Here is a 144,179-nt window from a genome sequence, read left to right as displayed (position 1 = left end):
AATGCACCCTGGTGCCCTGATTATCACAAGTTCCTATGTTTTTTACATAACTCTGTCATCCTCAGTATCAGTTTTAACCTGGCACTGACCTTTATTAAGGCCAGATGAAGGTCAAAACAGTTGTAAATTGATACCCAAATAAGATAGCATCCCAAGGAAAAGAACAGGACCTCTCCACTTACCTTTTTTCTCCAATCAAGGAGGAAATGTTTCATTAACCAATTAAGCAGGAGCTTTCTCACACCTCATTGGTCTGAGCTGGGTCCCATAACTGCCTAACCTAACTGACAAGATGAATGGAATGACCACGAATAGATTAGAGTGATCTAGTGTAGAAGAGTCAACCACAAATGTCTAGTAAAATTCTTTACTGTGCTTTGCTGAGTTAAGAGCTAAGAAGTTAAGAAGCTAAGAAGTACCGACTGAGACATCTTTTTCATGGAACAGGCATTGTAGTCACAGTGACATTGTATCTACTTAAAGAAGTGAGTCAATAATAATTGTCCCAAACCAACAAAAACCCCAAAAGGTCAGGCCAAGTGGGTTCAGTGGTAGAGCTACAATATCAGTTAAAAAATCATATATGTGTGTGTGTGTGTGTGTGTGTGTGTGTGTGTGTGTGTGTGGTACATTTACACAGTGAAGTACTACACAGCAGGAAAAAATAACAACATCTTGAACTTTGCAGGAAAATGGATGGAGCTAGAAAACATTATTTTGAGTGAGGTAACCCAGACACAAAAAGACAGTTAGCACATGTACTCACTCATAAGTGGTTTTTAAACATAAAGCAAAGAAAACTAGTCCACAAATCACAATCTCAGAGAACTTAGACAACAATGAGGACCCTAAGAGAGACTTACATAGATCTAATCTACATAGAAAGTAGAAAAAGACAAGATCTCCTGAGTAAATTGGGAGCATGGGGACCTTGGGAGAGGATTGAAGGGGAGGGGAGAGGCAGGGTGAGGATCAGAGGAAAATGTAGAGCTAATAAAAATCAATAAAATTTTAAAAAATCACATATTTTCTACAAACTTTTCCAGAAGATTGGAACAGATAGATACAGTCTACCTCATCTTATGAGGTTAGTATTACCCTCATGCCAACACCAAATGAAAATATTACAGGAAAAGAAAACTATGTAACAATATGCCTCAATGACATACAAATAAAAATCTTCTGAAAATAAAAAAAACTAAATCCAGCAATATGTAAAAGGAATTACATACAACAGTCAACTATGTCTGACTGGCCTATTATTTAAAAATCATTTAAATTAATCTATCACATACAAAGCTAAGAGTGAGGAAATCATATGAGTGCCTCAATGTACAAAATTAAAGCATTTGACAAAATTTGACGTTCACAGTGATGTTTAAAATCATAGAAAACAAAAACAACCTCAGTAAAGAACAGCATACATCCTCAGTTTGATAAAGAACTACAAAAGTATTCATAATTAACATTGTAAATTTTATGACTATTAAAACTTTCCCACTAACATCAAGAAGAAGGTAAAGATATTCTCTCTTAGCCAGTCTTCTTAGCACACACAAGGGGCTGCGGCTTCTGCAACAAGACAAGGGAATTAAAAGTGTATTAGCTGCCAAGAAGAAACAAAAGTGCCTGCTCACAAATGACGCAGGAATCCTGGCAGAAAACTCAGACAACAACTCTTTTGGAGCAAAAATGGAAGTGACTTGCCAATTACAGTAAGGTTGTAGGATACAAGTTAATTTAAAAAGCAAACCAGTCATTCTTTGAAATACTAGCAATGAATAACTAGAATCTGAAAGTAAAGGTGCGTTACCATTTATATTAGCCCCCTCCAGAATATAATGAGTCCAGATCTAAGGAAATGACAAAGCTCCAATGAAAGCTCTAAAAGCAGAATTACACACCTATACTCCCAGCACTTAGAAGGCTGAGGGCAGGACTAATTAAACTAACACAATGGTGTAAAATTTAAAACTACAGAATGCTTAGATGATCAAAATCGAGAAAAATCTAGATGGCATGGGTATGTAATGACCTTTCGGATACAACTAGAGTACCATAGATAAGCAAATGATGAGCTAAATTCCATTTAAAATCAAAAACACATGTTCTGATAAAGATAATAAGAACACAGCCACAGACTGAAGAAACAATTCAAAGCACATATGGCAAATGACTATTATCAATAATATACAAATATTCAAAATCCGTCTTTTGGCGATATGGTTCATTGCGAAACCCTGGCTGACCTAGAACTTGCTATGTAGACCAGGTTATCCTTGAACTCACAGAAATCCTTCTGCCCCTGATCCCTAGGGCAGGGATTAAAGAAGTGTGCCACCACACCTAGTAGAAACCTCTATAAACCTCAAAGAACTCAGCTGTAAGACAATGAACAACCCGACAGAAAACTGAACAACAGTCTGAACAAAAATCTAACTAAAAAGGACACAAGGACATCAAACACATGTGATAAAAAAGTCTTTCAACACCACAGGCCATTAGGGAGTTTCAGAAAAAAATAATGCATTCTGGGGCTGGGGGTGACTCAGTGGTGAAACATTTGCCTGGCATAAGCAAGGCCTTCAGTTCCCAGCACCATCAAACAATAGCCACGCGATGTCAACTACATGTCTACCAAGATTACCAAAGTCCCAAGCACTCGCAGCTTCAAATAGCTGCAGAGCTTCAAAGCAAGAGAAATTCTTGTTCATTGTTGATAGCAATGTAATATTTTTTAGCTACCCTGGAAGAAACTGAATCCAGCATAGTCATAGAAAGCCAAACATGCTTACAGACACTCCAATAACTGCACATCTCTGTGGTTACTCAAATCCATTGAACAATAAAACATGTTAAAAAATGTGTATGCAGATACTTGTAGATTTTTTTTTTACAATTGCCCTAGACTTGGAAACAAGCAATGTATCTTTTAATAAACTATGAATCAGCCAAACAATAAAATGTTACTCAAGACTGAAAGAGATGAGCAACTGAATCACAAAAACCATGTGTGTGTGGGGGGGGGGGTTAAAACATGCCTTCTGAAATAAAATAAGTCAATCTAAACATGTTACATACTGCATGATTCTAACTCCATTACATTCTGAAAATGCAAGAAGAAAAGACCAGGGTATCTGGAAGTTAAACAGGAGGGAGGTAAGAAATGATGGACAGATAAATTGCAGGACCCACAAGATTCTTCCATATGAGATCAAAGGGGCAAACGCACGCCTCACGCATTTGTCAAAACTGAATGAACACATAAAGACTGAATCCCAACATGAACTATGGGCTTTGATAATAAATAAAGATGTGTCAGTGTAAGTCCATCAAATATATGAAATGTCCTACCCCAGTGAGGATGACTCTTAGCCAGGGAGAACCCCCAGGCACGCAATAGAGAAACTCTGAGTGAAGTGGATTTTATCTCCTGCCCCATTTGCTGGGAACCTAACGTTGCTCTAAAACAGCTTCATATTTTTTTAATAAAAAAAAATCACATTGAATGTGCAGCATACAACTTATATACAAAGTTTACACACAGAGTATTTAACCACTGTCTATACATGGCTCATATGAATATTGTCCTTTATATTCTTCAACACCCGTCTTCTTCCATGAAAGCCCCTCCAGGCTTTCACTCAGGATCTTCACTATTTGAAGTCTGACCCCTGTAACCCAGGGAAAGGAAATGTGTCTTCAAAAGCTTCTCATTATCAGATTGTTACATAGAATGTTTTAATTCCATGTGAAGTTAAAGACTGCAAGCTTGTGCCAGGGATGTGGCTCAGCCGCTAAGCGTGCTCACTGGTGCTGAAGAGGACCCGAGTTTGTGTCCTAGCATCCATGTTGGGACGTTCACAACCACCTGCAACTCCAATTCCATGGAATCTGACTCTCTCTTCTGGCCTCTGTGGGCGCTCACTGTAAGGTACATATACACAGAGATACATGTATATGAAAATAAGAATATATCTCTTTAAAAAAAACATAAGCTGTTCTATGAGGGAGGACGCTACATTTTTTCCAGTGTTCGTTGTCATTTTTTAAACAGTTTAGTGTGTACACAGGAAGTGAAGAACCATAACCATCATTGCATTGGTTTAAGACAGTATATGGAAACCATTCTAAGTCATGTATGAAAAGAAACTTCACCTTGGAAGAAATACTGTGAAAAATAAAAATTCAGTTTTCACCATAAAAAGTGTGAATAAGACCACATCCCTGTACTTGACCACAGTACTTCATGTCTACATAAATATTTATGTATGTAATTTAAACCTTAGAGCTCCAGCCCATGCATCCACCCCCATACACACCTTATCTTCTGTGACTCGTATCTCTATGGGGGACTAAATTCTCTAGGAGTGGCACACAGCTGTTAGGTGCCACAGATATATTAAACCACAAAGGTCTATTTGAAGACAACATTTCTGAAAAAGGCTCACCACCTCATCTGTGATAAGTCTCGGAGCCTTTCACTCATTATAATTAGGCTCCACGGCCAAATAAAACGCCCCAAGAGTTAAGCCTGACAACTGAAGGTCATGTTCAAAATGGGAGGGCGGGCAGAGGAAAGCTGTGAGCGGAAGTGTCTATAAAAACCTCCCGAGCTCTTTAGCTTCTCCACACACAGTGCATGCTCAGTGCCATTGCATTCCTACAGAGGCCCAAGGAAATCAGCTCCAGGCTGACACAGTCTCAGACTAGGAAGAAAAATCACAGCCAGTGGGGTTTTGTAAATACCAACAAAGTAGTAGTTTTAAAACATTTGTAGGTAATTCACAAGCATCCTTCTGGGGGCCTACATTTTCAATAAATCAAAGATGTAATGTGCACAGCTGTCAATGAACCCAAACTGTGAATCCTGGGAGGAATTTTTAAAATTCAATTAGTTTTTTTATCTTGACATACAAAAACAATAAGCCTTATCCTGATAATCCATAAATATTTACCAGGGTACTTTGCTGTATTTCCCCACAACCCTCCCTTGTTTGACCCCTCCCATTAGTTCTCTTCCTCCCCTTAAGTAATCACCCTTTCATAGAGAGAAGGGAAGGAGGGATAAAGAGAGGGAAGGATGGGGGGAGAGAGAGAGAACATGCAACAGTAGTGAATAATATTTATCTATCTACTGACTAATTCTGTTTAATGCTCTGATCTCCACTTCTTACAGTTATACACACACATGCGTACACATACACACGCCCACACACAAACAAAAAAACAAAATAAATAGCAAACTGTGTCCGCTCTCTTTCTTTCAGGCTTGGGTAGAGAGAAACATCTTATTGGTCTCTAAAGAAAGACTTTGTTTGACTACAGAAGGGCAGGAGAGAAAGACAGATGGATTGCTTTCAAGAGCAAATATTTCTCAAGCAGCTGATGAAATCTTTATTGAAAGAGATGATGTTTCTAAAAGTCTATAACATAGTAACAAAGACAGTCTATTTTTTCTTTAAATCTTTTCACATAAATGTACACTTAAAGTAAAATTGTAAGAGTTGTGGATACAAAGATTTCCATGTATCTTCTACACAGATTAATGAAATGTTAGCATTTTGTTATATTTGCTTTTGTGTATTGTCTCAATATGTGTATGTATCAATGTATATGTCCATAAATTGATGCATTTTATCCCGCGTGGTTTGAAATGATACATGATGCCTCTGAATAGATTACCTTGGATTCCCTAAGATACCTGCACTGTTTGAGATAGTCACAAATACATATCATACCAGGAATTTAATATTGAAGCAATACCATTATCTAAGCTATAAACTTCATCCTGTACCTTCTAACTGTCCAATTAAGTCCTTTAAGTAAATAAAGGTCCCAGGCCATGAGCTATATCTAGTTAAATTTCTTTTAATCTGGAATGGTTCCTTAGTCATTGTTGTGTTTCATGACATTGGTATTTTAAAAGGGCACAGGCCAGACAATTTGGTCCTGTCTTGTCTGATGTTTCTTCAGGATTGGGATCAGGTTTCTACTTCTGGCAGGAATCAAGATGCTGTTAGTCTCAGTCCGTCGTATTAGGAAACCTCTGATGTTTAGTTTCATTAATGATAAGACTTTGACCATGTGGTAAAGCAAAAGATCACAATGTTTCTCTACTGTAGAAGTGACCATTTTCTCTCTGTAATAAACACAGATCTTCTGGGAAGGTACAGTGCCATTTTAAAATGCTAATTTTAAATGCAAGGTATTATAAAGCAAATGCTTTGCCCACTTTTGTTCTCATAAATATTGTACAAGCTAGCCAAACCCTGATTCTTTTCAAGACTAAAAATACCCATTGTATTTGGTAAGCTTGTATGTTTAAAATAATATTCAATTACTATATATCTCTTCTATCTAAAAAAAACAAATATTGTGTCATGGTTATAGGTTAATAGCTGCCTGATGAAAGATAAGACAATTTCTACTTTTAAAATCATCCTAATCGTTTTTGAAACTAAATCCCTACTTATCAGAACAATTCAGATGGCAACAGATTATAATTCAATGTAAGGCAATGCCTGTTTTTGTTCTCCAAGAAATGTTTATTTTGACAAAATGCCTACTGGCATACCTTATCCTACAGAAAGAAAAACACCTAATCTAATTAACTACAGAAAAAAATCAAGCTTGGTCGTTATCCAGAATGATTCTAATCTTTGGTCAGGCGAAGTAGAAAAGCATTTGTGTATTGGCGTGGCTACAGATGGACTTCTCAGAAATCTTGCTACCTAAAGGAGAAGTCTATGAGTTTGGCAGTGATTGCTCTGACGGCTCCATTGAGGACGGGTTAAAGAGGGAGAAGAAACCAGAATGACAGCAGAAGAGAAAACTGCAGCACTCCAGCAAATACACTATGGTTACACCGATTTGAGATCCATGTGGGAGGATGAGCCAACAGGAACCGGTGATAATGTGGGCACGAGGCACACAGACAGACATTGGTTAGCCCCTTGGGTTACCCAGGGCTAATGGTACGAATGAGCTGCCAAGCGGGGAAGACTGGGAACCTGTGTCCGTTTTATATACACTGCTTTTGAGATGTCCTTGAGGCATCCTCAGAGATCCACCCAATGAGTGCTTCGATGCACTTGCGTGGAGCGCAGAAGGGAGGTTGGGGGGCAGGCACAACTAAGCACGTGCTGTCTCAGGCTTACATCAATCGGGTACTGTTTTTTTTTTTATTTAACCATCAATACTCAAAACCACCAGGTACAACAGATGAGGTAGGACATCAAACAGTGTTTCAGAAAGGTCATACTCTGGGGCCAAGGGAGGCAGGGCATGCTCAGGCGGCTCTGAAGGTATCCTGAGTACATTTTCCCACTTAATATAATGTTTTAATGATTAATACCCGAGTCTTACACTCAACATTTTCAAACATCACCTGACTGATTTCTGTCATGGAAAGCTAACGCTCTGTCTGCGCTAGCCTCTCCTATAGATGATGAGCGCTTCTACCCGTCACATTCTCTCTGTTTCTTCAGTAGCTGCCTATCCCCGCTCTCCCTGTCTTGGTAAATGGGACCTGCTTTTCTGTTGAGGTTTGATTGATCAAAGTGAGGATGTGTAGCAGGTAAGCCAAAATTTAACCAAAGTTGCACCGTGAAGTCAGGTGTGGTGGTGGCCCAAGTCTTTAATCCCAGGACTCTGGAGGCAGAGGCAAGTGGATCCCTGTGAGTTCAAAGTCAGCCTGGTCTACATAGTAAGTTCCAGGAAAGCTAGAACTATACAGTGAGACCTTGTCTTGAAAATACTCCCCCCACCCCAAAATGCATCTTGGTACAAGATTTCTGCGGAAGAGAGGAGGAATCCCCAGGAAAGAATTGTGTTCATATTCCACACTGTGGGCCGAAACATCAAAAAGATGACAATGAAGAGGAGAGGCCAGATGGGGCTGTACATGGGGAGAAGTGGGTACTAAGGATGAGAATACTGAGGTCTGTCTCCTGAGTAGATTCACATTCTCATTTTCTGGGTTCATGCTGTCCTGGGCACACATCAGTCACTTGGTTTGAGCTGAGTCTCAGTTACGTACACTCACCGGAGCTAATATACTAACCGTAAGTCTCACTGGTCAGACTGTCAGCAGTGAAACCTCACATAGCCTTCAATGTGGCGCTCTCTCCTGGGTTGACAGGACAGCGAACCAATGACCAAGTGGTGATATGAGAGCCATTGCTATTGTAGGAGGTTCAGTGCTTTGATTTTCTTGAACACATGCCCCAGTTTGTATTTGCTGCCTCTACATACTGTGTTCCTTCTGAATAAAGAATCTATGACCTGAAAGGATACCTTTCCACCATCATAGCACTGTGCACAGACCTCTTTACAAGAAAGTGTTCTTTCTGAGCAAATGACACACATCTTGCCAATATGTGGCCACTCTTACAGAATTCATTGCTGTGACCAGACCACCATTATTCAAAGCTAATTAGTTTGTCATATCAGTGAAGTAGCTTTAAAGTGTGTGCAGATGCACACACACACACACACACACACACACACACACACCCTTGCCCCAGCATGCCTATAGAGGTCAGAAGATAATTCCGTGTTGTCTGTTCTCTCCTTCCACCTTTATGTAAAAGCCAGTGAATGGACTCAGCTCATCAGACTGGTGTGATCAGGCAGCAGAGGTCTTCCCCCACTGAACCATCTCACAGGCCTTGGAGTAGAAGATTTCCTTTGAAGATTTCCTTGCAATGTCAGTTAGATGGGAATTTCCAGGGCTGAGGCAAAGATCATCAGAAGGCTTTACACAATTTGAATTGACATCCAATATATAAAGATATAAGGACCAGTCGATAACAAGGGCACCCCTTTCTATGATCCTCAGTGTCAAGTTCTTTTTCTTCCTGCCCTTGCAATCCTATTCTCTGATGGTCGAGAGTTCTTAATTCCAAATTGTGCAATGTTGTCCTTTGGAAACAGCAGTCGTACTGAAATTAAGTTGAGACTTTGGGCCCAGTGTGATAGTATACACTAACAGTATAAGTATTCCAGAGGCTGGTGCAGAAGAATTATGAGATTGAGTGCAACCTCAATACATAGGCAGTTTTGGGCCAGCCTAGGTAGAATAATAAGACAAGACAGAGAGGTTGGTTGGGGTGGGATAGAAGAAGGAAAGGGCGGGGAGAAAGAGGAGGAGGGGGAAGATAGTCCTTTCATTGCAACTAGCCACTGTGCTTCTAGATCAATAGAAACAGGAAGAAGCTATGGTGCTGACTGCGGTACTTCCTAATTACCAAGGGGCAATTAGACTGCCACTAGACACTATAGGCAGGGAAGAGTCGATGAGGAATATAAAAGAGGCTACAGAGTGTCTCTTCCTTGTAGTGGATCCCTTGACTAAAATCAATAGGAACGAGGCACAGCTCGGGCCCTCAGTAAGTAAAGTATGCTTCTGTTTGGATTGGAATCCCAATAAACAGAAACGCAAGCTATAAGCAAGTGGAATATGGAATGTATAATAAGAAAATGTAGCTACTATGTAGGCAACAGCTACAACCATGGGACCAATTGCAGGGATAAGGATTGTTGGTGTCACACATAGCTCACCTTTATTGTATTATGACTATGTTTGTGGGTGCACATATGTAATGCCTATGATACTTTTGTGTTCTATCCTTATTATCTCTTATTATGTAATATGGGACATACTGATAGCTGAACATTGCTTTGCTTAAATTACAGAATCTCCTGAGAAGTGGATGATCCACAACTAAAGATTAACCAAGCAATACTGAATGATAGTTAACATGTAGACCAAAGAGAATGCATATGTACAATGGTGACGGAATGGAAAATGGTCCTTAAAAAAGAGCTTTGCAATTTCATACACTTACCAGATGATCCAGTGGTTCTACCTCTTAGATATTTATCTTATAGAAATAAGAAGGTACACTAACAAAAACATGTGAGTGTTTATGGTGTGGTAATATCCTAACCAGCCAGGCCTGGAACAACTCAAAGATTCATCAGTAGGCCAATGGAGAGAGATATAAAGTGGACTATTACTCAAGTAATAAAAAGGAATGGGCCATACGGACTGACTCACCAACAGGAATGAATCTCCTGTGTTATTATTATTGAAAGATATATGAGGAAAAATACCACTACTGCCTTACCTTACTCCATTTATAGACTTCGGCATAAAAGTAAAACTCCCCAAGTGAGGCTCAGCTAAGTAGTAGCCCAGAATCAGGGCTGGCAAAGTGGCGGTGTGAGGGAAGACCAGAAGATGAGATTAATTGTTCTCTATCGTGTCCATGGAGATGGTTCTGCAGGTTTGTCAAAAAATATTTCAATGTATACAGACTTCTAGAGTATTCATTAAAAGGCTATCAATTCAAGTTTGTTTTAGAAACCTCTGCTATAAAGAATGGATGGGCTTCATCAGACTGCGGAGATTTGACACCATGGAGGACCCTTCCGCTCCTCCACTAAGATCTTAATGGGGGCCATTCCAGTGAGGATGGAGAGAAGTAGATGGTTTTAAGAAGCATGATATTATAAAATTCCTTGAAAATGAGAAAAAGATACAATGCTCACATCTTGAGTGTGTATTGTTGTTCACTTGGGGATCATTCCTATGGCGAAAACTGGATGCAAGAAGATCTTAGGGGGCCTCAGCTCACGGTACGGTTTGCAGTGTGTCTATGTGTGGGCAGACAGTTATACGGCAGAACGGCCAAACTGCAGTGCTGTGTTCTGCCCAAGTCCTTGTGCTGAAGCGACAGCGCACACAATCATTTTATGACTGGCATTTCCAGGAATCCAAAGTGGGTCATTAAAAATGCAAAGTCTGTCTTCTCCATTCAAACTATTCCTCCTGGAGACGTTTCCAGTTTGGGACCTGGAGCCTTTGTACATTAATTTGTTGTTTGTACAAAGGTGCAAAACCGAAGACTAGAGTCAGAATAGCAAGGGTAATTACTTCGCTCCCCAGGGCGGCTCGGATCTCTCTTTAGCCTGTGTCAGTTAGCAAATCCACTGAGAGCGGCCTCCTCAGTTTAGGGAAAATTAAAAAGCCGAACAGGACAGATGCTCTCCGAAGTCCTTGAAAGCCTTTCTTTAATGACAGGGCTATGGTACTCTTGATTCTACAGCTCGAGGGCTAAGAGGAAGAAAAACCTGCCTCTTGTCATGTAATATTTCTCAATAGGCTTAATTATATTTACAGTCGTTAACACTTACGATGAGTGGTTGGAAGGTTGGTCTTATTAGTGCAGGGAGAGGGGGTACCAGGCACATCCTGCGGAGCTAGATTATTTCTTTCTCATTTCTCACAGCAAGATAGACACAAGTTAGGAAAGGCCTCAGATAATACTTTTTCTGGGGGGTGCTTGGGGTTCCTCTGATCACTTTGTATGTACAGATCTGGTTTTCAAACCCCCATATTTTTAAAGAAGCATATGACTGCTATTTCTGTTTTCTGCCCTGTCCTGGACACAATACTGGCTTTATATTCAAAATTCAAAAGGTCCCCATTGACTGCACCTCAGTGAATTTGAAAAGGTTTCCCACCTATCCACAACCTGAGTAAATATTTAAGCATCTGTTTTCTCTGCGCCATCTGCTTCTATCATACTGTGCCTCTCACCCCAGGCCACACACATCAGCCATTTCCTCTATTTTGAGCCTCTTTACTTTCAATCCAGTTATGGAAGGATAGGGGCTCCTGTCAGAAAGGTTAGGAGGTTAGAGACAGGTAGATCTCTGAGTTCCATGCCAGCCGAAACTACCTAGACAGATCCTGGCTCTAAAAACCAAATGAAGGAATAAAGAAATGAATGTTAGAAGTGTATTAAATTTCTATGGTAAGTGTTTCCAAATGTCTCTGAGAACCACTAGATCCTGAGACTCTGAGAAGGCCTGATTGTAAGGAATTGCTGGTTTTCTTGATCCCATCCCTTTGGATGGTCTGTTCCTTGTGAGGGACTAGGAGAAGGGCATGGAGCCTCCAGGGATCAATATCACATGCATATAGGTTTATGGGAAGGAAGAAGAGGTGCACTACAAAGACTGGGGTGATACCTGTTCCCTAGCCAGGCCCTGGTTGATTCCTAGAAGGATGGACAGTTACACTAGCTGCTTAGTAAGTTCATCACCAAGCAAATTCTTGAATAACTTAATGATTCATCCAACATGAACAGAGAAATTCTGTGGTCAAAATAAATAAACATATATCTTTCTTCACTGTCTAAATAACTAATGCTCCATAGACACCAGCAAGGGGCTTGCCAATATATGCTTCTAGGGGTTCCAGTGTGTGTGTGTGTGTGTGTGTGTGTGTGTGTGTGTGTGTGTGTATGTGTGTGTTTCTCTGTGTGTGTGTGTGTGTTTCTGTGTGTGAGTGAGAGAGAGAGAAGGGGGGAGAGAGAGAGAGAGAGAATATATGTCTGAATATAAAGTATGGAGAAGGCATGCGAGGCAACTAGGACTAGGCAATGAGTAGTAGGAGATTCAAGTAGTTCATGGTTTTTGCAGGTTGATGTTGAAAGGAAGAGCCATGAGTAGGGAATGAAAGATAAGCCGGTCTTGCTTCCTATGTCCAAAAACTGGGGTTCTACCCTGAAAGACATATATGGTGACATCAGCCCAGGGACTGTGGTTGCTGGAGGTCTGAGTGCGTAAGAAGGGTGGTACATGCTATCATCGCATATCAATACAATTCAGCCTAGTTTCCTGGATCTTGAAACTGTATGTCATGCTTGCAGCATGAACTGTGTCTCCTGCTTCTGTCCATGGCATCCAGCAGGGCTGAGACATGCCAATTCAGCCAACAACGTTGTTCTCACCAGTTGCTTGCCAATGATAGGTAAAAGGTTTAGCTGGCCCAGCATCTAAATCTTCCCAACTCAGTGCGACTCACAACCTAAATTGTCTTTCAAAGGAAGCTTTGAAGTCCATCTCCCAATAAACAAATCACATTATCACCTTAGTCTAGACACAACCTCAGTGCATTCACACAGGTTCTGCTCCTTGTTTCTTTTTTTCTCCCCCTATGGTTTCCTTTGGGTCCTCCTGAGATAGAAAGTCAAGGAAAGATTTCCTCTCAGATATACTGAACAACGCTAAGTTTGAAAAGAGAAACATCCCTCATTAGCATTTCTCTTTCCTTCCCCACTTCCAGATATCCTCCTTTTCTTCCCAAATCCTTCCCCTTCTACTTCAAGGTCATTTTTCCCCTTGAGGATACAACAGATTTTATCAGAGTTGCTTACAGGAGCATGGGCGACTTACCAATTAAAATACCTCTCCCTCAATCCAGAAACCATTCATGAGAGTCGCTGCTCCCTCCGTGATAGGGTATTGATGGGCACAATATTATGGACATCTTGAAAAAAAATGACAATTTTTGTGAGCACGAGAATACAATGTTCATGTCATCCCTGGAAAAGAGCATTCCACAGAACTCCACCCCACCACCTTCTGGCTCTTATATCCTTTCTGTCCACTTTCCACAAGGATTTATGAGTTTTGAAGGGGTTGGCGCAGATGTCTCACTTGTGACTGGGGATTAAACAGTAGCTCATCCTTAGCACTTTCATGAGTTACGAGTCTCTGGAGTTGCTGCTACCCACAGCAGAAAGGAGTTCCCCTGACCACAGCTGGCAATAGCTGATCTATTCAGATAAATGCAGTTGTTTGGAGGTAATATGGTAGAACATCACAGTTCTCTGGACATTTTTCTCTCTTATCTGGACGCTCTTGTCCTACCAGCAGCCTTCTGGAGTTCTCGATCCAGTCATTGCCTCCACTTCACATCCTGAGATTAGTCCTCAGCAGCACCATATTGACTTTCATCACAAGGCTCTTTTCCCCCACAGCAGTATGCCAGCTACCACACTCCAGGCTTCAGTTTCTCACATGATTGAGAAGAAGAAAAGGGAACAAGGGCAGTGTTTGCTTCCAACATCATCAGAGAAGAATCCCTCCACCCACCTGAGAGCCCACAAAATGACTGCATTACTTTTCATGTATCAAGAGGGGATCAAATGATCATTTAACAGTATAGAAAATGGGCAAGCTAGTCTCTAATAAAAATAAATAGTATTGACAATATTTAAATAATCAGTCTACAGTCCTTCTCCAGATGGACACATAGATGGTCCAAATAAAATTTAACCACTCTCATTGAGAAAAAAAGTCAGGAATTGCTTTGGGGTAAGTCATAAATAGTCTCTAACACATTTAAAATCTGGGATAGTATTGGTAGATTTTCTTTATTTGAAATTGATAAATAGAGATACTGGAAGATGAATACATTTGTATAAGGTATTGGGATGGCCTTCATTTTATTTTGAGAGAGACTCGAGGGCCACTAGGAAAACTGAGGGCACCTGAGTGGGCTTAGTGGTGAAAATTCAGGGAATGCGAATCAGAGAGAACGAAGAGGAACAAGTGTGAAATCACAGAAGTGTGAACACAAGAAAAATTCAGATCATGGATGGTGGCATAGAGGGTAAGAGAGAAATAAGAGCAAAACATGTAAGATTAACATGATAAACTCTAGAAAGGCTTAATAGCAGGACTGGCAAACACTATAGAAAAATGAAACGATATTGATGTAGCAAAGTAATAAAAATACAACATAGACAGCAGGATATTAATTTTTGGTCAAAATATAGTAGGTTGATAAGGGAACGAGAGACAAAGAAAAAGAGAAAAATTAGAAAAATTAGAAACACACCACACACATATACAGACAGGAAGGGGAAAGAGAGACAGAGTTAGGGACGGAGATGGAGATCGCTGGAGATGGATATATATACATATACATATATTATATATATATATATATATAGAGAGAGAGAGAGAGAGAATATCTTCATCATTATGATTTGAAACATCTTCAAAAGGATGAAGGTAACAGACATTTAAGTCTTTGTGGCTATTTTGTCTTTTGTTTTTTGCCTTTATTTCATTGTGATATTTAATCCATCTATGAGTAAACATGTGCATATTTAATATTAATTTTAAACTTCATAACTTATAACTTAACCTGATATCTAATCCTTTCTAACTTTGTGATCAGTTTCACAATACAGTATGTAAAGAAGCTGAACTCTACTCTCAGATATGACCCCAAAGCCCACATTCTACACAAATGCAACATCTAATGAGCCCTGTGAAGAATGCAAACTGCTCCCTTCTTTTACCAAGTGTGGCTTTAATTGTTCCACACCTGCATTCCTGCGGGCTATGAATGAAGATATTAAATAGAGTTGGTTTGATCAAGAATCCTGTCAAGGGGTAGAAGGATGGGAATAATCCCTGCCAACACTCTTAAGACTGACTCCATCCTTTTCTCTTGGCCAAAATCTTCTTCCCTGGGGATCTCCAGGCCGTTGGACTTAAGACATTACTTAGCAGCTTGGGGTTCTTTGAATATAATTTTCCCCCAAAGGCTTGGGTATCTGAATATCTGATCCCAAATTAGTGGCACTGTTGGGGGAGGTTATGGGAGGTGCAGCGCATCACTGGGGGTTGACTGCAGAGCTTACCCCACCCCACTCAATTTCCTGTCTGTTTCTTGCTTACAGTGTAACATGTGATCTCTCAGCTTCTGGCTCTGAATACTTATTGTCATATGTCCCCTACCATAATGGACTCTCCCTCTTACACTCAGCCAAAATAGACTCTTTCTCCTTTAAGTTGCTTTGGATGTGGTGTTTTTGTCACAACCACAGAAAAGTAACTAATAAATGATATTAAACAGAGAACCTGTCAATTAAAAGGCTTAGTGAAAAAAAGTGGGACGGATGCAATAAATCAATCATATGCAAACTTTGTGGGTCCTGCTATGTTCATTGTTGAGAGTGTCAGAATAGTGGCATCATCTGTGGCAATAGGCAGGATGCTAATTCTGCCAGCAGAAGAAATATGCAACAAAAAGCATGCTTGAAGTAGTTCTTGAGTTAAATTACTCATCTTTCAAGTATCCTACAAGTGCAATGTGGGAAATTTTCTCATCGAAAAAGAACAAATAATTTATTACATTTTTTAAAAGAAAATGATAGTTATCTGAATGTAATTCAGCAGATCTATATGTATATATACATATACGTATACATACATACATATATTTATATATATATATGCGCCTTGGAAAGTACACACACACACATACATCTTTGTATTTTACTTTCTCTCTTCTCCTAGAGAAGAAACAAATACCGACAGCAACTAATGCCAGGTCCTTGGAGCTAGTGTGAGGCAGACAAGTTTTATGAGGAAGCTGCTCATGTTTTCCTCTGATACAACTTTTCCACTCAGATGTTTTATGACAACTGCAGTCTCTGTGGACCAACAAACACTGTACAAAGACTGATTTTTAAAATAGGACTGCCTTAGCACAAAATCAGGGCAACCCGATAATAAAACCATTTGCATGTAAAGAGCCAGCTATGAAAGCTGCTTGTGGCTGGAGCACAGAACATCCTGGAATGCCAGATTTTACTTTTAGAGAGAAACTCTGAGACCATGTGTGTGTGTGTCTGTGTGTGTGTGTGTGTGTGTGTGGCTGTGTGTCTGTGTGTGTGTGTGTGTGTGTGTGTTTCTGTGTGTGTCTGTGGATTGAGACAAGGTCTCCCTGTATAGGCCAAGATAACCTTTAAATCACTTTGTAGCTTACCCTGGGCCTTGAACTCATGATTTTCCAACTTCAGCCTTTCAAGTAAGGGGACTTAAAAGATGTGTCAGCTCACCTAACAAGTCATTTTGCTATTTTTCTCTACTATCAACACCCCCCCAATTTAAAATTTTATATAGTAACTAAATGATAAAATAATCATAATCAAAAGCTTTTAATAAGTTTTTACTTATTAAGTGGTCACCTGTTGTTCTGACCTTCATGGGTAATATGTTATGCATATGAACACATACAGTCAAAACACTCATGTACATAAAATAAAATAGCCCAAAAAAGATTTAACCAAACACTAAATAAATTGTCAAAGAAAAGAACAGAAAATAAGCATATTTACTAACAGCAAACTTCTAATGATGACAACTAATTCTTGATCTGATGCTTTATTACCAAGCTACATGTATCATGGGTCCTGGAAAGCCTATGTTCAAGTCTTACAGGAAAGTAGCAAGGAAGGAGCTGAACAAGGAGAGTACCAGCAGTGATATTTGGATATTTAAAAAAAACATGGTATTTTATGGATATTTTGCCTGCATGTATATCTGTGTTCCATAAAAGGCCAGAAAAGGGTGTTTCATTGCCTGAGTCTGGAGCTATGGAAGGCTACGAGCTGCCATATGGATGCTGAGAATCGACCTGGGTCCTCTAAAGCAGTAGCCAATGCTCTTATCTGCTAAGCCATCTCTCCAGTCCCTGAAGATGGTTTTGAAAAAGATTTCATACATGAGAAACAGAGAATACACATAAAGATCATGCTACAGAATAGTATATATACACTCCATGTTGTGACTTCACAAATCTGTGATGTAATTCTCTTCTAATGTTGTATTTCTGATGAGGAGGACTCCTTGAGTTTAGGCCAAGAACACAAAATGTACAAATAATGAACCATTTGTACCATTCGTGCTAGCCTGACTGGACATCCTTCACTCTCTTACATAGCCATATGGGTGCTTATGTAGTAAATTCAGGAAATAATGAGAGGCCATGCTCTAGGAACTGAGCAAAGGGCCTACTTACTCTCTAAGAAAAGCCATAACCTACTGGTTTTGCCCCAGAAACAAAGATCGTGATTTGAAGGATACAGGCATGTGAGGAGATAGAGTTATTACCATTTGGGGGCTCCCAGCTTTCACTCCCTCTCCTCTGGTCTCAAAGGGGAACAGGAGCAGTGGGATAGATCCCACAGGGCACAGGCTCAGAGAAATGTCCTCTGTATCGGACTTGAATGGCACACAGAAAATGTAATGTGGGAACTGTGAGGCTCGTAAAAGTAGAACATTTAGATTTGCAATTGACATTGGGGAAAATCCTGGGATCAAGAAAGAAAAATTAAACTAGATGACCACAGGATTTATAGTCCAGACGTAGGCATCTTTGAGTGGGAAGAGACAATGGATGACTAGGATGAGGGAATGGGTACAAGCGTTTGCCATGTGATAAGGAGCCCTTCTGCTTCTGGTTTTGCTCTAGTGATAGCACTGCCTGTTGAGATTAGGTGAGATCTGTCCCGGGGGCTCGGACTTATTATGGAATTCAAGCGGGTGGGGGTCTGATAAGAGTGGATGTGTGCAAAATGTCTGAGTCCTACTTTCAAGAGATAAGATTGCAATGGCCTGTGTAACTTTAAATGTAGAATGACTCCAGAGCGAGGTCACGGTTGCTGAGTTTTACTGGATTTCGTACATAAAAGAGCCAACACAATACATGTGGATGTAATCAGAAAGAAGCTGGTAGAGACGGAGAGGATGAAATCCATGTGAAACAGGCTTGGGAAAACACGAGCTCCTGGGAAGACCCAAACACAGAGAGCAGGCCAGCAGCTAAAGCTGCAAGACGCTTAGGTTGCCGCTGCAGCCAGTGTTCTGGGAGAACGAGTGCCCAAATACAAATGGTGAGTCTGATCATCAGGGACCTGTGTTTATGCAAACTTATAAACAGCCACGCAGTTTGGCTGTTACACAGGAGGGAAACATCATTTAGAGAATGAAAGTTTGTTTAGAATGAAGAATAACTCTGTACTCTAGGTTGTCCCCTTCCTCCCCTCACCCTGAGCAGACAGGACTTAGGGGTGCTTTTTCCTCTCTCCTCTGCCTGGGGGAGCGGGTATCTCTGGCATCTGCTCTCCTTCCTGAGGACTCTCTTCTTCTGCAGATCTAGTCTCCAACATCTCTGCAGCAGAAAGTCCAGTTTGTTCCTTCACCCTCCATCCGCTAGAGAGCTTGCGCTGGGAAGAATATTTGGGTCAGCAAACCTCATGTGCTTCTCATTAGCCTGTGTAACAGCTGTACTTAGATCAAATGCCAGTTCTTGACCAGTAGCTGTGATCAGGGTTATGGGGTCAAAGCAAGCAGGGTGTGGCTATCCATGGAACCACATGGGATACTACAGTTTCCCCATATCCTAACGCCTCTGTGGCTGCTCACTCTGATCTTTTCAAGATCATGTCCCTCTGACCAGGCATTAAATCCGGAGTTTTCTTGAGGCTGAGGGCCATACCTTGTGCTTTTCCCCAAATTTTCTTTTTCCTTATAATCTCTACCGTGTCCACTGTCGCAGTTCCTGGGTGTGGTTTTTGGAGGCATGGACCAATGGTATTCAAACATGACTGATCTGAACAGAACTCCCCTTTGAATTCCGGGTCAGATTCTCATTATCAACCTGACATGTCCACATGTATGTTTCAGATGCAGACATTATGCTGTTAACATTTCGTTCTACCACACACAGACCTGATTTCTACAACATGCTTTCCTGGGGAATGACATTTCATGTCTATTCAGTTGCAAAAGCTGTAAACTTATAAAGCCATCACGGCCATATCCTTCCATTCCTGTCTCATTTTCAAACTACGTTCTTTCTGCGTCAATCTCACTTTCTCAACATATCTTAAAGCAAATTTTTTTACTCTTACAGCTACAACCCTATTTCACACTACAGGTATTAGCCTTCTGGTTTGCTGCAACAGTCCACACACTACGCCTTGTTTAAATTGTCTTCTTTCCAATCCATTCCCAACAATACAGAAACAGTGAGGTTTACAAAAGTCTGCTCTTCCGATGCCTTTCCCTTAAAAATGATCCAGATTCTCTAATCCTCCTAGAATGCAGGAAGCACCTTCATGTGGCCCCGTGTGCTTCGCCAGCACTGTCCACCTCATTTTGCATAATGCTCCTTTGTTTTAGCTACACTGACCTCCTTTCAAAGCCCTGAGTGTGCAAGATCCTTCTTGCTACAATTCTTTTCAGCGAGCCCATCCCTGGCATGAAAAACTCTCCACCATTTCTGCTTCCTAAGAGTTTCTAGCCAATGGGTAGGATTTAGCTTGTCTTAATTTCTGTCTCTATCAGGATATTTTGCTATACATTTCCATAAGCTCACAGTAGTGTCTTTTGAAAGACTACATGAAATATACAATTATTATGGGCTTATATTTGCATATATTTCCTCCTCAGACTTGAATATTTATTTATATTGGCTGGGGTCATGTCTATCAATTTATTATTGTATCTCCAATGCCTGGAGTCTGCAAAGTATTGAAGAAAATGTTTTGAATTGAGGGATAAATAGAGGGATGGATGAGTGGATGATCAAATGTTTAAGAAATCACCACTGGCCACATACTTAGACATAGGACTGAAGAAATGATACATTTTCCCACTGAGGAATGTCATGGTCCATTTGGGCTATTAGAACAGAATATAGATTAAGTAGTTCCTAAGCATCCAGTTCTTCAGGTTCTAGAGACTGGGCAGTATAAGACACAGTGCACATGCAAGCAAAATAGTAAGAAGCAATCAACAGTTAACAACAAAATTGTTTTGTAACACAAAAGACTCAAAGGATTAAAGTCTTGAACACAACAGGACTTCTATCACAAACAAGAGGTTAACAGGTCACTCAAACATATGACTCAGAAATAGAGAACAAGAAAAGGAATGAGTAACCTCATTAATAATTATAAATACAAAAACACTGCAAAATAAAACAACGCAATATCAATTTTTCATTTCTCACACTAAAACACACTCAAATGAACAAGAACATTCAATGTCGGTTTAAGTGTTAGGGAAACTGGCCACTTGCACAATCTATGCAATGACAGAAAAAAGTAGCTCAATACTTAGCAAGCCAATCTAGAAGTGAAAGTGTTCACATTTCAAATACTTGTACGTTTGAATTTTAAAAAATTAAATAAATAATTGAAAAAGTACAAAAAGTATTGATATTGATTATGATAATTTCAATAATATTTGTAACAGCAAAATTCAAAGACAAACTAAAGTTGCAATAATAAACTAGTTAATTTACTAGGTAAATCTATTTTGTGTAAAACTGTACATTTAGTAACATAAAAGTATGCATGATTTGTTAGATAAAATATATATTTTGCTGCTTTTTGGCATTTACAAGACTCTGTATCTGCCTAACAGTAAATGTTGATGAGCATGCACTAATGGGTCTCAAGAAAATCTATCCCAAATCGAGTGATTTCCACCTCTGCTCTTTCCTACACTATCTTTTTACAAGCAAAACTGCTCTTATGATAGAATTGGCAATGGTTATAAAATGAATGTAGTGGTGTTTAAATCACAACAGTGAGTTATTCTTTTTTTTTTTTCTTTTAGTAATTTTATTAAATTATAAAAAGTTGCCATTTACGCCCCTCCTCCCAACGCCCTCCCACTCCCCCCCTCCCTCTCCTCCTCCCTCTTTGTCCCCAAGGGAAGTCAGGGTCTCCTGCCCTGTGGGAAGTCCAAGTTCCTCCCCCCTCACTCCAGGTCCAGGAAGGTGAGCATCCAAACAGACTGGATCCCAAAAATCCAGTATATGCAGAGGAAACCAGTCCCAGTGTCATTGTCAATGGCTTCTCGGAAAGACTGCAGGCCAGCCACATTCAGAAAATCCAACCACATTCAGAGAATCTGGTTGGATCACATGCTCGTTCAGTCACGGTCCATCTGGCCTTGGTAAACTCTCATTAGATCCGACCCCTTGTATCAGTGGGTGATAGTATCCCTCGCAGTCCTTCGTCATTTTCTTCCTCCTTTTGCTCCTCGTTTGGAACTTGGGGGGCTCAGTTCGGTGCTCCAACGCGGGCCTCCATCTGTATCGTCATCCAACGCCAGGTGAGGGATCTATGGTGATAAGCAAAATATTCATCAGTATGGTCACGGGCCAAGGCTGGTTCAGGCAACCCTCCTCTGTCCAGAGAACAATCTGGGGATCTCTCCTTGGACCTGGGATCCCATATATAATCAAGTTTCCTGTAAACTCTAATATGACTCCCTTAGTTGAAATATATTCTTCCCTGATCCCACATTCATCCTTCCTCCCTTTCCCCCATCCCGGTCAACCGAGCTTTCTCCATTCCTCCCCTACTCCCTTCTCTCTAACCCTCTCCCCTTCCAACAACCCTCCCACCACCCCCCCCCCCATGCACCCAAGGTTACCTGGGACTCTTGACTATTTCCTACCTCCTGGCGGATAGGTAAATAATCTTCATCAGGTTCGTCTTCTTATTTAGCTTCTCTAGGATCACGAATAATAGGCTCAAAGACCTTTAATTATGGTTAGAATCCACTTATGAGTGAATACATACCGTGTTCCTCTTTTTGGGTCTGGCTTACCTCACTCAGTAAAGCGTTTTCTATGTCCATCCATTTGCATGCAAAATTCAAGATGTCATTATTTTTTACCGCTGAGTAAAACTCTAATGTGTATATGTTCCACACCTTTTTTAACCATTCTTCTATTGAGGGGCACCTAGGCTGTTTCCAGGTTCTGGCTATTACAAATAGTGCTGCTATGAACATAGTTGAACAAACGCTTTTGTAGTATGTTTGGGCATCTCTAGGGTATATTCCCAAGAGAGGAATTGCTGGGTCCTGAGGGAGGTTGACTCCCAGTTTCCTGAGAAACCGCCACACTGATTTCCAAAGTGGCTGCACAAGTTTGCATTCCCACCAACAATGGATGAGTGTTCCCCTCATTCCACATCCCCTCCAGCATAGGCTATCATTGGTGTTTTTAACTTTAGCTATTCTGACAGGTGTAAGATGGTATCTCAAAGTGGTTTTGATTTGCATTTCCCTGATCGCTAAGGAGGTTGAGCATGACCTTAAGTGTCTTCTGGCCATTCGAAGTTCATCTGTTGTGAATTCTCTGTTCAGATCAGTACCCCATTTTTTAATTGGGTTAATTAGAGTTTTAGTGCCTAGTTTCTTGAGTTCTTTGTATATTCTGGAGATCAGACCTTTGTCTGATGAGGGGTTGGTGAAGATCTTCTCCCAGTCAGAAGGCAGCCTTTTTGTCTTACTGACAGTGTCCTTTGCTTTACAGAAGCTTCTCAGTTTCAGTAGATCCCATTTATTCATTGTTTCTCTTATTGTCTGTGCTGCTGGGGTCCTACTTAGGAAGAGGACTCCTGTGCCTATATCTTGTAGACTACTTCCCACTTTCTCTTCTATCAGGTTCAGAGTGGACGGATTAATGTTGATGTCTTTAATCCATTTGGACTTGATTTTTGTGCATGGTGATAGATATGGATCTACTTTCATTTTTTTACAGGTTGACATCCAGTTATGCCAGCACCATTTGTTAAAGATGCTTTCCTTCTTCCATTGTATACCTTTAGCTCCCTTGTCAAAAATTAGGTGCTCATAGGTTTGTGGGTTAATATCCGGGTCTTCTATTCGATTCCAAAGGTCGATTTCTCTGTTCTTATGCCAATACCAAGCTGTTTTCAATACTGTAGCTCTATAATAGAGTTTGAAGTCAGGGATGGTAATGCCTCCTGAAGTTCCTTTATTGTATAAGATTGTTTTGGCTATCCTGGGTTTTTTGTTTTGCCATATAAACTTGATTATTGTTCTCTCAAGGTCTGTGAAGAAGTTTGATGGGATTTTGATGGGGATTGCATTGAATCTATAGATTGCTTTTGGTAGAATTGCCATTTTTACTATGTTGATTCTCCCAATCCAAGAGCAGGGGAGGTCTTTCCATTTTCTGGTATCCTCCTCAATTTCTTTCTTCAAAGACTTAAAGTTTTTGTCAAATAGGTCTTTCACTTCCTTGGTTAGAGTAACCCCAAGATATTTTATGCTATTTGTGGCTATCATGAAAGGTGATGTTTCTCTGATTTCCCTCTCTGCTTCTTTATCCTTTGTGTATAGGAAGGCCACTGATTTTTTGGAGTTGATCTTGTATCCTGCCACGTTACTAAAGGTGTTTATCAGCTGTAGGAGTTCTTTGATAGAGTTTTTGGGGTCACTTATGTAAACTATCATATCGTCAGCAAATAACGAAAGTTTGACTTCATCCTTTCCAATTTGAATCCCCTTGATCTCCTTATGTTGTCTTATTGCTATTGCTAGAACTTCAAGCACTATATTGAAGAGGTATGGAGAGAGTGGACAGCCTTGTCGCGTTCCTGATTTTAGTGGAAAGGCTTTGAGTTTCTCTCCATTCAGTTTGATGTTAGCTGTCGGCTTACTGTATATTGCTTTTATTATATTTAGGAATGATCCTTGTATCCCCAGTCTCTCCAACACCTTTATCATAAATGGGTGTTGAATTTTGTCAAATGCTTTTTCAGCATCTAGTGAGATGATCATATGGTTTTTTTCTTTCAGTTTATTTATATGATGGATTACATTGATAGATTTGCGAATGTTGAACCAGCCCTGCATCTCTGGAATGAAGCCGACTTGATCATAATGGATAATTTTTCTAATGTGCTCTTGGATACGGTTTGCCAGTATTTTATTGAGAATTTTCGCGTCAATGTTCATGAGTGAGATTGGCCTGTAATTCTCTTTCTTGGTTGTGTCTTTGTGTGGTTTTGGTATTAGAGTAACTGTAGCTTCATAAAAGGAGTTAGGCAATGACTCTTCTGTTTCTATATTGTGGAATACGTCAAGGAGTATAGGTATTAGCTCTTCCTGGAAGTTCTGGTAGAATTCTGCATTGAAACCATCTGGTCCTGGGCTTTTTTTGGTAGGGAGATTTTTGATAACAGCTTCTAATTCTTCGCGACTAACAGGTCTATTTAGATTGTTCACCTGTTCTTGGTTCAACTTTGGTATATGGTACTTATCTAAAAAAATGTCCATTTCTTTTACATTTTCCAACTTTGTGGCATATAAACTTTCGTAGTAAGATCTAATGATTCTCTGAATTTCCTCTGTGTCTGTGGTTATGTCCCCCTTTTCATTTCTGATCCTATTAATTTGCACGTTCTCTCTCTGCCGTTTGATTAGTTTGGATAGGGGTTTGTCAATCTTGTTGATTTTCTCCAAGAACCAGCTTTTTGATTCATTGATTCTTTGGATTGTTTTCTCTGTTTCTATTTTGTTGATTTCAGCCCTCAGTTTGATTATTTCCAGTCTTCTACTCCTCCTGGGTGAATCAGCTTCTTTTTTTTCTAGAGCTTCCAAGTGTGCTGTTAGGTCTCCAATGTGTGCTTTCTCCGTTTTCTTTATTTGGGCACCTATTGCTATGAACTTTCCTCTTAGCACTGCTTTCATAGTGTCCCATAGGTTTGAGTATGTTGTGTCTTTGTTTTCATTAAATTCAAGGAAGTCTTTAATTTCTTTCTTAATTTCGTCCTTGACCCAGGGGTGATTTAGTAGTTGACTGTTCAACTTCCATGAGTTTGTTGACTTCCTGGGGTTAGCATTGTTGTTGAATTCTAATTTTAATCCATGGTGATCTGACAAGACACATGTGGTTACTAATATTTTTTTGTATCTGTGGAAGTTTGCTTTGTTACCGAGTATGTGGTCAATCTTCGAGAAGGTTCCATGAACTGCAGAGAAGAAGGTATATTCTTTCCTATTTGGGTGGAGTGTTCTATAGATGTCTGTTAAGTCCATTTGATTCAATACCTCCAATAAATCTCTTAATTCTCTGTTTGGTTTCTGTGTGATTGACCTGTCCATTGGTGAGAGAGGAGTGTTGAAGTCTCCTACTATTAGTGTGTGTGGTTTGATGACTGCCTTGAGTTCTAGAAGAGTTTGTTTTATAAAAGTGGGTGCCTTTATATTAGGGGCATAGATATTCAGGATTGAGACTTCTTCCTGATGAGTTGTTCCTGTTATGAGTATGAAATGTCCATCTCCATCTCTTCTGATTGATTTTAGTTTGAAGTCGATTTTGTTAGATATTAGAATGGCCACACCCGCTTGTTTCTTAGGTCCATTTGCTTGGAAAACCTTTTCCCAACCCTTTACTCTGAGTAGGTGTCTGTCTTTGTGGTTGAGGTGTGTTTCTTGTAAACAGCAGAATGTTGGATCCTGTTTTCATATCCAATCTCTAAGTCTGTGCCTCTTTATAGGTGAATTGAGTCCATTGATATTAAGAGATATTAATGACCAGTGGTTGTTGACTCGAGTCTTTTTTTTTTTTTTTTAGGTAGTAGAGTGTATGTGTTTTCCTTCTTTGGGTTGTGCTAGTGAAGGGTCGCTAGATGACTGAGTTATTGTAGTCAGTGTTGGCAATGTTGGATTCCTTGGGATGTAATTTTCCTTCTAATATTCTCTGTAAGGCTGGATTAGTAGTTACGTATTGTTTAAATTTGTTTTTATCCTGGAATATTTTGTTTTCTCCGTTGATAGTGAATGAAAGCTTGGCTGGGTATATTAATCTGGGCTTGCATCCATGGTCCCTTAGTTTCTGCAGTACCTCTATCCAGGACCTTCTGGCTTTCATGGTTTCTATAGAGAAGTCTGGTGTAAGTCTGATAGGTTTACCTTTATAGGTTACTTGACCTTTTTCCTTTGCAGCTCTTAATATCCTTTCTTTAATCTGAATGCTTTGTGTTTTGATTATTATATGGCGAGGGGATGTTTTTTTCTGATCCAGTCTATTCGGTGTTCTGTATGCTTCTTGCACCTTCATAGGAATATCACTCTTTAGGATGGGAAAGTTTTCTTCTATAATTTTGTTGAATATATTTTCTGGACCTTTGGACTGCAATTCTTCTCCTTCTTCTACTCCTATTATTCTTAGATTTGGTTTTTTTATTATGTCCCATATTTCCTGAATGTTTTGTGATGTGAATTTGTTGGATTTGCTGTTTTCTTTGGTCAGGGCATTTATTTTCTCTATGGTGTCTTCATAATCTGAGATTCGTTCTTCTATCTCTTGTATTCTATTGGTTATGCTTGTTCCTGAAGTCTCTGTTTGTTTACCTAGATTTTCCATATCCAGCCGGTCCTCGGTTTGTGTTTTCTTCACTGCCTCCATTTCAGTTTTCAATTCTTGAACTGATTCCATTACCTGTTTGATTATTTTTTCTTGGTTTCCCAGGGTATCATTTACGAATTTACTTATTTCTTCAAACTTTTTGTTATATTTGTCTTCCATTTCTTTACTCATTTCTTCCATCTTTTTGTTATATTTCTCTTCTATTTCTTTAAGTGAGTTATTCATACCGTTTAAGAGACTCTATTGCTTTTATAATGACACTGTTTTCCACTTCTTCCGGTATAGGGTGTTCAAGTCCTTTTGTCATAAGATCGCTGGGATCTGGTGTTTTCGTGTTGTTTTTCAGATTGTTGGAGGAATTCTTGCCTTGGCGCCTGCCCATCTCTTCCTTCAGATGCTCTCCAATGGCTCTTCCCTCCGCTGGGTCTTTTGCTACTGGATTAATGCCCCTTGCTATCCAGGAATCACTTTGCCTGCAGCCTTAGGTTGCTGCAGGCAGGCTTTAGAACAAAGGGATTTCCGTCCCTTTGCACTCACCGCCTGTACGTCCCGCGGTGCCCACCCTGGCTGAGATGGAGGAATTTAAGCCCCGAAAAAAGGAGAGGGGAGGGTATGGGTTCCAGGCAGAAAGCTGGGATGGCGTTGCCGGAGAGAGGGATTAGCTGGGGAAGCTGCCCCTTTGGAGTAGTCAGGGAGATAAGGGTGGCGGGAGTATTGTGTGTTCCCTAACCGGCCTTGTGTGGCGGTCAGGAACAATACACTTACCCCTCCACAGGAACAGAGCCCCTCGCTGGTCAGAGGTGCCCCTGCCTGCAGTCTTGGCTTGCTGCAGGCCGGCTTTTGGAACAAAGGGACTCCAGCCCCTTTGCACTCACCGCCTAACCTGGCCCGCGGGTCAACAGTGAGTTATTCTTGCTCTGCTTCAAGATCTTCGGTTAATAGGATGACTCCTACATGCCATCTAGTGGTAAGAATGCGCAATGTCTTTAAGAAGATTCTCAAGTATTCCGATTTACAATTCTACAGGCAATTTGAACATAACAAATACTTCTTTTAAAAGAGACCAAGAATTCTTGGGAAAATCTGGGTCAAAGGTCAAGTTACAAATGCTAACAGAGCTTACAGCTCAATCTACTTTCAGTTTAGTAATAGGAAGTTGAAATAATCGTGGAAATGTATCCAAGAGTACTGTGGTTAAATATATAAACAGGTAGGGAAAGGCTGTAACTCTCTACTTACATCCTTGCCACATAGCACACATGCACACCTCTATCTTTCTTTCTTTGCCACTATCTTATACACATGTCAAGAATCAACAAATTTCTCCCAAGTGTTATAGAAACAAAGGGTCTATCAGAAGATCCGCCCAAAGCCTTCGAAAGGCAAAAACAGTAAGAGGCAGACTTCCTCATATTTGTATCACCCACACAAATATTATTCATGAAAACTCGATGCTCAGTCTATAGTTTAGCTCCATGATCAATTGGAAAGAGTTTAGCCAGGGTAACTAAAGAAAAACCAAACATCAACCAAGCAAATATACATATTCTATGATCAGTACTTTCAAATTTCTCTACCCTGTGACTAAATTTTTGATTTCTAGAAGTTTATCCTGAAGAAATATTAAAATATTATCACATTCTCATTCATATATATATATATATATATATATATATATATATATATATATATGTGAGACAAATCAGAAACCACCTAAATGACCAAACATCAAAGTAGGTTAAGAAATAAAAAAAAGTCCATGCAATAGAACACTGTGTACTTCTAAAATATGATTTGTCAGAGTCTTTTAAATAGGTTTTTGCAAAGAGCTATAATCTCAAGAAAGGATAAGAAATTATTGGACTAGGTTTTTTTCTGTCTATGATCATATGAAAATGTAGAAACTCTTCTACAATTAAAGCAATCACAAGGCTTTCAACCTGTCCTCTCAGTGATTACTGAAGAGCAGGAATGGGTCAGAAGGGCACTATCCATGGTTCAGAGAATTCCTGAAATCAAGTCCCTAACATGATAGCACACCCATAGAAAGCCAGGCTCTCTCCTAGTCTCTAGAATTGAAACTGGTAGACACTGAGCACAATTGTATGAAATCAAACCTGTGTTACTCCGAATGAGGCAGAGCTAGGCAAGTTTGCAGAATATGACAATGGCCCATCTGTCATCTAACTAAATCTCCAGGTGGTACGGCTTGCTCAAACCCTCAGCTTCAAATTTTTAAGCATTTTAATGCACTGACTGGCCAAGTAGGTCTTGTTTCCTCTTTCATAAAGGGGAGCAGTTTGCCAATCTTATAATGACTCTTTTCAGTCTTAACCATCTTGCATTGGCCCTTCTTTGCCTGTATTGATTAGAGTTATACATGTCCTTGCCAAAGAACTAAGGAATGGTCCCATTTGTGGTGGAAACTGGCTCTCCAGACCCCCAACTGGCAGCCAGCCAGGAAGCAGGACTAAGTGGAAAGCATTAAAGTTTGTCTTCCCAGCAGAAAATCTTTTGATCTCTTCTTACAGTCCCCTTACCCATAAACCACAGCTTCACCTGACCCAGCTTAATGAAGATACCATATCCATCTGCAGCAACCACATTCATTTACCGATACGGACTGGATATGATCTGTGTAGGAGCTATGCAGGGGTGGAGCAGAGAAGAAATATTACTTGGAGGTGAAGCACTTCGTGGGCTGACAGAACACTAAGAAGAAAGGGATAGATATTAATAGGCGAACAAAACAGCAGCATCAAAAGAGTAAATGGTATGAGAGCTGGGGATGGGAGGACTTGCTGGGGGAAGCGCTATTTCATTAGTAAATATACAAGATGGGGTAATTGTGCAGCCAAAGGCCAGTATGATTTTAGAAAGAAAAGAGACAATTCATCCCAGTTAGAAAAGCTCAGAAAGAACACTGAGAAGAGGCCTCTGTTAATAGAACTCAGGGCTGGGAGTGGGAATGCTGGGCACATGGGACCAGATTGTGATAGTATTCTTTGTCCAAACATCAGAGATTCACTCCTGAAGCATGATTAATAAAAACTCAGGGTCAGAAATTGGGGATCAACCTGAAGATCCGTAAAGTAAAACAACCAACCACTGGCTCCTACCTCGACTTCAGTCTGAAATGGCGATCCTGTCTCCAGGAATCTCAGAAGGAGACAGCGTGTGAGAGCTGTCTTTCTCCATTTTAAAGTCCTTTCTAGGGCTGGAATTAAAGGTGTGCACCACCGTCATTAAAAGCATACACTGCCTAGTTTCTAGGGCAACTAGTGTGGCTCCAGGAATTAAAAATGTGCGTCATTGTGCCTACTGGGATTAAAGGTGCGATACCATAATCTGGTCTGTAAGGCTGACCAGTGGAACTGTTTTACTCTCAGATCTTCAGGCAGTCTTTATGTATTAAAACACATTTGAACTACACACTGTGAAATCTCTGCCTCTATCATCTCCCTCCCTTATGGAAGAGCAGGAGGATAGGGAAGGCCGTTGCCAAGCCCCTTCTGGGCATGCTATGGCCATATTCCTCATTGCAGCTGAGGAGTCACACAGACTTGAATGAGATTGAGGCTACCAGCATTTTGTCCTGAGAGAGGAAAGGGCTTATGACAGCCTGTTGACAGTTAACGAAGGCCAGGGTAGAGGGTGTCCCTTTCTTCAGTGGGACAGCCACTGATAAGTTGTTGCCCACGTCCATACAAATAACCTTCCAGCCATGTTCATGCAAGCAACCCAAATTAAACTCAGGGGATCACACAAGAAAAAGACATGGAATCAGGGGGAAGACGTCTTAGAAAGAAAACGTGTTCCCATGGGAGAAGGCTAGAAGGGGGTAGAAGAAAGTAAACATGAGAAAAATGCATTATGCACATTTATGAAACTGTCAAAGAGTAGAACTTTTTTGGGCTAAAGAAAAGGAAGCATTTTAAAGAAAGCACTACATTTTGTGTTGTCTTTAAAATTTAGTTAAATGAACACTAAGGTTTACTCAAACCGTGACCTTGTACATTATACATGGTCCACTGTTTACTTATGCTTTAGTCAGTAGATTTTTAGGCAGAATGTCAAGAATCTAATGTGATCAACAAGCCACTGGTCCTCACAAAAGGTTGAGTTTGCACAGTGGTGTGCGTCTTCGTCAGAAGCTAACAAAGTGAGCCAGTCAACAACGGGATGGGTTTATGACTGCAACCGCTTCTGGCTGTTTCCTCAGCTTAGAATTCTGTGTAGTCAGGTGTAAGCGGAGGGTCAGCCATAAAACCAACAGCCTAATGCTTCATGCACCAAGACGGATTTGGCATGATGCTGACATCGGTCAAGCATTTCCAGTTCCTTTCTTTGGATACAGCATTTTCTTTTAGCAAAATAGGTTCTAATAACAAAGAACAAAATCTCTAGCATCTTATGCCATTCAGTAAAATGTGCTGCGCAGCTTGTGTGATTAATCTTTTCATTTTAATTCCAGCTAAGTCCTTTTGTATGTTTTTTTTAAAGAGCTCCATGCTTCTCTTTCTGTTTATTTCTACCTTATTTTCTAATATTTCACTTTGCTTGGGAATATCAAAAGTAAGATAGCAGAAAGTGTTCAGCTCAGAAGAAAATAATTAACTTGGCTACAGAAGTCACCCTAAGAGAAATAATCACCACCTGTCTATTTTTCAAGATGTTCGTGCCACCAGACTCAATAGAATTCTTTCAGAACATGAAATGTATTCTAAGCAGACAACACATTGAGTTTGGAAAAATAACATTTCATTTCTTCCTGTAGAGCAAGCTCATTATGTATCTCCAACAAGAACTCTGGATTTGAGACTTGAATGGAAGGCAAAACAATTTTCTTCGATTTTCAATTTTGCCTTAGTGGTTGGTTCCTTTCTTATTGCTTTTGCTTGGCAAGAGAGAAAGATGATTTTCTCTCTGCTAAAGAATCTGAAAGTTAAAGTTCAGGAAGCAGTGACTTTTCCAGATGTAATGAAAAATGGAGGAATATATTGCATGGAATAAAAATGTCACTTCTCTTTAGAAGATGGGTGATATTTCAAAATGCGTGAAGGACTTAGACATGAAGAGGGCTCGACAGAGCAAGCTGGCTACTGATCTCCAAACTTTCATCATTCTTTCCATGTGGTGGTTGGGTTTTTACATTTTCTTTGTTTGCTTGCTTAGGGTGTGCGTGTGTATGTGTGTGTGTGTGTGTGTGTGCACTCACGAGTGTGTGGATGGTAATTTTAAAGTTAGGTTCTTATGGAAGGAATAGCAACAGAAAACGCCATTGAAGGTGGTGAAAACCAGCTCCCTGTGATGGGCCCTGATGGGTGTTATGAATAGCATCCATTCTCAAGTTGCCCAGCCAGCCCCACCATCCTCCTGAGTAAGTTACTTAGGCTATGGTACCCTTAGATAGGTCTCTGTGCTTCAGACTCCTTGGGAAATATGTCTAATGACCACCTATCTTACAGGATTGTTGAGAAGGGCGAAAAGAGAAGCATACAGACTGCTAAATGAGTATTCACAGAGTATATAATTAATATTTATATATTATATATAATTATATATACTATATATAATTATAATTTATAATTATAATTAATGTCATATATGTCTAAGACAATACCTACTACCATAAATGAAGCTTTAGTGGAGTGGGTAATACCAAATGGGATGTAGAACTTAATACAGCATTCTTTAAACACTTGAAATCCAGTGCTTTGGGGAAGAAGATGTATAATTATGATGATGCAATTAAAAATTCAATATTTCAAGGCGAATTTTTTTCTACCATCAAAATTGCATGGTTCTTCTATACATTAGCATACAACCTACTGAGATATTAAATCTGCAAACACTTTTATTTTACTTCCATGCCTTAAATATATTTGAGTTTGACATAGTCTATGCAGCTGGCCTTCTCTCTGTTATACCATTAAAACATAGCATTTCAGTAATATAAACATTCTTTTATTAGAAAAGTAATCAGATTTATAATGGTCTCTTACCTATGCCGAAGAAAAACAAATTTCTTATTTTAGACGTGGGTAACTGATGGGCGTTGAAGAGTCTGTAATACATAATTTAATAATAATGACATCTATACACAGGAAATCATGTACATCTATATACAGGAAAATAATCTGAGTTTGGAAACTATAAGTATCCAACTCAAATCTGCTAGAGTAGCATGTTGGGGGTGGGGTGTGTTATTGGTTCTTTAAGACCAAGAGAGCTCCTTGAGCATTTAACACCAGGTGAAAAGAGAATATAAATTAAAATATAAGGTGAAAAAATGCAAGAATGTGATATCATTGCTATTTTATTTAAAAGCTTTATTTAAAAGTGGGTTATGGGTTAAGCAAGTTTTCATAGCTTTGAAAATTTATAATAAAAACTTTTTAAATTCCTTCTAATATTAGTTTTATAACCATAACAATCTAGGATTAAGGATTAAATGTTAACTCTTGTTCAACTGCCCAATAGAGAAGCATTTTAAATCTCCATGTGAAGCCAAACTAAACTAAAGTGTATTTTACTAGTTAGTGCATAATGATCTCTTCAAGAAATAAATCCCATTTAGGTGAGTTAATCACAGAGCTTGTCATACTTGGTAAATCAGAGGTAAACTGTGAAAGTTGCAGAGGTAAAAATGAGGACTAAACTCTCATTACTGTAGAGTTTCTGGGGGGGATTATTATCATGGTGGGGAGGGAGCACAGCAGCATGCAGGCAGACATAGTGCTGTCTACACCATGACTAGAAGGCAATAGGAAGTGAACTGTGTCACTAAGGGAATCTTGAGCATAAAAGAGCTCAAAGCTCACTCCCACAGTGAAACACTTCCTCCAACAAGACTATACTACTTCGTAAGGCCACACTTCCTAATAGTGCCACTCCCTTTTGGGACTATTTTCTTTCAAACCACTACAACATTCCAGAAAATAAAGGTAACATGCAAAGGCCTGACCCCAGGAAAACTGCATGGTATTCTGGAATAGGAACGGGGTTCTTTATGACAGCTAGGATCAAGATTGTAAAGTGAGAGAGAAATCAAATTAATGTGAAAATCAATACAAAGTTGCTAACACAATGCCTCACATAAAGTAATTTACAACTAACATTGATTGTTTCTGTTTTATTCTCTGTATCACTAATAGTTGAACTTTTCCTATAAAAGAATGAATAAAAAGTTCAGATTTTCTAGGCTGATATAATATAGTGATTCATGAGATAAAACCAGTCACAAGTGAAATATAAATGAATAGAGTTGTTGGGTTCGAATAAATTATTATTAAAATTGTGTAAGGTCTCTATTTGGCTATGTAATTCTATTATCAATTCTAGCAGTGGTTCTCAACTGGGTCACGACCCCTTTAGAGGTCTAACAATCCTTTCACAGGGGTCATCTAAGATCATCGGAAAACACATATATTTTTACATTACAATTCACAACAGCACCAAAATTACAGTTATGAAGTATCAATGAAAATAATTCTATGGTTGAGAGTCACCACAACATGAGGAACTATGTTAAAGGATTACAACATTAGGAAGGTTAAGAACCACTGAATTACGAGTTCTAAGATTGATGGAGGAGGGTCGTCTGTCTATTGTTACTTTCATTGGTTAATAAAGAGACTGCCTTGGCCTTTTTGATTGGCCAGCCCTTAGGTGGGTGGAGTAGACAGAACAGAATGCTGGGAGGAAGAAGGCAGTGAAGCAGGCGCCATGACTCTCCTCTCCGAGATGGATGCCAGTTAGAATCCTCCTGGTAGGTGCTACACAGATTATTAGAAATGGGTTAGGTCAATATGTAAGAGTTAGCCAATAAGAGGTTACAGATAATGGGCCAGGCAGTGTTTAAATGAACAGAGTTTCCGTGTAATTATTTCGGGGTAAGCTAGCTGGGATCCAGGTGGGAACGCAGCCTGCTGCTCCTTTTACATAAGATTTCTGTCCAAAAAGCTTTAATAAATGGTATCTTTATGAAAAAAAACTGCCAGTGCTCTACCTCTGGATTCCAATGCATCACATACTCAGCCTCGTGAGAATGGCTGGAGTGTGAGGCCAAGGGCATTTGCAATGGCATGGATCTCACCATGGCTGTGTTGTGTTCACACAGAGGGTACAGCCCAGTGAATCTGTGTGTTTAAAAGGATGACATGACAGCAATAGAAGGTAAAAACCAGCGTTCGCTTTCATTGCATTTCCTGGTAGCATAAACATAAACATGGCAGACAAGAAAGAAAACTAGAACCACCCTAATCCTCACAGTTAGAGGCTCACATAAAGCTACATAGTCTCCTAGCTGGGACATGGAAACAAATTAAGTGTTCTTCAGCTGATGAATGGATAACGAAAATGTGTGCATACACACAACTGAATTATCTTCATCCATAAAGGAAAAGAAATCACACAATTTTCAGGTAATGAACAGAAGAACTAGAAAATATTGCATCAAGTGTGGTGACCTAGAACCAGAAAGACAAACATCACACATCTCTCTTAGTTGGGAATCCTCGCTCTTGTTCTTTAGATGTAAATATATAAACTGGAATAGCCACAGAAACCAGCAGAGTAAAAAGGGGACCATGTGGGCAGAGGGGAGAAAAACTCTAGAGAGGGGACTGGCAGGACACAGGTGCTTTGAAGGGAGGATTGGGAAAATTAGGAGGGGCTATAATTGAGGAGGAGAGAAGGAAGACAATACAGAAGGAGAGGGAGAGGATGGATCAGTGCCACTAAGGATGTCCGAAAAAGCCATAGGAAATATTCTTTTAAGAGTATCAAATTTACATGTAAAATTTAAGTATATTCATGTATATATATTATATATATGTATGTATCTCTCTGTGCATATACACATTTATATTACATATATACTTATGTCCACAATAAATACATATCTAGTTTAAGTGAACTTTGAATAATGCTCCCTCAAGTAGCCATAGACTATCTCACAAAAAAAACAAGTACTAGGCATGAGAATTCAAGTTTTTGATCATGAGAGTCCAAGAGATGTCCTTAAACAATATAGGCTATTGCTCTTGCCCTTGGTTGCCTACCAGAATTTAAAGGTAAGACCATATTACTAAACACACCACACATTTAAGACACAGGACTTGGAGGAATTGAACTGGAACTGGCCTAGAAGCCTTCCTCCTGAGAATTAGTTCTTATAGTACCAGAAGATGCTGTGCAAGTTGCCAAAGTAGAGAAGCAATAAATAGTCCTGCTGGGCTGTAAAGTCTGTGAACCACAGCAAAGGCCAGCATGGCAATGTAGCCACAAAGGAGCAATAGTGACATATCTTTGGAATAGCCAAAAATTCTCTAAATGGACATAAGACCCACTCAATAGGAGGGATCTCATGGCTGATACTATTAACTTAGCCAACTACCCATGGCTGGTGAGACTGAAACCTAAATCAGAACCTACTAACGCCACTTTCCTACATCAGTTTAATTCTCAAATGTATTGTTAATACTTAGCCTATCTCTGAAGTCTCATTATCAAAGAAGCTTCTTTGTTTGCAGCAGACGGATGCTATTACAAAAAGCCACAACTGGCCCAAATGTGGAGAATGACTGACTATGGAATGATCAGCTCCAGCTATGACACAGACCCTACACCCAAAGCTCAGAGAGCATCCTGGCTGAAGAGACAGAAAGATCAGAAAGACACAGATCCAAGATATCGGCTGTGAGATGGTTTCTTCTATACAGGGCAAAGAAGTTACATCATGAAATCTAATTAATCTGGAAGCCTAAACTAGACATGAAGTTAACTTGGACAATACCAGTCAACATGAGAACTCATAATATGGGTGACGAGATGAGGAGCTGCAGGCAAGTAAGGAGCCCTGAGAGAGGGAGCTCAATCTTCTCCAGGAGAATCCACTAATGGGCAGATTCAGCTAGTGTATGAAAACATACACAAATGAGCAACATGTAATGGGCTCAGCAGGTTGTATTTATGCATATATATGTATATATGCACATGTAACAATAATAGTTAAATAAAAAGAAAAGAAAACAAATGTATTATCCAGGCTGTAAGTATGCACATGGTTGCTTTTTTTTAAATTTAGTGTTCTCTGGGTCTAGTAAAAAGGCTAAGAGTAAAAGGACAAACGGCCTTAAGACCTTAGAATGGGTAATGTATTCTGTGGAGATCACAGACAGGGCCATTAGTCTCATCTTTCACCTTCAGAATAATAGAGATGAGTCTGTGCAATGGTGGCGAGAGAGGTGATAACCACTCAACACCCGAGACTGACAATAACTTTGTTGGTTTGAGATGGTGAACTTGAGAAGTGAGGAATTACTGACCACAGCTTAGAGCAGTCCTTTCAAGGAAAGCCAAGTATGAGGGAAATGGAGGCAAAACCAAGTAGGCCTGAATTTAAATCTGCCATCTCTTTCCTAGGGCGGAAGCATCTGGGCACTGTGGCAGACAGCAGTACAATCATATCACCTTTGAGGCTAAGGCAGAAGAAATGCAGGTTCAATACCAGCTTGGGTTACATAGTCAAACCTTTTCTCAAGGATTAAAGGAAGCAGGGGAGACTATTGTCCTGTTTAGTGGACACTTTATCTGTTACGGTAGAGGTGGCATAATAATAATGGGGAAATGACCTCCTAGAAGATACAGTTTGTTGTCTACATATTCCTAACAAAATATCTACATCAAACCAGACAAGACTTCAAGAACCAAAATAAAGTATCTATTTTCACTCAGTTCTGATCTTTCTAGGTACCAGTTCCTTTGAACCTGAATCCGTACTTCAGAAATCGACATTGCGTACAATAGTGCAGAATTTAGGACGACCAGATTTTGCAATACCCAAACGAAGGCAATTCCAGACACCTGGAAGGGTTGCTCACATTAACTGTTCACTGCTCACTGAGGGAAAAGCAAATAGTAGCCTTGCAGCAGATAAAGCTGTGTTTGCCTGACAGCCGGATTCTTTTGTTTGATTCTATAAAACAGGGGCAAATCTTGAAAGAAGGGAAGGGGGAAAACGTACCTGGGTTCCTGAGAGCTGTCTGAGTCTGGAGACTCCCAAGAACCAAACACAATTTTATCCTGTCAGTTATATAAAACACTGCTGTGTTGGGTGAGCTGCTGGTATAGCTCAGAAGTAGATCACACGATCAGCATACATGAGAGCCTGGGTCCCAGCCCTAGCATGGTCAAACGTGACTACATGAGTGAGTAAGCAATGCAATACAAGTGCTGCTTGTGTATCAACTCGGGTATGTGCTTCTGCATGTTCGTTTCTAATATTCAAAATTAAAATAACTATGATCAGCATTGTATATCAATACACAGTCTGAAGTAATTTTTAAAAATTGAATAACATGCCCTACTCGTGGTGGGTCACTAGTATTGTATTGGGCACCAAGGGGAGGATTATTAATAGTTTCTGGAGCAGTGGCAAGGTCTATTAATGCTGCAGAAAGCAGTACACTGAAGGAAAGGGCCGCCTCGTTTCCCATTTTCTTGGTTAATGAGCACACTTCACTCTCAGGCCAACAATTCTCAGGCTCAGATTCCCTGATGCTGGAAAAGCTCTCATCTAAGTGCTATCTTGGTCTGTTTCGAAGTCACAGCACAGATAGAGGCTTATATTTCCAGGCCTTAAAATGAATTTGGAAATAAAATTCCTCGGAGGGCAAATTTAAAAATTGTTCTTTCCAAAGCCTAGGTCAAGGAGATGGCAATTAGCAGCCTGCTGCAGGCTAATAAGAAAGGCAATGAGGAAAAGCATCAGGGACCATGTGAATTTTGAATGGTATTATACAACAGGGTTTTTCTGCCTAGGACTGGTTGTTAGGCATCCATCTCCATCTTCCTCACTGGGTTTGAAGATAGACAAGCCTATGTCATAAAGACAGAGAAGACCTAGCCTGGTTAAGAGAACTGTTCCCTTCCTAAAAATGTCAGGAAAGCAATGCCATTGGGAAGTAACAACCAATCTTGAATCTCACCACTACCCTGAATGTTACAAGCCTCACCCATGAGAGTTATTTCTCATGCTTAGAGCTATTGCCTCTTAACCACTCTCCATTTTTCCTCTCATAGTTCCCTATGCCATCGCCAATACAAACAGTCAGTGCTGTTTTATTTTTTACTATAAAGGAGATTGTGTCACCAATTTCCCATCATACTGGAAACAAAGTCCTGACTCCTTCTAGTGTATCCCATAAAACCCTGGGTAATTTTGTTATCGCTGTTGTCATTATCTGTCTCCCTTGCTAATGAACGGTTCATCGGTCTAAAATTTTCTCTTCTCATACATTGCTGTGATCCCTGGCTCCTACGACATGGTAAGTCTAAGGAGGAATAAGGGAATCAATGAACGGGTGAAGGAAGCAAGACACAAAGCACACCTGGGTTCAAATGACTGCTCTTCCGCTACTAAGATACATTATTTTCAGTAAGTTATTTAATTCCCCGAGGCCCAAACTATCCTCATCTCTAAACTAACCATCACTGTTCCTTCCCTCAAAAGTCTCGTGAGGAACAGTAAGATTCGTTTGTGAAGTTCCTCTACGAAAATTGCCTGCACAGTGCGTTGTGGCATGATTAACAAAAGCCGAGAGACAGATATTGGGGTTCAACCTGAAGATCAGAAAAGCAAAGCAGTCAGCCACTAGAGAGTTCTTACCTCTAAGAAATCCTCAGAGTGAAGGAGAACGAGTTTCTGTCTCATCCCAGCTTATACTCTCTCTAGGGCTGGGATTAAAGGTGTGCACCACTACTGCCTGGCTTCTATGGCGAACTAGTGTGGCTACTGGGATTAAAGGTGTGTCTCACCATTGCCTGGTCTGTACGGCTGACCCATGAGGCTGATTTACTCTCTGATCCCCAGGCAAGCTTTATTTATTAAAATACAAATGTCATATCACTACAGTGGGTATTCAACATGCTTTTATTCCCCTCCCCAGTCAGTTCTTCTCCACCCAGGAAAGCCAAAACCAGGTACCCACAGAGCCTCAGAAGTCATCTGATAGCTGCTGTGACATGCGTGTTTACATTCCTCCAAGTGACGTCACCCCTTCAACAAGTTTCCTACGCCTGTGTGTGTCTATAAAACGCAAACATTCCAGGAAGAAAACATTCATCTTTATTTGAGTAAACTCGTGTTTCAAATAGTTTTTCTGTCACGAGAGAGGCCGGAGAGGGCCCAGGAAGCAGGAAGCAAGGTGTCCACAAGCAGTGTCGCAGGTAAGTGAAGAGTTTCTGTACTTTAAACTAACATTCTGAAGTAGAAGTCAAGGCTCGGTCATCAGAGATGAAAGGCCTGACTTGTAAGATACATCTAAAAGCTGGCATACCTCCAGGACAGCCTTGTTGCTACCTAATCAGTGGATACACATGCTGGGAAACTTAACGAAAAACAATCTGGGAATCATTTAATCAGATCCATGAATAAGTATATTAAGATGAAGCAGCCCAAGCCTCTGATGTGTAGCAGGCTGACTTGTAGGCCACCAACCAGCTCCCAAATCATGACGCAGAGAATAAATATTAGTTATGAATGCTTAGTCTTATCTTACGCTTGTCTCACTAGCTCTTGTAACTTAAGTATCTGTTTCTCTTCATCTACATTTTGCCTCGGGGCTTTTTACCTTTCTTTCTGTATGTCCTACTCTGTATCTGGCTGGCTGGCGGTTGGCTGGCGCTGCCTGGCCACCCTAGGCCTCTCCCTCTCTTTTTTCCACATGCTTTGCTCTGTTGGGGGAGGCTGCTTGTTCGTTCCTGGCTGCCCAGAACCGAAATAATCACACAGAAACTATATTATTTGCAGTACTGTTTGGCCAATAGCTTAAGCATATTTCTACCTTATATCCTAAATTAACCCATCTTGATTAATCTGTGTATCGCCATGTGGCTGTGGCTTACCGGGGAAAGTTCTGTCCGGTGTTGGTGTCTGTCTCCAGCTGGGCTACATAGCTTCTCCCTGACTCTGCCTTCTCTCTCTCTCTCTCTCTCTCTCTCTCTCTCTCTCTCTCTCTCTCTCTCTCTTTCTCTCTGCAAGTCAGTAACACACACAGTCATCCTTCTTCTGTCTACCCAGTAGTCATTCAGCTTTTCATTAGACCAATCAGGTACCTTAGGTAGGTAAAGCAACACACCTTTACATCATTAAACAAACGCAGCATAAACAAATGTAACACGCCTTTTCATGGTGAAAGTGATAGTCTACAGCATAAACAAATAAAACACATCTTTACATTGTTAATTTTCATCAACACTGATGCTGGCACCTTTCATCTCTCATCTCTTTGTCACCATGAAAACTTTCCAATTTTATGCCCTTGCTGTCACCACAGAGTCTATAACCGCAAAAATGCCAGGGTTCTATGATGGAGAGAGAAAACAAACAAACAAAAAAAAACAGCAGGGGAAATGTCCCAGAAGCCTAAAAGTTTGTGCTTCTATAATAGTGGGGATTTCCAAATACCATCTTGCTACATATTTAATCTTCCTTCATGGTAGGCTTCCTTCCTCTACACCTCCATCCACCACCTGCAGCCTAGAGAGGCTTTTGAAGTTGCAAGTCCTTGTGGAAATAAATTAACCTCTGTCACTTTATAAGGCATATTCTTTTTTGGATGCCAAAGCATATTTTAATAGCACATCACATCCAAGTGTGTGCCTCCACACAGAAGGTTGTCAGTTTTCAGCTTGGTTTGGCTAATGTCTTCCACCTTCTGTTTCTTCCTGTTATTTTGAATACCCATTCCTGAAAGGACCGGCACCCAGCAAACCTGTACGAGTCACCTTTGGATAGACTAATCTGTATCTTTTTCAAGAGACAGAATTCATTTTTCACACACTGATGCCTGAACTCCATTCAAAACTGTCTTCTTACAGAAGATCTGGGCTGCTGATATTTCTTGGAGAAAATTTTCTAAATCGGGGAAGGAGGGAGCACTGACCTGGAATCTAAAGTGTCCTAAATTCTGTACTAGTAATTTTAGAATCATAATTTTAGAACATGTAATTGCACTGTGCAGCTAATAATACTACTAAAACTTGTTGCTATCTGTTCTCAGCCTAGATTAAAGGTTTTATAAGAAGAGAACATAGCAGCTTTTTGAAAAATTACCCTTTACTGTGCCACACCCAGGACAGTTTGAACTAATCCTTTCTTGAGGACCACTTTGCCTTCTCTCCACAGTAAAGGTAGCGGAAATACAAATCACACTCAAGCCCTTTTGTACTTATTTAATGGTTAGGAAAGGTCTGTTTACGTGGACAGTCCTTGGCCTGGAGTTTACATTGTATGAAGGTTGTCCTTGCTGTTCAAGCTCCATATATGAGGAAGAGGAACAGACATGTTTGGTGATTTGAGTGAGAAAGGCTTCACATAGGCTCATGTATTTGAGTGCTTGATCAGTTAGTGGAACTGTTTGGGCAGAATTACAAGGTGTGGCTGTGCTGGAGGAGAACTATCACTAGGAGTGGGCTTCCAGGCCGATGTAGCTGACTCTCAGCCTCCTGCCTGTGCAACAGGATATAAACTCTCAGCGACTGGCCCCAATGCTGTGTCTGGCAGCTGCCATTCTTCCCACCACGGTGATCAGAGACTCGCCATCGGAAACTGTGAGCAAGCCCCCAAAGAAATTCTTTCTTTCAAAAGTGGCCTCAGTCATGGTGTTTCCTCACTGCAATAGAAGAGTGACAGAAAGCACAAGACAGCTTCTGGGTCTTTGAAAACTTCTTGTGATGGACCAATGGCCAGGAGGCCATATTCATTATTTTCTCAATTTTCAATTGATTATTTGAAAATCATTGAGTGATTGCTGGAGGCAAATCACCGTGTTAGGCTCTTTGACTCTACTCCTGCTTTCGAGACAACTGTTCATACTTTCAGTTCTGTTTTGCCAAGAATGATGACATCATCATCATTGACTTTTGGAATCATCAACCTGATTTCCCCTTTCTGTACTTTATTTCCCCCCAAAGTCTTTTTTGTTCTGTAACGTAGCTTAAAAATAAGCAACATCTAGGGATGGAGAGATGGCTCAGTGATTAAGAGCACTGAATACTCTTGCAGAGGACATAAGTTTTGTTCTCGGTGCCCACGTGGAAGCTAACAACCATCTATAGCTTCAGTTATAAGAAATTTAGTGCCTCTTCTAACCTTTGACACATGATTGGTAGACAAGACATACATGCATGCAAAACACCTGTTCACATAAAACAAAACTAAATACATCTTTTTAAAAAAAGAAGTAACATCTATGTGAATGAAGACAGAGCTAACTTCCCCATCCCTTCTATTTTCCTGCACCTGTAGTTCACCTATCTCGATAGACTGAGAATCTACTCTTGCAGAATACATATATGAAGTCAGGACTGGAGTTTTTCAACAAACGTTACTCTCAAGAGAACCCTGGGAAAAGATATAATTTAGTACAGGACAGATAGTCTACAACACTAAACTTCAAGTGATCAGGCATCTAGCCCCCTAGTGAACTGTGTCTCTTATGGTTTCAAGGAACAGGAACAATTTAACATGACTAAAAACTAGGATTAATGACAGAAATATAAGTATTTCCTGAGCCAGTGACAGAAAAAGAATAAATGAGTGCCAGTGGCAGGTGTGTATGTGTGTGGTGTGTGTGCTTGTGTGGCTACAGATGTGTTGTTATACAGGCTTGTGTGCATGTGGAGGCCAGAGGCCAGCATCAGATATTTTCTCTATTTATTTTTCACCTTAGATTTTAAGGCAATGTTAATGGAGGTCAGCAGTTTGTCATGGCTGGCTGGTAAGTTCCAGGGATCCTCCTGTGTCTGTCTCCCCAGTCCTGGGATTATAGGTGCACATGTTGCACATCCAGGCTTTATGTGGACTTTGGAAATCCAAAGTTACAAAGCAATCATTTTACCTATTAAACCACGTTCCCAGCCTGTATCACTGGTGTCTGTATTGGAAATAAAGTTAATCAAAAGCAATTATTCATTTCTCCCATTCTTTCCCCCAGGTTTCCAATGTCTTCTTCTGAGTTTAGTTGATCTTCCTTTCTCCCCCAGTGGTGTTTCTAGATTACCTCACACATGCTGTAGACATCATCTAAGTTTGGTATCATTAAATGTTAACCTCTAGCCCATCACCAACTGGTGCCAACTTGGTTCCTCAGTCTAACTATGAACAAGGAAGGAAATGGGGAGGGTTGTAAATCAGAATTAGGTTGACTTAGCTAATCTCCTTAAGACAAGCCATAATTTTTCTGGCTGATCAATTCACAGGTGTATTACAGTCAAGGCCTTTTTCCTGGTTCAATTATCAGAGCCCAAAGAACACTAAGACACCCAAGTGTACAGGAATATCTACATGGTTCTGAAAATAAGAGTAACTTTCAAATTTTTGTGCATAAGAAAAAGGAAATAAAATATCTTTTCTTGTAACATAGTTAAACATATACAGAGAGAGACAGTGGTGGACAAAAATCATATCATAATGTGTAAGAGATCCATCACTTCATATTTTACCATTTCTTAATAAAGAAAGCCTCAAGCTATTTTGAATATTATTAACCACAGTTACCCAAAATTGACTTCTCTAAGATAACTATACTTTGTACTCCTTAACCAGCCTCTTTGGGTACCCCTCCCCAGCCCGCCCTGGGAGCTACTCATCTACTTCCCACAACTATGAGGCCAGCTTCTCTAAATCCCATGTGTGAATGAAACATCTTTAGCCAACCCAGCCTCTGTGTCCATACCATAAAATATCCGAACATCTTTATAAAGCACAACAGGCTTTTCCTCTCCTTTCCCCTTCAATTATTAAGTTTTCTCAATTCAAATCCGTTTTTGTCACTCACTCGCTTGCCTCCCATGTGTCTGTTATTCACCTTCCATTTAGAACCTCAGCTATCGGAACTGAAACACAATGAAATTCGCACGGATCTGCTCGAACCACAGCTGCCCACTTAGATAGCAATCATAAGAGGTGCTCATGAGCACCCCATCTGCCTTGTACTTTGTGGCTGGAACACTGAGTATCATAGAGATAAGTAGGCAGAGAGAATGAGTACCTACAATTGCTCTTCACAGTGCATCCAGGGAGGAGCCAAGGGCTCTAGAGTGTCCCCTATTCAACTGGCAAAAATTGGACCACAATCATCTCTTTCTCTATGGTTTCATTGTCTCTTTAAAACTCTTTCTCTGTGTCTTTCTGTCTCTGTCTGTCTGTCTGTCTCTCTCTCTTTCTCTCTCTCTCTCTCTCTCTCTCTCTCTCTCACACACACACACACACACACACACACACACACAAAGAATATTATATAGACTCTAGGCTAGAGACTTGATGTGTGTATGTGCTGTGTGAATGTATGTGTGTCGTGTTATATGTGTATGTATGTTCTATGTGTTATGCATATGCCTGTGTATGTTCAAGTATGCATGCATGAAGGCCAGAGGTTGAACTTGGGTATCTTCCTATCTTATTCTTCCCCTTGTTTTTGAGACGGTTTCTCCCTCTAGCTCACCAATTTGGTTGGACTGGTAGGCTAGCAGTCACTCAGGATCCTCCAGTATCTACCCACACAGCACTAGGAGTACGGGCACGGCAGCTGACATTTTGTTTGAGTGTTAGGAATCTGAACTCAAGGTCCTCATGATTGCAAAGCAAATACTTCACCAACTAATCCATTCCAGAGACCTGACATTTGTGACTACTACATTGCAATCCCAGAAGTCATTTTATAAAACTGTATTGATTGTGGGATTACATTATTTGTAGGAAAAAGTGTTTGTCCTTATTGAACAAGCCCCACTACCTAATAAGACTTGTCAACTTTAGAAAAAAACCATCAGAGCTAGTCTTTCAAGATAAAACTTTTTAGACTCACAGAAAGGAGATTGTATAAATGGAACCTCAAGAAGTCAGTCTTTAAAATAGAACAGAGAGAGGCTGCTACAGTATGGCAAGGAAGGCATGGGGAGAAACAGTAAGCATCTCTTGCCTTTACACCTCAGCTAAAAGTTATACCTGCAATGCATATACGTGACTGTGGTCTGCCATTTGAACACCTCCTGACACACACACACTTTTTTAAAAATATGCCTCACTTTTTTCCCATCCTGAGAAATCAAAGTAAAAGAAGGGACTAATAGCTGGATGGTGCGGGAGAAGTCTGTATTCTTTCAATCATGTTTTAAATATACACTGATTGGCCAGGCAGGAGGTGTGGGCGGGAAAGCCAGACAGGAAGTGGAAATGATGCAAGGAGAGCAGGAGAATTTTGGGGAGGAGGAAGTTGATTCCTCCCTCTCCTGCCCAGATCACCGAAGCAGCAGGATGTGATCTGCCCCACTGAAAAAGGTACTGAGCCACATGGCTAAAATAGATCAGAAAAATGGGTTAATCAAGATGTGAGAGTTAGCTAATAAGTAGCCTGACATAATGGGTCAATCAGCTTTATAACTTACAGAGATATTTGAGTGATTTTCTTTGGGGCCTGCCAGCTGTGGGGTATTGGGTGGGACAAAAACCCCAACAAGCAGGCCCCCTCATGTTACAGCTGGGTAAGAGATAGCTCATATACAGACCTTTGGATTCCAGTGTTGAGAAAGAATGTCCGAAAGTTACTGGCGGAAAAGCTGCTATAGCAGTTCTGGGTTATTCCCACAGCAGACCATCTCTGCTGTGGAAATCCAGACAAGAATCCCTCAACGCCTCACCTCCCTAGTCCTCCTTGTGTTTAGAGCATACTTTTCCAACTTTCCAATACTTTTGGGGGACTATCTCCAAGATATTGCAAATGATTTTTCTTCTAGTTTTGATTCATTGGAGTCTATTATCACATCCAAGAAACCAGACTTCTATAGACTCAAAATACTGATTCTGAACAAATGTGTCAAGAATTCAGATGTCACACAGGTCTGTGAAAATGAATTTGAATGATGGATAGTGTTCACAAAGAATATGTAAACATTTCCAATACTCCTGGTACCACTCAAGGAAGAAGATCTGTCTTTGGAGGTGCTGGCGGAACTAACTCCAACCTCCATGGAACAGGATCAAGTATCTTGGCCACCCATCTTATGAATATAGACCCCTAGAGACTTTAGAACAAGCTGCCATTCATGACTTTAGAAAGTGCTCTTGGAAACAAGAAATGCTAGAAGTTTGAAAAAAACCAGTCTGCCTCCATCATAGTCTTAAAAGCCACCTGTTTATGGTTAAATTTCTGTTTCTCAAGCACTGGGCTATGCCCTACTGGTAATCTTAACTACAAATGGTTCTGAACAGTCTGTTCCAGGAATGTCAATCATGTCTTTGTTTCAAAAGTTCTTTATCTTGCAACGCTACCTGTGTTGTGAAAGGGTTGTTATGACTATCTTATTACGACTACCTGTTGTTATACCCACCTTGTAACCATGTCTTTGTTTCAGGAGATCATTAGGATTAACTTGTTATGATATTCTGCTGCTGTAGTCCCACCTACTTTGTCTTCCAAATCCCGCATTTGGAAACCACCTACCTCTGAGCTACAAATGCCTTGTCTTCCTCATATCCAACGCTGACCTCTCAAACCCTGCCTTCGGATGTGGCAGCCTTGAACACAAATATAGAAGCTTGCTTTAATTAATTTGGCCATGATGATTTGGACTGGTGGTCTTTCTCCTCCCATCTTTGAGATTAACAGTAACAGAGCTAGGATGTGTCAAAATTCGAATAAATTTTGTGGATTGATTAATTCTTCATCAAACTGTCATTTAATTATGTTATTTCACCTTCAAAACTTATGTTAAAACATTAATATCATTACTAAAATGAAAATGTATTGCCCTGCTTGAGTAAATCATTGAGAGAGAATGAACGAGGCAGCCTGCTACTCAGAGGGACTTGAAGGAATTAGAGCTATAGTCTGAGTCCACAGATATACTGACCCAAACATCTCTTTAAAAATTTTCAATCTAAGGAGACTTTCTTTCATTTATTCTATTGTCTCTGCATATGTGCTTCCGTGAAATAACTACCAAAGATTGAGACTCATGAAAATGTGTTTATTCCGTGAAGCGAAGAATAACCAAGTTGGCAGACAGGTCCACATAGGTACTAAAAGGAAAAGCTTAAACCTACAGCAAACCAACTATCTACTCCTGCTTCTGACCAAACACTTGGAAGGCCTAGAAAGAAAGGGGAACATTTTAACTTGCAGTTCCAGAGGGTTCATAATAGTGGGGAAACATGGTGGCAGACACCTGAAACAGGAAGGTGAGAGATCGTACATACATATATATAAGCAGAGAACCCAAACTGGAAGTGGTTAGGCTATGAACTCTCAAAGCCCACCCCAGTGACTTACTTCCTCCCGGCAGGCCACACATTCTCGGAGGTCCATGGCCTCCCTAAACAGTGCCACCAAGTGGAGACCAACTATTTAGACACCAGAGCTGATGAGGGTCATTTCTCACTCAAACCATCACACTTGCTAAGGAACATGTGACCCCCAAATCAGGAGAGCCCCTAAACATACTCTAAGCACCTGTTGATTCCATGTAGTATGTGATGTGAGAGCCTAATGTGATGGATGGTCAGAGCTTTGCCCACAAGATGGTAAGGATGCTTACTGCATCCTCTCCACAGGAATTGTATGAGCTTTAAGTGAACAGTGAGGCAGATATGGGAGGACATGGGACCCAGATCTCAGAGAGTAAGAGAACAATCACATAATCTGAGCCGAAAGTACTTGGTGGCTGACATGCTCCAACCACACGAACCACAGTGCCAGGCACCCTTTATCTCCAGATTCCACAACTCCACAACTTCGCATTAGATAGTGGCCCACTTCCTCCTAAGAACTTCCAAATGCTATGCACCCTTCGAAAACTTAACTCAAGGTCTTTGGTTTTTTTGGCCCAGTTCTAGCTGTGGGAAAACCCAGTTGCTTTGTGTAGGCACTAAGATGAGGAAGATCAGCCCTAGCAACGATTCGTGGGCTCTGTAATACAGTTCAGCGTTACTATCTGCAGCACAGCTAGGATCAATGTCTACGCGCTTAAAACACTTTGGACTGAAAGCTACGCAAGTCCTCATCCGCTGGAGTGATGATTGGATACTTTCTGCGGAGAGAGAGGGAAAAGGAAACACACCCTCCCTGTCCCTCTGTCCCCTTTCCTTATACTGTCATGATGTGCTGGCTGCCTCCCAGGCTACCTGATTTAATCAGGATCTAAATTTGCCACTGACCTCATTTTCCAACCCCGGGGCAGTCAGCTACTGTAAATCTACTGCTCCGTGAGGCATGGGGGTGGGGGGGAGGAACGACAGGTTAGCCTATTCTGTTACCATGTCCACACTTTGTGAATGGTGGCCTATTCTTATGATTACTTTCGGAGATGGTAATAGCCAATAATGTAAACACGAAGGAAGACTCTGGGAGAGTCGAGCTAAGAAAACAAGATCCTCTTCTATGAATGTCTTCAGAAGCATGCCACGCCAGATTCTTGCCAAGGAAACAATAGGCTGAGAACAACTGGAAGATATTGAATGGACCTAATCCCATTCAACACTTTTTCTACCTGGAGCAATGGTTCACACTACCCACGCTGTCATCCCAGAGAGGCCGCAATCTCCGGTGACGAGCACACTCTCCGGTTAGCATTTGCGAAGCGCAGACACTGTCAGGGCTCCTCAGGGCTCCTCTGCTCCACGGTGCCCCAGAGCCTCGAAGAAAGAATTTCCTCGGCATTTGGACCTGCATCTGTGTTATGCAACAGCCTTCTTCAAAAGACACCTCCATCTTCTTTGTTTTGGCTGATGTCGCTACATTTTAACGTTTTATTTAATGTTATAAATTCACACGGTAAATATTTAAGCAGTATAAAATGTACCTCCACCCTCCAAGAAAAGGACTACCAGCTCCAGAGAGATTTATTGTGTCTATTCAAAATAAACAGTTACATAGGTTATAGCTTTCTGCGCCTTAACCTTTGTCTGCTAACATACCACAGGCACACATCAATGGACATTGCTTGTCATTCATAGCAGCTTTATAATATTCCATTGTACAATAACTCCACCAGCATTTTATTAATAAAGTTTAGTTAGTCCAGTCTTTGCTTCCCAACTGGTTCCTGTTTTAGCACCATTCAGGAAAGAAAAAAGTTCTACATGGATGCTAATAGTTCACTTTTGCCATGGGAAAGGTACTGTAAAATTGTAGATGCTTCGAGATCCATAAAACTTTGATCAACATCTGGATGCAGTATAAATTTTGTATGGCAGCAGCAGCAAAGTTGTGTGTATTTTATATTTTGATAAAATTACTGAGTCCAAAATCAGATCCATAATCCCGACTGCTGAAAAGCCCATTTCCTGAGAATTTCCTGGCCTCTGACTCCAATTCACTCTCAAGCAGGTTGTATAATTGCGTGGCTTGCATGAATTATTTGGGTACCTGTCTTATGCATCTGCACAGCACTGTAAGCACCCTAAAGATGGCACCCAGATGTTCCATCTTTATGTTCTATCTGGTGCCTGAAAAGGAACCTTTTCTATAATGGACATCAAGTATGTATTGAACCTGCTTGATTTGCTTTTATATGATGGATAATCAGCTAATAAAATACTTACTGTGTGAATAAACCAGCCACGTCAGCATCCTCTTAAATATGACCTGAATTTGGAATCTGTCCATGAGATACAATTTCTGACAGCTTCGCAAGTTTAATGGCTATTCTTCTGTCATTAAAATCAGTAAAAAATAGTATATAACAGTGGCCTACGGCTAAAACCCTAATTTATTCTCTTCCTGTCTTTACCAGGTAATATTAACACATTGATGTTACAGTTCAAACACACCTTGCAAAGAAACGGAGTCCACAAAGATGAAATGTAAACTCTTACTGAATCCTAAACACATGCTGATTCTACTGTCTCTTTAACTGTATGTGTATTTGTTTGTGAGTCTTTGTGTGTATTTGTATACGTGGTGTATGGGTGTGTGTCTGTGTGTGTGATGTGTGTGTATGTATGTGTGGTGTGTATGTATGTGTGGTATGTGTGTGTATGTGTGGTGTGTATATATATGTGTATTTGTGTGTGTGGTATATATGCTTGTGGGGGGGCATGGTCTATGTGTGTGTGTGTGTGTGTGTGTGTGTGTGTTTGTGTGTGTATGTAACATGAATAATAAAAACCCAGAGACAGATATTGGGGTTCAAGCTGAAGATCAGAAAAGCAAAGCAGCTAGCCACTAGAGAGCTCTTACCTCTACAAAATCTTCAGACTAAAAAGAGAGCAAGTTCCTGTCTCATCCCACCTTATATTCCTCTCTAGTGCTGACATTAAAGCCATGCACCACTACCACCCAGCCTCTATGACTAAGTAGTGTGGCTGCTGGGATTAAAGTTGTGTGCCACCACTGCCTGGCCTGTGTGGTTGACTAGTGTGCCTAGCTTTGCACTCTAATCTTCAGGCAAGCTTTATTTATCAAAACACAAATAATAGATCACTATATGCATATGTGTGTGGTGTATGTGTATGTGGTGTATGTGTGTATATGTGTGTTTGTGTGTATGTGTGCGTGTGTGTACCTATAATGAAGGGTCTGTTACTTTATCACAGATGCATATTTTACTTGACAAGCATATTTGGTTCTTTACAAAAAGCAGCACCTAATGCTAGAAAACTCTTCTGTCCATGTGTATTGCTTGCCAAAAAATCCTGAAACCCTCAGAGAGTGCCAGGGCATCTAGGTTTGAAGTTGAATGGGATACATAACTTCTCATTTGAATGCAAAGTCCAATATTGGAATCAATGCCGAAGGTGTCATTTTATTCTTGGTCTAAAAATAAATCCCTAACATTTTCCCTGGAGAAGCCCAGCAGAGCAAGTCAGCATTGCTGTGCATTAATCTTGGTCTCTTTGGTTCTCCATTGGTAGTCACTGGATTCCAGTTCTTCCAGGCCCTTTGGGTTTCTGACTTCTCTAGTGTATTCTCAGCAGTTCTTTGACTGTGGTGTGTGTCCTAGTCACCAAGGAAGCTTGCTCCAACAGATACTTTTGTCTTATTCTTATCGTGGTGATCAGCACTTTCTCTCACACAGCCTTGACATCACCCGGGATCTTGTTAGGAAAGTGCAAACTCAGTCCGGCCCCACTGAATCTGCACAGCCAGCAGCCTCCCTAGGGGACTCACGTGGCTTTCAGGCTGGAGCCACACTGAGACCTGCCCCCTTCTTTCTGTCTAAGTGCTGTCTCTTTGACTCTCTCCATTCTTCTGTTCAAGTATACTGTCGCCCACTCCTCTGGCGCTGCCTCTCCTTCTCCACCTCCCCCAGGGACTTCCCAGTGTTCCTCTTCCTTTACCACGCCTGAAATGTGTGAGAAGAATGAGTCAAACAAAACTAACACTATCAAATTTATGTCGCTGTCAGTAAAACAGACACACACACACACACACACACACACACACACACACACACACAAACCCACAGGAAAGGAAAAAAACCCAGCAACTGGGGGGGGGTGGTGGTTTGAAAGCAAACAATCTCCATTGGCTCCTATGTTTGAATACTTGTCCGGCAGTTGAAGCTGTTTGGGAAGGATTAGGAGGTCTGGCCTTCTTGAAGGAGGTATGCTGTTACTGGTTGCACGCTTTGATATTTCAAAAGCTTAGGCCATTCCCCCTTAGTTCCCTCTGTGTCTTCCTTGTGGATCAAGATGTGAGCCAGCCCTCGGCTACTGCTCCAGTGACCTGCCTGCTGCCATGCTTGCTGTCATAGGCACTGACACTAAACCTTTGGATCCACGTGCCCTGGATTAAATTCTTTCCTGTTTCTAAGTTGCCTTGGTCATGGTGGTTTATTTTTCACAGCAATTGAAAAGTAACTGACACTTTGAGGTAAGTTATTAAAGAAATAAAGAGAAGAGTAAGGAAGTGGATGCTATTTGGATTGTTATTATTCCTGAGCATTTCTGGTAGAGTGATTCATCTACAACAGTCACTCATCAAAGTAGGCTCCTCAAGGCCATTGGCTAGGAAGAGAGATGAGATCTCTAATGCCAAGTTTCCTTCAAGATGCCACCATTAGGGCATGAAGGAAAACAACATGGGGGGAGGGCATAAAGCCTGTGCTTATCACAGCAGCGAGCCACTGCAGAGTGTGTGCCCCAAGTTATCCTCACAGTACCCCGAATGGAGATAAGAAGCCCCCCCCCAATTTAACAAATGAGAGAGTGAAGTCTTAGAAATTGTAAGACTCATCTTGCCAGAACTTAGACATAGGCTAGAAACTTTCCAATTTTTCTGCTTTCTTTGCATTACCTAAAATTATTTCTTATTTTGTCTGATATCAGGTGTAGCTTTAAGTGAGATAAGATAATTCAGAAGTCCATCCCTAGCCACAGATACATAAGAATGTTTCAAATTCAAAAATGGGGGAAATTGCAATCTAATTCCTCATTAAACATTTTTTTTCTTAAAAGGAAAAAAAAACTGTGCTATAAAGTCCTTAGTCAGATATTTGAACTCAGAGGAACTGCACAAAGTAGATCTTGTTGAACTGTGTGTGTCTTTTCTTGATTGATTTTTATTGAGTCTACATTTTTCTCTGCTCCTCTCCCCACCTCTCCCCTCCCTTTCAACCCTCTCCAAGGTCCCCATGCATGTGTGTCTTTAATCCATGCTTTACTGGACTGCTGGACTGTCCCCTTGCAGTGAACCAATCCATAGTAACTGCCATTAAGGCAGAGCTAATTTTCCAAGCTGCTGAGCACCACTGGGCTAGGCTATGAAGTCAGCTGGCTTCAGCTGCCCATGTTGCTGTACGATGTGGAGTTAATGGATCAGGAGTAATCTCTACAGCCAGGCCATAAGATTTTCAGTAGCAAAACCCCAGAAGTGTTAAAGCTGGCCAAGTCCAACACACTCTGGGAAACATTTCCAATCTTAAGCTGCCTTCCTCTCCAACGGTCTCACCTCAGGATTAGGAAGACTAGTGTTACCTTTCATGCTAAGCACACTTTCACTTGTGTGGTTGGCCACAACCTACATGCGACATGTGAGTCCTCGTGTCTCTGGTATCATCTGTTAAATAACAGGATAAAGTGATTTTTCCCTTCCCTCCTGTTTTAGTTGCGATTTTTATTGTTGCAATCAAACACCATGACCACAAAGCAAGCTGAGGAGGAAAGGGTTTATTTGGCTTCTTACCCTTCCATATCAATGTTCATCATTGAAGGAAGCCAGGATAGGAACTCAAACAGGGCAGCATCCTGAAGACAGGAGCCGATGCAGAGGCCATGGAGGATGCTGCTCACTGTCTTGCTCCCCGTGACTTGCTCAGTCTGCTTTCTTATAGAACTCAGAACTACCAATCCAGGGATAGCAGCGCCCACAGTGGCCTGGGCCCTCATGCATCAAATGCTAATTAAGAAAATATCTTACAGTGGATCTTATGGAGGCATGTTTTAATTGGGGTTCCCTTCTTTCAGTGACCCCAGCTTGTGTCAAGTTGACATCAAGCTATCCAGAACACCTCCTTACTGATATTTTTTTTCCTGGAAACTGAAACAATATCATCGTTAGTCATGATTTTTTTTCAATATTCTAGCTAACGTCCACAGTACACTTATATGCCAGACAATAGGTTATTTGCTTTTTATGATTCTATTAATTAATCCTGAAATACTCTATTTTAGAACAATAGACATTATACATTAAAACTTTGAAAATTTGAATAGTGTATAGCTCAGTGGTAGGGAACTTACCAGGCATGTACCAGGCCCTGGGTTTATTCCTTGGCACTGCAAAAACAAAACAAAACAAAACTTTGTGTGTGTGTTTGTGTGTGTGTGTAAAATCTGAATACTTTCATTAAGATTTCACCAGGAAGTAAAAGAGGTAGAATTTAAATAATCAAGAAATCAAGCCTGAGAGACCAAATGCTCAGCCACTGTACCCCACCCTCCTCCTCAGGATCTTACCATTGCTACTGCCCACAGCATCCAACTGTGATCGCAAAGTGAGTACAAGACCTAAGATTCCCATGCCAAGTTTTAAGGTTGCTGATTCGTATTTTTCGTGCCCTTCACCAAACTGAACCTTCCGTTAGTTCTGATTATTTAGCTTCTTTCTATGACCCAATTTCCCCAAACTGATGATGTTCCCAAACTTCTTTTCTCTTCCTGTAGACTGTAGCTCCTGTTTTGATGATCCACACAAAAGCACCCTTTGAGCTTCCCACTTGCCCAGAACTTTAACTCTATCCAGTGTGCGAGCCTCCTAGATGCTTGTACTACAAAGAACTGGTGGAATCTTGGGTCTTAGAAAGGAAGAGCCACAGGCTTTCACTGCTGGGAGGGAAGTTAATGATTGATGGATGTTTTGGTCCAGGTGATAACAGACAATGAGAAAACAGAGACCAACTGTTCCTGATGCCATTTTCTCCTAAAGCCGGACAGCACTTAGCTCTACATTCTTCTATTGAAAAGTTATTATCTTTAAATTATTTGTTAAGATAATATATAAAACAATATAAACAAAATAAGAACAATAAATAGAAATTGTTTTATATACATAATTATATATATGTATGTTTATGTTTGTTTTTATATACACAGAGACACACATACATGTACACACACACAGGTTTCCATAGTATCAGGACTATCACTTCCCCCTCTCCTACCCTTCATACCTTGTCCCATAAGAAGGCTGCCAGGGGTGCTGTAGTTTATATCTGAAAATATCCAAAGGCCTATGATGCTGAAAGCTTGGTCCCCAGCCTATGGGAGTATTGGTATATTATGTGAAAGAGGAGAAGAGATAATGTGGATTTTATTAGTGAGACTCCTCAAGAGGAAGTTACATCACTTGGGTGTACCCTCAGAGTGGATGCGGGGCCTTAATTTCTTCCTCTCTCTCGGCTTCAGTTGTGCCCTCTGCCATGCGCTGCCAATGGGATATATTGAACTATCCTGAGACCCAAGTGACAGGGACACATGGCTATGAACTGAATCTCCTAAAACCACGAGCCAAAATAAGCCCTTTTCTTGACAAAGTTGTTGACGTGGGGGTGTCTGGTCACAGTGACGGAAGGCTGACTACCATGCCAGGAGCTGTCATCTCCTCCAGAAAACCTCCAGGAGGGCCTGCCAGAGGCTGCCATCCAAGTGACTTCTGTTTAACAAGTCGGAGATAACACTCACTAAAACAATGGCAAAGAGACATCTAGGAAATCGTCCTGCTGTTGTTATAACCAAGTGTTATGTGTGGTATAGAACCATGGTGCTCTACTTGAATGACTGCTGTGTCCAGCTCATTTGTACCAGTGGCTCTTCAAGTTCACAAAGCATCAATACCAAACACAATATCACAATGGCTAAGAAGTCATTTGCCAATGGGAATTTTGATAGCTCTCTTTTAATCTTCCAGGCCCACGATTGGACACTTAGCATACGACTGTGCTTTGACATGGCTTTTCCCCACTGTTCCCTACCATTTCGAAACAGTGCATCTCTTTTTGCCAAATTCACTAAAAATTATTCAAAGAAAGAGATAACAGCACGGGTCAGAGGAACACTATGTGAGAACTTCTTCTTGAGAAGGTCCCTGAAATCCCAGAAGGCTTCCCTATGGACTTCATTTACAGTAAAGGAAACAGGCAATGATTCATATGTATGAAAACATCGTAACGCAACCCAGTATTTGGGAATACTAAAAATATCAGCTGCGAACATCTCAGTGAGAGGCGGGGGAAGGGAATCACGGAGAGTAGAGCATACATTAAAGGGCCAGGGATCTATATTTTCAAACAGTACTAGAAGAAGAGAACAGATTGGTTAACTAGATTTTTTTTTCTAAAATTGTTCGCATTACAAAAATCTGTATCTATTTTTAAGTTTATTGAGTTCTTAAAGTGCCACAATTTAAAAAAAAAAAAGAGTAGCTCATCAGGTAAAAGTGTTTTCTCAGCAAGCCAGAGTGCCAGAGCCCACATGGATGGAGAGAAACCACTCCCAAAACCTGCTCACTGACCTCCACATATGCTATTGTACACACACACACACACACACAGAGAGAGTAAATAATAAAAAATAATCTTTTTAACTCTAAAGATTGCCTAAAGGCAATAAATATTCTTTAACATGAGTGACATTAAAACCTCTCAATTTGAGAGCAGTCATTAGCCAGAGGAGTGCGTGACTATTAGGAGGAACAATGTTTGACAGGAATAAGATTTTCAGCTCGGGTATAAAAGAAAGGGTCCTCAGAGTTCCCATTTGTTGCTGTGGTCTCTACATGTAGTCTAGACTCCCTATAAATTCTCGTTTACTCCTCAGTTGTGTGACAATCAAATGTTATCCCAATGTTCTGGGCAAAGCCGGTGCAACTGGAGGTGCGTGTGGAGAGGGGAGTAAGTGTGCTTTTAGTCAACTGAACACTAGATGGCTGCAGCTACAAAACCAATGCTTCTTCAAGATTCTAAACTCCTGCTCCAAACTGCTCCGAAAACAGATGGAGTCTAACCCGCTCCACCAAACTGGAATCTTTCAAAGCTTTGCAGACATTAAGAAAAGCATGGAGACTTTTCATCTGGAACGCTATGTTTCCAATGAGCAAATATCAATCTTCAGAGTCTTAGGTGTCACACTGACCAATCCTGGCCGAGGTCACACATAGCCTGCTTTGGCCTTATTCTACTTTCTACTACACAGTATTGTGCTCTTGTCGCGCCCCTGGCACACATTCCAGTTGATTTGATAAGTTGTTGTCAATGATCTGTGAGGAAGATGGATTTTTCTCATTAAAGCCAAGGCACTGAGACTTCAAGAAGGGGCAGAAACATTGTACGACCTTAAGTGACATGGCTTGTACTGGAATCCTGAGACCTCACTCTGTGATCTGTGTCCTTTCTATGTAATAAGCAGGGACATGAACTAATTTCTTTTCCCACATAGTGTTACCTGACACAGCACTACCATTTAGAAGGCTCACTTCCAGTTAATTATCTACCTGCACCCACCACACAGAAACTCCTAGAAACCTGAAATCAATAAAGGAAGATTTATCCTTTTTTTAGATGGGAGAGGGAGAAATGGGATGTTGGAGGGGAAGGAAATTTCTTATTTTAATAGTTGTTCATCTTTGAGTTTTAGAGTATAATTTAGATTTTCCAAAGCTTTATGTTTTATTTTTGCCAGGAGGAAAAAAAATCAATAATTTTAAGTCTAAATGTAATGAAATAGTGAGGGCAGAATTTAAAAAAAAAAAAAAAGCAAAAAACCATGAGCCAAATAATTACCGCATGAGTGACTGGGAACATCCACTACTCCATACGGAAGTTGTTCGATTCAGTCCACCTCTGTGAGACCTTCCCTCTTCAAATACCACCTCAGCACACAGCATCACCACCCAGCAATTTGGGAGTTCTTCTCAAGGGTCCCAAGGATCCCTCCCTGGGTGCCCATCCCCTTCCTATGCCTTAACACCTCCGCATTTGGCCGAACCTCGTGTATCTCCAATGCCAACACTCTCGCCTCAGCTCTTACCACCTCTCACCCCCTCTCTGCATGGTCTTGGCCGTTTTTGTCTCTGAAATCCACAATGTGAAGTATCCAGATAAATGAGAGAATAGAACAATTCTAAGACCGCTGAAAGGGAGTTGTCCAAGTTTGATTCCAGTTGCTGTAATAATCCACCTGGCAAGAAGCAGCTCAGGAGAGGGGAGAAGGGGTTTCTCTAGCTCACAAATTCAGGATCACAGGATCACAGCAGGGCAGTCAAGACAACAGGTAGGATAGACAGCCGGGCACCTCACATCCACTACCAAGAGCAGAGAGAAATGAATGCATGTGTACTCACGCTAACTTTCTCTGCATATACACAGTCCACAGCTTCAGGCCAGGGAATGTTGCCACCTGCTATCAGGGTGGGTCTTACCCATCAATTAAAACCATAAAAACAATAACACAGAGGCATGACTGTGGGCCAGCCTGATCTAGACAATCCCTCAGACTATAGGTTGTGCCAAGTTGACTAAAATTTAAACAATGGGGTGGCAATGTTCCACATATTAAATTCTACCATAATTTTTTTCTTTACTTTGTACTCACAATATGAACCATATAGATGGCTAGCCTCCCTTCAATCCTTCGGGAACATCCGTTATAACGGAGTAACATGGAAAATTGTTTACACTGTCACATGTCCTCTCTAATGAGCTGACTTTGGCTCTGGCACCAACTCCTTTCTTTCTCTGACCCCTTTCCCCTTTGCTGCTCACAATTGGCTCCACTTGTCACTTGAAGGCGCTCACCTAACTCCAGCTCAGACTTCACCTGTGCTGTTTCTGCCAACTAGAAAGTTCCCTCACACTTTCAGACCTTGGATGCTGGCGTTTTCCTGAGCTACCTAATGTAGTCTGGTGTTTCTCTCCCACCCCACCCACCAGTGCCCAAATAACCACTCCGAGGCATGATACTATTTATATATGCTCAACGAGTAAATAACTCAGGCTTCTTACTAGCTAACTCTTACATTTAAATTAACCCAAATTTCTGTTTATGCTTTGCTACATGGCTCATATCTTGCTATCCCATTTGCTCCACCTTCTCTTATGTGGTGACTAGCTGGCATCTCCCCTCTGACTCTGCCCTTCTTTCTCCCAGCATTCTTAGCTTGGTTGTCCTGCTTAGACTTCCTGCCTGGCTTTTGGTCAACTACCTCTTTATTAACCGAAGAGAATAATATATATTCACAGTGTACAGGAGGATTATTCCCTACCTTGCATTTATTTCTTACATTTTATGTTCTGTTTAGCATACTGTGGTTCTCCTTCAGAGCATTAATTATAGATGTAATGAGTTTACTATTGAAGTACTCCTTTATGTATGCAACCTTCAATCTGGTTAGTCTGCTAACCATGAAATCCAGTACAATAGCTTGCAAAGTAAAAAAAAAAAAAAAAAAAAAAAAAAAAAAAAACGGTTAATGAAAAAAAAATAAATCATGATCCACACACATATCCTTGCAGGACAGGCACATTCCTGTCTGAACAAGTCTCCCTAGCCCATCATTTCTCATTTTAAATAACTATCACCCACTTACAGTGAAAGAGAGTTCTCATAGGCACTACCTACCCTCCCTATTTGTTAGAATGTTTGGTGCAATATTAGTTCCATGATCTACTAATAGACTCCCCTCTCTCTGTATCTCTGACTCTGTGTCTCTATCTGTGATTGACTAGAGTAGTTGGCCAGTGAACTCGGGGACTCAACCTATCTCCTCTTCCCAAGTACTAGAGTTAGAGACATGTGCCCAGTTTTCTACAAAGGTCCTGGGGATCCAAACTCAGGTCAAGGTTGTCATGATTGCACAACACGTACCTCACTGTTGGAGCCATCTCCTCAGACCATCATCTCTGACATAAAACAGTTACTGTATCATGAAGGCTCCTAAGGAAAAACAGATCTCCCATAGTTTGTAGGATAAACTAGTGGGAAATCAGTATTTTTCCAGGCACTATTTAAATTGGGGCTGTTTTGTGAAATAAAGGCAAGTGTTGCCTTTGTGTGGACAGTGGACTTCCATTGCTAGGCTGACAGAATCAAGGTCTTGAGTTGATCTCGTTCCGATCTGGTGGACTCTTTGTCCCGTAACTACTGATGCTTCTTTGGTGAGGAGCCCTCGCCAAGGTCTGCGTGGATGTTTGTCACTCTACTTCAGGTTAATAAATTCCAACTGTTTCAATAAAATGGCTTGGAAAAGAAAAAATCCTAGTCTGATGGTGCTGTCAAACTTATTATTGGCCCAGCCCTCGTGAGTAGCACGTGAATTATAGTTTGGCAGGAGCATATCCTGCCCTGTGAAATGTCAGGACCTATCAAAGAAGACGCTGAAATTTTTTGATGTGAAACCTTTATAAGCTGAATGGTTGCCTTCTCCTTAAAATTCATGCTAAAACCCTAACCATGATGACATTTGAAAATTTGAAATTCTTTTGAAAATAACTAGACTAGAATAGGTCATGGGCGCAGGGCTTTGGATAGTATAAATGCCCTTATTAGAAAATATCTCCAGTCAACAAAACAGTCAGTTGGCAAAGGCACCTGCCAACGTCGCCGATTACTTATGTTTGATCACGATGACTCACATGGCAAGAAGTGAGAATCAGCTTCTTCTGAACTCCACAACTCACACCATTTCATGCCACGCACGTGGTCCCCACACACGCATAAATGAACAAAAAATATGTAAATACTTTTTAAAATCTCTTCATCAACCAGGCACGGTGGCACACACCTTTAATTCCAGTACTGAAGAGAAAGAAGCAGGTGGATCCCTGTGAGTTTGAGGCCAGCCTAGTCTACAAAACAATTTCCAGAAACCCTGTCTTGAAAAACCAAACCAAACCAAAACAAACAAACAAAACTTTCTCTCTCTATGGTCACATAAAGTCGTGCAAGACCCTGCTGGCACCTGATTTTGGAATTCCAGCCTCTAAACCCTGAGAAAGCCAGAATTGTTGAAGCCACCCACTGTGTTGTATTCCGTTATAGCAACCTGGACTGGGATGTTAGTTCAAACCTGTTCTCCTTTACTCGCACTGACTCCACTTGGATACATCTAACCCTGCTCCTGTAAAAGTGACATGCCTTCCCTCAGAAATCATACTTGGAATTTCAAACTTGGATCTTTTCCTAGTGCTGTGTCGTAGGGTACTCTCCAGAGACTCTGGGCAGTGGTAGCAGGTCACAGCTTCCAGTCAGTGGACAGTCAGGCAGGAAACCGACTCTCTGCACTGTTCAGCTTTGACATCCCATGAGTTAGCCATAATAGGAAGTGCATTTTTAACTCAGGAAACTTTCAACTAAGAAAGGGTTTGTTAAGAAATAATCCCAGGTCTGTCTGTCTCTATTTCTTTCTCTCTCCTGTTTCTTCTTCTTATGTTTTTGCTATCTCCCCCAACTATCTAAGGGGCCCTGCTTTCCTTTTTCAAAGTTTTGAATCCCCACTTAGCACTGCCCTGGCATCTACCACACAATCAGAAACCCCCTGCTGCCAGGACCTTCAGTCTCAGGATATCAACACTTCCTTATGGGAGCAGACTCAAAGTGAGAATTCCTCCCTCATTGGGAAGCCGGCCCAGCCCAGGTGGAGCTTCTCCTGGGCAAACGAGAAGGTTCTGGGCCAGCAGAAGAAATAAGTAGAGACATCTAGCTGTGAATGTCTGTATGTGAGAAGCAGTGCGCGCTACAATTTCAGGACAAATCAATAGTCTCTGAGGCGCTTTAGCTAGGACTAAAGACATACAAGGCAATCAAGGCTTCACGGTAGGATAAGTAACGCTGCAGGCAGAATGAACACTGCGTAGATCCTCAGGTCCCTCTCCTCTCTAAGCACAAGCAAGATTCAGTGCTGTCATCCCTTGATTGTTCTGCGGTTTCCGACAGGTAAAAAATGTCCTAAGCTGGTTCCCAGGAAGCCGGACTTTTCTTACTTGACCCAAAGCCAAGGGAAAGTACCCTTTAATTTAATTTTACAAGTCTTAGACAAAAATTCACTCAAAAGTAGGGAGGTTTGGTTGTTTTTATCTTATAAATAGATTGTTTAAAAAATCCTTTGGGATTTCTTATATAGATTGGTGCTCATGCTGGATAAATTAACGATAGAGCTTACATTTTTTTAAAAAAAAATACCAATTCTCTGTCCTTTAAGAAAAATGGTTTGCTGACATTTCCAGCAGTGGACAGCAGCCCTGGCTCTTCCTTGAGAGCTGCAATGTGAAATGTTTTTCCAAACCTGATTTGGCCTACATTCAGCTACTTGTTTATATAAACGCTTTGTGTATTTTGTGTTTGCAAGCCAGCATTTATCTGCATACTTGACCTAAAACTCTACACTCTATTCCATGTAAAGCTGTAATAGGAAAAGTGCGGCACAATGGAGCTGTCTCCTAAATTACCTTGCCTGCTATGTCACTTTGACACAGCAAATAAATAAGGTGACCACATAAAGAACTTCTTAGTTTCCTAAAATGGAATGAATACCACATTTAAATTTATTTCTAAAAGCTAGCTTCAAAAGAGAATTGACCCCAATGACTGTAATGCCAAACACATTTTCATTTTGTAAACAAGAGGGGAAGCGTTTAGCAGCTTCTGTTTAGGCCATAGTGACCCACTTACCTGGTCAAAGGGCTGCATGGATGCAAGAGACAGGGCGGGTTAAAGTTTAACTTCCAGGAATTGTAAACCAAACCTAAAGCCACTGAACCTTTGGAGTTTGATACGGTGATTAGAATATAACCAAAGTGACATGCTGAATTCGCCATAATCAAGGAACCTCTTTCCGGGTGGGGAACCTCAGGAATTACTCAGGTATGGCCCATGCTTTTTGTATTTTCTCTTTCAATTCTGTGCTGTGGTATCTATGAGAATGCATGAAAGCAGCTTTACTACCCCTGAGTCTTAGACGGAGAAGTGTCGTTTGCTTTTCTACTAATGAAACCAACTGAAAAACAAAACAAAGTCTTGAAATGATCATACCGTCTCAAGCTGAGATGAATGCCATGTTTTACTCCTTGATTTAGTCCATTTTCAAAGCTTGTGGAAAGTGGGGGTGATCATCGTGTGTTCACAAGTGCAGCTCATGTGCTGTAACCCCTACTTCCAGCCAAGTATCAGGGAGAGCTGTGCTTCACCGTCCGTCCTTGTACCGAGGACCTCGGAGCAGACATGCAATTAACAAAAGACATAGTCAAACACCTCTAGAAGATTTTGTAGCTCTGTGTATCAGTTCTCATTCCTATCGTACTTTAGACCCTACCTATTCAATTTTAATTTCTACATGCTACCACCCTAAGAAAAGAATTGGGGTGAATTCTTGCTATTTTTTCTGCCATTAACCTGCTAAGAAAATAATGCCCTAAGTCATTTGCTTTTAATTCTAGCAAGAAAAGAAAGCAAGGGCCACTATTGAAAACTGACTGTTTCTGACTGTGTTAGAGCTCAACCTCAAGGTGACTATTAGATCGCTTTCACAGACTGAGCAAACACAGCACAGTGCACATATTTTTACATTCCTATTTCTCTCACCCCTGAAAGAGAGCTAAACACCCAAACATGATGGTTTTAAGGAGGGAAGTAGATCAGGGCATTGTCTGTTCTATCAGAAATCTCAACTCTGTGACTGACTGAAGCTCTGTTGCTTCCCCGTGATCAGAGTAGGTGCCACAGAGAGGCCCCAGTAAATACGTGTCTGTCCTAGTGACAGGTACACATGTGACTCTCCTAGGAGATAAAAAATGAGAAATCATTTATGCCTCCCAAGAGGTTAATGTTTTATAAACCAAATATCGGTAAATTTTCAATATAAGGAGCCTAGCCTGAAACACTAACATGTTAGCAGCATACAGTAAGAGAGTGAATCTGGAATAAAAGGGAAATCGTTTACTTGTTCAAGCAATTAGCAATCCCCCTGCCAATACATAGAAGGAGATAATTCTTGTTTATTTTTCAGGCAATTTCTAGAATAATATTGGTACTTTTCAACTTAAAAAAATTGTATATATTTTGCTGTTCCAATTTACTGTGTTAAGTATAGGGGAAAAAGAAAATACCGTTGACAAGAAATAAAATGTTTCAAGTGACATTCATAGATTGACATAATTGATACAAAATTGTGAGTAACCATTTTAAACTAGGCTAATGCTAATGACAAATTAATCTATGATGGGTTCTTTGGGTTCTTTTTTTGGGGGGGGGGTTTCAAGACAGGGTTTCACTGTAGTTATCGAGACTCGAGACTGTCCTGGAACTAGCTCTTGTAGACCAGGCTGGCCTTGAACACACAGAGATCCACCTGCCTCTACCTCCCAAGTGCTAGGATGAACGGTGTGTGCCACCACCGCCCAGCTAATCTGTGATGTTTTAAGTATCGGCATTCCCTGCACTGCACTTAAGGAATAGAAGGGACCATGAACATGTGTTTCCATAGTCAATCACATATGCCGAATAAGTCATGTTAAACCATTGAAAGCAGCTCTTCTTACCATTTGGGTGCTCTTCAACATCACAAGATTTGCTAAGTATTAGATTATCAAGTGTATCCTAAGCACTCTCTATAAATTTAATCTCATGTTTTTTCTGAGAACACCCCACTATTACTATATGATTACCATGTATCATTTTATCATACTGTTATTAGATTGAGGTGCAGATAAATTACTTAACAGGCTTAATGTTAAAAAGCAAGCGGCACAGCCAGGTGACCCAGTCAGGCAGTCTCATTCCAGAGCACATGTGCACACTGTACTCAGTCATCAGGATTTACGACACGCACATGGGTGCTTAGCATTGCAATTAGTAAAAGGAACAGGTCATACAGTTTCCTAACCTTACTGTTTAGGAGAACTTCTTCTTCCAAGACACTTTTCTATCAACATCGCTCCAAAATTATACCCCTTAGGCCACAGGCTAAGGACAGATCACTCTTATAACCCATGTCTAGTGTTTGAGATGACCAGTATCAAGTATAATCCCTGAGTTTTGACTGATCTAAGTCAGAACTTCCAAGAACTCGTATGCTTTCACGGTTCTCCATGAAGCAAAGCTATGCCCCCACGCTAGAGTCTTTAAAACTAATCACAGCAAGAATGCCAGGCTCTCCTACAGACATGACCAGGCTGACGTCCTCACTCCAAACCTCCCTGGCTTATGAAGCTGGGGACGTTATTTGACTTCCCAAGAGCTCAGATTCTTTAGTCGTCAAGCGGGTATGTGATCTACCCATAGCACTTTGCGAAGATTGGTAAGCAGAGAGCTGGTGTTTATGAACGAGTGGACCCCCATCTCCTATTTTCCCATGTTTTTTTCCAGAAGCACTTAAACTGTCCAAACATACCACCCACCAGCTTTCTCCAAACAATCCCATTCAAGTAGAAAATTAGATAAAAAAACCCCACTAATTACCAAAGCCACTGCACTTCTTCAGAACTTACAAACACACACACACATACACACACACACACACACACACACACACACACACACACACACTACAAACAGGATAACTTTTAGTTTAGAACTACTACGAAAAACTCAACATGTCTTTACGGACACCCCGAGTTTCAGGTTATGATGCTGTGTATGTTAACTTGACAGCAAATCTAAAACCTGTTCCAGTAACTCTCTGAAAACGCCGGCATCCCTTAGGACGCCGGGTAATACTTTGGGTACTATTGCTCAATGGCTTTCATTACCACATGCATCTCTCCATGACTCAGTGAGCTCAAACAAGACTGTATTGATCGACAGAAGATAAGCTTCATTTTATCTTGTTCCTAGACACAGTAACCAGGCTTCTCTCAAGTGCAGGTCTAACAATCCAAACTCCCCCAGGAAAGGCCCTTGGGCAGGACGCCTCCCCCCTGCAGTGACAGTCCACACACCCCTAAATCCCATCTGCTCTTGAGCTTAAAACGGCAAACTTAGTCAGTAGCAAATATTTACCGCCAAATGGATCAGGATACATGATTTATCATTTTAAGCCGCCAATCCTACTCCAACGAGGCTATAAAGATTTTAGCACTATTTAGAATTTTTAAAATTGCATCATTTCCCCCTTTTATTTACTCCTTCCAATTCTTCCAAAATAGCTCTCATGGCTCTCTCTCTCTCAAATTCATGGCCTATAATTATTTCATTGTTAACATATATGTATGCATGTATGCTTATATATATGTATAAAGAAAGAAAGGAGATAGACGATAGACAGATAGATAGATATTCCTAAATATATAAATACAATGTACTCAGACAGACCATATAATGTTACTTATATAAATTCAGGAATGGCCATTTGAAGCTAATACACCAAAGTTTGGTGTTGAATATTTTTGGTAGATTCCAATAAAAGGCTGAAATACAGTCAGACAATTACCTTGGTAACTGGTTCCAAGGGATGGACTCAGGACCTCTGTGATACCCGAATCCTCATGTATTCTAGTTCCCTACGTAAACTCGAGTAGTATATGTTTGCATATAACTCATGCACATCCTTTCACATACTCTAAGCTGTACTTCCTGTCACTTGCGCACTGTAAACACTATTATAGAGTTCAATGCTGCATGTTCAGATACTACTCAAGATAAATATATGTTTATGTTCAATTCACATGCATTTCTTGCAAATGTTTTTAATCTGTAGTTAACTGAATCTATGGATAGGGCACCCACAAATTCAGAGGTCCAGGTATGTTTCCTTTTGTAAAAATGATGGTCTTCACTAATCTATGTTGACATCCTCTGTTCTCTAATTTGACAATTTGAAAAACATCTAAACTAAACTTCTTCTCTGTGGATTTATAGAGGAAACTTTATGTGCATCAGTATTAACAGTGTGAGCATGTTCCAGGCTTGCTTCTTCCGGTGGGGATTGTTTTCTAGCGATATTGAAAGGAGAGAGTCATAAAAGATATGAAAACTCCCTGTACTTGCAGGGTGTTCTGCACCAGTAAATAATATTGTCTATAGAGAATTAGCACATGACAATTTAACCAGATTAAACGTCTAAATAAAAAAATTGATTATAATTCTATAAAATCCCACTTCCAATTAGGTAGTAATGACTTTGCTTCCTCCAACAATTAGGAACTAATTACTGGTTAGGCCGCTCAACTGATTTAAAGAATACTAGGTCTGAGTATGGGAGTTACACACTCTAGTACCTTATTACCACAATATATTCTAGTTTATAAATGAATTTAAGGGCCAGTAAGATGGCTCAGCAGGTAAAAGCATTCACTATATAAGCCTGAACCCCAAGTTCAATTCCCAGAACCATAGAAAGCAAGAACTAAGTTCCACAATTTCTCCTCTAGAATATACACATCCATACTCACATCCATACACTACACACATGTATACACACATAATATATATTATGGTTGCTTTTATCCTACCATTTTTTAAAAAGTTGTTAATTCTTTGAAATTTTTATGCACTGTATTTTTATCATATTCACCCCCAACTCCTCCAAGACCCACTCCCACTTTCCTATGACCCCACCTTCATGTCCTTTTCTTTAGCTTAGTAACTTAGAACCCATCAAATCCATTGGTTCATACACTTCTGGGTACAAGGCTATCCATGGGAGCATAGCTGACCTATCAGAAGCCACACTCCTTTTTACAATTTTACTTATGTATTTATTCATATATTTTTGAGAGTTTCATGAGCGCTATATTTCCATCATTTCCCTCCTCACCCTCTCTTCAACTCCTCCCCATTTACCCCAACTTCATCTCAAAGTCATGACACCCTATTCTTTAATCATTAATTAATCACACACACACACACACACACACACACACACACATTTGTAAATAGAACCTGCTGAACCCCTTTAGTGTTACTCATGTGTGTATGTGTTAGGGTTGACCATTTTGGGTTGGATGATTTATCAGGGCATTAATCCTTGGAAAAGACTGCTTCTACTTCTCTCATTAGCCATTAATTGGCTATAGCTCTTCATCTAGGGATGGGACCTTGTGAGATTATATACATATTTGTATATGTGAAGCTTATAAAATAAGTTCCTATGTGGCCTTTCAAACCTCTCGAGTGTTATCTATCCTTCCTCCAAATGCCTCCTCGTTCTTTTCTTGTCCCTTCCACCCTTATCTTTTTGTAACATTCAAGTCATTTCATTTTGTTTGTGACCCCCGAGTTTCACCTGGGCTGTTTCTATGACTGGGAGCTTGGAGATAACCACTGGAGCCTAGTGGGCTCAGCAACGGGCACACACAATGGCTCCCACGCTCCCAGAATCTATCAGTTCGTTCTATCAGTTCAGGCCCCATGAGCCTCTTCCCCATCTATTACTGGTTATGGACAGGGCTTGTCTTATGAAGGCCAAGGGCAAGTAGCTGTAGCTGCTGTGAGTTCCTGATGAAAATTGCCAAGTCATGTCTAGAGAGTGGTATTTTGCCCTTTTCTCCCGATCTTCTGGCTCCTACATTCAGCTGATACCCTCTTCTCCCAGATCCCAGAGCCCTAGCTGGAGTAAGACAAATGGATTGCTTAGAGATGAATCGCCTTCAAACATGGCTTCTTCTCAGAATCTTGGGCAGTTCTGAGTCTCTTCATTCACTGTTATTCATGGAAAAGACAGGCTTCTCTCATTAGGACAGTAGCTCTCAAACTTCCTAATGCTGCGATCGTAAAACCATTTTTGTGACTACTTCTTAACTGTAATTCTGCTCCTTATTTAAATTGTAATGCAAACATCTAATATTAACATTATATCATATCAGGCTAGCTGATATGCAACCCCTGTGAACAGGTCATTCAACCCCAAAGGAGTCGCAACCCACAGGTTAAGAACTACTGCATTAGGACCAAGTATAGCATTTATCTATGTGTATAAACAAACACATATGTATAGAAGGCAGTTTGACACTGTGTCTATTTAGTTAAAGATTACTAGTGTGTTGACCCCTAGGGTTTATAACCTCTCTAGACATGATAGTGGTTTTTCGTTTGTTTAATTTTTGTTTTTATTTTAACCAAGTTTACAGTACCAAGCATTGTGGAGCAGGCCTCACATTACGACCTGGAATGCTTGGTTACCCCCAGAAAAGTCATGTTACTACTGCATATGTAAGCACACTTTTTTGATAGGGTAGTATCTAACTAGACAGTAGAGTAAGACCATTGATCCATTTTCTCCTCTAGTAATCTAAGTAGCACTTCCTGGCACCTTCAAGCTATCTAACAGAGTGGAAGCATCTAGTTCAGTTCCAGCTTGACTTTTTCCTGTATCTTACAACCAAAGTGTATGGTGTCCTCAGCACAGAGTCTTATCATTTAGTTCTGTTGGGCAACCAAGTTGAAAGAAAAGAACCTGTGCTCTTTGTGCAGACTTCTGGGGGCTTCCTAAACAACACTTTCTCAAAAAGTATCACATTCCGGGTGGTGGCGGCACACGCCTTTAATCCCAGCACTCGTAAGACTGAGGCAGGCAGATCTCTGTGAGTTCAAGTCTAGGACAGACACCAAAGCAACAGAGAAACCCTGTCTCGAAAACAACAGCAAAGTATCAGACCCAGGGTAGCACTGTTGTTTAGCGTCCGACTCCTTCTGCAAGCAGCAGTAACAAAGAAACATTTTGAAAATATTTCCCACCTAAGAATATAAAGGAGATTGATGTAAAATTTCTTCATGCTCACTTTATTGAGATAGTTAAAGAAAATTTCACTTGTGTGTGCAGAATGGTACTGATCCCTAGGTGTTCTGCTGCTCTTGTAGACATTAACTGACGTATCAACCGACTAAGAGGCTAAATGACACAATAAAGTCAGGACACATCAGTGTGGATGAAAAGGCAGCTCCAAAGAGGTCCCAGAAGGAAGCAGCCCTAAAACAAGCAGACCGTTCTGATACTTAAGTTACAGTTAAGAATAACGCAGCAGCAGCAGCAGGAGAAACGCAGGAGCAGACTAGACAATCGTAAAGTCTCCTAGCAGACGGCTGGGAGACTGCAGAGCATTGCAGACAGATGTAATTGTTTTCTGTTTCTAGCAGTGTTAGTAATCATCCCGTTAGCTGTTTTATTGGGCTTCTGCATAGCACTTATCTACTCAGCTGGGGCCGTTAGCATGAAGCAAACAGGCTTATTAGATGCACTCAAACCCTATTGCTTCTGATTATTTGTTCTGGAAGTCAGAAATCTAAATCCAATACCACTGGGAATGAACTGTGTTGGCAGAAGAATCTCCTAATCCTCTTTTCTGAAGCTGCCCCACCCACACATGCACACTCCCGGTAGGATGCAAACATTTACTCCTAACCAATTAGAACTGGCAAGTTGTAATTATGAGAATAGTGGTATTTACTAGATCTTAACTTTAACATTGTCCTGTGACTCTTCCCGCATGCTAAGCATTTTGGTGAATCAGTTTAAACCGTCTGCAAAATAGATATTATTACCATATCATTTTTCTAGTAAAAAAAAACTAAGGCTTAGGAACATGGAGAAATATGAAGAAGGCACGCCACATGCATCAGCTTGCAAACCAAGGGCAGGTGGGTGATTCTGGAAAGTAGTGAAGCTTGGAATTGGAAGAAAACTGAGAGCTTTTGACAGAGAAAAACTAAAAGAATGTCTCAAGAATAGAAAATGTATATTTTAAAACAGTAAGGATCAAAGTACAAATTTCCAACCTTCAATTGAGCCGTTGCTTTGTGTACTATCCACTGTACACATTTCCAGTTCCACCTGATTCTCTGCAAATTCTAGGAGACAGGCTACTAGACCTATGGTTCTTATCTCTTCGTTAATTCTCACCTTCCTCTCTATGATCAGATTCATAGACAAACAGAGACTCAGTTAAAGGAGGACCCATTGTGACTTAGGAACTAAGAGGTTCCACTCACAGAAGAAATGTGTGTGTGTGTGTGTGTGTGTGTGTGTGTGTGTGTGTGTGTGTGTGTCACACATGCAGAGGTACCATCAACCCAGTGGCAAGACCAGCCACAAAGCTATCACTGAGAACACGAAGCAGTTGTCATAAAGGGCTTGACTGCCTTACATCCAAATTCTGGTAGTGTCTGGAAGATGACATAGCATCTCCTCGGAAACACACACCCTTTCCCAGTAGGATGAATAACTGTCTGCACAGGGAGTACTGAAACCACATTCTACATAGAGACTCAAATGCTCCCAAGTATGAGCTCTCTCGACCTGAATAGCGTATGAATAATTTCACAAAAGAGTGAATTTTCTGGCAGATGTTTTCTGGGGAAACAAATTAGTTTGGAAGCAGAGTGTGGGTTCTAGCACACAAAGCCTAATCAGAAAAGAGCCCGACAGAGCTATGTGGGAGTGGTAATTAGGAAAAGGGAAGCTGGATAGTGGAAGAGAGAAGACATGGAGGGGAGAGGGGAATGACAGACTTGAAGCAGGTGTCTGTGTGAAGAGTTAACTTAGTAAGTAGTTCTTATTCATCAAGGGTGTCAGGGTATGTCAAGGGTATGTTCATCACATATAGCAGACACTGAGCCCAGCACATCCCCTATTCTCTTGCTGTAACAAACACACATTGCATGTGCAGTGACCTGAATTGCAGTCACCTTGAGAATGCTATGATATAGTTCTTTAAGAAACTCTAGTAGAAAAAAAGCTGACAATGGGGCTGGGAAGAGTACTTGCGGGCTGGACTGATCTCCTGAACTTGATATCTATTTCCTACAAGGTGGCAGGACATAGCAGACTCCTGATAAACATCCTCTGATTCCACAAATATGCCACAACAAATGTACTCCTTGTACACAAGCACACGTGCGCGCACACACACACACACAAATTAATTAATTAATTAATTAAAATTCAAAAACCTATAATAGGACTAAAAGTGGCTCAGTTAAGAGCACTGATTGTTCTTTCCCAAGGACCCAGGTTCAATTCCTAGCAGCTCACAATCACCTATAACATTGGTTCTAAGTAATCCAAAACATTTTTCTGACCTGTGCAAATTATATATGAAGGCAAAATATTCACAGATATTAAATCGAAAAAAAACCAATAATGCCTGTAAACTCATTCTTGTCTTCCTTTTTGAAATAATAAGTAAAACATGTTCAATAATAATAACTCATTATCTCAGAATTTCAAAGTATTAGTTAAAGTCCAATAATACATAGTGTTGACAATCTGGAAGAAAATATTATGTTAAAGCAGAAAGTTCTAGAAAGAGAATGCCCAGACTCATATCCTAGCCCAGTCATCTAACTTTGGTCCAATTACTTAACTTCTACTAAAGCTAAGATTGTTTTGCAAAGGAGAAAAGAAATTGTATATGAACTGTGTAATATAATACCAAGCAAGTGTGAGCTAACCTCAGATATTAAAGCCATAATTTGCATCATATTTTATGCCAAGAACACATGTTTTAGTGGAAGAAAATGGTTAGGTAAGAGACAGGTCACGAACATTGAGAATATTTTTTCAGGCTGAAATAAGGAGGCTGTGAAACTTAGAGAATCCTCATGCCCAATTTGCAAATGCGAGCTCGTAGCCACCTCCCCCTAGTTCTGTGGTACTTTTTCCAAGGGATAAATGCTCTCTACAGCTGACAGGACCTCTTGATTTGGGAGCATAGAATGACTTAAAGGATCTTCAGTAATAAGCAAAGTCGAAAGATGAATGTTTACACCAGAGTACAAATCTCGCAGATTTGGCTATCTACATAGTTACAACCAGAAAAATCAGCACACTCAACCACCAAAGCTACTATAAAACTTCAGACGATCGTTGAAGCAGTTGGTTATTAGTTACAAGTCTGACAAAACACGGGCATTCAATACATCATCCTGCCCCCCAAATCAGTCCCCAGCACAAGCACATACCCCAGAAAACTAAGTGTGGATGGTGGACCGGAAGTGGGGCTAAGTGCGGCATCAGGACAGCACAGAAAGAATTAGGGAAAAGGATCCACTAAGGGACACCAAGAAAATGCTTCCTTCTGTGTGGGAGAAAGCGGTGCCCCTCTGGTCCCGAGAATTCTTGCAGTTTGTCTTGCTCCAGTAGTCCTAAAGACCATCTGGAGCAATCCCCATTCCATTCCCAGCTCTACATTAATTAGCAGCAGATCATTCTTGGAAACAAGGACAGAAGACTGATCCCCCTGTTGTAAATGATATGTGGGTGCCAGCGTTTCTGTCACATCTGGATGCTGGGCCCACCCTTGAGGAAGTTGGGGTAACTATGACAACTCACACACCGAGAATCCGTTTAATGGCACGTGCTATCACGCCATTTAAGTTCATCTTTTTCTGAGTGTTGTATGCAGGGATTATTTTATCCCTAAAAATCAACAACATTATGGAACTGTTTCCAGAGTTTGCAGACTGAGATTAAATAATCACCTTTTTCAGAAGTCTAATTTTTAAAAAAAAAAAAAAACTGTAAACCTATTAACAATGGTAAACTAGTGACTTCGTAAAGGCAAGAAAATGATTTGATTCTTTCTAAATTCTGATACCCGCGTACACTGTTAGGTGTATGTGTGCATACACACACACACACACACACACACACACCCCACCTGAGAGTAGCTAACTCCAAACAAGAGTCTGTTCTTTCTTCAAAGATCGCCACAATCTCATAAATGTTCCCAGCTGGCTCTGTTGTGGACCCACTTTAGTGGCTCGGATGGACCAGTTTGAGTAATGGGTAATTAATGGTGTGAGGATAAGGTCTTAAAGCAAGTATTGGAAGTCACAGTTAAGGAATCTGCTCAGGCTACAGACAGTCTGTGTTTGAGCAGAAGATTGTGGAGATATCGCTTCTGAGAGGAGGCTAAAAGTAGAGGAGGCTGAGGCTCAACGCTGTGAACGGCACTTACTAACCTTTAAGTCACAGTTAACTCTCCAAGTCCTGCTTTCAGATTACAGAAGTTAAGGCTTCCTCTTCCTGTCTTTCCTCATAAGTTTAGTTTCACGATAAATCCCAGGAATCTAAATGTCTTCTCTTTGCTATCTAAAGGAAGTTTCAGAGAAGTGGTGAGATGACTTTGAAGCAGATAAAACCTTCTCTACAATACCTGTTTAATGAGACTATGATTTAAGCAACAGGATTTCTACTGGACCACAGATGATACAATTTTAAACAGATTTTTAAATAAAAAAATCTTATTACCTAAGGCTTATTTATCCTCAAAACCAAAAAAGAAAAAATTCTAGTGTCAGGACTGATTTGCAAAAATGATGATCAATTAGCCAGCTGGTTATGTTTAATTTTTCTCAAGAGTTCTGGCAACTTTTTGGAATTAGATTGCTTCTTATTCCTTATTTTGATGCAGTAAAAATTTTAAATAAAAATTAGAAAACTCATTCTCTCTTTACTATGCATGCTTTAGAGTCTTGATTTAGAACAAATGTGTGTTCATATATTTATTCACACATTTGTATATATATATATAAAATATACACAAAGTATTATGTCAATGAGATATCTGCTCATTATCTTCCTCCAACAAACTCTAGGTCAATAGCTCCAGTAGTCATCCCATACCGTTACCTTTCTCTGCAGATATTTTATTACTCTGTTAATTCCTCAGTATCTTGGTTTCGTTAGCTCAAGTTACTCTCGGTAAGACTCCGAATCAGATGGTGTATGGATTTCAAGTGTTCATCAGCAAGCAATAATCGGAGTATTAATGACCCAAAACATCTCTGCAAAAAAAAAAAGTTTTCTTAGAAACTTGTGTCTATCAGTGTTGTTCCTAAAAAATAAAATAAAATAAAATAAAGTGAAATAAATAAATAATTAGGTGGAGTCAGTGACTTCTTAGCCATGAGAATCAGCAAAGGAACTGAAGCAAGAATAAGAGCAGAAACAGGGTAAGAAAGAAGACACACAAGTATAACTGACAATAGAGGGAAAACCCCACTCTCAAAGCAGTCATGTCTGCTGTCGTGCAAAGGTCCTAGGGTTGGAGTGACCCAACAGCACACTACTACATCAGGGATTTGGTCCATAGCTGTCTTCCTTCTATCTGATTTCTGTAGACGGAGACTGCTTGTTTGTTCCCGGCCGCCCAGACCCAAAGTAATCACAGAGAAACTATATTAATTGTAATACTGTTTGGCCAATAGCTTAAGCATATTTCTAGCTAGTTCTCACATATTAAATTAACCCATTTCTGTTATTTTATATTTTACCACAAGGCTTGGTTGTTTACAGGTGCATCTGTCGCCTCCTGTGCCTACATGGAGTCTCCCTGACTCTGTCTTCTTTTCTCCTCTATCTCTGCTTGGAATTCTTGCCTTACTCTATTCTGCACTGCAATAGGCCTAAAACATCTTCTTTATTAACCAATGGTAATAAAATATATTCACAGCATATGGAGGGGAATCCACATTAAGCTTCTACAGTCTAGAAGAGCTCAGGAGCCGTGGAAGGAAACTAAAACTTTAATTCAAATTGAACAAAAATAACTACAAAGCCATATTACATTCTGCCAAATGATATATCCCAGGGTAAACCTCAAAATTACTACACACTGCTCTAATTTAGATGAGAAATAGTCAATGTATAACAGAGGGCTGGTAATGGCCACGTGTTCACACTGGAACATATGCAAAGGAAGTAAGGTCCTGGCCCATGTGTGTAATCACACAAGCTACTATGGCCTAGTCAAAGGAATTAATACAATAGCATATTTTCAGTCCAGTCAAATCACTGGATGCTCCAGCTGAAGCGGCTAACGTGTCCTTGTGGAGGAGAGAGTAGACTCACAGCATTACCCTTTCTGAATTCCTTCATATCCCATGTTGTTCTTAGCGATACTCTGAAGGAACCAAGGGAGACCGTATGCTCTCTTCAACCCTCACCCACTTCTTTCATACAGAAAAACAAAAAGACAATGGGGAAAAGCTTCAGTAATTAAAGGCACAGACTCTGAGTCTCTGGACATTTAGATTTTGTTTGTTTGTCTGTTACTTGTCACCCAGGGTATCTTGGGCATATCAACTAACTTCTCTCTTCCTGGGCTTACTCCTTTCTACCCTAACCATAGAAATGTTATCACGTGCTTCATAGAGTTCTTACAGGGATCAAGTAAATCATGTCTTAATGTGAAACATGGCACACAATATATGCTTAGTATATGTTGGTCTTGTTTCTTATTCTTTCTTATCATCTTGTCACAGAACAGCCAAAAAAAGTGTTAACCTGCTCATTAAAGATTTTCACGTGTAAGCCTGCAGGTTGTGGCACACACCTTTAATCTCAGCACTCAGAAAGCAGAGGCAGGTGGAGCTCTATGAGTTCCAGGACAGCCAGAGCTACCCAGTGAAACCTTGCCTTGAAAAACAAATAATCAAAAAATGATTATCATGTGTAAGCTACAATCTTTTAAGTTATCTTTATTTCCTCTGACCCGTTGTGTCCTTTGCTCATATGTCCACTGATGTGTGAGTCTCTCTGTTAATGATTTAAAAATAGTCTTTGCATTTTACAGATATAATTTGTGTCTATTATTCATAGGCTAATCATTTCATTTTCATCTCTGCTAAGGTTACATTGCAATGACATATACTTGTGATTGTCAGGTAGTCAAATCCGACAGCCTTTTCGTTGTGAATTTTTATACTTACTTTGAAAGGCCTTCTGTACCACAAGGGTGGAATGTTCTCTCATCTTCTAGTAGTTATGTAATGTCTTTAAAGTTTATCTTCTTAGTCCTCTTAGAACTTGGACATAGGTTATGAGGCGATGGCCCAACTTTATCTCTTATTCAAATTGTCCACGACCTCTCGATGATCTAAAATAACACCTGTTGGCAAATACCAATCGAAACAAAACTATGGGTCAAGGCTCTTGATTCTGTGCTATTGATTTCCTGTTCTGAGGATTGTTTGATTTCTCTCTGTTGGTTAGGCTGGTTCCAGATCATTCCACATATTCAATAAATCTTGTGGCATTCATTGCATGTTTCTTACTGTAAGAAGAATTATGGAATTGGTTTCTCAACATTTAAAATAGTGGGATCAAAATTGGAATGACAAAACATTTAAAATGGGGGTGAACAGATTTCATTGCATAATAAACTTTTTAGTTAAACAAGTGTTTAGGGCTTTATGCTGGATTTTGGCATCTTTTTCATATGATTTCAGGCATTTCTCCATATGCTTATTATTATTTTCCTTTATTGTCAGTTTTTCTCCTTGCATCTTGTTTGCACTCTTAGAAAACAAGCACATTTACCTCTGCAGTGTGCCTTAATTAGCTGTGATATAGTTTTATAGAACTGTGGAAGGGGTCCTACACCACTCTAATGTGACACACTTGCAGTGTCTGTACCAGGTCAAGGGTACTGAACTCTATTCCTAACTCGTGAAAAGTTACATTACCTTTAAACTGATGTAGATACATTTGCCTCCGTATCACTTGTTCATTTACTGTGAAAATCATGGGCGTTTTCAATAGTGAAGAGAATTAAAATCCCTAATGTTCAAAAAACCTTGTGTTTTTATAATGATACTGTCTCACTCCAATCTCAGTCCTGGACCGTTATCTCATAGTTAAACTCATATGCAATCTTTTCTCTATTAGATTTCTGTTTTCTTGTACATTTGTATGGTTTAAATCAGAGATGTGGTATGTCCACAGATGATAAAGTCATAAACTTTCGTTCTCCAAAGGGCTTCCTGTCATAAAAGAATTAGTTCTTTCTCCTTTCTCTTTTTCTACATTTGCTTATTTATTTGTTTGTTTGTTTGTTTAGTGCATGAGTGTGTATGTGTGTGTGAGTGTGTTGTGAGTGAACACCTAGACCCAGAATAGGGTATCAGATCCCTCTGGAGTTGTGAGCATCCTGACATGGGTGTTGGGAACTGAACTGTGAACCTCTCTCTGTAAGAGTAGTAAATACCCTTAAACACTTTGCCACCTTTCTAGGCCCAATTTCATTACTAATACATGAATACATGAAGTGTGTCTAATAAAACTATCTGGTTCTGATGTTATTTGAGAAAAAAAGCGTTGAATGATTTTTTCAATGTAAGTAAATGATTATTAATTTATCTAAAACTTTAATTTATCCTTGGAACAATTTTGTAAGGAAAACCATACTTTTCTAAGTAAATACCATTGCATTCATATTTTTCAAATTATTAGAAGATACCTTCTCAGTTTTGAGAATTCTCTAGCTTGTGACTATGAAGTTCCTCTCATTTGAAGAATTTACTTTTCCTGGTCAGGATGACCAGCAGCATTTCTGTGAACTCATCTTTCCCATAATCCACTATCCTAGTGTCAAGTTTTTAGAATTTTTCTTTGTTAATTCTACTTTTATCTATTAGGCCATTATTATTTTTCCTAGCTTCTTCCCTTGAGTAGTAGTGATTTCTGTTTTTAACAAAATGTTTTCAGGTTAAAAATTTGAACCAGTTTTACAATGAAAATTCCATTTCCCCAAGTGTTCATATAGTAAAAACTTTGAATTTTTTTAATCTTTAAAATTTTAGAAGCCACACATCATAGAAAAGTAATAACAGCCAAATAAAGAGTAATAAATAAAATATAAAATAATCATTTCTCTACCCCCAATTTAGCCAGTAAGCCTTTTATAATCAAAGATCTTATGAATATAATCTTAACATAAATGGAATTAATCAGACACTGTTTTTACAACCTATCTTTAAATTAAAACTTTAAAAAAATCTACCTCTGTTATGACTCTTTTTTCTAGACTATTAACCTGCACTGAACCACTGTTCATTCAAACATCTCTTCATCACTGGCTATTCAGGCAATGTCTGAGCTTCCTTATAACACTAACATGCCCTGTGAGAGATGAGAAACACCTTAATATGGATTTACAGACTTTCCTGGAACAAAGAAAAAACACAATGTACTAATTGTTGAAGCAGTTTGAGGAATTCTGCATGACACACCCAGAGCTACATCTCTTCCACATTGGACAATGGCTGGCAAAGACACTAACCAATGGGAAATTCTCAAAAGGTGGCTGAGTCAACCAAAGCAGTATTTGAGGAACAGAAAAGAAATATCAGATGAGCATCTCTCAGATACCAACCATATGACAGGCTCTATCTGTTCAATCATTTTGCTGCTGAGGTTATTTTATCTTTAAAGCCTCCCAGTTAGGTATCAATGATCTTATACTATATTTTTTAAAAAGAAAACTAGGATCCAGAAAGTTAAAATCATGGTAGAAGAACAGAAATTAAAATGTCATCGTGCTCTTCTCAGACAATATGGAATCCATTACTGACAAAATTTTGATCTAGTACAATTAACACAATCCCTAAATTAACTTCAATTTCTTTAAGATTATCTAGGCACCAACTAATGCATTGTACATTAACTGATGGCTTAATAATATAGAGATGGTTCTGATTAATTCATTGATAAATAATAATTAATTCATTTTTAAATAATAAGGTAACACATAATGACTTTAAAAAGTGCTTTTGAGTTTTTGTTTTTTCAACGCAGGGTTTCTCCGTAGCTTTGGAGCCTGCCCTGAAACTAGCTCTTGTAGCCCAGGCTGGCCTCAAACTCACAGAGATCCACCTGACTCTGTCTCCCAAGTGCTGGAATTAAAGGCATGCGCCACCATCGCCCCACTGAGTTTTTTAGGTTAAAATGTAACTTTGTTTTCCCATTCCCTTTCCTCCCTCCAAGCCTTCCCAGTACCCCCATTTACTCTCTCTCCAAATTCATGGCCTCTATTTCTTTAATCCACATAATCACTACAGCAATCTTTTGTAAGCATATGTGAATGCATATATGTATGTATATATACATTTTCTCTATTAATTTTTCTATGGTCCATAATGTATACTCAAATGAACTATTGTTCTCATTTCCAAATATTTTTCTAAGTTGAGTTTTGGAACTAATTTATACTTATTTTATTGAGCTATGCAAGGTAATATTTACCTTGCATCATCAAGAGAGTGCACGGACTTTTATCACAAACCCTTCATTTCTGCACAATCTGGAGCTCCGTGAAATTCCCAGGGGGTACTTTAAAAGTCTGAATTTCCTGTTAAAACCACTTGTACGTGTTTCATAAGGGCTATTATGTATCCCTTAGTTACATCATTCAACACTGAGCCACAACAGAATATTAGAGAAAGATAGATATAGCTTAGAGATATCCAAACATCAAGTGAAATCTTCCCTGGTGACAAATGTACATGGGGTCTGGTGTCGGCACAGCCACGAGGTTCCTAATCTGCGAGAAGGACTCCTCTCCACTACTGAGCAGTCACAAATAGTCTTTCTTCCCATCAGTTCCCCTCATTCAACCTCTTCCAAAGCATCAGATAAGTGGATGACACAGTACCTATAGCACCAGAATTACTCTTTCCAAATTCTAAATTGCCAAAGACAAGAAGATATAGCGGAAGTCCATACTCACTGACCTGCCCATAAAAGTTGAGGACAATTGTTTCGATTAACTTTTAATAAAGACGCCTCCCGACATCCACTGCCTGTGCCCCAATTTGTCCTCTGCCATGAATTCTGCGTTTACTTTCCAAGTCCTTGCTTCTTTGCGCTTACACTGCTCCCCCTTCATGTACTTTTCCAGCACCTGGCTCATGTCTTGACCGATTTCTGTTTTAGAAACAAAAGTAAAGCTTGTTCCCCTAGTCCTCCTGTCTCCTTGGTTTCCATTGTTGATTCCACCGGGACAATAAAATCCAAGGAACAAGGCCCACTTTCAAGACTGTCCTGATTTTCCTGTGTAGCTCGCAATTCTTTGTGGTACCAAATTTTTTTATCAAATAGATTTTCTCTTTCTGTCATGGGCCACAGTAATAACTGCATGACAGCATGTATCTCTATCTGCGAGATATGGATTTAGAAAAACCATCATTTCCGCCACTATACCTTTCCTTCTCTTCCTCCTCCCTCCTTCCACCTTCCCTGACCCACGTTCCAGACATCAGAGACCTTGAGGCCAGTACATAGCTCTGACCTCTCCTACCAGTGAACTCTGGCTGAACTGTATTAGCAGTCCAGCTAGGTGGTAGGGGACCTATTCCAAACCTCCCTCAACTTTGAAGAAAGGAGAAATCTTGACCCACAATTTCTAGGTCTTGCTGGATCCATTGAAAATGGATATGCCAATATAAAAGCATAAATTCATAGAGGAGAAAAACACGTCTAGTTTTAGTTACTTTGACCTTGAGAAATATTTACTCTCATCTCTGTCATAAATACAATATGTGTAGAAACTATCAAAAATCAATTTCTCCTATAAACAGTTCTAGGGTAGAACTACAGAAAGTTCCTTGAAATAATGAGCACTGGTACATGTCCATTTTAGTTCTAACTGAGTTCAAGTCAGTTGTTGACCCCAAGTCTTCTGTTTATTCCTTAAACGTCTGTTGAACACTTGGCATGACATCAAGTCTTTGGGGGCAAGCTATAAGTCCAAGATAGCCCTTTCATTTAGCAAGCTTACAGTTCGGTGAGAATGCCAGTCAAGGACACCTTCCAGCACTGTATGTGGCAATGTAGGGCTGTACAAGCGTTCCTGAAAGCACAGAGGACCGGGCACCGACATTACCCAGGGAGTCAGCAGAGAAGACACCACAGAGCAAACAGCTTTCAGTCTAATCTAGATGGAATCAATAAGGCCAGTGAAGTTGGAAGAGATATGAAAGGAAAGTTGTAAGCTGTGAGCCTGGCCATCTAAGGATGTTTGCTAGTGCTAAGTGGAAGGACACATGAAGGACAGGAAAGGAGACCCAGGATGTGGTGCTGATGAGAGTGGACCTCATCTACCACATGGAGACATTTAGAGATGTAATAGCCAACACTGCACAGGTATTAACTGCCAGATACCATTTTGAATATTTGACATCTATTTTATTATTTAATCCTCAGAAGAACTATGAAATAAGGAATACTATCATTCTAATTTTATATATAAAGATATTGAGGCTCAAAGAGCTTCTCCTGGCATGAAACCAGAAGAATAAAAGGGGATGCATTCTTTTTCTTTTAATATGGGGTCTCCTAATGGCCCAAGCTAGCCTTGGACTCATGATTCTTATTGCTGAAGCCCCCTAAATAGACATAGATTACAGATATGACAATCACACTTCAATCAAGGAGCCCATTTTTATATAGTTAAGTTCAGTAGGCAATACACATCTGAGCTAAGAACCTCATTGCTAAGAGAAATAGAGTCCTAGGGAATGTGGAGATATTGATCCAAAACTGCTGAATGGTAGCTGGGTAGTGCTCATGAAGGTCCTCGACATTTTATATCATGTTCTTTCTTCACCATATTTTTCAAATGAAAATTATCCAGGAAGTCTATCCTGGTTAGTTTTTATTGTAATTGGACACAGCCTAGATACCTGGGGAAAAGGGAACCTCATTTGAAGAAGTGCCTCCATCAGACTGTCCTGTGGAGGACCAACTGTCAGAGTGTCCTCCATCAGATTGTCCTGTGGACATGTGTGTGAGGCACTTTTTTGATTACTAATTGATATAAAAGGGGGCCAGTCTGCTACGGGAAGCATCATCCCTAAGCAGGTGGGCCTGCACTGTATAGAAAAGCTAGCTAAGCAGGAGTCAGTGAGCAAGCCAGGCAGCAGCACTCTTCCAGGATTTCTGCTTGATTTCCTGCCCTGAACTCCCTAAATCAGTGGTTCTCTACTTGTGGGTTCTGACCCCATTGGGAGTCACATCCTAGATATCCCGCATCTCAGATAGTTACGTTACAGTTCATCACAGTAGCAAAATTGCTATGAGGTAGCAACAGAATAATTTTATGGCTGGGGTCACCACAACATGAGCAACTATCGCATGTAACATTAGGAAGGTTGAGAACCACTGCCCTAAATGATGGGCTGTAAGCTGAAATAAATTCCTTTTCTCTCCTAAATCACCTTTGGTCAAGGTGCTAATCACAGCAGCAGAAAAGGAAGTAGGACAAGGCCTTCCGGGAATCACACAGCGGCCCCTGTCTCCCACAGCTGGCCTCCATTATGAGTCATTAGCAGGAACATTACATCACATGTGCTGGAGCTCAACAAAGCACACCGGAAGTGTGTTCTCGTTCATCTTCGCTACAGCCACTCTTAGCTCTTCCTAAGCCCAATTCACAAACGAAGAGCCTGATGCTCAGAGTGGGCGTGTACCTGTATGAATCTTCCGCACACAGCCACCGCCTGGGACCCTCTTCCGTTCTATTTTTATCTCACGCCTCTCTTTATCCAAACTGAGGAACAGTGCTGTCCCTCAAACTCACCCAAGTTTTCACAGCAGAACCTGAGAGTGGAAAGTAGAGCTTCTTGGCAATTCCGTTGCCTCTCCTGCCTCCTCTGATGGACGCTACGCTCCGACGTCTACTGATGCTCTAATTGGTACACCAAACCCAGAGGTTTTCCAAAGCCATATCAGTAATGTGACTTTCATTATGCCCGGGGTTACTGTGGGATTTCACTGCTGCAGCTGAGACATAGTTAAGGAGCTTGTTGGACACCACAATGAAAAGCAGGAAGAGAACAGAAAGGCTCCTCCCTGGTCGGTCTTCCAGCTCAGGCCTCTGCCGGCTTAGTGGGCCTTGGATGGCTGACCTTCTCAGAACTCTTTGCTCCTAAACTACCTCATCCCCTGTTTCTCTTATCCTTACGCTGTTCCATTTAGGTCTTCTTTGCTGAATCTTCCTTATCTCTTGGTTTTTAGAAGTTATTTACCTAGAGATCCACCTTAGATAATTCACCCCTCTACCCAGTCCTTGCAGGAGCTCATCCAGTCTGGAGACTAAGCGTCTGTCGTAGGTCAGCTCCAAGTCAGGGTCTCCCAAGTGGAACTCACCCTTGAAATCAGACTCAGATATCTGTCTACCTGCTGTTCAATCTAGCTGCATGGATAAAGGCACCGAGAAAAATCAGCCCCCATAATGGGGCCTCTGCTTCTTCCACAACTTCCTTAACTCTATTCTTTTTGTCTTCCTGTTTTGTTTTGTTTTGTTCTGTTCTGTTTGGGGTTGGGTTGAGTTGGGTTGGGTTAGGAGTTCTGGTGTTTATGCCTAGTACTTCACACATATTAATTGAGTGCTATATCACTGGAAAACACACCCAATCTGTCTTTGGTTGAACATTGTGACTTTCCTTCTGATGTACAAATTGCCAGTGATTTGAGATTTAAACATTGGAAACGACTTCTTAGAACTTCATAGTGAATTCCAAATGAGCTGAGAGGTTTTTGTGATGTCAAAATTCCTTTAATAACCTTTAATAATTATTAACCCAAACTCAAGGGAGGTTTTGCGAAAAACAAAACTGACTTCATCATGTCGTCATGAACTCTTACCTTTTTAATGGAAATTATGAAGTTTCGAAAAGGAAAACCTGTCACTTGGCCAACAGACTGTAGACTTTGCCCTCAAAGCTATTAAGGCCCATAGAAATAACCTTATCAGATCCTCCATGTCCTTCCTGGTCCTCCAGGATACGTAAGGCTCAACATGATTAAGCAGGAACTTATTTAGTAACTTTGGTAACATTTACAAAACAAACTAGCATTAGACAAAATGTAACTCTTACAAATGTTTATATATCTTCAAAAATAGCTTTTGCAGTTTTATTTATGCTTAAGATTACTTCACATCAATTTGTACAACTGGATCCACCAACAGATCCACCTATATTTGACTACCTACAGAAACAGAGTGCACTCTAACAGTATGACCTAAGCTGAGTTGCCACAGACTCTCAAATCGTAACTATTGTGTAAAAGACTCTAATTTCCTAACCAAGATAGAAAAACAAGATTAAAAACAAGAGCAGAGCCTTTGGATAGATGAGATATTTCGGCAGATAAAGGAACTTGCTGCCAAGTCTAATTTCCTGAGTTCAATCCCCACGGCCCACATGGTGCAAGGAGAGAACTGCTTCCGCAGGTTATCCTCGGAGCCCCGCGTATGCTTCATGCATGTAGGTACAAACACATTAATTAATTGATTGATTGATTAAAATACTTAAAAAATAAAATACCATTTTTGTAAACTGTAAACACTAGAACCTTTGTGATAAATTTTTATATATGTAAAAAAGTGTGTGTGTGTGTGTGTGTGTGTGTGACAGATAAAAAGAGAGAGAGTACATGTGATTTTTAAAATCCTTCAACAGTCTTGTTTGTATAATAAATAAACAAATGTCTCTGGAAACACATAGAATAGATTAATGAACCTCAGCCTCTGAATTTTGACTTCCTACCTTAGTATACTTGATTTAGTGGTAGTCTCTTCCTCCGAGATCTGTGCAGGTCATTCTTAGTCTCTCTCTCCCTCCCTCCGTGCTTGCCTCCCTCCCTCCCTCTCTCCCTCCTTTCTCCTTCCTCCGTGTGTGTGTGTGTGTGTGTGTGTGTGTGTGTGTGTGTGTGTGTGACAGAGAGAGAGAGAGAGGCACACGGATCTATAATACACAAGTGCACACCTGAGGTCAGACCACTCCACCACTCTCCTCAACCTCATTTTCTTGAAGCAGGGTCTTTTGCTGAATCTAAAGCTACGTTGGTGGCAAGTAAGTTCCAGAGAGGGCTGCAAACTGTGTACATGGTTCAGGGAACTTGACCCCAGGTTTTCGTGCTTGAGCACCAAGCACTCTTCCCTGCTAAGCCATCTCCTTTCTCGTCCTTTTAATTGATAGGAACTGATTTCTTTGCATATGTATCAACATCTTAAGGTAATTGAACTGAGAAGGAGTGGACAGTGTTCTAATTAGAGAACGGGTGCTCTTCAGTTTTCATCTCTAAAGGTTGAATATTTTAAAGGTTGAAAATTTAAAGAAATAGTTAATCTTTAAATGTAAGATTTAAAGAAAACATTTGGCAGGCCTTATTTGAATGCAGTTACTAGCAACTATAACCTTAATGATTCATTTACAGGCCTATCCTAAGATGCCCTTCACATGAACTCAAATATGGACTTGGCTATAGCAATTTACTTAATTTATCTTAAATTTGGTTTCAGTGAGCAACCCTAATTAACCTGATTTTTTGGTGATAATCACTCTCAATGGAATCAAATCACAAATCCGGGGATGGATTGAGCGGCACCCAGAAGGAAGCAGCCCTCCGCGCACTGGTCCAGCGCACAGGATATAGCTTGGTCCAGGTAGGAACTTCTTATGATGTCTGCTGAGACTCAACACTGAATCCAGAGTCCTGGAAACACTAGTGCCCCTTGATGCAGAATGCTGGCAGCCCTTGTATAACTGTCACAGAGAGAAGATTATCTTGTAAATGAAGTTCTTTCTCCCCTGGATTATCCACTCAACCTTAATTGGTTGCTTGAAGATAGAACCATCATCTACAGTCATAGAGACTATTACAGGTTTGAGAGAACCTTTTGCAACATAAAAAGGCAGTGAGAATCCCCACTTCTTAGTGAAGATGAACTTAGTTGGTGTTATAGGAATCTGTGAAGAACCAAGGTCTTTGTGGCTTCCAAGAAGGCAACATTTTGTCAGCCTAGCTATTCCAGCTTGTCCAGTCTAAGGTAAATTACAATAACTTCTGTTCATGTTGGCCCTTTTGAAAAAAAATCAAAAGAGGAGCCACATAAAAGGCCTAATTGTTAGGAATTATTTGCGTATGATTATTGTAATTGTGACAACTTCTCTTAGGGAATATATGCTGCATGTATTAAGAAGAAAGTTAGTGTTAGATACATAAAAATTATCCCACTAGACTGTACAATGCCCCTTTTGTAGTAAACAAAGTATTTGGATCCACCAACTATTGATTTTTTCACCTGCATGCTTTTCCATTGAACTCAAATCTACCCAACATTATGAATACAAGTGTCACATGTGAGTAGTGACAAAATATGCCACATCCTGCATTTATTAGCTGTTCTACTGTAAGATTATTGGAAATGTCCTAGGTTTACTTGTACTAATTCTATAAATCATAAATCACAAATGCATTGTTATGCGTGATACAATGCCTCAAGTATCTATATTTTTTATCCCAGTAAAGAGTGCTACTCAGGATTTTTAAATATTTTATAAGTTTTTATTATTCCATAGTTGACTTTTTAAAGTTTCATTAAGTCAAGGGAGACACTGAGATATTTGCTACAGTACTTTCTAAAAGCTGAGCTATTTTAGAATCAATGAACTGTAAACGTTTTTATCTCTAAAATCAATGGATAATTTAAATATATGTACCTTTCCATTATACTTAAAACAACCACAGATATTTCTAAATAATTTAGTCTATAAAACAAAAAAAATTAATGTAATTTATTTTTCACATGCCTTCAGGCACGATTAACTATAAAAATGGTCTTTATTTAAAAAGGTGTTTTTTCTTCTTTCTTTTTATCAATAAATTCTTTCTTAAAATTATAAAATAGAAAGTCATTTTTATATTAGCTTCATTATTGCTATTACTTTTAGCTCTTCTTGGGCCTGAAACTTTTACTTAGGGGGTGCAGCAGTGAAGAAGCATTTCAACCCTTTTCAAACCTATTAGTCAATATTCATGCACAGGAGCGTTCCCCACCTCTCTGTGGTACCTAACGTGAGTGAAGGATGCAAAGCCCTATCTGAAACACCATAGATTCCCTTCCCACCACACACCTAAGCAGGTGAAGGTGAGGAAATGATTACATAAACTATTACGGCAGAAGCACTTTCTTCAACAAGCAAAATTCAAGGGGAATCTCCTACGGCTACAGCCTAAACTGCCCATTTAACTTTATTCTCTATGAAGGCGCGCACACACACACACACACACACACACACACACACACACACACACCAAGATAGAATATAGGCTAGGGTAAGGATCATGCTATCTTAGTAATATTTGGGTAATGAAAGGTTCCTCGTGAAAATGTTGAGATTTCAGAGTCAAGTGTAATTATGTAGAATCAACATTCTGGCCCCTTCCTTTACACATCAGAATGGAAAGGAATTTCTTTCCTATTTTCTGGTTTAGTCTTTGCTCTGTTAACTGCAATTTCTCACTTGGTCTTAAAGCAGCCGAATGGATGAAGCAAAAGAGGATATGTTTGACCAATTCTGGCACAGGGCTCTTTCTTAGCAAAGTTTCTTTAAAGTACACTCAAAATAGCCAAGAAATGAATCAAAATATTGACTCCTAGGTTGGGCGTAATAGGAGGGAGTCCATATTAAACACTGAATCAAAATAGGGAACAATTGTAGGTGTAGGAACTGAAGCTGCAGGAAGCCTCTGTAGGATCACAGACACAGCCCAATCTCACTGCCCAGGGACCATCGCCTGGCCACACTTTTCTCGACCCACGCTTCCTTCCATTGAGCTCATTTATGTGAGCTCATTATGAGCAACCTTTTGAGAAGACAGAAGATAAGTAGTGATAGTCATGTTAGAGATAAATATATCTAGGCATTCAAAAACGACCTTGTTGGAAGTTGAACTTCACAGCTCTACTTGCGTAATATATGTTAGCAGAATGATGATTGGGTCTGAAGTTCTCCAATAACTTGGAAAACTAGCATTTCCCAAAACTAGTTGCCTAGACCTAAGTCTTCCAGTCAAAGCAATAAAAATGTGTGCGTGTGACATAATAAATAGTTTTAATTGGAAATCTCTCCTGATTTGGGCTGCAAAATGTGAAAAATGACACAATCAGAAGGCCTACACTTGTAGCTTCTCCTTATCACATGTTAAGTGCAAGATCATAAACAAGTTTCCTAATTGCTGGAGACCTTAATTTCCTCTCAGGTCAGAAAAGTCCAACCCTACACTATTAGCCTTGATTTTGTAATCGGTATCAGCTCAGTGTACTCATGGCTGGCTAACTGGGCTATTTAGGTGAAAGAGTAGGCCTGTGTATCTTGACAAACCTAAGGCTCTATGACTCAGGAAAATCTCCTTTGTCTTCCGAATACTTCAGCATTCCCATACTGAAATAAAGAAATGGCTGATACCAAAAAAGACAGAAGAGAGCATCCGTTTTTGCTGTTGTTTATTTGTTTGTTTGTTTTCAATCTCTGGACAAATGAAGATGTTAGTTAACGTCTGACTTGAAGGCCTTGCCTTCTGTGTCTTTCCAGTGTGGTATGAAATTCAAAACACAGAAGTGACGGGTCTGTGTTCTCTTATCGCCAGCAGGACAAACACAGTTATCAAAAATAGAATTTTACAAGTTACTTAATAACATAAGCTAGCTCTTAATGTGGCAACTGACGCAACTTATGAGGATTAAAAGCGTAAGACATAACATCTCTTTTTTTATAACTGAATATCCTTGGATATTAGTGCCTGAACATTTTATCAAAGTTCTTTGGGGACAAGAAACTCAATGCCTCATCCTTAAAACAGAATTTTTTTTCTTTGTGGTTGTTCGAGGCAGAGTTTCTCTGTGTAGCGAAAAATATTTAAATAATTGCTACCTTTAAAAATTAAAGAAAGCTAACAAGTTAAACTTTAAGCTCCACGGCAGCATTACATGATGTAGAAATACTTGGAAACTGTGTTCCAGTATTACAATGTAAACTTCTGCCTCTGGGTGCTGAGGTTATTTGAGGGTGTTTTTTTCCTTCTATTTTTCCACTGCTAATTATATTTCCTAGAATTCTAAAGTCAGCAAATATTGCTTTGAGAGTCAAAGGAAAAAAATATATGATATATAAAAGTGTCTACCGCTCAACATTTAGTTTTAAAATTTGAATGTTTCAAATAACACGTTAAGAAATTATAAATACCTAAATTGAAAACTGGAAAATAAAATAGTCACTCTGATAAAGCACACCTTTTCATGTCTGATATTTTCTTTATTTTCCAGTCTTTCCACAGTGACTGAGAATTTTTTGAGAGGGAAAAATATCCTAAAGTAGAAAAAAACTACAATAATTATTCAATTAGGAAAACTGGACAGTTTTTATAGAGAGAATCTCACTATCTCATCTGGATGGTGGATATCTGGAGTCACTGGGAAAATCTTTGTTTAATGCTTGTTTTATATTGAAACCCTCTCTTCATAGTTAGACTGCCCTAGATTACACACCATATACTGGCAAACAATGATTCATCAGTTAGGTGTGACTATAGCCTGTACCTAAACTCAATGTTGCATACAAATGGGCTTTACATTTCAAGCAGTTAATATTTTGTTTAAAAGCCTAAACTGTCAACTATCTGGCCTTTGGCAGAAACATGCTTGTTGGTCTTAAATAGCAACCTTAATCATGAACCCTATTCTAGAAGTTAATTCACAACTCTTAAGGAAAGTTTCCAACATAAAAAAAAACAATGTTTTCAAAGATAGTAGTGAATAAAAAGATGAATAATAATGAGGAGGAGGTGGAGTACATGGAGATGGAGATGAAGGAGGAGGAGGAGGAGGAGGAGGAGGAGGAGGAGGAGGAGAAGAAGAAGAAGAAGAAGAAGAAGAAGAAGAAGAAGAAGAAGAAGAAGAAGAAGAAGAAGAAGAAGAAGAAGAAGAAGACTACTCCTTAAGTAAGGAGAAGACTTTTGTTGAAGAGATAAAGGGGAAATCAGGCAGATGGAAGAAGATGGAAGAGTCCAGGTGGAACACAACTGGCAGACTAAATCTCTAAATTGGACCATAAAAGGAGAGAAGAGAAAAGAAAGCAAGAGATGAATCATTGACCAACAAGGAGAGGTTGCCTGGGTCAAGAGGCCAAGAGAGTAAATATAACCCCAGCAGCACAGACACTGAGAGAAACAATTAATAAATGGGACCTCCTGAAACTGAAAAGCTTCTGTAAAGCAAAGGACATGGTCAACAAGACAAAATGACAGCCTACAGAATGGGAAAAGATCTTCAGTAACCCCACATCAGACAGAGGTCTGATCTCCAAAATATACAAAGAACTCAAGATATTGGTCACCAAAAGAACACATAATCCAATAAAAAAAATTGGAGTACAAACCTAAACAGAGAACTCTCAACAGAGGAATCTAAAATGGTTGAAAGACACATATGGAAATGTTCAACATCCTTAGTCATCAGAGAAATACAAATCAAAACATCTCTGAGATTCCAATCTTACATCTGTAAGAATGGCCAAGATCAAAAACACTGATGACAACTTATGCTGGAGAGGTTGTGGGGTAAAGAGAACACTTCTGCATTGCTGGTGGGAATGCAAGCTGGTACAATCCCTTTGGATGTCAGTGTGGCAATTTCTCAGAAAATTAGGAAACAACCTCCCTCAAGACTCAGTAATACCACTTTGGGGTATATATCCAAAGGATGCTCAATCGTACCACAAGGACATGTGCTCAACTATGTTCATAGCAGTATTGTTTGTCATAGCCAGAACCTGGAAACAACCTAAATGCTCCTCGATCAAAGAATGGATAAGGAAAATGTGGTATCTTTACACAATGAAGTACTGCACAGCAGAAAGAAATAACATTTTGAATTTTGCAGGAAAATAGGTGGAGCTAGAAAACATTATTTTGATTGAGGTAACCCAGACACAGAAAGACAATTATCACTCACTCACTCATAGGTGGTTTTTAAACATAAAGCAAAGAAAACCAGCCTACAAATCACAATTCCAAAGAACTTAGACAACAATGAGGACACTAAGAGAGACATACATAGATGTAATCTACATGGGAAGTAGAAAAAGACAAGATCTCCTGAGTAAATTGGGAGCATGGGGACCTTGGGGGTGGGTTAAAGAGGAGGAAAGAGGCAGGGAGGGGAGCAGAGAAAAATTATAGAGCTCAATAAAAATCAATTTTAAAAAAAGCTGGCAAAGCCATAATGTATTAATTATATATGGAATGGCAGTCCAGTCCACTCCCTGGGCTAGAGAAGATTAGGACAGGAGGCAGGTTTTCCAGTCATAGCCTGTAACAAGTAGGGACTGGGGGTTGCTGGGAGAATGTGGCAACCAAGTCTATTTTGATACGTTAAATAGACGTAAAGCAAAGAAAACCAGGCTACAAACCATAATCCCAGAAAATTTAGACAACAATGAGGACACCAAGAGAGACTTACATAGATTTAATCTACATGGGAAGTAGAAAGTAGAAAAAGACAAGATCTCCTGAGTAAATTGGGAGCATGGGGACCTTGGGGAAGGGTTAGAGGGGGGAGAGGAGAGGCAGGGGTTTGAAGGGGGAGGGGAGCAGAGAAAAATGTAAAGTTCAATAAAAATCAATAAAAAAATTCTTAAAAAAAGAAAAAAATAGACACCCCAGTCATTTGTCCTGGGAAGTAGATGCAACCTGATGTCCACTCATGCTAACTCAAACACGTAACCTTTATCCCTCTATTGATATACTGATTGACTGCATGAAGAGAAATGTACTTTCTACCTTTGTGAAGATTATTCTCATTGGAAAACAGAAAACAAGGAAGAAAAGCAGCAATAATCAAAGACTGTCTGTACCTTAGAATTGAATCATAAACCAGGTTGCATGACAGACGCAGGTGACCTTCTTCAGACAAAATGTCACTGTTAAGAGATAGGAACAAGCAAACCTCTCAAAGAGCCACAAAGACACCAACACCCCCAACAGAGGGAACCACATCAAACCAAAATATTTGTCAAATGCATAATGGGAAGTGAAGACACTCGTTCCAAAGACTGCCACATTTAAAATGATCTAAGTAGGCTCTCACATCCCTTTAACCAGTAACCAATTACTGTAACAATCTCCCTTTAATTCTTGCCCTTAAACTTTACACATAGTCCCTCAGATTAAGAAGGTTTCAATGGAATCATATGCTTTTATTCTAATTTGCAAATAATATTAAGCAGATATAGAAATGTCATATATATGTATAATAAACTCCATAAAATAAAAAAATCGCATATGTCAACACAAATCTGATTTGGGAACCAAGGTCCTTTGGAAGGCAACCCAGACTAAATTAACAACTACTAAATTAACTTCTTTTAGTTAGATGTATCACACTGTCATCGGTCAGGCCAAAAGAGGATCCCAAAAGAGCACCAACAGAAGAGCCGTACTTGAGATACAAGAGCATTGGCTGTACTTAACAGCAGAAACCTTACAAGCCAGGACAGAGTAAAAGTATATAGCCAAAGTTCTGAAGGAATAAACGGCTAGCCAAGAACACCGTGTGCAGTGAAAGCAGCCTTCAGACCGAGGCATCAAGCGTGCCCCAAACAGAAGCAGATGAAAGTCATCACTCTCAGGCGTCTCTTAAAAGAAAAAGACACTGAAGAGAGACATGAAAACTGCTAACAGTATAAAAACTCACTGGTAAACATCCAAATCAATTAGAATACTCTAGAAGATTAATCTACCTCCAGTTCTACAAAATAGTAATGGTCCTATTGACAGTAATAATGACAAGGATGTTGACAATGAGAAATACGTAACACAAGGGTATAAATTGTAACATCAACATTTACCTTTTAAAAACATAGTTATGTTAAGTCTACAGAATTGTTTTTATGAGCCTCTTGCTAATCACAAAGGAAAATCTCATTACAGGAAGCTGGAGAGGTAGATGATGGCTCAGTGGTTCAGAGCACTAGGGTTTGATTCCCAACACCCAAATAGTGGCGAACGAACATCTGTAACTTCAGTTCCAGAGCATCCAGTGCCCATTTCTGGCCTCTGTGGGTACCAGGCACACACGTTACACAGACATTCATACCTTAAAAGACCCATATGTATAGGGTATTTGAGAAGTGCACATAAAATTAATCTTAAAAAAAACTCATTACACAGTTCTCAGAAGGGAGAGGCAGGCATATCTCTGAGTTTGAGGTCAACCTGGTCTACAGGGTGAGTTCCAGGACACCTAGGGCTGCACAGGGAAACCCTGTCTCAGAAACCAAAAGCAAACAAGAAAAGAAAAACATTATAGATACATTTAAAAACAAAGAAATGAAAATACACTACCAGAGAAAAATCACTTAACCAAGCGGGAGAGAGTCAAAGAAAGAGTGAAGAAGTGATTTACAAAACAACTAGATGGGGTTTACAAGTCTTTAACAGTCAGTAATTAACTTAAATACAAATGGACTGGGTTTTCAGCTAAAAGACAATCTAGATGAAAAAACACAAGACTCAACACTATATTGATGGTAGAAATTCATGTCACCTGAAGAGTGTACACGAGCAGAAAGACAAACCATATGTCCATGCACGTAGAGCAGGAAGAAGATGTAAGACGTCACACAGACACCTGATAACACACACGTGAAATCAGAAACTGTAAAAGAAGACAAAGGTCATCAAATAGTGATACAGAGTTCAATTCAACAAAAGGCTGCAAGGAGTACAATCAAAGAAGTGGTCAGCGTGGGGACCACAGAGGTGACTAGTTGCCTTCACCTGCACTGGCTTGGAAAGAGGCAAGTAGAAAAATCAGAGTAACGTTGACTTTGTCTTCTCCATCGCTGGACATCAACCGTAAAGACAGAGAAAGAAACTGAACCTCATGGTAAAACATGGCTTGTTGGTCCTTCCCCTTCTGTTGTCTGTTCTCACTGCCTCCTCCTTCCTGGGCTTAGACTGAGACCACATATGCGGGATGAGTCCAATTCTTGGAGACAAGAGCTTCTGCATGCTGGTGTCTCCAGGCACTCACAGGCCAGTTTTATTTTAAACCTCCAAGGAGCCTTGCTTATTCTGGATAGAGATTATGGTGTCGTGTGGAAGCCTCCAAATGAGGGAACAGTTCTGTGAGGCCCTTTGTGAGTAGGTCCAACATCTGTGGGAACTCCATCATCCCATGAAATACATGTGTTCCTGCCACTGTTTTCAAGTAGCCCTGAAATGCTCCTGAAATACCATAATAGAAACTTAGCACAAGAGATCTTCCACAGAAGAATCAGCGTCATCTCAAGCTAGGCATTGTGGTGTTGTCCCTCAGACTAGAAGCAAAAAGCTATTCTATTTCGTCAATTTCAAAATTAGTGTGCACTTCATGACCCAAATGCTGAGAGACACACACACAGGGTTTTTAACTTTGGATTTTAAGACAATTTTGAGAGTTTCCTAAGGGCTATTTATTTTTTAAAAGTATCCTTTGATATACACATGACTTTATTATTGATCAAAAATGAAAGCAAACTTGATCTCTGAGCTGATGTGCTTGCTTTGCATAAAGAATTAAATCTTGGCTGAAAAATTGGAACTGAGAGGCACAGAGCATCATTAATAGTTTTCAGAATTTATTGATATATTGATTTTGTAATTACCAATGCTGAGAATGCCTCATCATAAACACGAAGAGTACAAAATAGCAGAGATCAGGCCATTTCCGAAATGGTTGGAAATTGTGTCCCAAAAGCAAGCCAAAATTCATCTAATGATTATTTTATGAAACTTGAGTCAGTAACTCACACAGAAATTTTAAAAATCAAACCTTCTGACATAATAAAGTCCAAAGATATGCTGATTTAATGCTCACGTGCTGAGGAATGATGGTAAGCAAATGTTGTCATTTCCCATAATTAAACCATTATGTTTTGTCAAATGAGAAATTTTGTAGATAAGTAAAAAACACTACAATTTGTAACATATAATAGTTTTGAATCTGAGCCCAGATGTATCATGTAGGGCAAAATATTTGAAGCATTTAAACTCAAACTTTCTGTAAAAAATAACTTGTACCTTATAAAATTTTTTGGCCATCCACAGGGATACTAAATTCAATAATAGACACAATCAGAAATCAGAAAATGTGTTCTGATCACTCAGAGGCACTGAGAGGCATGGTGCCAAGCACATGGGCAGTGTATATGCTGTGTGTTAGCAACCAAGGCTGCAGCAAGGTTTCAGGATGCAATGCAGGTGAGCCCTCCCAGAGACACCTAAGATTCATCATGCATTTGATTTTGAGTTTGTTTATAATTGCTGAATGTTGAGAAACTTTTTTATGCCAAAATTTTCTGTACTCCATTTTTTTTGACAAAACCCCACATGTAGGTCACTATCTGTAGCTTCACAAGCTGAGGCTACTGGCTAAATTGCAGATTGTAAAAAGCCAAAGCACATGATAGTGTCTGCCAAGTCCTTCACTGATTTGTATCTAAAATATGAGAGGCATCTAGATATTGGAGAAATACATCAAGACGTGTGCCCAGAACCATAGGTGAGCAGAGCACAGCAAGCAATACCAGACCTCACAATGGAAACATGTGGTTTATAGCCCATCATTATACAAACTGCTCTATGGGAGGCTAGCTGGTCTCTGAAGCCAGTTGGCACTTTACATGTTCTCTTATATAGGAACAAATACTTGTGATCAGAATACGTTTTCTGGTTTCTGATTTTGTCTGTTCTTGCATTAATATCCCTGTAGATGGGCAAAACTTTGTAAGGTACAAGTTATTTTTTTATAGAAAGTTTGATTTTGAATGCTTCAAATATTTTGCAACACATGCTCCACGAAAGTAAAGAAGTATCAAGAGATTGCACTAAAAGAACCAATTTGATTTTTAGAGCTTCCTTCTTCCTCATGATATTACTGATAACTTAAAATGAAAATGGGACTGTTTACCAAGGCAATGGACCTTAGCAGCCTTCAGGAAAATAATATTTCATATTATCTTGCATATACCTTGTATGGATTATAAAAATGACTAATAAGCATAACAACACCAAAATTGATAGTATATAGGTTAATTATACACACACACACGCACACACACACTCACATAAAACCTCCCAGTCTAACCACAGATGGTGATTTATACATCTAATCACAGTATTCAGGAGCCTAGCAAACAAATAATGATTCTTATAGAGAATTAACTTTATATAGAATTGTTTTTATATAGAATCACAAGACAAATATCCACTATAGCACTGCTTGTTGATCCAAGGCAACACATCTACATTTTAGTATATTTTAATTAAGGTCTATGAGACTTGCCCAGCTTATAATGAGAGACCTGTAACGCAGGCAGAATATTTAAAAAAAACTGCATAACAAAATCGTTTAGTGGATCTTACAAATTGATATCAAGGAACATACAATATAGACTCATGAAACCCAGCAAGCACAATCTAAACAGATATTCTCAATGCATTGGTGCCAATGCTGGGAACCAAACAGAGGTGCTGGGAGCTAGAAATGCCACCATGAATAGATCAATTGAGCAGCATTTACAATAACAGGTGTGAAGATAAATACAAACTGTCAGGTGGAAAAAAATTATAGGATCTTAAAGCAGTTCGATTTAAAAAGATATGTAATTTCTTTTCTCTTAGAGAGAAGATAAAAGGTACAAAGAACCAAAGACAATCAGAAAAAATATTGCAGACAGCATAAAAATCCCCAGAGTCATTAAAAGAACTGAAATGAATAGTGAATGGATGAAGGGTCATTCATTAATGATCTCTTTGTTTATAAGTGGGCTCACACCCAGGGAGAAACCTTCTGGTCTACCTATTTGCTGGAGTTGGGAAAGAAAGTAGGCATAGCAGCGTTAAGAGCAAAAGGTTGACTAACCTAAAAAGAACATGGGAAGAAAGTTCTCAATAACAAATACGCCATAAAGCTCACTCAGTTGAGAAACATGGGACCTTCAGTACAGTGTTTCCTGCATTTATATAAACTGCTTGAATTTTAGACAATTTATGCAATGTCTATGAACCCGTTTTTCCCCATAAAATATGGGGGAAAATATTGATGTAAATAATAATGTATGAACCATGAGAAACAACATTGCAACTAAAAGCATGGTCTTAGGGTTCACTGAGTTTCTGCCATTAATGCTATGTGCATGAATTTAGGGGTATTCTGTGTCTGTGGTCCCTCAGTCACACGTGAGGAAGTCTGTGTGAGTTATTGTATTCAAAGACTTACATAATACCTGACTCCATGATAGTGAACGGTTGTTTTGTTGCCGTTACTTTTATGTGTAAATAGCAGGAGACAATTCTGGCTAATCAAACAGAAAACCTTATGTTAAAAAAGTTACATCTTTAAAAATTTGTATTTTTTTAATTTAAAATTTTTTGAAAATTTCATAATTGAGTATTGTATTGACATCATTTCTACCCTTCCCTCTCCCCTTGCAAATTCTCCCATATCTCAAAGTTCAGCTCTCTCCCAAATTTATGATCTATTATTCTTTATTATTGTTACATACATATATATGAGCACTGCTAAATGAACTCAATATATTATGTATTTATCATATTATATGTATACACATATATTACATAGATAACATGCTTTGCTCATATGTACATGTATTCAAATTTCACAAGTTTGGATTTGGAAACCAGGTTAAGGGAAAACTTAAATGAATGAAATCCAAAAGCACCTCACAGATTTATAATGAGAAGAAAACGCACCCACAATCACCAAGTGTTCAATATTCACGTTTGAACCGTTACAAATTTTGTGCCGGAACTCAGATTTATTACTACTAAAAATCACAGCCATCCAAGCTGCAAGGAAAGCTAAGAAAAGCAAAGAGCTGACATTTTCAAACCCTCCAGAAGGTAGACTTTCCCAGTACGATAGGCTCTGATGCATGGTGGACAAATAAGCAGCTTGCTTTCAGCATTACTTCTTAGATTTATTGTGCAGGAAGACCTACTAAACAAAGTTACCTGTTTTAGCCGAGGTCAAGAAGATGCTAGCCATAATTTCATCATGAAGAACTTGAAATATCTGTGGAGGAGGAAATTCTGAACACTCTTGACATAAGCTAAGTTCCTAGGCAGCCTCAGCATGCAATACTTAAAAAAGAAACCGTATTCCTAACTAGAATTGAGTACTCAAATTTTAACTAGACAGTTCAAAGTTTTCTACCTATTTATGTGGGTGCGGAAACAGAAAACGTTGGGAAAACCTAATTGTAAAGAAAGGTAAAAGTGCCCAGAGTTTGATAAACATTCTCTCACATTAAAAAAATCCTCTAAAGTATTTCTAATCTGTTTCCTAAACTATTAATATGTTTGGGTTGCAGAGGAGAAGGAGGCCCTGCGGATACCAGCCAGAGAGAAAGGCACAGTTTTAGTCTGGCTTTACCTATTTTAAACTCCTCAGCTATAAAAACAGGGCCTGAAATATCAGTCCACTGTCCTTTCAGAGCAATGTACAGCTATTCTCACCCTGTGACTAATGCCTAGTGCCTGCCTCAAATTGCTCTGGGCTTCTCCTGCTGCTGCATTCCAGGCATACTGGGTGGTTCCCAAGGCAAATGTTCCCCCATTGCGTGAACTTCAGGTCATTTCTAAACTGGTCGGACTCTGCAAACCCCAAGGCTATTATTGGGTATTTTTGTGTGTTGATAGAAACCACAAAAACACAATTAATGAGCTTCTAAAGCATGTCGGCAATGGAGCTCTCATACCCATAACATACACATTATTATTTTTAGCAACTACAGTAATCAAGACAATAGAAGTGAGACTTAGGAAGGTCACTCTGCTCGTTGCTTCTTTCTTTTCAATTCAAAGGAAACTCATGTATTCAATGATTCCCGAAGAGCCACTTCGCCATTACGGAATATGAGTTTGATTCCCTCCATCTGAGGGGTGAAAATATTGGCCAAATTTATACTGTGTATTCTAACAAACAGTTAGGTATTATAAATATCTGAGATACAGAGGAATGTATGTAGGAAGGATAGCCATCACCCAAATGGAAATATTTGGCCTAGGGAGCGAATGATGACCAGAACTAATTATACGCCCCTCTGTATAAACCAGTGTGAGATATGTTCTCCCCAAAATTTTGTGTAATTGAATGACTGGATGTTGGAAAGAGTTTTAAGTGAGGCAGGGCACTTTCTGATTAATGGCAGGAAAAGCATCTTTATTTGTTGAGTGTAGTATCTGTATTGATCATAAGGCCCTAGGCTTTCCAACATCAAGACCATAATATATAGGGATTAAGGTGATGAACCCCAGCTGACTTCCTGTGTTCAAACCCTGGCTTCTCTCTTTAACAACTTTGTGACCTCAAGAAGCTGCTTCCAGACCTCGTGTATTCTGGGACAACAATAGCTCCTGCATCATGACCCCGCTCTGTGTCTAGGACGCTATGTGCATACAGGAGCTAATATTCATGTATTAGAACACCAGAAAATAAAGCTTTGGCTGTCATCATAAATATTAAATAGACATGTTTAGAAAACTCTCAATGGAGATAAAGATACAGATTCTTGGGTGGGGTAGTTTTTGTTGTTGTTTAACTAAGATAAAGTATGTCATTTCTCAGGTTTGTTAGTGATATGAAGGTTTTGTTGCTAGATAATCCTTTAAGAGTTGAGGGTAAGAAATTACAAGCACTCTGTAAGTGAAGCTTGAAAGATTTAGTAAGATGAACCATGCCCAATGGTTTGAAGCAAAAGAAGTAACTAAGACAATACATCCTTTCATCTTATTATTTAAAGAAACATCATATAAATTAACTCCGAATAAAGAGGTGACTCTCACTACAGGCATCTTTTAAAGACTGCAATGCGAAGAGTGTTAGATCAAATGCTGACAAAATAATTGAAAGCTGGCTGGACAGATGGTTTAGTGGTTAAGAGCACAGCATGGACTGCTCTTCCAGGGGACCCAGCTTCAATTCCCAGCACCAACATGGCAGCTCACAATTGTCTGTAACTTCAGTTCTGAGGTACCCATACCCTTATAAACGCATTCATGCAGGCAAAACACTATTGCTCATGAAATAAAAATAAATAAATCATTTTAAAGAATAAATAATGAATAAATAAACATTGAAAACTGAAGTTGGTATAGAGAGAGCCTAGAAGTGATATTACAATAAGCAGCCACCTCACCAAACAATGTCTTTAAACTGAAACATCTTTCAAAAGTATACACAGAAAACATTTGGAAAGGCAGATTAAAGCTTCTGCCAGTAATTACTTTCGAGGATGAGGGGAGTGATCCATTGGGGCATTTCTCTTTCCACTCCAGAGATTACGTTTGTTACACAACACTATACATCCTGGCACAAAACTATCTAATCTATTAACAGTGACTTTTGCAAAGAATGCCAATATTTGAGCCCTTTAAGAAAACGCTATGGTCTGGAGTACCAACCGTGCTGAAGGGCACTGTAGCTTGTTCATTGTCCTCCAACGAATGAGCTTCAGCAGATCAGCAGTGCCAGTCTGTGCCCATACTTTGGATAGTTGGCACTGGAGGGAAATGCCAGTGTCATTCCTGTCAAAAAAAAATATCTAGTAAGTCTGAGAGAAATATGAAAGAGAGTGCTCTTTGGACTGAGAACATCGTTGCTCCCCACATAAAGAGGCAGCATTAGGAAACATCTTACAAATACTGTCATCTTTGGAAAGAGGCTGAAATCTTTCAGCAGCAGTTAGGCCCCGAATTAACGACCTCACACCTCCAAGGGTTGATATTCATGTTTTGCTGTTTAAATGGTCTTTCTATTGTTTGAATTAGGAGAGGAAGAAAGGAATTAATAACAGCTGAGTATTGATTACAGGCTAAGGGCCAAGGGCCAACCTTGTCTATTTGATGCAGGTTACCCTCTGGGAAAGGCTACTGTTACCCCCACTTTGCACATGAGAAAATGGAGGGCTGAGAGGTTATTTGCCTAAAGTTCTGCAGCTAGCAAGTAACTAATGGAATCGAAACGCTCCAGTTCTAAGCGTGCCGCCACTACACACAACCATGAAGCTAAATCAGAGCACAGATGGCCGGGACAGTCAGAATTATTGATGACCTGCCTTTTGGACATTCGTACAATAGCAGGATAACCTGTCTCCTCAAATGTTAAGAAACTGGGCCTGAGCTATTTTACTACAGTAAAATGAAATAACAAAAATAATTTCTTAAAACAAAACAGAAAACAACACAAAGCCACAGATTCTGTCTCTTTGCCCATACCTGTGATGGGTTCTGCTGTGCTAGGGTGCAGCCTCTCACTCTAAGACATTGTAACTAATGAGAAATTGTGTAAAGACATCCACAAATACCTTCGTGTGCTGCTCAGCACTTTACAGGTGTCAATCATGTTTATCTTGAGCAAGTCTTTGAAGCAGAAAAGTGTTAAGATTCACATAGGCATAGACAAGTCTTTAATTTTTGTCTTCTTCGTCGACTACTGTTACTCGACAATGACAAATATTCCCTAAAATAATCCCTAACTAAAATGTTTTAAAAAATAAAATAAGGAAAACAAGCTAAAGATTCTGATGTTTTCTTCTCTCCTTCATACACCATCCTCCTTGGACACACAGGAAAATGGACAAAGAAAATATGGTGGTCCTCCACCAGGCTGGGATGCTGCACCCCCAGAAAGGGGCTGTGAGATTTTTATTGGAAAACTTCCCCGGGACCTTTTTGAGGATGAACTCATACCATTGTGTGAAAAAGTGAGTCCAAAATTAATTTCTTCTTTCAGATGAAAAATATTATTCTCTTTAGTTAGCTTTAACTATTTTTCAACTTTTTAAAAAATGTCTCTGTAAAACGTAAGTATACAGTGTGCATGTGCGTGTGCGTGTGTGTGTGTGTGTATGTTTATGTTTTGGGGTGTAAGTGTGGATGAAAGCAACACAACACATGTGTGGTGGTCAGACGACGGCATCAGTGTCTGTCTTCACCTTACATTTTGTTTGAGTCAGGGTCTTTAACTGTTCACTACTGCATATACAAGTCTACCTAGCTCATGACCTTCCAGATTTTCCTGTCTTGGCTTCCCAGCTCGGTGTAGGAGCTCTGGGATGACAGATGTGTGCTGTTACATCTGGATTTGCATAGGTCCTCGTACTTACAGAGCAAGCACATCACCCATGGTGCCATCTGCCCAGTGCCCAGTTTGATGATTCTCTCCCACATCCCCTCACATCAGCTATGGACAGCATGAAAGTGACGAGATCTCCTGAGTAAATTGGGAACATGGGGACCATGGGAGAGGGATGAAGGGGAGGAGAGAGGAAAGGATGGAAGCAGAGAAAAATGTATAGGTCAATAAGACCAATTTAAAAAGAAAGAAAGGAAGGAAGGAAGGAAGGAAGGAAGAAAGAAAGAAAGAAAGAAAGAAAGAAAGAAAGAAAGAAAGAAAGAAAGAAAGAAAGAGAGAAAACCTCCCCATCAGCTGTCTCCTTATTACTTGTGCCTTTGCCCGGATCTTTGTCTTCTTGGATGAATAACTTGAATTGCTGACAGTTTGCAAATTCATATCTCTTCCCCCATTTCTCTCCTAGCAGCTGAATCACTGCAAACCCCAAGTATCTAACAATACAGGACAGTGGAGCAATCCATCAAACATAAGATACTGCTCCAACTTGACATCTTAATATGACTTTATTTCATGTAAGAAATCCATGTGCAGCATTTCATGTAAGAAATTATGTATGCTTGCCTGGCTTAAGTTTGTGTATTACACATATTGATTCAAGTAAAATTTTCTTCTGTAAGTAGAATTGATTATCTTACTTAATATACTGAACAGATTAAGAACATGGTTACTCAATGCTACATGATTACTAAGGCAAATATTTCCCTAGTTCCACATGGCATTTTAATACTAAACTCAGATTATAGAAAAATGCAATCTTAAAGTTAGTTTTTAATATGCTGCCGGGTGTATTTTTCCAGCAAGCACACTGAGCATTAGAATTTGGTTCTTCCCCTAAATGGCAAAAATTAATTGCCACCATGTGCAGCCTCTGGTAGGGAGCCACTGATTTTATACACTGAATCTCAGATAAAATATGAAAAATCCTGTACATTTTTCTAATTCTTAACATGAAAATGGGAATGGGTGACATGTGAAACAGGAAAAATGTTCACTCTTCCACCAAGAAGAAATAGACGCTCCCCAGCGAGTTCTTGGAGTTGAGTGGACTGAGGCTAAGCAAAGCGCCGTCAAGAGCTGAAGTACATGCAGGCTCACTGGCATCTCTTCCCACGTAGCTAGTGCTTGTATTTGGACCACCCTTCTTATCAAAACTGCTTATCAAAACTGGGTGATAAACTGCATAGTCTGGGTTAGTTCAAAACAGTTGGAGCACAGGAGAAGGACAATAAGGGCACGCAGAGGAGTGATAGACAGATAGATGGAAAGCAAGGACTCCTTTGCTATGAGGTTCTGATCCTCTGTCAGTTGTATTGAAGATTGCATTCATTTCAAGCTAGAAACTGCTAAAAGAAGAAACCTCCCTAAGAGATACACTATATTTATTCTGACATCATGGCAGTGGGAAAAGACAGCCAGGAAGTTAGTTTAGCAAGGTCCCAAAAGAGTATCCTTGTTTCCTGTTTTACATGTCAGTGACAGACTACAGCCAAGAAAAGGTCAATCCACAGAGACATTAGAAGAAAACCCAGAAGGCTTGGGTGAATCTAACAAGAAACTGTACTTCTGATGACAAATGCACTTTTGGCTCCGCAAGACGTTACATAAATCTCCAGATAGTTGTATGACAAAAGGTCATTTGCTCAGCCAAAAGCACATTTCGTTAGCTGAGGCTGAAATGCCATTTGTCCTTATTTTCATTATTTAACTTGGCTTTTCCCATGAGTTAGATAATTAATCTAAAGCCACTATAAAAGTATGCAAACCATTCCCATGGTTACAAATGCCAAACACAGCAGGAGGCAGTTCTGCAAGCATCTTGTGTGTGCATGTGTGTGCACGTGTGTGTGTGTGTGCATGTGAGTACATTTGGGAGTATAAATATGTAAATAGAAATGTTCTGTTTCTATTCATTACAGATTGGTAAAATTTATGAAATGAGAATGATGATGGATTTTAATGGCAACAACAGAGGCTATGCATTTGTGACATTCTCAAATAAGCAGGAAGCCAAGAACGCAATCAAGCAACTTAATAATTATGAAATTAGGTAAGTTCCTCATCTTCTAAACTCAAACTGGATCCAGAAATTCACCTGTGTCGAGTTTACGTGATGGAGCATGTGTACAAGCCAGCCAAACTGAAATAAAATGCTAGATCATTTTCTGATGTAAACGATCTGTCTAAACATTTATTTAATCTCATTATTGCATGAGGTGCTAAAGTTCACATAGATAAAATTTATTAATTAACTAATTTCATTAATATGTACTGAATACTGCTTAAAAGAATTGAAATACATCAAGGTATTCTCTGTTCCCATAGGACACAAATACAAAAGATGAAATAAAGAACTTGAAACAGAAAACCAAGGAGGAATAGGTTGTGTGAAGAGAGTGTTACTTGAATTTGGTTGTTTTAAGAACATGCTGTCTGGAAAAGTAAACTATGGTCTGATATTCGGATGAAAAATTCAGTCAAGACAGTCAGACCCCAAACAAGGTTATTAAGAGGAGAAAGGCAATGAATTGCAAGTACAAAAATTCCTAAAATTAAAACAAATTTGACATTTGATATGTATGAAAGACAGGAAGGAAATCAAGAAGGGGAAAAGAAAGAAAATGGTTAAAGGCAGTACAGGTGGAGAACATCAGCCCTACTGAAGAATCTGGATTTACTGATATAAAGATCTAGCATTAGGAAAGAATTTTAATTAGCCTTCTGCGTGTTAAAGCATTGCCATGGGTGCAGGGTAAGCAGCGAACTGAAAGAGGGAAACCATGTAGAAGGCTGAGGTGCATTCTAGACCTAGACAAGCAATGATGGAGACTAGATGAGGAAATCACAAGCAAAAGTGACAGAAAGGGTTAAGAACTGGACGTACTGGGGAAGCTGCAAGAGGGGAAGGGGACGACCAGGAGTGGCTTTGGGGGTTTCTGTTTTCTTTTCTTTTCTTTTCTTTTCTTTTCTTTTTTTTCAGTTTAATTTTTTTTATTTTTATTTTTTTAAAAAAGAAAACTATCTTTTTTCATTATACATACCAATCCAAGTTCCCACTCCCTCCTCTCCTTCCATTCCCTCCACACACCCTTCTACCCCACCCCCATCCCAGTCCTCAGAGAGGGTAAGGCACATTGCTTCGGGGAAGGTCCAAGACCCTTCCTACTATATATAGGCTGTTCTGGATTTTTGGGAACCTATTCTCTTTGGATGACACCTTGTTCGGCCTATATATAGAATTCTGTTAAGAATTCTCTGTTTAGTTTTGTACCCCATTTTTCATTTGGGTTATTTAGAATTTTGATGTCTAATTTCTTGAGTTCTTTATATGTTTTGGAGATCAGTCCTCGGTACAATGTGGGGTTGTAGGCTGCCCTTTTGTCTTACTGACTGTGTCTTTTGCTTTACAGAAGCTTCTCGGTTCAGAAGGTTCCATTTATTTATTGTTGCTCTCAGTGTCTGTGCTACTGGGATTATATTTAGGAAGTGGTCTCCTGTGCCCATGCATTGAAGGCTACTTCCTACTTTCTCTTTTATTAGGTTTAGTATGGTTGGATTTATATTGAGGTCTTTAATCCATTTGGACTTGAGTTTTGTGATACGGATAAATATGGATCTATTTTTATTCTTCTACAAGTTGACATCCAGTTATGTCAGCACCATTTGTTGAAGTTACATTTTTTCCATCATATAATTTTAGCTTCTTTATCAAAAATCAGGTGTTTATAGGTGTATGGATTAATAATCTGGGTCTTCGATTCAATTTCATTGGTCAACCTCTCTGTTTCTATGCCAGTACCAAGCTGTTTTCATTACTATAACTCTTTAATAGTGCTCAAAGTCAGGGATGGTGATGCCTCCAGAAGTTCCTTTATTTTACAGGATTGTTTTGGCTGTCCTGGGTTTTTTGTTTTTCCATATGAAATTGATTATTGTTCTTTCAAGGTCTGTGAAGAATTGTGTTGGGATTTTGATTGGGATTGCATTGAATCTATAGATTGTTTTTGGTAGGGTTGCCATTTTTACTATGTTGCTCCTACCTACCAAGAGCAAGGGAGATCTTTCCATTTTCTGGTATCTTCTTCAATTTCTTTCTTTAAAGACTTAAAGTTTTTGTCAATTAAGTCTTTCACTTATTTGGTATTGTCCCAAGATATTTTACGTTATTTGTGGCTATTATGAAAGGTAATGTTTCTCTGATTTGCCTCCAAGCTTCTTTATCATTTGTTTATAGGAGTGCTACTGAGTTTTGGAGTTGATCTTGAATCCTGCCACATCACTGGAGGTATTTATCAGCTATAGGCGTTTTCTGGTAGAGATTCTAAGGTCACTTATAGACGCTATCATATCATCTGCAAATAATGAAAGTTTGACTTCTTCCTTTCCAATTTGAATTCCCTTGATCTGCTTTTGTTGTCCTATTGCTATAGCCAAAACCTTAAGAACTATTAAAGATATATGAAAAGAGTGGACAGCCTTGTCTTGTTCCTGACTTTAGTGAAAATAAATTTGAGTTTCTCTCCATTTTATTTGATGTTGTCTGTTGGCTTGCTTTATGTTGCTTTTATAACATCTAGGTATGTTCCTTGTATCCCTGATCTCTCCAAGACCTTTATCATGAGGGATATTGGATTTTGTCAAATGTTTTTTCATCATCTAATGAAATGATCATATCGTTTTTTTCTTTTCAGTTTATTTATATGAAGGATTACGTTGATAGATTTTTGTATGTTGAACAAGCCCTGCATCACTGGGATGAAGCCAACTTGATCATGGTGGATGATTTTTTTTAATGTTTTCTTGGATTCAGTTCACCAGTATTTTATTGAGTATTTTTGTAGTCATGTTCATGAGTGAGATTGGTCTGTAATTCTCTTTCTTGGTTGGGTCTTTGTGTGGTTTTGGTATCAGGATAACTATAACCTTATAGAAAAATTTTGACAATGTTTCTTCTGTTTCTATTAGGTGGAACACTTTGAGGAACACAGGTATTAGTTCTTCTTGGAAGTTCTGGTAGAATTCTGTACTAAAACCATCTGGCCCTGGGCTTTTTTTAGTTGGGAGGTTTTTGATGACAGCATCTATTTCCATGCAGTTTATAGGTTTGTTTAAATTACTCACTTTTGGCATATGGTATCTATCTAAAAAATGTTCATTTTCTTTACATTTTCCATTTGTAGAGTACAGGTTTTTGTAGTATGATCTAATGATTTTGTGAATTTCATCAGTGTCTGTTGTTATGTCCCCCTTTTCATTTCTGATTTTGTTAATGTGGATGTTCTCTCTCTGCCTTTTGATTACTTTGGATAAGGGTTTGTCTATCTTGTTGATTTTCTCAAAGAACTAGCTCTTTGTTTCATTGATTCTTTGTTTTATTTTCTTTGTTTCTATTTTGTTGATTTCAGCCCTCAATTAGATTATTTCCTGTCTTCTACTCCTCCTAGGTGAGTCTGCTTCTTTTTGTTCTAGAACTTTCAGGTATGCTGTTAAAGTCAGTAATGTGAGCTTTCTCCATTTTCTTTATGTGGGCACTTAGTGCTATGAACTTTTCACTTAGCACTGCTCTCGTAGTGTCCCATAGGTTTGGATATGTTGTGCCTTCATTTTCATTGAATTCTAGGAAGTCTTTAATTTCTTTCTTTATTTCTTCCTTGACCCAGGGGTTGTTCAGTAGTTCACTGTTCAATATTTCCATGAGTTTGTAGGCCTTCTGAGAGTAGTATTGTTGTTAAATTCTAACTTTAATCCATGGTGATCTGATAAGACACAGGGAGTTACTCCAATTTTTTGTATCTGTGGAGGTTTGCTTTGCTACCGAGTATGTGATCAATTTTCGAGAAGGTTCCATGAGGTGCTGAGAAGAAGGTATATTCTTTTGTGTTTGGGTGAAATATTCTATAAATGTATGTTAAGTCCATTTGATTCGTGACATGTTAGTTCTCTTATTTTTCTGTTAAATTTCTGTCTGGTTGGCCTGTCCATTGGAGAGAGCAGAGTATTAAAGTTTCCTACTACTAATGTGTGGGTTTTGTTGTACAATTTAAGCTTTAGTAATGTTTCTTTTTCATATATGGGTGCTCTTGTATTAGGGCATAGATATTCTGGGTTGAGACTACATCTTGATGGATCGTTCCTGTTATGAGTATAAAGTGTCCTTCTCCATCTCTTCTGATTGATTTTAGTTTGAAATCTATTTTGTTTAGATATTAGGATAGACACACCTGCTTGTTTCTTAGGTCCATTTGATTGGAATACCTTTTCCCAACTCTTTACTCTGAGATAGTGTCTGTGTTTGAGATTGAGGTGTGTTTCTTGTATACAGCAGAAGGCTGGATCCTGTTTTCGTATCCATTCTCTTAGCCTGTGTCTTTTTATAGGTGAATTGAGTCCATTGATATTAAGAGATATTAATGACCAGTGGTTGTTAATTCCTGTTATTTTTCAGTAGTGGTGTTTGTGTGTTTCCCTTCTTCGGCTTTTGCTTGTGGGGGGTTATCTGTTGCCTGTGTTTTTGTGGGTGCAGTTAGCTTCCTGGGGTTGGGGTTTTCTTTCTCGTACTTTCTGTAGGGCTGAATTTGTGGATACATATTGTTTAAATCTGGTTTTGTCCTTGAATGTCTTGTTTTCTCCATTGAGGGTGATTGAAAGCTTTGCTGGGTACAGTAGTCTGGACTTGCATCCATAGTCTCTTAGTGTCTACAGCACATCTGCCCAGGACCTTCTGTCTTTTATGGTTTTCATTGAGAGGTTGGATGTAATTCTGATAGGTCTACTTTTGTATGCTACTTGACCCTTTTCCTTTGCAGCTCTTAATATTCTTTCTTTATTCTGTATGTTTTGCATTTTGATTATTATATGGCAAGGGAACATTTTTATTTTTGATCCAATCTATATGGGTGTTCTGTAAGCTTCCTGTACCTTCATAGGGATAGCCTTATTTAGGTTGGGAAAGTTTTCTTTTATGATGTTGTTGAATATATTTTCTGTGCCTTTGAGCTGCAGTTTTTCTTCTTCTTCTATCCCTATTGTTTTTAGGTTTGGTCTTTTCTTGGTCTTCCAGATTTCCTGGATGTTTTGTGTTAAGGATTTGTTGGCTTTAATGTTTTCTTTGACCAATGAGTCTATTTCCTCTCTAGTACCTTCAACACCTGAGGTTCTGTCTTCTAACTCTTGTACTATTTTGGTTATACTTGTCTCTGTAGTTCCTGTTCGTTTACCCAGATTTTCCACATCCAGAATTCCCTTAGTTTGTGTTTTCTTTATTGCCTCTATTTCAGTCTTCAAGTCTTGAACTGTTTGCTTTACCTGTTTGATTATTTTTTCTTGGTTTTCTTGGATTTCTTTGAGGGATTTATTAATTTCTTCCATTTTTGTTTGTCTTTTTATCAATTTCTTTAAGGGAGTTTTTCATTTCCTCTTTAAAGGTCTCCATCATTTTCACAAAGTTATGTTTAAAGTTTTTTTCTTCTGCTTATTCTGGGTTGGGATGATCAAGTCTTCCTGCTGTATGACCACTGGATTCTGGTGTGACCATGTTGCTTTTTAGACTGTTAGATGAATTCTTGCATTCGCGCCTACCCATCTCTTCCTTCAAATGAGGCTGTCAGTATCTTTGCGCCTTGTTCCAATTCTTGCAGTGGCTGTCAGCGTGTTTGGGAATTTATCTTGGTCTTCTCTGTACTGTCAATGTCTGTGTCTCAGGAAGCCTCTGAGATCTCTCTAAGCCCGCTTTCTTAGTCCTCTCTCCTGGTTTGCTCCCTCGGTCCTCTCTCTTGGTCTGCTCAGTGTTGTAGCAAGCTCTTGATCCCCTCAGTATTGGAGCAAGCTGTGTTTCAGAGTTCCACCAAGGTTACAGGAGGATAGGTGAATTTGGGGACCAGGTGGGGCTAGTAGCTTGGAAGGTCAGGTGGATGAGATTGGGTTTTGGGGGAGCCTACCTGCAGGAAGGACTCCTGTTGGCTGGGAAGAAAAGCCAAGGGAGTTGGGGGAGGGGCCCCTAGATGTGGCATTTAAAGTGTGAATACAGAGAATCAGGGAATACAACACAGGATTTGGATCCAAGTATCTGTAACAATGGGTGTGGAGCTGGGACAGAAAGAGTAGGAAAAATCAGGAAGCATATGAAATGTTTGTTTGAGGTATTTGACCTTACAGATGCACATTAGACACTCCAGGCAAGATGTAGGGTGACTGTGAGAGAGGAGGCAGGACATGGTTCATACTTACAGTATTTCTATGTCATTTAAAACCATGGGGTCACAGGAGGGCTCCAGAACATTACTGATGCTGTAGAACCAATATGTTTTATAAAACTGTCTGAGTGCTAAACTTTGCTTGAGACAGAACCTGCCATAAATCCTTTCTTAAGGAAGGCCCAGGCCACCTGGGAGGATCAGTGGAACAGCAAACCTCTGGGTCAACCAAGCTTTACTCAAGGTCCAGCAAGCAGTTTAGCTTCTTTGTGAGTCAATTTCATTTATTTAAGATTTACTTTATTTTAATTACATGTGTGCACACTCCTGGGTGCACAGGCACACGCATACACACATGCACATCTGCAAAGTCTAGAAGAGGCATCTGATCTACTCTAGCTGAACTTACAAGTGGCTGTGAGCCATCCTACATGGACTCTGAGAACCAGACTGGGTCCTTTGTAAGAGTACATACGCCAACCATTGACTCATCTCTCCAGCCACAACTTTCACCTAAAAAGTGGAGACTATATCCGTTTCCTGGGTTTAATTGTAGAGATAATTCAAAGAGGTCTGAAAATTTCAGAACATCATCTCCCATAGATGATAAAAGCTATCACAGCTCAAGCCCAAGATCCAGTTTTCCACATTTACCCCTCTCCTGTGGTGCAGATGAGACTTAAAAATTGATGGAAGCTTAAATCTGATAAATGCTGAAAGAGTGCCTTTCTCTCTAATATTTCCCTACTTATATGGAAGGACATCAAACTACAAGCATCCTCATGATCCTGTGCAGCAATTAACAACTAGCCTTGGCTGTCCTGGAACTCACTCTGTAGCTCAGGCTGGCATCAAACTCACAGGAATCTGCCTGCCTCTTCCTCCCAAGTGCTGGGATTAAAGGCGTGAGCCACCACCTTCCAACTTCAGCTAAGTAAAAACAGCTGGGTGTAGCAACCTTTACTGCTTAGCTAGTCAGTCCTAAGGTTGGGTTCTAGAACAATCTGAGAGGAAGTACAAATAGGTCTTCCCTCCCACACATACCTCTATGAACCCAAAAGAAATCTGTGCGGTGTGTAAAAGACTCTATTCACAACAAGAAAATATACGGACATTTTTTTTCCTTCGACTTCTCAGAACATCACTTTTATCCTTACACTTGGTCACATCACACAGAAATGCTCTAAATATTATACAAAAATAAAATACACTGGCAAATGTGGAAAAGGCTACGCAAAACTATACTTTAGCCTGGCTTTTTAATATGAGTTATAAGATTCATGTTGTTAAAATGAAATCACAAATAAAAACATTCAAGGGGCTGGAGAGATAGCTCAGTGGTTAAAGAGCACCTGTCGCTCCTGCAGAGGACCTGGGTTGAGTCCCCAGCATTCACATGCTGTCTGTGACTCCAATACCAGGGAATCTGACCTTATTTTATGGTTTCATAGACACCAGGCACAAACATGGCACACACACATACATGCAGGTACTCATACATACACATAAAATTAAATAAAAAAATAAAAACAAGTATAAATCTATGCCATTTAAAAAAAAACAGTCCAGCTAGATTAAGGTGGTCACTCAAACAAACTCATATTCTAGTTATATTGTTTTGGCGATGGACAGAGTCCCATCCGTCGGTCTTCTGTGACATGAACACGCTATCAGTAAAGGCTATCTAAGAGTGCCTGTTGAGTTGAAATGTCCATGGGATTGACTGATAGCTTGCTGTATCTACTCATGATTATCCATGCAGTCTGCCAATACTATTGAAAATAGAAATGTATGAAAACTAAAATCCATCACGCTACCAGGATGACGGTTCATTACCTATCTCCTCTTTAATCTCACTCTCCTTTCTATAAAACTCACAGATGTCATAAAAATAAACTAAGATAAGGTACTTCCTGTACCTCAGAGGACCAGGTGCTCTGTAAGCTAACTGTTAATTGTGATGTGGTAAGTAGGGAGAAAAGAAAGGGTGAAAAATAAATGTGATAAAAAAAAACTTGGAAAGAGAAAGTGGCCAAGATCACAGGCAATTGGAAGCCAGAAGCAAGGTAAAGGAACAGAGAACATTTACAAATTAGGAGGTGAGATAAATTCAACATGACCTAGTCAAGAAGAGACCCAGAGTTTTCTTGACAACTTCCACTCCGCCTTGGTCAGTCTGCCAGATAGAAACCCTTTCTTCCAGAAAGGAACAAGAGACTATACTTTGTTGTGAGCCATCATTTCTCAGGGGGTGGATGAGGCTATTGCCCAGAAAAGACCCACGGCTAGCACATCATCTTCCTCCTCATCAAATATTCACTGAGCATCCTCTGAATGCCTGGCTTCTGGAGACAATAAAGTCACGTCTTTAAATTGTGAGAAATTGTATATTGTCTCCAGGCAATTCTGGGAAAGGATGTTGGCCAGTCGTACAATTTAGAAATTCTAGACTCTTCCTGCTAGCAACTGATACCAGAATAGCCTAGTAACCATCAAAAATATGATCTCCAAATAAGTGAGCGAGGTATTTATGCTTTATTCGGTAAAATTTAAAATACACATGACTACGGCTAGGGATGTAACTCATTTGCTGGAACCTAGCATGCACAAAGCCTGAATTTTAATCCAGGAACCACGTAAACCAGTATGGTGGTATACAATTGCAATCCCAAAAGAGAGGCAGAATTGGGAATTCATGGTCGTAGATGGTTATATAGTGAGTTTGGGGCTAGTAGCCTGAGCTCCTGTCTAAATAAAATAGAATGAAATGAGAAAACAAAACAAATAAAACCAAAAAACAGGAAGATCACTTTATGAACCCCTTACCCAAGAAACTGCATCCTCTGGGAAATGCCACCGGAATGAGATGGGTCTGTCGATTCTGACTCCTGCCCTTGGCTCTTCAGAAAAGGGTAAGCAATAATCAGACAGTGACCCCTGACAATCAAGAGCCCCCAATTCCAAGCAAAGCAGACTGATCTTCCACTTGCTTAGAGAAAACCTTTTCCTCATGACAAACAAGGAGTATTTGTTAAGGATACCTCACTGTCTTCAGTAATTCAAGTTATTAATAAAGCTTACAGCCTAATATTTAACACATAGAAAACATCAGAAAGCAAATAGTATAAAAATTAAAACTATTCACCCACAACCGTGGTGCCTAAGATACTATGCTGACATTTGACTGTCTTCCCAGACTTTCTATGTTCTTTCAAAAACAGAATGGCACCATGTATTTATTCTTATATTCTTATTTTTAAAAAACTGAGCAGTTTTTTAATTGCCAAACATGCTTCCGTGTTACTATTGTTGGACTGCAAGCGTCCATCAGCGTGAAAGCCCGTCTTTGTTTTACTAGAGTTTCTCAGCCAGAGGCCACAATGCCCACCCTTAAAAGACACTTAGAAAGGAAGAAGACATTTTTGGATGACTTGACAATTGTTCATTGACATCGAGTGATCCAAAGCCAGGGATCAGGGCCTGAAGAGATGGCACCGCAGTTAGGAGCACTTGCTGTTCTTGCTAAGGGTCTGATTTGGTTCACAGCACCCACATGGTGATTGACAACTCTCTGAAATGCCAGTCCCAGGAGACCCAAATCCCTGTTCTGTGCACATGCATGTGATACACACACATACATGTGGGCAAAATACTCCCACACATAAAACTAGGAAAGTGTTTTAAAAGAGCCAGGGATAGTATACTGTGGTACTCTACGAGACACTGTCTTAAAACAGGCCTGTGTTGGGAGAGACTGCTCATTTACAGTTTGGATTTCTTAATTGATGGCAGCCATCTTAGTACCTCTGGCTTGGGCCTCACCTTAATTTGTTAGTGTCTATTTCAGGGGAGGTCTGTTTAGGCAACAGTTATGTGCCCTTAAAACTTGCCAGATAGCCATGCCGGCGAAGACACCTTTCATCTTACTAATAGGCAATGCCACAAAGTAGAATAAAGAGAGGCCCCAGGGCCAGAATTAATAAGACCTTATCACCTAATTTCTAGGAATCTCAAGTTCATTTTTTTGTAAAACAGAAATCCCATCCGTTTTGCTCACCTTGCAGGCTCTTTTGTGTTGGAAAACTGAGTCGACATACGAAAATCATCTGTTACAGACACGCGACTATTTCTATTTTATTTTCATTTACTTTGTGTGTGTGTGTGTGTGTGTGCACTCTGAGTGGGGAGGTCAAAGGGCAGCTTGTGGGAATCCATTCTAGCCTCCTCACATGTGAGTCCAGAGATAGAACTCTGACCAATGTGCTTGTTTGTTTGTTTGTTCTTGGATTTTTGGGTTTTTTGAGACAGAGTTTTTCTGTAGTTTTGGGGCCTGTCCTGGAACTAGTTCTTGTAGACCAGGCTGGCCTTGAACTCACAGAGATCCACCTGCCTCTGCCTCCAGAGTGCTGGGATTAAAGTTGTGCCCCACCACCACCCAGCTCCAATGGACTTTTTAACAGGAGGTCCCTTTACCTATTGAGCAAACTTGCTGGCTTTTTTCAGTTTTGTTTTGATTGGGGGAGGGTTAATGCCAATCATATCAGAACTGTCTCGGCCTGAGGACACTATACATGAATCAGGAGGCATGGCAAAACCCAGTGGCACAGCGTAAGTAGGTGAATTGAGGAACGGAGCCCAGTGTAGAAGCCTTGGTCCTGGAATGCTGGGAAGTGATGAGAATAGAGTGCACGTGTTGAACCCACATCCAGCATAAAGAAACCAGGCGATAATCAACGTTTCTCTGTTTTTCTTCCTTAAATGTTTGGAGGTCAGTGGTCAAATCTATGATGCACTGCAAGGCCCTGGTTTCAAGCCCTGGTACCACCAGAGGAATAAGGGCAGATGTGTCTGTCTGTGAAACATCCTCGGACCTCTAAAGAAAGCACACTGTCTTTAAAAGCGGTACACATCTGCAACCTCTGTCACCGCCTTCTGTTTCACGCGGATTGTCACCTACAAAAACTGTTTCCCCCCCTTAGGAATGGGCGTCTCCTCGGAGTCTGTGCTAGCGTGGACAATTGCCGATTATTTGTGGGAGGAATCCCCAAAACCAAAAGGAGGGAGGAAATCTTATCAGAGATGAAAAAGGTCACAGACGGAGTTGTTGATGTCATCGTCTACCCAAGCGCGGCAGACAAAACCAAAAACCGGGGATTCGCCTTCGTGGAATATGAGAGTCACCGCGCAGCCGCCATGGCTAGGAGAAGGCTGCTGCCAGGTGAGAGTTGGTCCAGCTCAGACCAACAGCCTCGGCAGGCCATATTTGAGCTTCCTTGCTCGACTGCCTCTAAACTCTTCGTCTTGCTCCTTTTTCTCCTAGTTGACTCAGTTCCCTGAAGTTTACACAGATGTGCTTTGGAAAGTTACACGTCTGTGCATCAGGAGAGCTTTGATCCATCCTACAGGGTGTCCTCCATGACGAATCTTCCTAAGATTAGACAAATCCATCGCAGATACAGCTGTATATAGATTAAGTTCACAGGCTAGATAGAATTGGATTGTGGTCAACCAACCACAGTGTAGACACACACCAACCTGTAGTGCACACCATCCCAAAGGTAACTGACAGACAGGCTATCAATATGTTTCCCAATTTCTAAATCATTGCCATCTAATTGGAGAGAAGAAACGCAAACATTCTTTTTAGACACCCTGCTAGGTGCTCCAGCCACACATGTGGGCACCCAGCAACAATTCTTTAGTTTAATTACCCAACAACACTGCCTGGGTCAGACCAACGCAGGCAAATATTCAAAGGGCCTCGGTTTGCTGTAAAATGTTCACTAAAACATCCGCAGTCAGCTGCTAACATGAATTCTTATTAGTGGAAGAAACAATTCAGAGCAGGGGTTCTCAACCTTCCTGATGCTCCAATCCTTTAACATAGTTATTCGCGTTGTGGTGACCCCCTTACTATAAAATTATTTCATTGCTACTACATCATTATAATTTTGCCACTGTTATGAATTGTAATGCAGATGTCTTACAACCAACCTGGTCACGACCCCAGGTTCGAGCCACTGATCTAGAGTGGCATTATTGTCCACTCTTAGGAAAACTATGAGAGCCACCAGATTTGGGGACAACAAAACTCTGGATTCATTTTGTCCTTGTACAGTTTTTCTTGATTGTGCTTTTTTTTTAAAGTGCTGTTGATTCAACAGAGTGAGCTTTCTCGGCCAACGTTCTACCACTCGGCTATGTCCCAACCCTGTGTATGTGCTCTGTAAATCAGCAAGCAAGACATGAGATATTGTGACATTTTCAGAGTGTCTTATTAAATTCCCCTTCTGCCTCATCTTTTTCTCTACATCCTCTGGTCCCCTACATAAGCTTCCCCTAGATGTTTGCCCTCTCGTATGCCACATGTGTCCTTCTGCCCTACCCAGTCTCATCAGAACTCTTAATAAAAAAAAATTGTTCTCTTTTTTAGGTTTTCAAACTTTATCCACATTTATACGCATTTACAGACACATGCATACACATTCCAAGCTAGGATATGTATGAGAGAGAAAACACAGTTTGTGTCTTTCTGAGTTTGGGTCCCCCAGTTTAACAGATTGTTTTCCAGATTGGGTCTTTGTTGCTGTGATAAAATCGTGTCCAAACCCAGCTAGGGAGGAGAGGGTTCATTTGGCTTAGAGGTTCCACACAGTCCATCAAAGGCAGGACCCTGGAGGCAGAAATGGAAACGGAGATCTCAGAGGAACTTTGCTTACTAGCCTGCTTGCTAACTCATGTCCAGTTGCCTTTTTTATATAACCTAGGACCACACGCCGAGGGGTGGCACCTCTACCCACAGGGGGCTAGGCTAATGTGATAGAGACAGTTTCTTAATTGAGATACCCTCTTCCCTCTTCCCAGATGTCTCTAAGTCTCTGTCAAGTGACCTCTTAACGCTCCTTGGGGTCAGACACTGTCTGAGCCCTGAATCCACTCTTAGCTCTTCTCCCCTTTTATTATCTCCCCTTAAAAACTACCCCCACCTTGTAAAAGCTGTCCAGAGAGTCCAGTGTGCCCGCCGCTTCCTCACTTCTTCTCCATTTCAAACCACATCCTATGTCTCTTTACATTCAGTCATTATGGTAAGCCGCTCATCACACAGAAGTCTCTTCTGTCCAGCTCTCGCATTATTTGAATGTCTTAAAATCAATAAGAATCTTTTTTAGTGGTCGTCGCCACTTAAGACCTTGACGGTCAGTTCAATTTAAAAGACCATCAGTGTGAGCTGAGATGATGTCGTGATTTCTAAATAATTAATCGTTCTTCTGCCCATTGTCAACAGGAAGAATTCAGCTGTGGGGACATCCTATTGCAGTAGACTGGGCAGAGCCAGAAGTCGAAGTTGATGAAGACACGATGTCTTCAGTGAAAATCCTCTATGTAAGGAACCTTATGCTGTCTACCTCAGAAGAGACGATTGAGAAAGAATTCAACAGTATTAAGCCAGGTAGGACACACGTACAACTACTTTTTCAAAATGTACTTTTAAAGCACTTGGGCCAGAGGTCATTAGCCAGATGTTAAAAAGAACAACTTGTATTTAGCCCCTTCTCCTAGTTGGTTGCATATTGCTCAATTATTTCTCCATTTTTGGATCAGAAAGAGACATATGGTCCTACAGACATATGGTCCTACATAATTTAGGAATATTATGATTTATATTTACCTGTGTGTTATTTGATGAATACACATTACCTCTGCTAACCTACACTCTGTGAGTTCTTCTTCCTCTAATTAGCTCCTCTGTCCCCAGACACTCAGACTAAGAACTAAGTAAATATTTACTATGTTAGTGACGCCTGCCTCTTACTGGAGGTCTCACCAATACAAGGTTTCCCAACCTCTTTGTGATTGACATTTCTGAGCAACTCCTCCTTGGTGATAAGAATCAGTCTGGTAGATTTCAAGGTCCACTCCATCACGTGCCAGCATTAGAAACCTACCCCGGGTAACAACCCAACACATCTCTAGCCAGTTCCATCAGGATGTCCAGGAACATTCTCAGCCACCTCAGCCTGTGTTTATTATAGAAACATCTTCCCACAACTGAGAATGTCTTGGGCTTCTGGCAAGTTCTATAGGGTGCTGACAAGCGTGGGCTGTGGTGCTGTTATGTTAAGTCTCTGACAGTCTTCACATTCTCAGGGTGTCTGTTTCTAACTGTAAGTGGACACAATGTTACATGTATGTAATGGGATGATAACTTATGATTTGCTCTGCAGATAATTGGCAGGGATACCATTTTTTTCCCTTTCAATGATTTCTCAAACATTTATCTTCCTTCAGCCTCAAGAACCCTGCCTTCCCTGGCATTTAGGATCATGGTGTGGCTATATACCAACAGCTGTGAATCCGTGCCTAATACAGAAACTGCAAAAAAAAAAATTCCTCTAGAATTAGAGTGGGCGTGTTCACATCACATGCCATTTATTCTTCTTAACGACCCTATCGTGGAGGTTCCTTCGTAACGTCTGTTATTTTCTACACACAAACACCAGAGCCCAGAGTAGTTAAACAGTCACACAGCTAGCAGCTGGCAGGCCCCAGCTTTAACAGCTTTAAGAGCCCACATTCCATGCACTCACTCATTCACGCAGCTGCGGACTGCGTTGGTAGCTCTAACATGCCGTGCACTGCGGAGGACATAAGAGATACGAGCTGTGCGGGGAAGGAATTTACAGAAAGTGATAGCTCAGTCATCCCACTCTTGGAATGCAGGGGAAAGTCGTGTTTAAGAGAAGTCCCATCTAGATGGGTACTGAAAGCCAATGGAGTTGTGTAGGTCTAGGAACGTGTGTGTGTGTGTGTGTGTGTGTGTGTGTGTGTGTGTGTGTGTTTCACCCATCCTAGGTTATGTTTTGTTTTCCCGGAGTGAATAATACCTATTTTCCCATCTAATTAAAATATGGCTTTTGTTTTGAAAGGAGGTAGAATGAGGAACTACCAAAAGACTGCTTCTTTTATAGTGAGCAGTTATTGGTCCAGTCTGTACATTTATGACAGTTATGCCTAGACACTGGTGCTCTGGAAGCTGTAAGGAAGTGATGAATGCCAACTTCTTCCTTCTCTTTCTCCTCCTCCTCCATCTCCTCCCATGTCTCTAACCACTACCACCCCCAGCATTACTATATTAGCCTTTTTTGTCGTCAGCTTAAAGAATTCCCTCGATTCCAAGACACTTCTTGGGTCAGTGGCACAACCCTCAGGGTTCTAGAACAATGTGTATGATGTTAATATTATCCTGCTTCACCTTCTGGAAAGAATAGGAACAGTTAGCAGATATCTGCTTTAGGAAGAGAAGAAAAAGAAAGTCACGAATTTCTTCCCCAGCGCAAGGATCTAGTATATTGAGGATATAGTCGAAAATTTGTGGAAAGAGAAAAATGATATTAAATTTTTATTTTTAAGGTTTAGGTCTTTTGGAAGAACGTGAATATCCCCTGGAAATCTAACTCTGTTTATATATATATATATATATATATATATATATATATATATATATATATATTCGAACCCTGACTGCCCTGGGAAAATGCTACATTCATACTCTGGAAAACAAATGAAAATTGCCACAAAAACCCTGGGCCATCAATATTTTGTCCCTGTGTAGCCTGGGGTGTCTTCTGTAGTTCTGAATATCTGCGAAATCTGAGTCCTTAAGCTGTTCAGCAGTAACAGACTCACCTGGAGGGCTGCTAAAAACACAGCCTGCTTACCCCATCTGGCTAAGTCCACATGTCTGTCTTTAGTTAGTTCCCAAGAGAAGCTAATGCTACTGGGTTGGGGACCACACCTTGAGTCTGTTTTTCTAATTCCTGTGTTGGGATCCCAGATCTAGGTCTTTGCTGATAGACTACCATGAGAAAGGATGGCAAGCACTAAGGATGAGTTTGTTAAAGTGAGGCATGCGGCCATTGCTATTGCACAGATGCTGGTCTATGGCCGTGCAACCCTCAATGTGCTGGTTCTTCTTTGGTCTCTAAGTATGGTTAGGCCTGGTTAGTTCTTAGATGAGAGAAACCCACATCGTGTTATTCGAACCCCTGCCTTCTAATTTACTTTCTGTGTTCAGATGTTTGCAAATGAAGCCCTCCATAAGGAGAGGTGTCTGAATATTACCACTCCCAAACAGGCATAATTGTTAGGATATTAGCAAAAATTTCCGAGCACCCAAATTTGTTAGCAATATAAATACTACATGACTAACATGAGTTCTTGGAGCATTTGGAAATGGACTCAAAATACTTTGGCACTGTGTGTGTTTACTGAGAGACTAGCTCTAGTATCCTTGGCACTAGGCAAGAGGTAAGTGAAGGTGATATACTTTGCAGCTAAAGCTACCTTTTTCCCCCTTGGGAAACTATATAGCAGGGAGCATAGTGGGGTGAAGGGACAGAGGCCATCTTGGTTAACTTTTCACTTCTCATTTACCAAGACAAGCTGTGAAATGGACCCTTGTCATCGCTCCACGAAACACAAAGGGAATGAAGAGACTGACCCGAAAGTTCAGTTTAATCATATACCCTGTGCTTCATGGGTTCACGTGGCTTTAATTTTCTCCATCTCACCCAATAATTTTGCTCTGTATAATGATTATCATAAGAAGCCAAGTACTGACTAGGGAAGAGAGAAGCAAACAACTGCAAAGTTTGAAAATTTATCCTTAGATTACATGCCACCCATTGTTCCAGAGGAAGGTAACGCACAGTCATTGAACCATGGGGTAGAGTGCAGACTCTAATGCTTCAGCAGCCTTGAGTCTGAGAAAACTGATCTTAGAGAGGGAGAGAATTTTTCTCCTCTTCCTCTTCATCCTGGGAATAGGGTGACATCACACTGACTCTGAGAACTCTGGGTAATGAAGAAAATCTAGAGGCTTAGAAGACTTAAAACCCAGGCTAATGTAAATTGAAAAATAACCAGCATGCTCAAGCGGTAGTGAAACAAGTTTCCACTTACCCATCAACTAAAGAAAAAGGCTTGCTTCGAAAACCAAGTGATCAATTACCATTAAAAGATAGCGTCAACCATCTTGATATAACTACCTTTTTACCACACATTACTATCAATATGCTCAGCAGTCCTTCCACATAAAAACAGGCTATGCTGCTGTCTGGAAGCCTTTACACAATGACCTAAATGGAAATGGCTCATATTTATAAAACTGTGTCAATTAAAATGTTCTCATTCTTGGGGCTGGAGAGAAGATTCGGGGGTAAAGCTTGCACTGCTCCTGCAGAGGAGCCCAGTTCAGTTCTCAGCATAGAGCCTGGCTCACAACTGAGCTCCCTGGGATCTACCACCCTCTTCTGGCCTCCACAGGTACTGTACTCATGAGCACATACAAACACATGCACACATATGCATCCAATGAATGAATACTTGAAATATGTACAGCCTTCCCAACACCTCTCCATCCCTGCAGTAACCATTCTTAGCAGTCTTAGCTCCACCTTCCCAGGTATCTCGGGATGTAGGTGTTCTTGAATTTGTGTTTATTTCTATGTGGGCTGAGATACTTAGAATAGATTTTTATGTTTTATCCTGTTTTAAATTTTAGAAACAGATAATAGGGTTTGGATCCTTCCACGTGAGTACACGGACGTCGGCTCTGGTCTCTTTCAAAACTAAGTGGAGATTGTATAAATGAATCATATGTAATCCTTTCTGAGAAAACGGATCTTGTTTTATTTTGCTGTTTCTCCTGTGGTATAACTGGCATCTTTATAGTAAATCCTTATGTATGTACACAAACCCTTCTTTATAAAGAAACAAGTTAGAATTAGTTGATATCTTTTTCCAACCTTTCCACACTATAGACGGAAATTACCTTAGACGTCAGATGTTCCAGAAGCAACTTTTTTTTTAACTTAAAGGTGTTAATTAAGGGTATAGGACATTAATTCTAGACTTTAGCTGTGTGCTCTGTGAATTAATTATAAATTCTCCTTTGTCAAAATCATAGCCTCCTAATATTTACAGGAAAGTAAAGTAAAATTAATTAAACATACCATATTGATAAAGTCTCCACCAATTCCAAAGTTCTTTTATAGAAAATAAAGTAGGGTATTTTCAGGGGCAGCATGTGTATAAGATTTCAAATAGTAGTGAGTTAGTCTTCACCTCAGTTTTCTACAGTGTCCAGAATCAGACTCGATCATGATCACTTACCAGCAAAAGAACTTGAGAAAAGCCATTGAACATTGTTCTTTATGTCATCGTGGAAATAAAGATAATAGTACTGAACTATACGATATACATCACAGATAAATACTACATCAGGTTCTCAATGAAACTGCCCATCCGCATGCCCAGAGCTTCCCTCTCTTCCAAGCAGACTTGGATGGATGCTCTAGCACAGGACTTGAAATCAGGCCTTTCATATGGTCACACTAACCCAGACATGGAGGCGGGGTTTATACTCCTGGGGTGAAACTGAGCAGCGGGGATAGGCTGGGGAATCATCCTTTCTCTCACGTCCATGAATTATTACACAGCAACGTTTCTTCCACAACAGAGTCTGGGAGAAGACATCGGCAGCCAGTGGATATACCTGCCTCTCCTCTCCGTCCATGCAGTAACGCCTACATGCAGTAGTTCCCTGTTCAGAAACACATCACCTTGTTCTAGGTCCACTTGCATTTTCTTACACCTATACCTTGCTTTGAACCTCCCAGATTAGCAAGGTCTTTTGGGTACCAGCCTCTTAGACTTCTCAGGGTTCAGAGAGAATACTACGGCAATCAAGAGGTTTAGCAAGATCTGAGGGCAAAATGATCTCTCCACCATGTGCTTTTCCACATCAGTTTCATTATTGTTCTGTTTCTATTCTAATTCTCCTGTCCTATTTCTAATTCCCCCTAGCTTCTCCTAGCTTCTTCCTCTATTCTAAAGAACTCTTCTCCTTCAGGAGCCTTGAAGTGATAAAGAAACTTCTCTCATTGGTAAGAAACACATTTCTACAGTAAGAGATAAGAAGCTGAGCTGTTTACCATGGCAACACAAGAATCCAATGCCGTAGGAGCAAAACCATACCAGACTGGGGCACAGTGCCTAATAACAACTTTGAGACACAGATCCATGGTTAGTAGATTGGCAAATGAAGAATTGGCATGCTTTTCCTAGTAACTTTGATTGGCCATCTTCAGCTCAGACCATGTACGTAGCTGTAAGGTTTCAAACTTGTGATCCATTTACAAAAAGCCTTTAGTCTGGTTTGAATTTGCTAATTTGAACTGAGCCAATTGTGTGCAGTTAGTCTGAGCAAAAGAACAAGGCAGGTTGTTAAGTGTCCACAATTCTTGTAGGACAAATAGATCCAGTTATAAAGCATGCTTCAGTATATATTCTATATATCAAAACTATACAGCTAAGTGTATATTCTATATATCAAAACTATACAGCTAAGTGAAAAGTCATTCTTCTGACCACCCACAGATATATATGCCCAGCAGATGGAATATTTTCACGAGAAAACCACACAAGCAGTGAGAAAACACCCAAAGCTATTCTTAGGGAAGAAATGAAGTGGCACATGAAAGAAATTATAGATACAGGCAACCGGTTTTCAGAGTCAGCCATCCTGTAAGCCTTGCTAGACAGGATTATCTTCATCAGAGATATGGGTTGATGCCTGAATTATCAGTTGCCCTATGCTGTATACTTCCGCGAGCCTCCGACACCAGATAAAGCAATATTTTGAAGTAAATAAGTTGAATATATGTGTACAAGATGACCAATAACTGAGTTCATGTCAATTTAATAACACTTTACCTTTATAGAGCATTATTTATTATCTTTTATATTTCATAATATGCAAAAGATGCCATTCTTGCCCTTCAATGTCTTATAACCTAGGAATTAGAGAATATAATGTGTAACTCTTTCTAATAAATCAGATTTTAAGTATTTTTATGAGAAGCAAATATTAATGTTGATTATACAGAATTTTAAACCTTCACATGCAAAGGGGTCTCACAGGGTGCTTACACACTTGGAAGCTAACCATATAACTGTCTCAAGTTCGCTAATGGTGCTGCTGGCATTTTATCTACAGGAGCTGTGGAACGGGTGAAGAAGATCCGAGACTACGCTTTTGTGCATTTCAGTAACCGAGAAGATGCAGTTGAAGCAATGAAAGCTTTAAATGGCAAGGTAATGCAGAAGAAAATAAGATGCTTACAGATGTCAGCCAAGCTTGGTACGACCATGCGATACCAAAGAGTCATCTAAGGAGTCCACCATTCCCCAGCTTTCTCCATTGCTGGCAGCAGTCTTTTGGGGATGCACAGAAGAGAGCAAAAGATACAAAGGAAAAGGAGTTGGCTAAATGGCGAATTTCAATTCAATTTTTTTTTCTGACTTGGACCAGTCACTAGTTCTCAGTTTTCTTGGGAAGAAGGAATTAAAGTTTTTCTAGGTGCTTCCCCCATCCTTGTTAGTATTCTATTGCTGTGAGGATGCACCATGACCAATGCAACTCTTCAAAAAGAAAAGATTCAATTGGAGTCTTGTTTATAGTTTCAGAGGGGAGTTCATTATCATCATAACAGGGAATGTGCAGGGGGCAGGCAAGCATGGTCCTGGTGAAACAGTTGGGAGTTTTACATCCTGATCTGCAAACACCAGGCAGAGAGAGAGAGAGAGAGAGAGAGAGAGAGAGAGAGAGAGAGAGAGAGAGAGACTGGGCCTGATGTGGACTTTAAAAACCTCAAAGCCACTCCCAGTAACACACCTCCTACACCAAAGCCACACCTTCCAATTCTACCAAATAGTTATCACCTGAGACTTATCGTGAAAGCCTGTGAGCTTTTGGGGGGCATTCTCATTCAAACAACGTTCCAATTATCTCTAATTATTGCTCTTTATTGTCAGTAATTTATGATGGCTGGTCAAAAAATGTCAAGATAACTGTCATTCTTTCCTCAATATTTGATCTTCCCAATACGAGAGGCTTAGACTCCTTCTCCTTGCAAAGAGTGGGGTCTGGGAAAAAATCACCTTCTGCATTCCTTGTGTTCATTTATCTACAGAAACCTAAGTAGTACTTACAACAATCCAATAAGCACTGAGACCTGTCTATGGGCCACTGATCTGCTAGTCATGTCCAGGAAACAAACTAATCGAAGAAAAACTGTTCATCAAAGAGCTGAGAGTCTAGAGAACTAAGAAAGGGCCACAGACACCTCTGCAAAGTAGTCAGTTCAATGTTGTTAGAAAACATTTTAAAGTAGAAAGTTCAAATGAAGAAATGGGTCGTTGATAGTCAGAAAAACCACCATAATGAGGAGATGCTGTGTGAAAGAACCTGTGAAAATTGGATATACTTTGAATAGGCAAATTATAGCCAGACGAATCTGTCCTCATAGCAGAACTTGAATAGACCCAGAGAAAACCTGAGAAGAGAAAATTTGGTGAGAGCAAAATGCCTAAGAGACTACTGTGCCCCTTGAGGCTTCTCTCAGTCAAGGTTCTGGCAGATGATGAGCGGCTAGGAATCACCCCAGAAATGTGAGAAAAGGGGATTCAAAAACACAAGGTCAGATGCTAGAGCTGACAGAATTCTGGAAGTAAAGGCACAAGAGAGGGAACGAGAGAGTTAGTAAAACTACTGAACTGAGACAGAACTGTGGAGAGCAGGACCCTTTGAGAGGAGCATTGATCTAGAGTCATGCCTCCCTGAGGCTTTATCTGAAATGTCTTTGGTCAAGAATACAGTGGGTCCAAGATGACCTCTCATGGAGAGCACCAGGAAAACACAACCTAAATTCACTGTTGCCCGTTCCCTATCCTCATACCCAGAGTTCCTTGTTAGCCAAATCCAATGACAATGTAGAGGCCCAGGAGCTCTGAAGAGAACCTTATGTGGAGCAGAGTGCGGGCTGGACGTGGTGGTGATTGGATCTGGAGGACAAGGGCAAGGCTTCTTAGCACAGATTCCTTCAGACACAGGGAATCCTGGGGCATGTGCAGCCTCGGGGACCCAGCAACATCTTAAATCCCCTAAGGAGGGGCTGGAGAAATGGCTCAGAGGTTAAGAGTACTGACTGTTCTTCCAATGAAAAACTGTTCAAGTTATTGTTGTTTTGTTTGTTGGCTTGTTTGTTTGTTTGTTTAAGGAAAGGAGCTTTTATTTTGTCTCAACATTTAAGAGACAGTCCATTGTGGTGGGGATGGGATAGTCAAATTCTTTTCTGACTCACTGACGGAAGAGTGGTTTTCACTGTAACAGTCTCTATGTCAAGAATAACTCATACAGAAGCATGAGCCTAATTAAGAGACAGAAACGTGAAGAAATGCAAGTCAGTAAGAATACAGCAAATGGCAGACATGCTGTATGGTACTGAGTTGTCAGAATGGCTGCTCAGTTTGCCTTTTCCTTGCTCTCTACCACAGGCGCTGGATGGTTCCCCGATTGAGGTGACCTTGGCCAAGCCAGTGGACAAGGACAGTTACGTTAGGTACACCCGGGGCACAGGTGGCAGGAACACCATGCTGCAAGGTGAATACACCTACCCTCTGGGCCATGTTTACGACCCCACCACAACCTACCTTGGAGCTCCTGTCTTCTATACCCCCCAAGCCTATGCAGCCATTCCAAGTCTTCATTTCCCAGCTACCAAAGGACATTTCAGCAACAGGGCCCTCATCCGGGCCCCTTCTGTCAGAGGTAACACAATTTCGTGCTGGATTTACTGTGACTCTTACAGCTCAAATGATTGATAAACTATAGTGCTAATGGACTATAAATTACAGTTCTGTAGCCTTAGACAGATTGGATGGGTTCACTGGGAGAAAAAGACTAGAAAATTATTTGTTAAAAATCAAATATTTCAGTGTCTCTTATTTCATAGGAATCTAGTTTTTTCACATCACAACTGGTTATTGAAAAATACTTGTCAGAAATTGGTATGAAGGAGTCTAGTATACAAATTAGATCCTTGCATGGACCCATAGAATACGTACAGAATACAGCCTAGCGCCATACCCATCGTTTCCTGCTCTCTAGTAGACTACCATCTGGCACTAACATATACCTAATTAGACTGGTTCCAGAACTTCTAAGAGAAAGAAGCATGACCCAGTCAAAACCAACTCAAGCAGCAAAATCACTTGAAGGCACATACGTATTTGATGATGATTTGATGGACACACCTTTGCAAGTCAATCACAAATTATCATCCATACAGTTCATTTATATGAAGCAGTTTCAGCTGAACACTCTCTCAGATCCATGTGTTATACCATTTTTTTCCATTTGTTTGTCTATATGTTGGTGACAAGGGCTTATTATATATTCCAGGCTGGCCTTGAACTCACAATGTCTGCCTCGGCCTCCTGAAAACTGTATTGGCAGATGTGCACCACATCTGGCCGTGTATGATAATGTTGAAGAAGCCAAACTATTAAGGAAATTAATGTTTCTTTAGTATATAGGAAACCAAATAAATTCAAAATAGAAAACAAACTCAATCTCACTACCAGACCAGAAATATTTCATGTTTTAATCTTGCACAGACCCTCTGTTTGGGCAGGTTTCTGAGCTCAGGAAATTCAATATCTATATAAAGTTAGTTTTTTCTGCCTTGTGCTGTCTGTCACTGTAGTTTTCTTGGGTATGGCCAACATTATCTGAATGCCAATCCTATTTTCCCTATATGGCAGCAATCTTGAAAATAGGAACAAATGATGTATTTAAATCCACCTTTGGAAGAGCCCTGTTCAGATTTCTGCGGAAACTATTACTTGGTTGCGTTGTATTCTTTTTCAGGGAGAAACGAATTGAGCATTTTAAGACCTCTTCAAAGGACTTAAAAGTTCTACGCTCACAATACAATCACCCCTACCAAAATTGCAATGTAAAAGTAATAACCAAGGTTTTATTCAAAATACTTTCTACATATGTCATTGGAATATGTCAAACAAATTATGCCATTGAAACCTTATGCATATGAAAAATATATCATTAATTAATTAATCCATATATCTTACATGTTATCAACCAGTTGTGATGTAGAAGAAAGCAAACTTCATCCCAAGGGAAAAATAATACATAGCATTAACAAAAAAAAGTAATCAATGAATAATATTTATGGGCGAAGAGTAATCAACCTAATGGTTCATTCCTTTGTGTCAACAATAGGAAATCAATGTAGCAATGTGGCAAAACAAGAATCAAAAGGAGTCTGGGTATGAAACTCAACAGAAATCTAAGCCCCACATTGGCAACGCATGGTAGAGAGTGGTGAACTTAGAAAAGAAAAAACATGCTTTCTAAATGTTTTTCTGATGACTCATTGGGGATGTGCTAATGATATTCATTCTGGCTTCCTGGCAGTGTGGCAGTCACTGTGATGGTCCCTACGCCAGTCTAACTGTAATTCAAGTGGTCCTATTATATTGGGACGTTTTAATAACTTTATGCTAAACCTTAGTGATCCAAAAAATATTAGCATAAAGGTACTTAAAGTACTGTTCTCTCTGGAAAAATTTTAAATGACTTGTGTTCTTATCGATCTCCTGGAAGGAACTGATGTCTCCCTAAGGAGCTTTCTCCTTCCCTGATGTCGGCCCTGACCTGAGGTTGAGTTTCATTTCACCAGAGTCTGCGGTTATCTGCCCGTCCTCGGGGTAGTAATCAATGTGACTTGGGCTAACTTTTCCATTACAGTAAGATTCAGGGTGATTTTCTGGTGGTTTGATTCGGTTTAATGCCTTCTTACATTCCTAGAAATTTACATGAATGTCCCTGTAGGGGCTGCGGGAGTGAGAGGACTGGGCGGCCGTGGGTATTTGGCATACACAGGCCTGGGTCGTGGATACCAGGTCAAAGCAGACAAGCGAGACGCCAAGCTCTATGACCTTCTGCCTGGGATGGAACTCACCCCGATGAATCCCGTCTCTCTAAAACCACAAGGAATTAAACTTGCTCCTCAGGTAGGTAGTATCACTCTAGAGGTGGTTAAGTTGGCCCCGGACTCATTGTTCAAATGGTTGACATTGATGCTTACTTGGGCTACTGTGCTGTGGCAATCAGCTTAACATATGTAGGAGAGCTGCTGAGACTGGCTGCCATTCTGACACTAAAAGGCCCTTCATTTCATTTAATCACAATCCAGCAAAAATGCAAAAAAGAAAGGAAGGAAGGAAGGAAGGAAGGAAGGAAGGAAGAAAGAAAGAAAGAAAGAAAGAAAGAAAGAAAGAAAGAAAGTCAACCAAAATCTTAAGTAAAAATAACATGAAGTTAAGACTTTTGCTCAGAATAAATGCTTCCTGAAGCAGGTTGGTCAAGAATGGAAGAGAAGAGGAGTCATAGCTAGAAGCATTTTGTCGACTGTTTAGGACTTTTCTTGGAAGCCTGGTATTAAAAGAACAACAATATTGGACATGACAACGTGGATGGGGAAAGCCCCCTGGACCTTAACCCCGATGAAGAACTATAGGCAACTGAGTAAAGCTGGGAGCAGGAAAGGTGGCCTTTCCCAGGGAGGAAAACGCCAATTGGTTGTCTGGTGTCAAGCAGTCAGCCCTAAAAACATCCATACAAGCAACAAAACAGATTGTTTTGGAGTATATATATATATATATATATATATATATATATATATATATGTGTGTGTGTGTGTGTGTGTGTGTGTGTGTGTGTGTGTGTGTGTATACATATACATATGCAATAATAATTAATGAAAAAGGAGGTCATGAATTTGAAGGAGAGTAGGGGAGGGCATGCAGAAGGCTTTGGAGGGAGAAAAGGGAAGGGAGAAATGTTGTCATTATATTACAATCTCCAAAAATTAAAGAGAAAGAGAGAGAGAGAGAGAGAGAGAGAGAGAGAGAACATTCCAGCATGGAATCTAGGTAAATCTTTAACTATAAAATGCCATCAGTTATATAAAGTCTTCTAGAAAGCTTTTAATCGGTCAGTGTCATGATGGTAACTGCTGCTAATTTCATTTAATAGTCTGCCTGTCCATGTTTCTGTGTAGCTGTGAGTTTTTGTTATTAGTGGGAGCTGAAAGTTATAAAGGTCGTTCCAATAGGAAAACGAAAGACCATTTTGAAAATGAGGACCGAACAGACTCAGTCCCTGTTAAGCCCAGGTTATCCCATGCGTGGGAACCTCCTGTTGCTCCCTCGGAAGCCACGTGGCTGAATGACTGGTGTTACAGTCTGTCGCCTTTGAGGGAAGCTTCCCTGCCCTCAGGAGGAAGGCAGAAGCATAGCTTTGTTTTTCTTTCTTATACCTTTAAGAAACGCTTCTTCAAACTCTACTCAGGCTTTAAAAGAAGAAGAAGAATGCCTAATGCAGTGGTCAACAAGAACCATTTGTTTCAAAAAAAAAATAACATTTATTGGGCTTCTCTAGTGTGCCATGTGTGCGAGACATTAGAGATGCAAAAACGAATCTAACGAAATCCTTGCACTCATAAATCATATGGCAACCCAGCAAGAAAACACTGACATATCAACAAATAATTACAATGTAACCAGGTATCGGTGAAAACGTCATCCTGAGCAAAACTCTCTGCTTATCCTTTAAACACGGGAAGAAGTCGGCCATAGTGAAAGGTATCCAATCTGTCTCTGAATTTTTACAACCATAGTAGAAAAAATTGAAACCATGCCACCCCAGCCACTGTGGCTGGAGACCAACTCCCACGGCTGAGGTAGAAATCTCCAACCAGTAGACAGGGTTCCAAACTGCCCTGCCCAGCCAGCAGCTGCAGAGGCCACGCCCCTCAGCGTGTTTGCTCAACTGGCGTAAATGGGCAGACCATTTACCATTTGCTGATCCACTAGCAAAAGCTAACTGATATTGCTCGGGAACCTCAGAGTATGCGCTATGAAAAACAGAAGGTGCCACCAAGGGCGTTTTAATAAGGAAAAAAATAAGCGCAATCTTAAAATTAATAAACTGGAAAACGTCGTGAGAGACAGCAGCTGGGTTTATGTGGGAACAATGAGCTAAGACGCTCTGTCCAGAGAGCTGGGAGGCACTGATGCACCGCTCTTGTCTCGGCCTTGAGCCCTGTTCCACACAGATCCTGAATCAGTTTGTGAAGGGCGGATCAGGACCTCAGCAGCACCAACATCAGCGTTAAAGAAACCATGAATGTTTTGAGAAAAGATTCCGTTTGGGGTGCCTAAAGCGGTAAAAAAATAAACATGCAGATAGATAGCAAAACCAGATTTTCCGAGGCTGGAGAGATGGCTCAGCGTTTAAGAGCACTGACTGCTCTTCCTGAGGTTCAATTCCTAGCACCCACGTGGCAGCTCACAACTGTCTATAACTCCAAGGTTTAACATCCTCACACAGACATATATGTAGGTGAAACATCAACGCAAAAGAAAAGACTGTCATAAACAGCTAAAAGAGGCACATGGCCAAGTAAGTTTTTAAAAATCACCACCGTAAATACCAATTAATGTTTATTAATAAATACTAAATCCTGACCCAAGGGCTGGAAAGATGGTTCAGTGGTTAAGAACACTTGCTGCTTTTGCAGAAGACACAGGTCAGGTTTCCTGACACCCATCTAGTGGCTCACAGCTGTCTGTAGCTCCAGTTCCAGATGTGCTGACCCCTGAAGTCACCATGCATGTGCTGCACACACACACGCAGGCAAAACACTCACATACACAAAGTCCAAATCCATGAAACAAGACGAGAAAATGAAATTTTTGAAACTTTTCAAAATCAAAATGATTTTTTCAAAATTGTGAAGTTAGAAACCCTATGGCAGATGGCACATAGCCAAGATACCTTCTCTGGCTAGGTTCCCTCAGCCACTCTGATCAAGGGCTGCGGGGGCAGGAATATGCAGATCTGCCCTCACAGTGTATAGCACCAACTTTCTTAAACCGGGAATAAACAAAATTAATAAAAATAAAACAAAAAATATGAAGAATTATTAAGCTCATAGTGAGTGTGTGCATGTGTGATGTGTGTAATGGATTAAACTAAAACTATCAAAGTAAATGGTGTAAAAATGATTTTATGAACTATAATAGACATTTACAGCTTAAATGGAGTTCTGGTCGAGTTCCACTTAAATTTTATGAGTTGTTAAACTACATGGCATTTTCTCTTTTCTATGAGTTAAAGCTGAAGGTCAGAACTTGGAACCCAAAAGCCAGAGAAGTAATGCAAATGTGACATTTGCGAGAGAAATCATTTCTTTTTCTACTCTTGTAGATACTAGAAGAAATCTGTCAGAAAAATAACTGGGGACAGCCAGTGTACCAACTGCATTCTGCCATTGGACAAGATCAAAGACAATTATTCCTATACAAAGTAACTATCCCAGCACTGGCCAGCCAGAATCCTGCAATGTGCGTACTCTCTCCCAGCTCCTAGCCATAGAGATTCTAGAATGAGATTAGCCTGTGTGTTATTGTATTCGATCATCGCTCAAGTGGCATACTCAAGTCTGCTACCCTACTCCTTCGTAATTAAATAAGGCAGCAAGATGCTCAGCCGGGATGTATGCCCTAGCTGTTAGATGGCTTCTAAAAGCCCCGAAGTTTCATAGAGCACAAGGACTCTAGGATAGCTGACTAAGGGAACCGGGGCTGGTTAGAGGTCAGAGGGTATAAAGGACTATATATAACAGGTTCCTTCTGAAACGTTCAGGTCCATACAAGTGACCCTCATGAAGTTGCCATTTACTGTGTAACCTTCTGACTCACCTTTTAATTTTATATCAAAGATCGGATCTGTTAGTAGATATCACCTTCTGGATTTTACCTCCAGACTGCATTTATATATTTTAGGAATGACGCATACCTTAGAAGCGTCATATAGTAAAACTTTCGCTGGTTCCCCAGAGATGCCATAGGCTGCCAAGGTGCTAGATCAATTCACAAATATTCCCGTGTATGTGCATGTGTAGAATTCTTATTTGTGCAGCAAACAGAAGGGGAAAACCTTATAGAAACCCACCATGAATCCTCTTTAAAAGCTAAAACTGCCTTTGGTTTGTCACCTGACTGGGTGCCTAAGTTTCTGAATAATTCACGTGACCCTCTGTATTTTCCAGCCACCCGTTCACACCTCCGAAGCTAAGTGCGTTCGTGGATGAAGCAAAGACATATGCTGCAGAGCACACGCTACAGACCTTAGGCATCCCCACAGAAGGAGGGGACGCTGCGACTACAGCAGCCACAGCCACATCCGCCACTGTGTTCCCAGGTACTAGGGAGGGGGGATCATTTGTGCCAGAAATTCAGGCTGCAGAGTGTCTGGGGACCCCTTCTTTGTAGGAGCCTCAACTTCAATAGTTCTGACTTGCACCTTGGGACAATGGGAAAGATATGGGGAAGTGAATCAGATTAGCCTAAACCGGCTCCCTTCTGCCTCTGTGTTAAGCAGCTGTATGACCTTAAATGAGTCAACACCCCAAGTGTGGTGCAGATTGTTGGGTTTTTTTCCTCCTATTAAGAGACTTTGGTATTATTATTAGAGAATATTTAACTGAGTGCTTGCTAAGAGCTGGGTACTCACTGAAGCGCTCAGCAAGCTTTACATTTCCCCAGGGACCCCTGTGGTACTTTGCAGCCCTATGAGAATGTATCCCTTCATATTACAGGTATAGAAGCCCAAAACTGGGGAGGTTAAACAACTTGGCCACTATTGGTTAACCTTGAGTTGTTGTTTGGGGTGTGTTCCTACTTCTATGTTTTATTTGTGTCTATATGCCTGTATGTGCATGCGAATGTGTGCATGTACATGTAATATAAATATATGTTTGTTTGCAAGTGCTTGAGTGGAGGCCAGAGGTCAGGGTCAGTTGCTTTCCTCTGTCACATTCCAACTCTTTTGTTCTTTTAAGATTTATGTGTGTGTGTGTGTGTGTGTGTGTGTGTGTGTGTGTGTGTGTACATATGTGTGCAGGCTTCTGAAGAGGCCAGAAGTGTTAGATCCACTGAAGCTGGAGTTGCAAGTGGTTGGGCACCCAGCATGAGTGCTGCAAATCTAAGTCCGACCACTGTGAGAACAGTATGTGGTCAGCCACAGAGCCTTCTCTCCAGCCCCACTACCTCATCTCTTGAGACAGTGTTACAAGAGAAGTTGAGGTTCCCTTTAAGGGTTCTTTGTCTGTTTAATATAAGAATTTAGAAATGAAGTCAAATGAAAGCTTGAGGACAGTTACATTAGAGGTTAAGATTAGATAAATAGATAGATAGATAGATAGATAGATAGATAGATAGATAATAGATAGATAGATAGATAGATAGATAGATAGATAGATAGATAGATAGAGATGGATGGATGGATGGATGGATGGATGGATATATGATAGATAGATAGATAGATAGATAGATAGATAGATAGATAGATAATAGATAGATAGATAGATAGATAGATAGATAGATAGATAGATGATAGATAGATAGATAGATAGATAGATAGATAGATAGATAGATAGATAGACAGGCAAATAGGTGGACAGACAGACAGACAGATGATAGATAGACAGATAGGTAGATAAACAGACAGACAGACAGACAGACAGATAACAGGCAAGCAGGCTGTAAATCTCGGCAGCTTCCAGAAGGGAAATGGGGAAAAAGTTCAGAGTGCCAGGGAAAGCAGGCTTAGCTTTCATCCAAAAACAGAAGGAAGAGAAGTCTCTCTGTTGGTAAAGTGAGATAGCTTTTCCAGTTCTCCACGCATCCACAGAAGGCTAACCCCGTTAGTTACTGAACTTTTCAAACTGCTCTTGCAACATTACAACAATGGCTTGTGCCAATTGCAAAGACTTTTTATAGTGTGGTTTGTGTTACTTTTCTAAAGCAAACCAAAAGTGTAATTCTCAGCGTTCTTGTGATAAGGGATCTTTTATGCATTTGTAATAGATAAAAATAAGCCAGATCACAGTTTTTAACCAAAAAAAAAATCTTTTTTAACAAATTACTTATGTTGTGGTGATAATTAAGCCACTGTAAAATTAATACAGTATCTCCTCTACTAGAATACCTGGTCTCTATTTATTCATATTGTATGAAGGAAGTTTTTATTTTTTATTTATTTATTTATTTTATTAATTTATTTTGAAACAGGGTCTCTCTCTGTAGCCCTGGCTGTCCAGGAACTCTCTATGTAGACCAGGCTGTCTCAAACTCACAGAGATCCTCCTGCATTTGTCCCCACTTCCCGGGCATGTTGGGATTAAAGGCATGAACCACCATGCCCTGACATTTTTTAATATTTTAAGTGTGAGTTTTTAGGCCAGTATAGGGTTCAGCAGAACCAGACCCAAGGAATCTACCATTAATATGGCCTGTAAACTTCTCAACATCCTGCTTCACATATACATTCTTGTATATACATTCCTGGGAAAGTTCCGTATTGCTAGTCAGCAACATAGGGTACCTTTCTGTTCGCTGGACCCTCTCTGATGTCTCTATTTGCTGAGGTGAAGTAAACCTGACATAGGGAAGTTGATTCTCCCTGGAGAACACCATTTTCAATCTTCCAATTGTATTCCAGCTAGGTGGTGTTTGTCTTTAATCCCAGCACTCAAGAGGCAGAGGCATGTGGATCTCTATGAGTTTCAGACCAGCCTGGTTAATGTGTGAGTTCCAGGATAGCTAAAAAGGGCTTTAAAATAGACCCTGTGTCAAAAACCTATAAAAGCAAAACCAAACCAAACCAAACAAACAACCCCGCCGTTGCTATTCTTCACAACTGCATCCTCTCAGAGTACATTTCATCATACATATCCTTTGTTTTAAGAAAATGCTAATTTTCCACATTGCCGAAAGACACAACGTGCCAGAAAGGGAGAAAATCTGAATTCCTTTCATAAATTCTCTCTGCCTCCTCCTCCAGGATATGCTGTCCCCGGTGCCACCGCCCCTGTGTCTGCAGCTCAACTCAAGCAAGCAGTGACCCTTGGACAAGACTTAGCGGCATATACAGCCTATGAGGTCTACCCTACGTTTGCAGTGACTACCCGAGGAGATGCGTATGGAGCCTTCTGAAGATTCCTTTCCTCTAAGAATAAGATTCCCAGAATGCTCAGTAGACAATATGAACCTCAAACCAGATCCCTTGTGGTCATAAGTCATACCTTTCCCAAAGCAATGCCTCTCCTGAGACGCCAGGACTTACTGTATTACTCATGAAATGTGAATCTTATTCTTCAACAAAATCAAATCTAAGGAGCCTTTTGCTTCAAGGAAATATGAAGAGCCACTAACAGCAAAAGTTATTCTTCCAAAGATCCCTAGTGTCTCAGGAAGGTGTTAAAACCCTAACAAATTAGTGTAAGCTCACTTAGTACCAGGAACTGGGGCCCAGGATGAGCTAGGCAGTCAGCAACAAGGCATAGACAGGAAAACTTCTGTCTCGGTCACTGGCTCAGAGCTGCTTCGGCACTCACAAAATCAAGAGGCCATAGGAAAGCAGGAGGCTTTGTAAGAGGTATTCACCGTCGCCAACAATGTAGGGTAAGCCCAGGCCTAAGCTCATTAAAACTGTCTGAAATGTCATAGATCTCATTATCACTTTTGGTCTGGAAATTGTCTCCCCTCAATATGTCAAAGATCAGCATCTTCCTATACCTTCAGCCTCCGGGACTTCCTAGAAATCAATATGATGTGTTTCAAATATGCTTGAGACAATCTAAGCCCTGTATTTATTCAACACCGTAAACCACTCTTTTGCTTGAAAATCCCTGCCCAAGGCTGTTCGAACCATAGAAGCTATCCCAACACCAAGCACTACAGTGAAAAACGACTTTTTCTCATCTGGAAATCTTTACATGTCCATACTATTTTCTGTTATCCCAGACTCATTTTGCTAAACTCAAACACTGGTAAAGTAAATCAGATATACATAATACACTATGATATTTTCATAATCAGAAACTGGCCAAAAAAGTCTTTTCAAAGACAAAAGGGAACTTGCTTTGCTTCTCTCACTCTAAGGCTAGGCTGACCTCAAATTTGTGATCCTCTCGCATCCCCGTGCTGAGATAGTTGACGCACAACACCACACCCAGCTCCAAACAGTTATATTAACTTGAGGTTAACTTCAAATTCTCTACCTAGTTCATATTAAATCCACCAAGAAACATTGCCCTTTTATTCTTTTGATCTTCTTTCAATATGTGCAGAACAGCTGGGGAAGAGAGGAGAGAGAGCATGTAGGCACCTGCTTGAGCTTGGGAGTGGGTGGAGCTTGTCTCTTAAAGGGACCTTTGCACCTGCATATAGTCAGGGAACTGGCTGCCATATGCTGAGGGGTGACTGTGCCAGGTTCCCAAGGGGCACCAGGATACTAACAATGGTTGTTAAGAGACCATCCCTTCAGAGTTTAGTAAAAGTGCTACTTGCCAAAATGTTCCTGAATATTCAGAACATCCGATAGTGATGGGATGGGGGTGATAGGGCCAGAGATGAAGGTTAAAAGGCCGTGATGCTTTGATACAGAGCATGTATGTTCAAAACAGAACGTCAAAATCCAGTACTGAATCAAAACACTTTACTCCCATTTTTATTAGCGATTTAGGGGACATAGCATTAGAACTCCCATTTTAAAAAAAAAGAATGACCCATATGAAAGTCTGTGGAACTCAAGGGCAAACAAACACAAAGGTGCAGAAAATATTGTCAACTCCTTAATGGAACTCTGGAATCTAAAATCAGGACAGATTCCAATCAGAGCCAGGGAAATGTCAATCATGGTTGAATGTCTGAGCACCTTCTGGTTCTAGGAGTTCCAACTGGGCATCTAAAGCCAAGCCCCTCCCGCTGAAACTCTGGAAGGCTCTGGATTTTCTGGTTCATACTTTCTTCCTCGGATCGTTGTGTCACTGAGCATAGGAACATCTGAATTTGGTGGCACATCCAAAATACCTGATAGGGCGCGTGCCAATTAAGTGAGAGTGTCGTGGCGTGCAGGCCTGACCTCTGCCTCCCTGGGGCTGGTCTGTGTAGTACGGAGTGGACAGACGGAATGATTTGGGGGGTGGGTGGCTATTACTTTGTTATAGTAACATATAGAGAAGATTTTTGGATTTCATTAGAATACATTTATAGTGTCCATGTGTTGCTACCCTGATAGGCCAAGTTTGGGTGTAATGACCTTGGATCAAGAGAAAAAATGGATTGTCATTTTGGGTGGAGGTGTTGTTGTTGGACTTGAGTTGTTTTATGCTATGGTCTTTGTTTTCCTTTTCTTTCTTTCTTTTTAAACATCTTTAGGACAGACTCTATTTATGCAGCTCACGCTAGCCTCAACCTCTTCAGTCTCCTGTCTTTGGCTGGCACCACAGGCTTGCCCCACCACATCTGCCCCAAAGATGAGCTTTGAAAAGATCAAGTATCAAACCAAAGGCTAGTTTTGCATATCATTCATATTTTAGATTAGTGAATAAGCAGTAACACTGCCTGCCTTTCTGACTTCTAATCCATTTTTCTGGTTCTTCTCTGCATACTTCTTAGTTCTTCATTAAAAAAAAAAAAAAAACCTTCAAATCAGCAGGGCAACCAAACGAAACAGACAAAAGACCCCGAACTGAATCACCATTGGAAAATCTAACAAATTAGCGTTTGGTTTCTTACAGTCTGGCAAGTAGTAGTGTGTTGATAAAATCTGCTGGATGTTACTTGGAATAGAGGAAATGGAACCGGGTGAAATGGAGCCTCTCTTTGTCCCCTGTCAACTGCTGTCCGTTCTCGGATGGCTGTTTTTCCATCCCACATCCTCAGTAAATCAAGAGGAGCAACAGCTACTGCAGTGGACAGAAACTGCCCTAGGGGACTTAAGGTGTGTCCAGCAGTCAACACAAGATCCTGCCAAATGGACTTCTCAAAATGCGGCTGGCAAACTACCTCATATAAGAAAACAGTACCGTCGAAAAATATCTAAAAAGGAGGATCATACAATGCTATATAAGATTAGTTTTTGTTTCATTTTAAAGGTTTTTAAAAATTCTTTCAGTCACATAGAACAGCAAAATGCTTTATCTATAATTTTCCGTTTGAATTAATTTTCAGACATCCTGCTGGTCAGAGGGCAGGTACAGCTTGGATTAACTGGCTCAGGGGCTAACTGATGCAGGACCACAATGATCTAAAGGAATGAATGCATCACCTCTCTGACCAGTTGTCTGAGAGCCACCCTCCCTCTAGGGGTCCCTCTCACCTGCTTGTTTCTGAGCCCCATTTTCTCTTCCTCTCGCCAGACTGTGGACCTGAGTCCCTCCTTCATTTGGCAGAACCGGCACCATCTAGGCCAGACTGGACAGGGGGACAAGATAAATAATGACTCTTGGGAATGTTTTCTTACCCTACCAAGATTCACAGGGTGCCAGAAGATTCTCAGAGCTTTTGTGGACTCCTTCTTTTCCTTGATTAAGTTAGTTATACCTCAAACTAGAGAGTTTCTTGTGGAAATGTTTTCATCTTCCTTTTCCCCTCTGCTTCAGGAACATTCCCGAACACAATTTCCTTTGCTTCTAACCTCATTCATCCTGTTGGTTTTCAGCGTCCTTGTCCAAACTCTTCCCCTTCTCCTATACAAGGCTTCGTCACTTTGTAATGGAAAATAACATCAACTGGCTATGTTCGGGAAACTCTTGCCCTCTGTCTATTGCCTTTACCAGTGCTGAGAATTTTACAAGCTGTGCTGACTGACTCACCTGTTCATTCGTGACAGATGTGGTCTCTATTTACTGTGCTCTGTGTTTACTACGCACCCACCCCTCCTCCAGAAACAATGAATGCAAGCACGCAAGTTTCTGCTCCTCTCTGCAGTGGGCACACAACCGGGGGCCCATTGTGCAGTTTTCAAAATTGAACATGACTGGATAAGTTAGTAGCTTTTGCCACTTGATCAGAATCCCCAAAATAAGCCAGTTCTACCCTGAACCCTTACGCTTCCAGCAATCTCACCCAACCTGAGCAATGAATGCTTTTTTTTTTTTAAGTCAAATGAGTTTTCAAGTATTTCTCCCCAGAAAAGTATCAAAAACTACACAAAACTAGGCAACAAAGGTTTAGCTCCTGGAAAACTTTTAAGTACGGCTGTGAGGGATGTACAAAGTGACCGACGGTGCCCATCAATCAGCACCAGGCTTCATTACTTGAAAGCATTTTGGCCATTAAGTATTTTTGTTTTCTAAGTTATTTGTGTTTCTAAAATTCAAAACTCTATTTAACAAGCCACATCTTCATGTTTTGCATTCAATGATTTGCAACGCAGTCTTTGTACCTTTCGCAAATACACAATTTTATTTTGAAACTTGTTATTTTAATTCCTAGAAGATATTTGGGAGCTCAGACTGCAAATATATTTATTTAAATCAATCATCATTATCTTGGTTTAAATATTTAATCACTGGTATTGTTATTGCATTCCCTTGTAGAAATCTCTTTTTAAAATGGATTTTCATGGCTGCAATATAGTCAGATATTATTTTCTCTTATCTTTTAGTGAAAAGAAGCTAAAAGCAAACTGTACCTCCATTTTTCAGGTGTTACCAATCCCCTGCTTCTTTTCATTTTATTGTTATTTATATGGATTTATCTAGAGTACCAAAAGAAAGGTAAATTTAAAAAAAACAGTATTAAAGAGTGTGCATAAAGCACTTATTTTTGTACTTTGAGTACAATGTTTTATAGAGCTAAATGATCTAACTAGTATAGTAAAATTATATCATTCTCTTGTTGGAAAAATGATCATTGCTTTGGAAAATACAAATATACTGATCACCTTGGAATCAGAAATCAAAGAAAATGAGAAATGATGCAATTTCGTGGAATTTCAGAATGGTGATATGATTTTAATTGAATTTTTTAGTTCCATAATAAAGTTTTAATAATTATCAGCAGCATGGGTTGCTAATGTTTTTCTTCCCGGAAAATGAAAGTTTTCTTTTTCTCAGTAAGCATCTGAATGCAAATGGTACAGAATCACATGTACACTTGGTTAGTTCTCAGCCTCCATGTTTATGTCAGTTCCGCAGAGTACGTCCTCCAGGAGCGTATGTCATTTTCCAGTCAACCAAGAAAGTGAAAGAAATACCCAGAAACTAAAGAGAGAGAGAAAGAGCCTTCAGGTTAGTGTGTGCTGAAGTCAACATTAGCCCGGGTTATCTGCTAATCCTAAGCGAAAAGGAAAAATTCATCAGTAAACTGTCCCCTGAGAACAAATCCTGTTTGTTGATCCCTGAGTTAAAAATGGTTCCTATTTATAAAAGACTTAGTGAGGAATGTTTCTTTCCTCCTCTTCTTCCAGGGTCGAACCAAGGATATTTTCAGCTTCTAGCCAAGGACAAGAATGGAACCATGTCTCTTGGGGGTCCTGCTCTAAACTGCTTGACCAGTTTCTATTTCCTGTTCCCTACACTATCTGGCCTACAAGCTTGCCAACCCTGTGTTAAGATGAGAACACATATTTTGGTTTCTTTTACGTATAGAACCCCACTTGTAGGCACTAAATTCTGGACTAGTCAGGCCAGGCATGGTTGGCCATGAAAGTTAGTTCAACTAACAATGGCATGGGGAGCTTGCTCTGACTTCTCATTAATGATCCAGCCTCATCCATGGTCACCATCAATACAATTCAGTGAGATGCCCTAAGTATGCGTGAATTTAGGAAGAATTTATTACAGAATAAAGTGAACTATTCACAAGGGATGGGAGTGAGCAACAGCCAGAGAGACCTTTGTCCCAGCTCATATTTTGAGTGGGCTTTAATATAATATCAGAAGCCTCTAGGACAGACTGGTTTTCCAAGTGATCCACAAGTCTATTTGGATTAATTCTGTAAAGGACAGGAAGAGTGGTGTGACTTGTTCCGTACCAAAAGCTTTCTGCTAAACAGTAATCAAACAGAGCTTTGGGTGTTTATCTACCAGAGACCCTTTGGAGAATTCAGAATGCCATGTCTTTATCCAAGGACAGAGAAAAAACACTCATATTCCATTCTTTTAAAAAACTGCTTATTTTTAATTATGTGTATATGGGGAGACATGCACCTGAGTGACCTTGGACACCCAAAAACAATATCAGATCCCTTGAAACTAGTGTTCGAGGTGGTTGTGAAAGCTGCCCATGCGGACACTAAGTGACCTCAAGAACTCCACATGCTCCTAGTGGCTGAGCCAGGCACCTCTCTAGCCCTATCACTGACAGTAATCACAGCCCTACAGTTTCAGTTTTACTTTTGTAAGCTGCTGACTATGAAGAGACCCATCTGTGGTGCCCTCCAAGCCCTCTGGATACCTAACAGTGCTCACTTAAACCCCAGAAAGACAAGAGGCAAATGATGCTGGGCTCACATAGCATGTAAACATGGTTCCTTCTTGTTACTTAACTTCATGGTTTCAACACCATGGTCTAGGATTTATATTCCAAATAGGAGAATGAAGGAGGTAGAAAGAGGAGGGAAAGCCACCTCCCAGCATCCCAACATCCCAGCATCCCAGCATCCCAGCATCCCATTAGGGAGAGTTATTGGAAGTTGCTTTGTGGCCCTGAAGTCTGGACTGAATTGGTCAGAACTTTTACATATGGTCACTCCCTGTCACAAGAGCAATTTGGAAATGCAATCTTCAGGTGGCAATAACAATCATGTTACTAAGACTAAAAGACAAATACTGAGGGAAAATTGCCTCCTGCTGCAAATATACCACAAGGCATTCTTGAAAATCAAAAAAGTGGTACCCGTGATAACGTCCGGCAGGGGACTGCACAGGTGGGCAGAAACGTGTGGCTCCCGATCCTACTTTCATCAGCACAAAGGAAATTGCTACTCTGGGAAATTCTTAAAGTATTGTCACTTACTGAACAAATGACCGCAGCAGGGAGGATGGCTGTGAGCCCTGCCCTACTGGCATTCGTAACAG

The 144,179-nt window shown here is 40.2% G+C and overlaps 1 protein-coding gene across 4 annotated transcripts; it reads left to right on the top strand.

Moving 5' to 3' along the window:
- The first annotated feature begins 63,088 nt into the window (after positions 1-63,088).
- Positions 63,089-142,160, top strand: A1cf (APOBEC1 complementation factor). Of its 4 annotated transcripts, none has more exons than XM_048438830.3 (12): positions 63,089-63,230; positions 86,387-86,530; positions 102,561-102,695; positions 105,043-105,173; positions 116,295-116,533; positions 118,601-118,765; positions 125,375-125,472; positions 127,714-127,987; positions 130,073-130,254; positions 133,514-133,650; positions 134,358-134,509; positions 137,153-142,160. In XM_048438830.3, exons 2-12 carry the CDS (start codon positions 86,432-86,434, stop codon positions 137,302-137,304), a joined length of 1,764 nt encoding a protein of 587 aa, XP_048294787.1. In that variant the 5' UTR covers positions 63,089-63,230; positions 86,387-86,431; the 3' UTR covers positions 137,305-142,160. The 4 variants fall into 4 exon arrangements, with proteins under 4 accessions (XP_048294787.1, XP_048294786.1, XP_087764129.1 ...); XM_048438829.3 differs by having other exon boundaries at positions 130,049-130,254; XM_087908003.1 differs by having other exon boundaries at positions 63,137-63,230; positions 86,302-86,530; positions 130,049-130,254.
- Positions 142,161-144,179: the final 2,019 nt, after the last annotated feature.

This window comes from Myodes glareolus, chromosome 7, assembly GCF_982192425.1.
Source record: "Myodes glareolus chromosome 7, mMyoGla1.1, whole genome shotgun sequence".
Lineage (NCBI taxonomy): Eukaryota > Metazoa > Chordata > Mammalia > Rodentia > Cricetidae > Myodes > Myodes glareolus.
Note: the sequence above shows the minus strand (reverse complement) of the source record. Positions and strands in the feature narration are given on the sequence as shown.

Excerpts from the sequence above, each read along its gene's own strand:
- A1cf (XM_048438829.3), top strand. The coding sequence starts at position 86,432 with ATGGAATCAAATCACAAATCCGGGGATGGATTGAGCGGCACCCAGAAG. Across the intron at positions 130,255-133,513 it reads GAATTAAACTTGCTCCTCAG|ATACTAGAAGAAATCTGTCA; the intron begins GTAGGTAGTATC and ends CTACTCTTGTAG. Across the intron at positions 134,510-137,152 it reads ATCCGCCACTGTGTTCCCAG|GATATGCTGTCCCCGGTGCC; the intron begins GTACTAGGGAGG and ends CTCCTCCTCCAG.